A 141,819-nucleotide genomic window follows, 5' to 3' on the forward strand; every position below is an offset into this window, starting at 1 on the left:
TGTGCTCCCTGGTCTGAAGTAGTCTTGGCACGGGGTGAGTTTTGGCAGGGACCAGGAAGAAAGAGGCTAAACGGTTCATTGTGGAATCTCCCTGGGAATCTGGGGACCCAGGAGGGGCTGAGGAGTTGGTCCAGACCCTGCCGTTACCCAGGTAGATCCATCCCTTCAGGAGTTTCTCTCGGGAGGTCTGTGATGAAGGCTCTGCTCCTCTGCCCCTGTTCACAGAAATATTTTCAGGCATGATGAAATGGATTTAACAGCAAACATTTGCTGTAAATGCCTCACAGCCTCATCACTAGGTGTTCACTTTGGTGAAAGAATGTCCGGTTACACTGTTAGACCCTGAATTAACACTGGCCTGTGTTAAAGATCTTGCCTTTGGTTTGTAGGACACACGATTGGGTGGATTGGTGGAGCTCCCTTAGCCTCAGGTCATTGTCTGGCATGGAGGTAATGAGAGATTTACTCAGAGCCTGTGGGAAAATCAAGGAAAATACCAAAGCCAATGGAATGTTGAATAATTTTCTGAAACTCACGACTGTTATTGGTGAAGTGGGAACTGTTATTGTATTGATCCAGAAACGGAGGCTCAGAGAGATGAAGTGATTGATGTCTCCAAGGTAACACAGCTGGCAAGTGTCGGGTTTCAAGAGTTTGGATGCAGACCACGGGAGACTGACAAAAGAACTGGGGACTTTTAGTCGCTTTAACCAGGATATGAAGCCCTCAGCATGGGCCAGGCAGTTAGCAGGACCAGGGAGGCGCAGGTACTGCTGTTGTTACCGTTATTGATACTGTTATTACCATTATGTACTCATTTCTGTGATGTCCCAGAGCCCTGTCTGCATTTCACAGCCCGCACATCACTCCCATTGTCTTGTGTGACTTTCCAGTGGTCTCACATAGGAGACTTCTCTTACGGGCTTCATGACACACTACTGTATTATGTCCTAAACATGGTTCACCTCCCCTTCAGCCCAGCCGAGATCTTGCCCTCAGGAGATGCCCCATAATTAGGGTCGTGAGCTCTCTGCATCTTTACCAGCCTTGTAGAAATGAGCTCTGCTACCTCTGCTTGACAGGTGTCTGTGACCTTCGATGACGTGGCTGTGACCTTCACCCAGGAGGAGTGGGGGCATCTGGAGCCGGCCCAGAGGACCCTGTACCAGGAGGTGATGCTGGAGACGTGCAGGCTCCTGGTGTCTCTGGGTAAGGCCTCTCACTCAGCCATGCAGGGCGCCTGCCGCTTCCCTGCAGGCATACTCTAGCTCCATGCCGAGCTGATCCAGACGCCTGCCCGCCCTACAGCGTCACTCATGTTTGAGAGTCATATCTTCCTGCCTGCTATCTCAGTGCCACCTTGGGCAAGAAAGACCCCTTTGGCTCTTAGAAAGTGGTGGAAGGAAATGAATGTTCAGCAGAACCCAAAGGCAGCATTTCCAGTCGGGCCACATGGGACTGAAATTGGAGAACCAGGATTCCACCCTGGCTTCTGGGTCTCCCGGCCTGGCTGCTTTCTCTGGCTTTGCTCACGTCTCTGTTTTTCAGAATGGTTTTTGGACCCCAGCAAGTTTGACAGGAGTGACCACCCCAATCCCTGCTCTCCAGGGCTCCCAGATGCCTTGTTTCTACCGCTTTGTGTGTTTATATTGTTGCTCTTTCTCTGCCGCGGGGCTCTGGGTGGGGGTGGGGGTGTCCATGAGGCGGAAGTGACCACCTGAGCCTCTCAGCCCAGGGCCCAGCACAGACCGGCCTCTGTCTGAGGTTCCTGTTTCACGTTCGAGAGAGGGAGCGGACCGAATGAGACCGGTTCCCAAGCGTCCCCTACAGCCGGGTGCACAGGATGTGGGTGACAGGCTGTTCTCCAGGAAGAGGGTGCGCAGCTGGGGCCCCAGGAGGCCTTTGCCTTCAGTGCCAGCAGGTCCTGTCTGACCGCAGGGTCTCGGTCAGGGGGCTTCTCTGTCCTCCTGCGCATTCACGGGTGTCTCATGTGCACCCAGTCTCAGCCGGGATCGTCTGCTGGTCCAAGAAGGAGAAGCTGGGAGAGGAGTGCCTCTCGGCATATGGCGATTTTGTGCCCAGGAGATACCGGGCAGCGTCTGCAGCCGCATCTGCCCGTCACCTGTGGGGGTGGGTGGTCCCAGGGTCTGATGATGAGTCTAGAGATGCCCCTCAGCACCAGAGGGTGGACACAGCCCCGCTCAGCCGAGGATGACCCAGTCCACACGGGCCGGAGAGCCACGGTGGAGAAACAGCGGCTCGGGGATGGCCCCGTCAGGCCGCTCAGTTTGAGGGAAGGGAGGGCTGTAAAGCCAGGGCTTCGGTGAGACAGGCGTGTTCTTGGAGACCTGGGATTGTGTTCTGCGTCAGTGAGAGGAGGTTGAACCAAATCAGGAAAAGCTTGACATATTTAGATATTTTATAACAAAATGAAACAAAAATGTCCACCAGGGACCCCGGATCCCTCCACCCGGCTCCCCAGGCTCTCCCCGCGCGCGCGGCTCCGGGCCCACTGGCGTCTTGCTGTTTCCGCACACACTTGACATGTTTGCCTCAGGCCTCTGAGCTGCTGTTCTGCTTTCCTGGTGGCTGTTCTTGGGCATTTCGGCTTTTCTTTTGGCCCTCTTCTCCGCACCTTCCTGGTGGAAAGCTGAAGTGCGTAGTGGGGAGGCACCTTTGGGAAGCGGGTGCCACTCTCTCCAGAGATTTAGAAGGTTAATTATAGGAAACAAGTGCCTCGTGAGGGAAGCCATAGTCTCCATTCGTTTTTAAAATGTCACAGATAGTAGCATCCTCTACCAGGTCTTCCTTTGGCAGGTTGAGGAGTATACCAGGATCGTAGACAGGAGCTCAGGAACATGATTGTGTATGATAGAATCCCTAGTAGAAAGCCAAAAGCTTCCAGATCTGATTTCTGTCCTGGGAGAGGCAGTTCATAGGTATCCACTAGAGTGAGAGTTTTAGTGTTTCGTTGATGGGCCGTGGGTATGCACTCCACTTGATGACGACCTCGGTGTTTGCTTGCTTGTTTGAAACAGTGGCTTACTAGGAGGGTTCAGGTCTCTGAGTTATAAACCACTGAAAGTACCCAGACCAGTATCAGAACAGCAGTTCTCAGAGTGGCACAGGGCTCTTATTCAAGGTTTGGTTTGTTTTGTCTTGGAGTTCAGGCCAGATGGATCCCATATCAGGTGAGCAGCTGCCCGGGCCCTGAGGCGGTCCCTGGTTAGAGTGTCCCCGGAGCGTGTGCTCCCTCAGCCTCACCTCCGGCCTCGTGGGATGATGGCAAGCTCCGTGCATAACCACAGGGAGGACGGTGTGAGTGGCCTCCTGTAGAACCAGTCTTGGTGTGCAGAGAAGGGAGCCTCATTCCCCTTCAGTGTAGCAAAGGGCACTGGGACGTTCTTGAAGTTGGTGTGTGATGTAAGTAGGCCAGGGAACCTTGAATTAAGGCTGTGGGGTGAGATAGAGGTTTATTTGGGGATTTATTTGTCAGACTAGCATTTGAAAAGGAGTTGTTGAAGGAAATTATTGTTCTCTAGTTAAACCAGCTATTTGAGGCCGTGATGCTCAATTGAATGCCTCTCTGCAGAGCCCAGCATTGTGTAGTTTGTGAAGTGAAATGTGTATCTTGGTCACTGTCAGTAAGGTCTGTCGCTCCAGAGGGACTTAGGAGCGTCCTTGCAAGGCTTGGTGGTCACCTTTATAAATGTAGGGACGTGTGACTTTGACTTATTTTTGTGATACCTGTGAGACAAGAGGTTCTTTACCCTGAAGGAGGCAGTTTTGAAGTGATGGCCCAACAGTTGATAATGCAGCTGAGGCCGCTGGCTGATCAGGGCCTCTGGTACTGAGATGAGTCCCTGAGTAGGCCACACAGTGTTTCTTAGGTCCCATTTTTCACTGGGACGTTTCTAGCTACAGGGTAGAAAGCAGCAGCATTCTACTGAGCTACACCGTGTGTGAGGGACAGCAGACTGGGGGACTCCCCCAGCGGTTCACTCACTCAGTCCCAAGGAGCTCCCTGGGTAGCCGAGGCCCATCGGGAGGGCTGACCCCTCCAGCGCCACGGCATCTGGCAAGGCGCTGAGGACGGGAGAAGCCACCGCTGCCTCCGAGGAGAATGTGTCGGAAGGCCTAGGGCCCGTGCCACCCTGTCCTGAGCCCTCGGACAGTCCTGGCTGTGCTGAGCTTGGGCTGTGCTGTTCTCATGACCCAGAACGTGAAGGGCAGCTGGGTGTGGAGGTCAGAGGTCCAGGTCTGAGAGAGCCTTTGTTGTCAGGAGAGTCTTGTGTGTGGCTCGTGGTGGTCTGGACAGCATGTCGCAGCAGGCTGAGGGCATAGTCTGGGCATCTCATGGCCCCGTCTGTGGTTCAGAAACTCCAGGAGGTGTGCGAAGAGGTCGTCAGAGCCCTTTAGTGAAGGAGTCTCTGAGGGCGCTAGTGGGACTGCCTTTCCAGCAGTATTGTGAGCAGGTTTTAAGAGCCTTTGTTGGAGGGAGGCCCGTTTAAGGTGGGCTGATTATTAAGAATCAGCATCAGGGAGATGAAGTAAAAGGCCACCAAAGCCATACTAAATGGGAGTGTCGTCTAAAACTCATCCCAGAGGCTTAACTGATGCTGGGCCTACTGTCTGTCCTGTGTCAGATAGCACCTCCTTAGAGGGCTGTGGTCGATGTAACGTCGCCTGCGCTCCTGCAGAGAACGGGTGCCACTGGGGTCTCAGCTACCGAGGGTGTGGGTGTTGGCAGCCTGGGAGAGGAGTTCTGTTTCCCTTCAGAGTGAAGGCAGACCAAAGCTGTGAGGCTGTCAAAACAGACACCAAACAGAGCACCTTAGCCTAGTCTGTCAGGGCAAGCAATTTCTGGCTTTTAATAATGCTGGGTTTGGGGTGTGTGGGTCTTGTTTGTCAGCTCAGTGGTTAAACAGCTTTCTTTTCACAGTTTCTGGAGGCTGGATGGCCCAGTTCAGTTCCTGATAAGGGTCTCTTGCTGACCACCTGCTTGGGAGTCCTTACCTGACCTTTGCTCTGGCTCGGAGGGACTTCCTCTTCCTCTTCAAAGGGTACCAGGCCTACCAGATCAGGGCCCTACCCCATGACCTCGTTTCTCCTTCATTGCCTCGTTAAAGGCCCTAAGTCCAAATCGGACCACACTGGGGCCTGGGGGTAACACGTTCAGCTTAGGGGAACACAGTTCAGTCCATGACAGGAGCCGTAAAGCTGGGTGGAACCACAGAATGAAGGTGCAGTAACTCACAGTGAGGGCCTGGGTCTTTTCAGGTTTAAGAACAGGCACCGTGGGGCTGTCAGACGGGGCGGCAGTGGGGATCATCACCCCTGATGAAATAGGTCTCACATATAAGGCTTGCTCCCTGAAATTTCCTATTCAGCTTACATTGGGCTGGATCAAGTCAATTAATTTAGAAGTGCCGGAAGTTCATTTTAATTATGTATTATGTCAGAGCATCAATGCCCAGTGTGGGGTACTTTTAGAACAGTGGAGACTTGGCCTATAGGAAGTTCAGGCAAAGCTGTAGAGTTGAAGTGAGACATGCCTGGTTTTCCTCTTGAGTTACTTTTTAAGATGGCAGAGTACAGTGTTTCAGTTTAGGGGTATTCCCAGGTATAGCTATGATTTGAGCCACAGTATTAAGTTCATGAGGTTTTGTCTGTTGGTGCAGTTTAACAAATTCTGAAGATAATTCAAAAACTTGTGTTGTAGGATCAGACAAACCAGTTTGTGCCTTGTTATGTTTCAGTAATATAAACTTTTAAAATACGTTCAGTTATGTTATTCATATATAATGTGTAAGTTTTAGTAAAAAAATTTTGGATTTCCAGTTGGATCCAACTATTAACTGTGCTCTAATTTACTTATGTATTGTATATTATTTCGGTAAATGTTTTACTCTCTCTTTGTTATCTAGGGCTTTTGGTTTGGTTTTTGTTGTTACTATGTTTGAATCGGTACCAGTCCAGAACCAGTATTGTGTTTGCTAGACCTGGCATTTGCTTGGTATATAAGGTTTAAAGTGTGTGCCATCACTCCCTCCCTTTTTCCCTTTTGGGCTTTTATTCTTTTAAAGCCCTGGTTTTTAGTTTTTGTCTATCTCCTGTCGGGGAGGGGCCTGGGCCTCTAAGCTCAGCCTCTCCCTGGCATGGCATAATAATTAGTCCCTTCCTCTTCCTCTCCACTCCTCTTACCCTCCAAGGTCTTCCTTTTTTTCTCCATGTCCAGGGTGTCCTGTCCCCAGACCTGAGCTGATCTACCAGCTGGAGCATGGGCAGGAGCTATGGACGGTGAAGAGAGACCTCTCCCGAAGCACCTGTCCAGGTAGGAGCCAAGCTGTGGGCAGAGACCCTGCCGGAAGCCGCTGGCCCTGGTTCCCTGGGAGGCGTCTTGTTGGGGCCTCTAGTGGTCTGGAAGCCACGGAGCCCTTTGACCCCAGGTCCCTCTGTCCTCGCCGAGGACAATGGTGTACAAGCTCAGATGTGTCCTGGGCTTCAGGCCTGGGTGCCGACCACCAGCTGGGTGGTCCCAGTGGAATTTGGGATCTCCTTGTGTCTGCACGTAAGTTCGGCTGAGTTACAGCCTGGCTGCTGTGTCAGAGGGATCCGGCATCTCGGTGCTCAAGCACGTGGAGGCGCTGTTTCTGACTCACACCTGGTCCCTGTGGGTCACGGGGAGCCCTGCGGGTCACGGGGAGCTCTGTGGGTCACGGGGAGCCCTGTGGGTCACGGGGAGCCCTGCGGGTCACGGGGAGCCCTGCGGGTCACGGGGAGCCCTGCGGATTACGGGGAGCTCTGCAGCACATGGGGAGCTCTGCAGCACACGGCCGCTTGGGGCCCTGGGCTCGTTCTGTCGTCAGTATGGGACTTCAGGTTGTCCTGACCCCCTGCAGCCAGCAGAGAAGTGGGGGAATGACGCTGCTCTGACTCCCATAAACACCAGCCCTCTGATGGCTCCACCGGAAGGCACCGGGCTCTTGGCCACACTGGGGGGGTGGGCAGGGAGCTGTGACTGAGCCCTCTGTCCCAGGCGAGGAGCAGGAGGTTGGTGAGCAGGGTCTGCTCCTGAAAGTGCCAGTCGCGATAGTCGCTCTGTCCTGGGGTTGCTGGGGGTGTGCAGTTTTAGAACATAAAAGTGACTCCCGACAGTGACTGCCTCCCCAGTGCAGGTGTCTCGGCGCATGACCCTGGGGTGTCAGCAAGTCTCCACAGTAAACTCCTGCTTGGTCCTCAGCCCTTCTGCACTCAGGTTCCCAGGCTGTAGTTTTCCTTTCACCTGGCGGAAGAGATCTTGGCACACTTCGTGGCCAGTTCTTGAACCAGAGTCTAGGTTACACCTTTTAGGGAAAGTATTTCTTATTTACTGCTTGTTTAGTAACCTTAAAAGTGAAAGTGAAGTCGCTCGGTCGTGTCCGACTCTTGGCGACCCCATGGACTGTAGCCCGCCAGGCTCCTCTGTCCATGGGATTTTCCAGGCAAGAATACTGGAGTGGGTGGCCATTTCCTTCTCCAGGGGATCTTCCTGACCCAGGGATCGAACCCAGGTCTCCCGCATTGCAGGCAGATGCTTTACCTTCTGAGCCACCAGGGAAGCCCCTTAGTAACTTTATCCTTTGTCTACTCAACATAAAAATGTGCCCACGTTTCTTCCACTTGAAGCAAGTAAAAAAAAAAATATTCTCTGTTTCATATTCATCCACTCTGTAGGGCATTTCATTGTTTACATTTCGTCACTCACAGACAGTGCTACCAAGAACATTTGTATGTATTGGCCATCTTGCACACGATTAGGCCTGTCTTTTGTTATTTCTAGGAGTAAAATTGTTGGCTTGTAGCCTGTGCAAACTTTCAAGTTTAGGTGACAATTGCAGTGGTTTTCTAAAAGAGATCTGCCTATCCAGAATTCTCTAGATTCCACTGACTATGTCCTATTCTGTCCTTCATGCTCTCAGGCACATTTATTTTTGCTTAATTGACAAAATTGTGTCTTAGGTGAGCTTGCCTTGCATTTCCTTAATTGTTCACAAGCTTTAGCTTCTTATCATGTAATTATCAGCCCATTTGTACAGTTGTCCTCTTCATCTGCAGGTTCTGACTGGATTCATCAAGCATGGATTGAAGAGACTGGGGGAAAAGAATAATCCCAGAAAGCTCGAAAAAGCAAAACTTAAGTTTGCCTTGTGCTGGCAATTATTTACATAGCATTTACATTGTATTAGATATTACAAGCACTCTAGAGACGATTTAAAGTACACAGGAGGCTGTGTGTAGGTTATGTGCAAAAACTGCCATTTTAAGTAAAGGACTTGAGCATCTTTGGATTTGGGTGTTGAGCAGGAGTGTCTGATACCAGTTATTCCCCTGTGGATACTGACGAACAACTGTATTTTCTTCTTTGAAATGTCAGTTCATCGAAAATGCCAAGTGTTAACTTTGTTTGACTTTCGTTTTTAGGGATTTTTGTATGTTACTGATACTTTTATCAGTTACAGGTGCTGCTCCATCCCTAATATCAAAAAGATGTTCTCATTATAAGATGTTCTAAGCTTGGCACCTGACATTAACTCTTTCTGGTGTGAGGTAGAATTTGAGGACAGTGTGAGACAGGAATACAGTGTTCTCATTCCCAGTGTCCCCCATTTTTCTAGCTCCATTCACTTGATACTTTTTCCTTTTACTGTGAACTGCTCTCCCTTCTCTGCCACTCCCCAGAGCTCCATGTGTGTGTCCTGGGCTCTGTTCTTTTCCCATTGCCTGTTTGTCTTCTCTCTGTACCAGGACCACAGTGTCTTAAAGTCTCGAATCCTGTTACCTGCTAAGGTATCTCTCGTTTTCTTAATTCTCGTTATTCTTGCATCGTTGATTTTTCATGCAAATCCCATGGTAAAACTACTGAGTTCCACCATAACCCAATTGGTATTTTCTTGGAAATTTTATTGAATATACAAATTAATTGGGATAGAATTGTCAGCTCATATGATTCATTTTTTTTCAGTTTTGTTGAGAAACAATTGATATACATCACTGTATAAGTTTTAAGGCACAGAGCATGCTGGTTTGATTTACATATATTATGAAGTGATTACCAGCTGGTTAAGCTAACATCCGTCTTCTTGTATCAGATCAGTTCAGTCGCTCAGTCAAGTCCGACTTTGCAGTCTCGTGGACTGCAGCACACCAGGCCTCCCTGTCCAGCACCAACTCCCAGAGTTTGCTCAGACATGTCCATCAAGTCGGTGATGCCATCCAACCATCTCATCCTCTGTTGTCCCCTTCTCCTCCTGCCTTCAATCTTTCCCAACATCAGGGTCTTTTCCAGTGAGTCAGTTCTTAATAAGCTGTCTAGGTTGGTCATAGCTTTTCTTCCAAGGAACAAGCATCTTTTAATTGCATGGCTGCACTCACCATCTGCAGTGATTTTGGAACCCAAGAAAATAAAGTCTGTCACTGTTTCCATTATTTCCCCATCTATCTGCTATGCAGTGATGGGACCCGATAACGTGATCTTTGTTTTTTGAATGTTGAGTTTTATGTCAGCTTTTTCAGTCTGTTCTTTGTCTTTCATCAAAAAACTCTTCAGTTCCTGTTTGCTTTCTGCCATAAGGGTGGTGTCATTGCATATCTGAGATTATTAATATCTCTCTCAGCAATCTTGATTCCAGCTTGTACTTCATCCAGCCCGGCATTTCGCATGATGTACTCTGAATATAAGTTTAATTTAATCACGGTGACAATACATTAAAAAATAAAGAAGAAAAGATAAAAGGGAAAAAAATGTTCTCCGTGTGATGAAAACTCTTAACAATACTCTCTTAATGGTGCTTCTTTATATCATACAGCAGTGTCAACTATAGTCGTTGAGTTGTACATGACATCCCTCGGTTACTTAATCTTAAAAGTGGAAGTCTGCACCTTTTGGCTGTCTCTCCCCTACATTAAATTCGTCTTCGGTTTAGCTCCTCTTTAATGTCTTCAAGTAAAGTTGTGACATTTTGTTCATCTAGATCATGTGTATTTTGCTAGTCTTTTCACCAAACTGTTCAGACATAACAGACCCAGTGTGTCTCTTCATCCTGCTTACCATCCTGCCTTATGAGCTATGTCCTGGGAGTTTTCACAGTAACCCAAGTCAGCTCCCCTGGACTCTCGTCAGCACCATCCGCGTGACCTGTGGGGCTTTTGTACGTTGTCTCCTGAGGCTGTAGCATCCTTCCCACTGTCTCTCTGTGGCAATGCCTGTTGTACCTGGAGTTGGTGCAGGACTCCTGTGGTGTACAACTCCCCTGGCCTCTTCCTTCACACAGTTAGCCAAACCCCAGATTAGGAACATAGAACTCCAGGGCCGCCGTGTCTGCCTTGGTCTTCTAAACCAACTGGAAGTCAAGAGACTTCCCAGTCCACCCTCAGGTTCATTGATTTGCTAGACTCAGAGAAACTCCCCTTGAACCTGTTATGCTCACAGAGTATGTTTGGTACAGGATACAGCTCAGAAGAAGGGCCAGAGGTATTCCAATCACGAAGCTTCCGTGTCTGCAGCGACTCTTTACCTCCAGGAATCAATGTTTGGCAGTATGTGCACGGAGTGTTGGCAACCCATGAACCTCACCAGAGCCCGGGTATGTAGATTTTGATTGACCTTCGTTACAGAAGCATGACTGACTGAGTTGTTGAACATATGACTCAGTGTCTAGCCTTCTTTCCCTCTCCAGAGCACCAGCGAATAACTCATGGTTCAAATCCCCAAGATGGTAATTGTAAGAAACGCCGCGGGAAGAAAGAACCACCCCTATGGACCGTTGATCAGGGCCTTTTATTGGGCGGTCGCTCTCGGGCAGAACTCCCGGGGGTGGGTGAGCAAGGAAGGGGGGGGGGGGGTCTGTCTGCCAGGACATGTCCCGACATGCCCGGGCATGCCCAGGCATGCCTCAACACGCCCGACCTTGCCCTGACCTTTCATCCCGGCCTTTTTGATATAGGACAAGGGGCGCCGATTCTCTCTGGCTACTTCCTGCTGAACGGGGGCGACGAGGGGTAGGGTATGGCCAGGATGACGGGGTGTCTGCCGTTAATCTTGCCACGGAGTGCTTGTTGGGAGCCCTTGGTACTGCTGTGACATCATCATCAGCTGGACCGTGTCGAGCTGTTGTTTGATGAAGGCCAAAAGCTTATTTAGGATACAGGGCCCGAAAGTCAGGAGCAGCAGGAGAATGATGATCGGTCCCATCAGGGAGGATAGCAAAGTTGTCAGCCAAGGGGAGCTCTGGAACCAGGACTCGAACCAGCCCTGCTGAGCCTCCCTCTCTCTCCTCCTGCGCTCTAATCCCTCTTACTTTAGCCATGGACTCTCGAACCACCCCAGTATGATCAGTGTCGAAACAGCATTCCTCTTTGAGGGATGCACAGAGGCCTCCCTGCTGCAAAAAGACCAGGTCTAGTCCTCTGCGGTTTTGTAATACCACTTCGGAAAGGGAAGTCAGGGACTTTTCTAGGGCCGTCATGGACTTCTATGCGGGCGATGTCTTCGTCAATTGCGGCCCTCAGGGTGATGAAGCCCTGATGTTGCGTGGTCAGGGAAGCAATGCCCATGCCCGTCCCAGCTGCTCCCAGGGTGAACAGCATTGCCAGAGTAATAGCTGTAATGGGCTCCCTCTTATGCCTAGGAGCTGGGGTGTTTCGGTCCCAAAAGTTGTAGAGGACCTCTTCTGGATGGTATGTAATCTTGGGCACTACCGCTACCATGACACAGAATTCCCTGCTCTGGTTGAAGACAGCCAAGTGGAGACAGGGCGTTAACCCAGTCTGTGAGCACACCCACCATCCCCCAGTGTCGGGTATGACGTAGGTCTTATTGGCGAAGTTGGTATCATCGCCAGTCTGGGCACACAAGGTTTGTTTATCCATAGGGACCGTGCCTAAGCAGGTCCCCGAACCCCATACTTCTTTCATGGTAAGGCCCACCTTGCGGTCTCCCCAAGGGCACTGTGGTGGGTTGGAGAGAATGGATAAGTTGTAGGTGGCATTTAAGCCCACGGCCTCGTAGTAAGGTGGATGTAGGGTGTAGCAAAGCCAGCAGGATTGGGTCGCGTTAGGATTGGAGTGGTTGAGGGCCTTGTAAGTTTCTTTGACCAAGGCCCACAGGGGTTCCTGGGTCTCTGGTGGGTCAGTCCGGGTCAGCTGAAGGGAGGGTGTAAGGGTAGGCGAGGTCACAACACTTGTGGCGTTTGTCCCCCGTGGTGAGGGGCGGGGAGGTGGGCCCGCCCCACCTGGTTGGGCCCCACAGCATGGGCCTGAACAGGTTCTATTGTCTGACTAACAACCGGAATTCCCCCTGGCTTTGCTTCGAACCACTCAGCGTAGAGTTGGAGGCCCCATGATAGCCCGGATACCCAAGACCTCTCCAGTTTAGCCGCTTTCTGGTCGAACATTACTTTCACCTGAGCAATTGGGCTCCAATGCTGCTTCCAATGCGGCCTGACATAACCTGCGAACAGATTTTGGTAATCTTGGTCCCAGGGCCCGCAATAGGGCTGGACAAACGAGAAATTGACTAGGTCCCGGTTCCCGACCTCCCATTTCCATCTCCCATCATTGGAGGTCACACAGCTCCAGGACCAACAGAAAGAATGTTGCAGCCCCCCACAAGTCTCCCAATTATGTGTCTTTAGGTGTCCAGGACATGCCCAGAATCCAAAGTTTCTGGTCTGGGCCGCTGTCCAAGTAGTCTGTATAAGGTCTTTGAGGTTGAAATACAGATCTGGCCACCACGTATTAGGGGGGTGAATTCCGGTGGTCAAATTGAGTACCTCGCGAGTCAGTCCGTTCCGGAGCGTCCAAATGATCTGAAAGGACTGGTGGGGGTTCTGGTTGGTGTGTCCCCCTTCCTGCAGGGCCCCCAGTATCCCCAGAGCAACCCAGAGCAGAGAGCCCCGCATTGTTCCGAAGTTGGGGTGAAAGGGGGTGTGGCGGATAACCAGTTTCGGGGGTCCAATAAGGATGGAGCCAGTAACTGGGTCAGGGCGTCCCAAGGGAATAGCACCCCAGGAGTCGAAAGCAGATGGCTAGGTATGTGAGGGCCAGGGACAGTCGATGAGTGGGGGACCAATTGCGGGGGGCCGCGGCCGCTAATCCAATGGCAAAAAGTATGGCCAGAGCTGCAATTGTCAGCAGCCACAGCGGGTGATGCCAGGCCAGCATCGGATCGATTTGGACGGTGGTCTCTCAGTCATTCAGGAATCGGCCACAGAGGGGTTCGGGTAATGGTCAGTTTGGTCGGCCCCGTGAGGGTGGAGTGGTAGGAGTAATCAGGAGGAGGGGTCGGGGCCGGGGCCACCCCTGTCTCTGGGAGACCTGGGGGAGCTCGTTTGAGTCGGGTCAGGTGGTACCAGGGCTCGTGTCTCAGGAGTTTGGCTGCTGCAGGAGTGGTGAGGATTACAGTATGGGGTCCCGTCCAGCGAGGCTGTAGTGGGCGGGGACTCAGGGTTTTTAGCAGTACCTGATCTCCTGGTGCTAGAGGCCGGGTGGGCCCCTCGTCGTCGGTCGGTTGTGGCAGGAACCGGTCTGCGTGTTCCCTCAGCAAGGATCGTAGGAGGGAGAAGAGGGGGAGGTACCCCGCAAGTGGGGGAGCCTCTCCCTCGGGGAGGTGAGTCAGGAGATAGGGCCTGCCGAAGAGCAGTTCAAAAGGGGTCAAACCTGTTTTGGAGTGTGGTGTGGTGCGAATGTGAGTGAGCGCCAGAGGAGGGAGGTCGACCCAAGACAGCCGCAGTTCTGAGGCAAGCTTGGTCAGATGCGTCTTGATGATGCCGTTCACCCGCTCTACCTTGCCTGACGATTGGGGCCGATAGGGGATGTGAAGATGCCAGCTGATACCTAGGGCCGCAGCTACCTGCTGAGAGATCTGCGAGATGAATGCAGGCCCATTGTCAGACTGGAGAGAGTTTGGCAACCCAAATCTGGGAATGAGATGGGCCGTCAGGACCTCCGCCACCGCCGCTGCCGTCTCCCGGGCGGTGGGGAAGGCCTCGACCCATCCTGAAAAGGTGTCCACCAGGACCAGCAGACAGCGGTAGGCTCGATGTCCGGGCATGTGGGTGAAGTCTATCTGCCAATCCTGCCCGGGCATATGTCCCCTCAACTGGTGAGTCCCCTGTGGGGGTCGGAGTCCTCCCTGAGGAGAGGTGGAGGCACATGTTAGGCAGGAGCGGTGGACGGCATATATGGTCTGTCTGAGATGTAAGGGAGAAAAGACAGGGCTGAGAAAGGAAAAGAGAGCTCTTGGTCCGATGTGGAGGGTATTGTGGATTTGAGATATTATGGCCTTAGCCTGGCGCTCAGGAAGCACCGGTTTGTTATGGAGTAATATCCATCCCGACGGGTGCCTCTGAGCCCCTTCTTGTGCCAGCAAGGCTCTGGCTTCCTTGCTTGAATAGTCTGGGTTGAGGGTGGATCTCAAAGTCAGCAGGGGCTCGGGGGCTTGTTGTAAGGTAATTTGTCGGGCCACTTGATCTGCCATATTGTTACCAGAGCGACAGTGTCATGGGTGTTCTGGTGTCCCTTGCAGTGTATGATAGCAACCTCTTTGGGCAGGGATAAGGCATCCAACAGTTGAGTAATGTGGGGGGCATTGCAAATGGGGGATCCTTTAGTGGTCAGGAAGCCCCGTTCTTTCCAGATTGCTGCGTGAGAATGGGCAATCAAGAAGGCATATTTGGAGTCTGTGTAAATGTTAGCCCTTTTTCCTTCTTTTAGGTGTAAGGCTCTAGTTAGGGTTGTTAGTTCACCCTTCTGAGAAGTTGTCCCGGGTGGCAAGGGCTGAGCCTCTAGGACTTCCCGGGTGGTTACCACAGCATAGGCCGCCCTTCGGTTTCCATTGGGGTCTCGTTTTGAGCTCCCATCGACGAACAAAGTTAGCTCTGGATTTGGTAGAGGTTTGGAGAACAGGTTGTGGGGTGGTTGCATAAGGGACTCAAGGACCTCCGAGCATGAGTGGGTTGGGGGCTCTGAGGAGAGAGGGAGTGAGGTAGCGAGGAAAGCAGGTTTAATTGTGGGGAGCGGCCCACGGAAACCTGAGGATTGTCCAGAAATATCAGGTGAAATTGTTGGAGCCTGGACTCGCTGAGTTCAGAAAGAAATCTAGAGGCTAAAAGGTCACCAAGACGGTGAGGTGAGAAGATGGTCAGGGGTTGGCCATGAATCAGCTTTTTTGCATCGGCGTACAACGTTGTCGCTGCCACTAGTGCCCGCAGGCAGGGGAACCATCCCCTGGCTGTGGGGTCAAGTTGTTTGGATATGTAAGCAATAGGCAGCAATTCGGGGCCAATTGGTTGCACCAAGGCTCCAAAGGCTATCCCTCCCTTTTCATCAGAGTATAGATGGTGCAGATAGTTGGGATTTGGGAGAAAGAGAGGGGGTGCAGCCAATAGGGTTGAGCGTAAAGCGTGGAAGGCCTGAGTCACTTCAGTGGGGGAAGACAGCGGCCCTGTGGGAGTCTCTTTAGTTGCCGAATATAGAGGTTTGGCCAGGGTAGCATAGTTTGGGACCCAGTGTCGGAAGAATCCCCTCAGTCCTAAGAAGGACAATATTTGGTCTCTGTCGGCCAGAGGGCAAATGGACCGGAGGAGGCTACACCGGTCTGCTGTCAGGGCTTTAGAGGTCGGAGTGATTTGGAGACCCAGATAGACGACAGAAGTCCGAGTCAGTTGGGCTTTGGATTGTGAGGCTCTGTAACCCTGGGAACCGAGGAAATTGAGGAGAGTTGTAGTATGTCGTCGGGAGGTCTCTTCTGAGGGGCTGCAGAGGAGCAAGTCGTCAACGTATTGGAGGAGGGTGCTAGGGCGAAGCGAGCACCTGGCCAGGTCCCGGGACAGAGCTTGCCCGAAGTAGTGGGGACTGTCTCTGAACCCCTGAGGAAGTACGGTCCATGTGAGTTGTGTGGTCAGCTGGGTGTCGGGGTCAGTCCAGGTGAAAGCAAAGAGGAATTGGCAGTCGGGGTGGAGTGGGATGGTAAAAAAGGCATCCTTGAGGTCAATAACGGTGAAATGAGAGGTCTGAGGAGGTATGGAAGAAAGGAGGGTGTAGGGGTTAGGGACAAGTGGATGGGCAGGGATCACCGCCGCGTTGATCAGGCGGAGATCCTGCACTAGCCGGTAGTCTCCTGAAGCCTTCCGAACAGGGAGGATGGGTGTGTTACAGGGGGAGGTCGTGGGGATCAGGAGACCCTGTCCCATGAGACGGTCGATGATGGGCTTTAGCCCCCTGAGGTTGCGGGTAGACAAAGGAAACTGGGACCGGGCTGGGAAACAGGTGGGGTCCCTTAGCCGGATGAGGACCGGAGGGTGGTGCCGAGCCACCACCGGGACTCGGGTGTCCCAGACCTCAGGATTAACAGAAGAGGTTGGAGGGTCAACAAGTAGCATTAAGAAGGCCCCTGACGTGGGAGCCGATCCTGGAGCTAGCTGAAGAGTAGCCTTCAGCTTAGCAAGTATATCTCTTCCCAAGAAAGGAGTAGGGCAGGAGGGGATGACCAGAAAGGAGTGGGTAAATAGACAGGAATCTAACTGACAGGATAGTGGTTGGGTTTGGAGCAGACACGAGGGTTGGCGGTCAGTGCCCATAACCGAAACTTGGGAAGGACGTAAAGTGCCTCTGAAAGAGGGAAGGACCGAATAGGTAGCCCCCGTATCAACCAGAAAATTGATGGACTTACCCGCTGCCTGGAGTGTTACCCTGGGCTCGGCTTGGGTTATTGGGGTCCCCGAGTCTGGGCAGCATCAGTCACCGTCGAAGCTCAGCAGCTCCAAAGCCGGAGGAGGGCAGGAGGTCTCCCTGGGGCGCTCTGGTCCCCGGCCCCTAGAGGTCGAGGCCCGAGAGGCCTGGGGACAGTCACTAGCCCAGTGTCCTCGTCGTCTGCACAACGGGCACGGCTTGGAAGGAGGCCGCGGATTGGGGCACATCTTGGCCCAGTGCTCTTCTTGGCCGCACTTGAAGCAGGCCCCCAGAGGGGGGTTTTGGGGCCCTGAGCCCGCCGCTGGCCGCAGGGCCGCTACCAAGGCCTGGGTTTGCTGGTTTAGGAGGCTGGCCTGGAATTCGGCCTTTTGCTTGAGCCTTGCCTTTCGGCTGGCCTCAGCAGTTTCCTCGTGGGCATTGTAGACCTTAAAAGCCATTTTTACCAGGTTTCAGATAGGGGTCTGAGGGCCGTCCTCAGCCTTGGCCAACTTTTTCCGGATATCAGGGGCAGACTGGGAGATAAAACGACTGGCCAAGGTGGCCGCCCCGATAGGGGACTCCGGGGACAGCCTGGTGTATTGGACGAGGGCCTTGGTCAGCCGATTAAGGAACATGGCTGGGTTTTCGTCGGGCCCCTGGATCACCTCATCCAGTTTGAGGAGGTTTACAACCTTATGAGAGGACGTTTCCATCCCATCGAGGATACACTCTATCATATAGCGTACTCGCAGCTGGCCGCCACCCCTCTCCTGGTAGTTCCAACCAGGGTCAGTGTCAGGAACTGCCTGAGCCCCGGGGGGGTGCTCGGGGGAGGGGTTGGCATAGTGCCGCTGGTCGGCCTGAGCCTTGGCTGCCGTCCAGATGGCCTGCCTCTCTTCGGGGGTGGTGGTAGACCCCAGGATGACATATATGTCCTGCCATGTCAAGGCGTAGGCACGGGTCAGACCAGTAAACTGCTTAATGTACTGAGTGGGGTTGGAGGAAAAGGAACCCAGTTTGGCCTCAATCTGTGCTAAGTCTTGGAGGGAGAAGGGGACATGGACTTGGGCTAGACCCTCAGCTCCGGCTACTTGTTGGAGAGGGAATAGCGGGGCTGGGGGAGGGGGAAGGGAGGCTCCCGGAGGGTTGCTGTGGGAGCGATTGTGGGAGCTAACCAGAGAAGGGGAGGGAGTGACGGGGGGAAGAGGAGGATACAAGATAGGGCTAAGGGCCGGAGGATCCGGGACTGGTGGTGGAGTCTCGGGGGCTGGAGCGGAGGTAGAAGGGACCGGAGTGGAGGGGTTGGCGGCTGTGGGAGAGGTATAGGGAGGAGGGGCCACCAAATCCTCCGGGGGAACAGAGAAAGCAGAGGACTCAGAGACGGGAGGAGCTGGTTTGGCCCAGGAGGGTGGAATAGGGGGAGCCAGGATAAGCAGGATTTGGCGGGGAGTGCACGTGGTGCACAGGGTAGGGCGAGAGCGCAACGCCCAAAAGGCCTGAACATAGGGGACCTCAGACCATTTTCCCGTTCTCCAGCAGTAGTTATCTAAATCACGGAGGACGTCAAAGTCAAATGTCCCTGTGGCTGGCCACTGTGAGCCATTATCTAGGGGATACTGAGGCCAGGCTTGTGAACACAGAAAAGTGAGCTGCTTGGAGCGGATATATCCCTTTAGTCTTAGGGTCCGCAGGTTAGCCAGCAGGCACTCTAAGGGGGTGGAGTATTGGGAATCGGGTTTGGAGGCCGTCAATCCCATGGCGACCACAGAGCGTGGAGGCAACCCTTGCTGCCCGAACATCTTCGGATGTGCCAAGGGAAGCCGGAGGTCTGTGCAGCCGTTCGGAACGTCTTCCTCCCGAACTGGGGACCGGGAAGGCCGAAGCCGGAGGTCTACACAGCCGTTTGGGACGTCTCCCTCCCGAGCTGGTGACCGGGGAAGGCCGAAGCCGGAGGTCTACGCAGCCGCTGGGGATGTCTCCCCCATGAGCTGGTGACTGGGAGGGTCCAGTAAGTGCGCACCCATTACTGGGCCCTAGGAGGTGGTCGCCAGGGAGGGCGGGCCCCAAAGCCGAAGGGACTTACCCCGTATCCTGCCGTCCGGGGGGTTGGTCAGCCGCCTGGGTCCGGGGCTACCGCGGCGGTGGAGCTCGAGGGGGCCTCAACAGTGAGTGCCAGAGGCCCTCACCTCGAGCCCCACGTTGGGCGCCAGATGTAAGAAACACCGCGGGAAGAAAGAACCACCCCTATGGACTGTTGATCAGGGCCTTTTATTGGGCGGTCGCTCTCGGGCAGAACTCCCGGGGGCGGGTGAGCAAGGAAGCAAGGGGGGTCTGCGAAGCAAAGGGAGTCTGCGAGGTATGATGGGTGTGGAAGGGTTTTATAGCCCGGGCCGGGCTCCCATATAAGGAAGACAATGTGGGCTCAGCGGTGATTGGTGTCCAAGGGCTCCATGTCGGCTCCTGATTGGACGGCTTGGTTGTTGGCCTGCCTCCCGGGCTTGTCTGCGGCTCTCTGCCGGGACATGTCCCGACATGCCCGGGCATGCCTCAACACGCCCGACCTTGCCCTGACCTTTCAGTAATTACATGTGTGGCCTTTCTGCTGTGGTCATTTAATATTATCTCTTTAGCATAATCTATCTAGGTTCCCATAATGAGCTATCTGTTGTCATAGAATATAAAGTATGTCCCTGACCAGGGATTTAACCGAGACCTGGCAGTGAATGCACCAAGTCCTAACCACTGGACCTCCAGGGAATTCCCCTTTTCCTAGTGTTCTCACAGCAATCGGGACGTCCTTGCTTACAGAAGCTGAAAGCACACAGAGGTGGTGTTGCTCTGTCCAGCCGTGCCTATAAAATTGTGGTGGTGTGTGCACCCCATATCCCTGATCTCCTCACCTGAACTCTCTCTGACAGAGTCAGCAGTCTAAGGACCAAGGAAGAAGGAAATTAACAATCCTGAGAGTCAATGGCAGCAAAGCATAAAGACCCAGAGGCACTCTTTCATCTTTATTTTTTTCTCACTGAAATGCTAATTTCATTTCTTCTGTGTTGGATTACTAACGGGCCCTGTTTATTGTATTTCTTTCAGTTGACAAAGGAAAACCCAAGACCACAGAACCTACCAGTTGTGAACCAACACTGTTTGAGGGAGCCTTTCTCCAGGAACTGACACAGAGAGGCCCAGGGGACTCCCAGTTGGGACAAACCAAGGATCGGGATGGGCCGCTGGAAATGCAGGAAGACCACTTTGTACCAGGGATCAACCCCCAGAGGGAGAAGCTTCATGAAAAAATAAGTCCTGAACATGGCAGCTTAAAGACAGCTGGTAGTGTGTGTTCAAGGGTCGAAGAGGAGCCAGTCCCTCTAGGGAGTGCTGTCCATGACCACGACTCCTGTAGATCAGGTAAATATCCCGTGATTCAGGAAGAGGAAAGTCTCTTCAAATGCAACGAGTGTGGGAAAGTTTTTAACAAGAAACACCTTCTTGCTGGACATGAAAAGATTCACTCTGGAGTGAAGCCCTATGAATGCACTGAGTGTGGGAAAACCTTCATTAAGAGCACACACCTTCTGCAGCACCACATGATCCACACTGGGGAGAGGCCCTACGAGTGCATGGAGTGCGGCAAGGCCTTCAACCGCAAGTCCTACCTGACACAGCACCAGCGGATCCACAGTGGGGAGAAGCCCTACAAGTGCAGTGAGTGTGGAAAGGCCTTCACCCACCGCTCCAATTTTGTCTTACATAAGAGGAGACACACTGGGGAAAAATCCTTTGTGTGCAAAGAATGTGGGCAGGTCTTCCGACACAGGCCCGGATTCCTTCGCCATCACATCATCCACAGTGGCGAGAATCCATATGAGTGCTTCGAGTGTGGCAAGGTCTTCAAGCACAAGTCCTACCTCATGTGGCACCAGCAGACCCACACTGGGGAGAAGCCCTACGAGTGCAGCGAATGTGGGAAAGCCTTCTGTGAGAGCGCAGCCCTCATTCACCACTACGTCATCCACACCGGGGAGAAGCCCTTCGAGTGCCTCGAGTGCGGGAAGGCCTTCAACCACAGGTCATACCTCAAGAGGCACCAGCGGATCCACACTGGGGAGAAGCCTTTTGTGTGCACCGAGTGTGGAAGGGCCTTCACCCACTGCTCTACTTTCATCTTGCATAAAAGGGCACACACTGGCGAGAAACCTTTTGAGTGCAAAGAATGTGGGAAAGCCTTTAGCACTAGGAAAGACCTCATTCGGCACTTCAGCATCCACACTGGAGAGAAGCCTTATGAGTGCACGGAATGTGGGAAGGCCTTCAACCGCAGGTCTGGCCTCACCAGACACCAGCGGATTCACAGTGGAGAGAAGCCCTATGAATGCATGGAGTGTGGGAAAACCTTCTGCTGGAGCACAAACCTCATTCGACACGCCATCATCCACACTGGAGAGAAGCCCTACAAGTGCAGTGAGTGTGGGAAGGCCTTCAGTCGCAGCTCCTCGCTCACTCAGCACCAGAGGGTTCATACTGGGAGGAACTCTGTCAGTGTGACAAATGTGGGAAGACCCTTCACAAGTGGGCAAACCTCTGTCACCCTCCGAGAACTCCTACTGGGGAAAGACTTTCTGAATGTAAACCCAGAGGAAAATCTTTTGCAAGAGAAAGTATCTACTGTGACATCTGATCGTACATACCAAAGAGAAACCCCTCAAGTATCTTCGCTTTGAGAAAACCTGTCAGATCATCCATAGTTGTGTCAAGATCTGTTTTAGAAATTGACCCAGCGTGGAGCCTTTTTCTGCATCTGAGAATTCATTCTTAAGGGAGAGACCAGTGTTTACTGTGCACTAAGGAAAACTTTAGCTGTGTTTTTCTCCTTGGTTTACACTGTAGTGTTATCTCAGGAATTTTTATAAAAAGAAGATGGAAACTTAGATAAGCAGATGAAATACAAACACAGTTCCTTTGAGACTTCTCTGCAAGCTTATGGCACTTTGTCATGGGTTCCTTAGTTTACTTGGGGTGAGTGGAATGTTATTTCACTGGCAGAGGGCCTTGACCCTTCGTGGGTCTTGTATATACATTCATTGTTATCCAGTGTCGGGAGAGTTAAGACAGTTGAGGGCAGGTATTTAAGTAGATAAAAATACACACATGATATATGGGCACATTTTATTGCACCAGTCAAGACCTTCAGGCTTTAGTTTTTTTTTAAAAACCAAACTGTTCCTTTGGTGGTTTTAAACACCAAACATCCAGACCTTTTTATTGATTCAGTCTGTTTACTTAATTTTAGCTCTACCATAAATCTTAAAATTGGATGAATGAATCGTCTCTTATTATTTAAATTGATTTAGCTTTCCTAGTTCCTTGGACTTCCCATGTAAATCTTAGCATGCAAAAAAATATTGCTTCAGCATTTATAGAGATTGATTCAAACCTATAGAGCAGTTTGTTCAGAAGTGACACTATGAACATAGTACATGATATGACACATCATTAGCGTTCTTGGTATTTCATTACCATTTTGTAATTTTCAATAATGTGGAGTTGCTCAGGCATGTCCGACTCTGCAACCCTGCAGACTGTAGCCCACCAAGCTCCTCTGTCCATGGGGTTCTCCAGGCAAGAGTACTGGAGTGGGTTGCCATTTCCTTCTCCAGGGGATCTTCCCAACCCAGGGATCGAACCCGGGTCTCCCGCATTATAGACAGATGCTTTACCATCTGAGCCACCAGGGAGGTCCTGCTGCTGCTGCTGAGTGGCTTCAGTCATGTCCGACTCTGTGCGACCCCAGAGACGGCAGCCCACCAGGCTCCCCGGTCCCTGGGATTCTCCAGGCAAGAACACTGGAGTGGGTTGCCATTTCCTTCTCCAGTGCATGAAAGGGAAAAGAGAAGGGGAAGTCGCTCAGTTGTGTCCAACTCTTTGCGACCCCATGGACTGCAGCCCACCAGGCTCCTCCACCCATGGGATTTCCCAGGCAAGAGTACTGGAGTGGGGTGCCATGAAGGGAAGTCCTAATTTTCAATAATACAGGCCCTATAAACTCTTAAAAGTGATTTATAAATGCATTGGTGTTTTTTTTTTTTTTTGGCCTTGTGTCTTGTAGGATATTAGTTCCCCAACCAGGGATCAAATCCAGGCCAGCTCAGAGTCCTAACCACTGGGGTGGTGGACTGCCAGGGAATTCTCTGGTGATACTGATTTTTAAACTTCATTTCCTTTAGTAGTATATAGAAAGATCATTGTTCTGGGGGTGGTATTTTGGTATCTTGTAGCCTTGGCTGAACTCACTTATTTCTAGTCGTTTCTTTAGATAGAATCCTTGGTATTTTGTGCATAGAAATGTCAGCTGCAAATACTTTTTTTTCTTCCTATCTGTATTCTTTGCATCTCCTTTTCTTAATGCACTTGCTAGGACTTCCAGTATGATGTTGAGTAGGAGTAGTAAGAGAGGACATCCTTGATTGGTTTCTGATATTAGGGGGAAAACATTCAGTTCTCTCATCAAGTACAGTGTTACAAGTTTTTTTTTTTTTTTTCATAGACTTTTCCTGTCAAGTCTGGAAAGTTTCCCTCAGTTCATAATTTGGTGAGATTTTTGTTATGCTTGAGTGTTGGGTTTTGTTGGATGCTTTTCCTCTTATCAGTTGATGTGATCGTCTGATTTTTCTTTGACACCTGATCGATATGATGTATTACGTTGAGTTGTGCATATTGAACCAGCCTTGCATCTTTGGAGTAAACCCCACTTGGTCATGGAGCATACATTTTAGAATATAAAAGCACTCAGTCTGATTGTATTTTTTGAGGAAGTTTTCCTCTAATCTCTTGATTGATGGTGCATGGTTGCCATACTTTGTTTTTAGCTACTATCATTGTCTGATTTTGGTGTCAAGGTGATAGTGGCCTCTCAAGTTCTGTTCTTTAGGAAGACAGTGTGTAATTGTTTTTAATTGTTGTTTTAATATTTTATAATAGTCCAGTGAACCATATGGGCCTGGAGATTTTCTGAATACTAGTTGATAAATATGGAACTATTCATAGTGTCTTCATATTGGATAAATTGGATAGCTGGTCCTCTTCAAAGAAATGTTTCATTTCATCTCAATTTTAGACTTGTTGGAAGTATTCCCCCCCCCTTTTTTTTTAACAGCAGCAAGGTATGTACTTATATTCCATTTTATTCCTGATTTTGCAGATACTCATCTCCTGTTAATCGTCAGTCGTCTTAGACATTTACCAATCTTACTGATCATTTGAAGAACCAGCACTTAATTTTTTTTTTTCTGTTCCTCCCTGTTTTTGCCTCCACTGATTTCCGTCCCAGTCTTTATGATAGCCTATCTTGTGCTTTGCTCTGGTTGTATTTTGCACGTTTTCATTTTTGAGGGATGCTGAGATTATTGATCTGACACTTTTTGTTTTCTTATGAAGCATTAAGTATTATAAAGTTCTACCACAGCACTGTTCAAGTTTTATCCCACAAGTTTTTATTACAGTTTATTCAGTTCTGAATACCCCTTGATTCCTTTAGAGACTTCTGTCACCTGTGGATTATTTAGAAGTTTTTTTTATTTCATTTTCTACTGTTTGAACCATTTTCTGGTATAATTTTGTTGTTGATTTCTTGTTTGTTTCACTTTTGGTTTAAATTTGTTGAAGTTTGTTTATTGCCCTTGGGGGTGGTATATTTTGTTGAAGGTAAGACTTCTTGAAAAGAATGTGTGTTCTGCCGTCATTGGGTGGAGTTTGTAAATGTCTGCACAGCTTTCTTTGTTGGGGGTGTTTTTCAGATTCTCTGTCTCCTTGCTGACTTGCTGTGTAGTATTTCTTGTCAGTTGCAGAGGGGAGTGAGAATCTTGAAGTATAATTAAGAGACTGTAGTGTATGCAGCTTGTATTTTTTAATTTCTTGTAACAGCAATAGTTGGGGTCATACTTTTTCAATCCATCTTGTCACTTTTAATCCATAAATTCAGATCATCTAAATTTAAAATAGTTGATGATACCTTAGCGCTTAAGTGTCCCATTTTAATTGTTTGTTGTTGTATTCCGTTTTCCAGTTCTTGTTATTTAGCTTCCTGTCCTTCCTGTGGGTTACTTTAATGTTTTTTAGAATTCTACTTGATATATCTGTAATGCTTTTGAGTATATATTTTAATTTTTTTTAATTATATGTAGTGTATTACATATACATAACTTAATCACAGACTGTTACCAGTATTTCAGCACTTTGACATAGAGAAACCCTGATTTCATTAGGGCTCTTTTACATTCCTTGTTCTTAATATAGTTGTTCGACATAGTTTCTCATTGTATACTGAGCACCATGTTGGATATTGTAATTTTTGCCTCAACTGTCTTAAGTTTTTTTTTTTTTTTTTTAAAAAAAAAAACAAAGTTCCTGAGAAGTGAAGTCTGTGTATCTCTGGTTTTGAAAGGTTGTTGCTGAATGAAAAGATGCTGGGATTCTTGGCCTCCGGAGGAGTGGAATTCAATCTGGGGCCAGAGACGAGGCTTGATCGCTCAGAGCTTTTGTGTAATAAAGTTTTATTAAAGCATAAAGGAGATAGAGAAAGCTTCGGACATAGGCATCAGAAGGGGGCAGAATGAGTGCCCCCCTGCCAGTCTTCAGCTGGATGTTATATAGTCACCAGCAGTCTGTTCATGAAAGAAAGGAATGCCTTAAAACTCAGGATGGCACCAGGCCCCCCACCCATAGGATGCGTTTGGGGATAATCTTGGCACCAGATGATTCATCCCGGGCCATAAATGATTGACTTGAATCTTGTAGAAGGGCAGATCACCATACAAATAGTTCCGTTTACATAGGTTAGGGGAACGATATCTGAGTATAACATAATGGTTTGTCAAGTAGGTTCTGAGCCATTAGGTGGAACCGACTTGAAGACAGAGTTTGGGGTAAATGCATAGTACATTAATGTAGCTTAAGACAAACATTTCCATAGGAAAAATGCATTGGTTAACTCAAGGTTTGGGAATAGTTAACTTCAGGTGAAACCAGGTGTCGTCATGGCAACACAGTATTTTAAGAGAAACCTTTTAAATTTGTATAGAGAAGGGGAAAAATACCGCTAGTTGTTTCCTCTCGCTGCTTAAGAGAGAAAAATGTCTGACATTTGCAGCCTATTTTCTCTGTTTGGAGACCCCTGGCCTTCCTGCCTGTTACCCTCTCAGTTTTACATTTCATTGTTCTTTCTCCATTCTTGAAGTCCCAAGTCTTCTATTAACATTTCCCGTCTGTTTGGCAAGTTGCCTATATCTGTTCTTTCTAAAGTATGTCTGCTGTTAATGAATGTTTTTTTCTTCTTCATTTATGTCTTTACCCCTTCATTCTTGAAAGATATTTTCATGGGACATACGATGTGCGATCCACAGTTCTTTTAGGACAAAAGAAAACATATCTGTTTTTCCACGTTCCATCTTCTGTGCACCATGGTTTCATATGAGAACTGCCTCTCACCCGTTACTTCTCTCTCTGTAAAGCATCCTTTCTGTCACATGCTTTCTAAGTGGTTTTCATTGTGGTCAGAAGTTGATGATGTATCCTGGCATAGAACTTTTAGGGTCTCTCCTGTTTGGTGTTTGTTCAGCTTTTTGAATCATGTGGTGTATGCCCTTGCCAAATTTGGACATTTTAAATTATTATTTAAATCTTTTTTCAACCTCACATTTTTTCTTCTCTTAAGGAGTCCAGTAACATGAGTGATAATTCTCAGGTTTTGTACCATAGGACCCTCAGTTCCCATCTTTTTGTTTTCCCCAGTTTGTATCTGTTGCTCATATTGATTAATTTCGATTGATTGTTCTTTGAGCTCACTGATGCCGTTCTCTCATATAATCTACTATTGAGCTCACCCAGTGAGTTTTCATATTTTTTTTTAAATTTTTCAGTTGTTTGATTTCCATTGGGTTATTTTATATGTCTTCTATATTTTTGCCTAGTTTATAATGCCAAAGAAGGACTCTGAGAAAACAGGCAAAACTGTAGTCCAAAGTCATGATTCTCTGGTGTTTTTATCTTTGTATTGGGATAGAAATCCTAAATTAACTAGAGGAATGAAAGGCCTTACATCCACAGGTATCTCTGAGAACAGATTTTACAACTAAGGGTGACCTCCAGGTTGTTCGGAGTTGTGTTCTCCAGGGGAGGCGTGTGTGTAGAATTTCCTGGTTCTCTAAGGTTGTTACAGCCGCAGAGGAGGAGGGTCGCTCCCGCTTTGGGATCCCTCCTCCGCCTCGTGACTGAGCGTGTCCCCACCTCCACCCCCAGCCTGCTCAGGGTCTCTGTCTGTGTGCTGCACCTCCTTCTGGACCTCGTGGTCTCTAACTTCTCCCTCTTAACGCCCTTCTGGCCTCATAATCAGTACAGTGGGCACCGTATAGGATGTGTCATTTTTGCCTCAGCTGTCGAATGTGCTCAGTCTCTAGCCTCACCCCGGGCGCTTTCTGCCCCACGTGCCCATTGAGCGTGCCCTCCTTTCTCTCTCAGACGCCCAGTGGAGCCACTCTGCCCGCTGCCTGCCCACCTCCCTGTGGTGTGCTCCAGTGACAGCTGAAGAGTGGCCCCCGCCACGGCCACCTGGCTTGCGCAGGCCCCACGAAGCTCCCATGTGCACCCCTCTGTGCCCGCCTCAGTATTGCACCCTCGTGCTGCCCACCCCTCTTTCTCGAGTCCTTGGCTGGCTTCTGAGCATTTCTGCTCTTTTCCTTAATAGGGTCTGTGTTTTCCATCTATTAAATAGTTCCACTTCCCAGGACCCACGTGTGGCCTTTGTTTTCTCACTTGTGATGTGTACCATGAGTGAGTGAATTCCCTCTCAAGGCATTTTATCCACAGTGGTCTACAGAGTTCCCCCGGTCTGTCTCCAGGTTGAATGTTTCTCACCGGCCATCCTTCCACACCCACTGTGTATATATACTGTGTGCCTCTGTCATGTGACCATGGCCTGGAGATAAACCTATCATGAGAACAGCAGGCAAACATTGTTTTATACGTATGAGCTCTTAACCTTTGCAGTGACTGTATGGTGGATAGTGTCCCCATTTTACAGATAGGAAAGTAAAGGCATAGACAAGTTGAGGAATTTGTCCAGGGTTTCATCATTAGAAAGTGTAGGCACTGGGATTGGAGTTAGCTGCCTGCAGAATCCATGCCCTTGACACTTAACCTGTGTCACCTTTCATAGGTTGGGTGAGTGCACCACTGCGGAGCAGACCAAACCTTGGTCATTTGCAAATTACTTTTCTCACTTGACATTGATGCTGACCATCCCTCTAGGGTGAGTGAGATACACCGAACTCCCTCTAATGGCTGCATAACGTGTTTTAACTGCAGAAGATACAGTTGATTTGCGGTGGCAGGAAGATCGTAAAGGGCTGAGGTTTTCAGCGCCCATATTCCCTGTGAATCCCACTGCCATCTGCCTTGTTGCCCAGGCCAGACGGACACCTTGCAGCCATTCCTTCATCCCACATCTAACCACTGTCCCGTTCTGTTTTTTTCCCCCTAGTAGACACCCAATAGATGTGTGTTTTAGTGAATGGCTATACACGGCAGGGAATGTTTATCATAATGCTTGGCTTCCTCACAGTGTTTACACAAAGCTGTGTGTATAGTTGCCACCATATAGAACATATGTTCACCTTGAAGAAAAGCTCCAGAAGCTTTTATGGCCAGATGGAAGTCAGGATGAATGATTGTATCGTGTGATCAAGACCACACTTGGTTGAGCGATTTGCTAGGAAGACTCACAGAACTCACGTTTTGTTAACACTCAACAGCTATGCTTATTCCACCAAAACGATGAAAGCAAACTCAGGCAAGAGGAAATGCACAGGGACCAGGGGCAATCTGCAGTTGTCCTGGCTCGGGGGAGTCACATGAGGTGTGCTCAATTTTAAGCTTTTTCAAGGAGGGACAGCCGTCGGGTGAAATGTCACATGAGGAAGCTAGCTCGAGACTCGGTTTCCTTGAGACTTAACCAATATACCAAAGTCTAGACCTCCAGAAGGACAGCAGATCTTCGGCATAAACCACACCGGTACACAGAAAGCTTGAGCACACAGCCACCCATTTGTGGGAAATCCTCCAAAATCTAAGGTCTCAAACCACAGCCCAGGGTAAACCTGCTAGCTCAAGAGAATAGCGGTCTTGGGCCTGCTCTGTTAGGTCGTCATAGCACCTTACATGGAACTAAGATGCTGATTAATAAATTCAGACTTCTGTAATGTTAAGCACAGTTCCCTAAAAGTCATAATTTTGAAGCAAAGTCATTATAACCAAAAAAATTTTTTAAGATATCACTAAGCCAAAGTAGAACTTAACAAACTAGCCAGATTTAATTTAGTGATGACAACATACAGAGGAAGTCTGGTGACAAGGACCTTGGCTCTTTCTGATAACTGATACACGTGTGTAATGTGTATACACCACTTGAGGCCATATATATCTACATAGATGTGTAGACACCCAGTACATGTGTATCTTTATAGGTGAATGGCTTCAAGTGGTCTGATGAGCAATATACCAGCTGTTTCCCTTTATAAAGATGTAAATGCCAGATCAGGGCTGTGTTTCTGAGGCACAGGAGTCAGCAGTTGCTCATCTCTCTTCCTGCTGTTGATACTCTGCCTCTGTCTTCAGCAAAGAGAAATAAGGAATGTTTGCGTCATCCCGTGCACCTCATTTGAAACTGGACTACCTTGTGTCAGGCTGGGTCACCTTCACCATCTGGGGGTTTCACCTGGAACGAGGAGGGGCAGGTGGTTCCTGCAGGGACGGCTTCGCTAAAGAGGTGCTGGAGACCGGCAGGAACCTGGTCTCCGGAGGCATCTCCGCTCCCCGGGCGCTCGGGCTCTGACCCGCAGACCGCCTTTCCCTCTCAGTCCTGGGATGCCCGGCAGTCTCTGGGATGTTCGGTGATGTCATGCTTGAAGTTTGAGGGCTGAAGACTTGTCATCTCTGCTCACGGGTGTGTTACGGAAGTAGAGTATAAACAGGCAACCTAGCGGGCCTCCCTCAGAGCTGTGTCAGGGCCCCAGGCCCTCCCGTCATACTTCTGACCTCTGACTTACCTGCTGGGAGACTTTAAAACCTTTCTGGCACTCTCCTCCCCCCTTATTTTGGATACTTAACGTTGAAGCATGTGTTTTAATTCTGAAGTTCTAAGATTTGGGACTCCGCTGATCCTGTGGAGACTGCTCCTAGAGCTAGCTTATCTCTCCGGATAATTTTCCCTGTGGCCTGTGCCCTCCATAGACAAACCAGCCCTTCCAGAGCCAGAGCCCTCAACGACTGCCTTTATCATGTTCCCATGCTTCAAGACCCTTCCCCAGATAACCAGGCAGTTGAGGGCAGCCCTTGCCCCTTGAGCTGTGCTGGCATGAACCAAACTAGCAAATCCTGAACCTTTGGCTTGCCTGCGTCACCAGGCCCATGCCTCGCAGTGAAGATCACTTTATCTGCAGTCTCTCCACCCTCCCCTCCACCTCTTTGCCTCTGACTGTCCTCGGGGGTTGCCCTACGTGGCCCCGTGGAGCACAGCAGGCCCTTGTCTTAACTGGAGTCATAAGTAACTCTTCAAAGGCTAATCCTTTAAAGGGTAGCAAATCCTACCCTTTAAAACAATGCCCAAAAGTGTTCATGAGATGATAAATACTAAGAATTTAGTGGCAGATCAGCCACTTCGAGAAATGAGGGTGCCAGTGCACCCAGCCACATGCGATCTTTGAGTTGGACAGGTGTGGAGAGCCACAGATGAGAGCGCCAACCAGGGGCTGTCCAGGTGAGCAAGTAGAAAGCAGGTATCCAGGGGGCCAAGATGTTGCTTAGTGAGATCACACTCAATCTCCCCTGGCGTTTGTATTTTAGGAAGATGGTTTCAGATGCCCGCACAGCCCAACACATCAGACGATGACAAAGCGCGACTAACCGGGGGCCACAAACTCCTTAATGACAGCTTAGAGAGTCTCCGTGTATACTGCTCCCAAGTTTCTGGGATGGGAAGGAAGAAGCGCCTCTCGGGTGCCGAGTGCCAGGTCCTGCTACGTCATTTGTTCTCTCGGCCATCTCCCAGCTGACGGGCACCGTCATCCCTCTCCTCCCTCCTCCCGCACGGCCTCTGTAGGTCCGTCAGCAGCAGCTCTCACTATTGCTTGTTGCAGCGTCATCTCGTGTGCTTGCTGTCAGGCTAAGTCACACACGTTTGAAGTGCCTTGCTTGCACCTAGGCAGTCACCACCGTTTTCCCCGCCGCCGAGTGTGCCCGTTTGTGTCGCCTGTGACCTCACCTGCCTAAAGCCTGTTTTCCATCTGCTCTGTCCCTCACCCTTTCTGACTGGTCCTCATCCACTGCCCTGAGCGTCCGGCGCCACCGTCTTCGCCACGTCTCACTTATTCACCTCTTTATTCCTCCCTCTTCCTTCGAGGAGTGCCCCTGGGATGCTCTTCGTTTCCTTGTGATAATTGCACTTCTCCGTTGCCTCATCCTGTCTTTTTCCTCCATTTCCCAAACCTCCCTGCCTTGTGAACCTCCTTCCTAGAGTCCTGCCGTCTTCATCACCCTGGCCAAGATCACGAGTGACTCCCGTGTTTATATAACATAAGCCCTGGTCTTGAGACTGAAAATCATCTCACTGGCCATTCTTGAAAGACACTCTCTTTTTTCAGCCCCTTATCCTCACCCTCCCGGCTTTCTCCCTCCTTTCTGTTTTCCTTCCTTGCTGACTCATCCACGTCTAGCCACCCGTGCAGTTTCGAGATTCCTAAACACTTTTCACAGTCCCTTTTCTTTCTCTGTGGTCTCTCCCTAGGCTTCATCCGCATCCTTCATCCGGCTTCACTCATCTTCATTGTCGTCATTTAGTGACTCAGTCATGTCCAAGTCATAGTGACCCCGTGGGCTGCAGCACGCCAGGCCTCCCTTTCCTTCACCGTCCCCCAGGAACATGCTCAAACTCACGCCCATTGAGGCCATCCGACCATCTCACCCTCTGTCGTCCCCTTCTCCCACCTGCAGGCTTTCCCAGCATCAGGGTCTTTCCTAATGTGTCAGCTCTTTGCATCAGGTGGCCAAAGTATTAGAGCTTCAGCTTCATCGTCAGTCCTTCCAGTGAGTATTCAGAGTTGATTTCCTTCAGGATAGACTGGTTTGATCTTGCAGTCCAAGGGACTCTCAAGAGTTTTCTAACACCAAAGTTTGAAAGCATCAATTCTTTGGCACTCAGCCTTCTTTATGGTCCAACACACACATCCATACATGACTACTGGAAAAAACAGTTTTGATTATACAGACCTTTGTTACTTTGAACAAATTGGAATTTATTTTCCCCGTCCTGACTTGGGGCTCTAGACCTGAATTCCTGATCACTGTCCCCACTGGAATGTTTCGAAGATGGCAGTGCCCACCTGACTCTTCAGAGCCCGAACACGGCTCCCACTTCTCCCTGACGCTGACCCACTCTTAGCTTTGCTTCTGCGCTGCATGGCGCTGTTTGGTGACCGAGGATGGAAACCCCTGGCTCAGCCTTGTACCCTCTGTTTCCTTACGCTCCACATGCCAAGTTGCCAGTCTCACCTCTTAAATGCCTCTCGGGTTTGTCTTCTGTCATCCACCACTTCTTTCTAGACCATAGCACGTTATCTGTCACTTCGGCTTCCGCTCAGTAACTAGGTCTTTTTTCACCTGTGTTTCCGCTCCAGTCCATTCTCCACACTGAAGCTAGAGGTGCAGCGCAGATTAGACTGCCACCTGCCCGACACGCATGCCCTTCAGTCGTTTCATGACTCGCCTTACGGAGCCCATCCATGGGGCCCTACCTGGTGTGGGACACGTCTAATTGGCGGCCTTTGCTCTTGCGCGATCCCACTGCTCTGCTCTTGACTTGTGTTTCCTTTTGTGTCCCCACCCGTTGCTAGGCTCTTCCCTACACTTTGGCTGGAGAATGAACGCTTACCCTTCACAGTTCAGTTCAGTTCAGTTCAGTCGCTCAGTCGTGTCCGACTCCTTGCGACCCCATGAATCGCAGCACGCCAGGCCTCCCTGTCCATCACCATCTCCCGGAGTTCACTCAGACTCAGGTCCATCGAGTCGGTGATGCCATCCAGCCATCTCATCCTCTGTCGTCCCCTTCTCCTCCTGCCCCCAATCCCTCCCAGCATCAGACTCTTTTCCAATGAGTCAGCTCTTCGCATGAGGTGGCCAAAGTACTGGAGCTTCAGCTTTAGCATCATTGCTTCCCAAGAACACCCAGGACTGATCTCCTTTAGAATGGACTGGTTGGATCTCCTTGCAGTCCAAGGGACTCTCAAGAGTCTTCTCCAACACCACAGTTCAAAAACATCCATTTTTAAGCATTCAGCTTTCTTCACAGTCCAACTCTCACATCCATACATGACCACTGCAAAATCACATCTTACAACAAATGGCACTTCCCTAGGGAAGCCTTTAGTGGTATTCCCATCTAGCTCGGTACTTTCCTTTTTCAAGGAGACTTTCATGTCTGCCCAAGACCACCTTCAGGCTTGGTGTCACCATAGAAAGACAGAGACCGCGATCCGTAAAGGGAAGAGGCAGCTAGAATAAAATGCAAGAGGAACCGAGCACCTCGCCCAGGTGACTCCCCCTGTGCAAATCCGCAGAGCTGTGTGACAGCGTGTTCATCAACACTAACAAGGGAAGGTCGCCCCAGCTTCCCTGCCCACAGATGCCTTTATCGAGGCAGCGACCACGGGGACACAGGGTCTGCAGAAGGCAAAACGTAGTGTAGTCGCAGGCAGACAAAACCCACCCTTCACCGTGAGTCACACTGTTAGCATAAACTTTCTGGTCTTAATGATACAGTGGGGCCCACAGACATAAGCAGAGAAACCACTCTTACCAGGCAAGACCGTCTAAGGATGCAGAGGGAAAGGGCAAGTCTTTTTTCTTTTTCTGCCACGCCACATGGGATATTGGTTCCCTGACCAGGGATGGAACCCAGACCCCAACTGTGAAAGCACCGAGTCCATGAAAGCACTGGTCTGTGAAAGCACTGGTCCAGTAATGACCTCACTGGGCCGCCAGGGAGTTCCCCCACAGGTACATTTTAGAACATGTTCAGGAGCATACGAGAACCTCCCTACAATGGCTGACAAGGTTCTGTACAGTTTGCCTCTGTTTTCTCTCCAAGTTTATCTCGCACCATTCTAATCCCTGCAAATTATGGCTAAGCCACACTAGCCTTGCTTTTACTCAAACACCCCAATACCCTCCCAACCCAGGAATGTCTTTCTCAAAGAGCCAGGGGTCCATTTCTATGAAATGAAGTCATCAAAGGAGATAGCATCTTTCTGTCCCAGTGGCTCAGCTGGTAAACAATCTGCCTGCAGTGCAGAAGACCTGGGTTCAATCCCTGGGTCAGGAAGATCCCCTGGAGAAGGGAATGACAACTCACTCCAGTATTCTTGCTTAGAGGGTTCCATGGACAGAGGAGCCTGGCAGGCTAAGATCCATGGGGGTCGCAAAGAGTCAAACACGACTGAGCGACTGTCACTCACGCATCCCAGTTTCTTGTCGGGCAGGGGTGAGGGCAGGAGCCCAAATTGCTCCAAGTAGCAAAACTACCTCCCATCATATGAGAAGTTAGTTTTCCCCTATAGAAAGCCAGTGTAACAGCAAGTAATTACCTCCATCACTGGGTTAGTGTAGCATGAACTATGTAGCAAATGGTGCTGTCCTTACTTTATAGGACTAATTGTTTATTTGAAAACGTAGGTAATGGTTTGTGTCTGTTTGGCTATATGAAGGGGTGAGTGTTCTTTGAAGTCTCTTAACAACCATCCGCATCAGATTCTGGTCTAATACTTATACAACTTTAAACTTTTATTTCTTTACTGTCTTTGCAGTGAGACTTTTCTGAATGGGGAGGAGGCTTTTTCTTTTTAAATTGTAGTTCTCCAACAATTTACCCTTTTTTCCTATCTTAAAGAGTTCAGTTGCAATTGTTTTGAAATTTCTGTATATGTCAAACAAATATGTGGGCTGATTTTACTAGTTGAGACCCAAAGTGGAAACCGATGACTGAGTCCAACAAATAGAGTTGACCCTTGAACAATAGGGGTTTGAACTGCATAGGTCCACTTATATGCAGATTTCTCTTCCAATATACTATAGTACTATACCATCCAGGGTTGGTAGAGTCCCTCCCTAGATGCAGAAGCAAGGATACAGAGGAATGGCAAATGCTGATAAGATAGGCTGGAACCCTCGCTGCAGGACTTTCAGCTGGACAAACATCTCCTCCAGCAACAAAATACAAAGAAACTGTAAGGGACTAAAAATACCTGCTTGCATGTGCAGATTAAGAGCAATAAGATACAAAAAGAGCAAAAACTCAACTGCCGTTTCTGATGAGCTGGGAGCAAAAGGACCGTGACGGGAGCAAAAACAGGGTGCTGGCATGCTCCGTGCACACAGCGCCAGCCGGGGCGGGGGGCAGGCAACCTAAGCCACGTCTCCATCCCCACCCCGGGCCACCCCGGGGCCCACCCCTACCCTCACCTGGTTTAAGAGACCAACTCGGCCCCTGCCCTCCAGGGAGCGAGTCAGGGAACCTGTTACTTGTTTTCTCCCTCCTGCAGCAGGAATCTTGCCTATGAAGTCTTGCCTGAATTTCTCCTCAAGCCTCTTTGTTATCGCCAAGGTTATGACTTTGTCTACACACCAATGCCAAATGAAAAATACAGAGACAGAGTTTAGAGGATATAGAAGGATGGTTTTAATTCTCTGCCCGGTGAGGGGAGAATACAGCAGGCTAGCACCTCAAGAGCTCTTTCAGGCCCGTCCAAGTTTCTTCTCTAGACTATTCACTATTCCCTTTATTTTTCTGTTCTTAGAGGAGGAAGAACTTCATTTCTATTTTTTCTATAACACTCATCCATTTCTATTGATTAAGGCGTCCGAGAACCCTGGTGGTAAGACCAGGGGCTAACACTGCATGCTGCATGAATAGTCCCCAACGAGGGATCGATCCTGTACCCCCTGCAGTGGAAGCACGGAGTCTTAACCACGGGACCTTCGAGGAAGTCCAACGTGTGGATTTTTGACAGTGCTGAATGTCGGCCCCACCCCAGCCCTCATTTAAGGATCAGCTGTACTGTAGTGAGTAGATGAGAGGGGAGCAGTGTGTGCAGCTATGGGTCCCTGCCCCATGCCAATGGCCTGGGCAGTCCTGGCTGGGGGGGGGCCGGTGTGTTGAGAGAGGGCACACAAGCCATATGACATCTGGAGACAGAAGCAGATGTCAGGGAGCTCCACCGTGGTGACCCTCATGCATGTGAGTGGTTGAGGAGGAACCTGCGGAATGGCCTGAACAGGACAGGACCCTCAAGCTGGGGCAGCTTGAGTGGCACTTGGTCCCGGTGTGTGCCAACAGCATAACATGTCCCTGTTGCCGAGTCTAAGCTCACTCTGCTCACCGCACAACAGGCCGATAAAGTCAAAGACAGGTATTGAGGCAAGGAATACGACGTTATTTAGAAAGCCGGCTGACAGAGAGCATGGCAGACTAATGTCTCAAAATAATCATCTTATCTTGGTCTGGATGCCAGGTTCTTCTCTAAAACAGAGAGGGAGAGGATGTGAGGAAGTAAAGTAAAACGGCCTTTTATCTTGCAAAACAATACTGGATGTGTTCATTTCTTCTTTCAGTTCAGTTCAGTTCAGTCGCTCAGTCGTGTCCGACTCTTTGCGACCCCAAGAATCGCAGCACGCCAGGCCTCCCTGTCCATCACCAACTCCCGCAGTTCACTCAGACTCACGTCCGTCGAGTCAGTGATGCCATCCAGCCATCTCATCCTCGGTCGTCCCCTTCTCCTCCTGCCCCCAATCCCTCCCAGCATCAGAGTCTTTTCCATTGAGTCAACTCTTTGCATGAGTGGCCAAAGTACTGGAGCTTCAGCTTTAGCATCATTCCTTCCAAAGAAATCCCAGGGCTGATCTCCTTCAGAATGGACTGGTTGGATCTCCTTGCAGTCCAAGGGACTCTCAACAGCCTTCTCCAACACCACAGTTCAAAAGCGTCAATTCTTTGGTGCTCAGCTTTCTTCACATTCCAACTCTCACATCCATGCATGACCACAGGAAAAACCATAGCCTTGACTAGACGGATCTTTGTTGGCAAAGTAATGTGTCTACTTTTCAATATGCTATCTAGGTTGCTCATAACTTTTCTTCCAAGGAGTAAGCGTCTTTTATTTCTTTAGTGCAACCATTCACAGGTGGGCTGGGTCAGACTGTCTCTCTGTTAGCTGAATAAAGGTACTTTAGTTTAACAGACAGGCTGAGGGGAGGGTTCCCCGAGGCAGGCTATTATGTATGATTATACTAACAAAAGCAAACACGCCAAAACAACTAAAAGCAAAGGTTAAAGTCAAAGAAACAGATCCAACAGGAGCCCAAGCTGGCTCTTCTGTGCAACCCCCTGGCAGCTTCCTGCAGCAGTCACACCGGCCATTTGGCTCCCCAGGTGGCACTAGTGGTAAGGAACCAGGCTGCCATTGCAGGAGACGTCAGAGATGCAGGTCTGGTCCCTGAGTCGGGACGATCCCCTGGAGAAGGGAACGGTTACTCACTCCAGCATTCTTGCCTGGAGAATCCTGTGGACAGAGGAGCCTGGCGGGCTACAGTCCATGGGGTGGCGAAGAGTTGAATGAAGAATCTAAGCTACTCCATTTTGTAAGGTTCCGGAAAAGAGCCTTTGGAAATCCCCTGACCCCACCCCACCACCTGCGAGCCAATCAGAACCCTTGGCCAGCCCAGGAAATTCAAGTCAAGCCTGGGAAAGCAGAACCAATCAGAACTCAGCACCTAACCCTTCACCAGAAGGTGACCAATCAGACCCGGAGACTCCCGTTTTTTGAATTTTTCGCGCGATAATACCGTATATAAGCAGTGTAACCCAGAGCTCAGGGCTCCTCCCTATAGCTGCTGCGTCGGTATCGGTGGGAGCCCCAGCTTGAGCTTGGTAATAAAAACTCCCTTGCTTTTGCATCGGTATCAGCTCCCTGGTGGTCACTGGGAGATTTCATGACTTGGGCATAACATTTGGGGGCTCGTCCGGGATCTCCCACCCGCTCCACGGGAAGACCAATCCGGAGAGTCATCTGCAGCCGGTAAGCTTTTTTCTGTCTTTTCACTCCTGGTAGGGCTTGGTATCTGAGACTGGTATATGACTCAGGCGGACGCGCCGGAGAGTCACCGGTGGGGGTCGCTGGGAGACGTCCCCGACCCCAGCAGGGGGGACGGAGTGCCCCTGTTCTCTGTAGACGATAGCGGGTCGCTTCTGCTGAATGGCCGGAGGCCGTTGTCGTTCGGTTTTACCTCCGGACTCCCGGAGGTGTATTTCTCCTGTCTCTCTGTCTGTTTGTGTGGCTGTTTGTATTGTCTGTGTTAATTTACCAACATCTGACTGATCCAGGGACGTTGGGGCAACGCCATTCTAGCCCCACACCTCTATCCTTGGTAACTGATAATTTTAAGGAGGTCAAGATGCGCGCTCATGACCTCAGTGTAGAAATTAAAAGAAATAAATTAATCACTTTTTGCAGCACAGAATGGCTGACCTTCCGTGTAGGCTGGCCCTCAGAAGGCACCTCTGACTTGGGAACTGTACACCGAGTCCGAGATATCACCTTCTGACCGCGGATCGGACGCCCCGACCAAGTTCCCTTTGTCAGCACATGTGTCTCCTCGGACAATTCATTTCCGAGTGTTAGACAAGAGCCCAGTTTCGGGCCCTGGAAGGGGTCCCTCTTCCTGAAACAAATGGTGACTCTGGTGGGACTCTTCTTCGCCGAGACTGACATCCTGATCACTCAGGGGCCAGCTTGCTTGCCAATGGACCAGACCCAGTGGCCGCAACTGGGACCCTTTCGTCCTTGGTCTCCTCCTGACGCGGACAACTGGCCAGAGTGCCCCAACCGGTAAGGAACAAGAGACTTTATTCACCTCCCCCTCTCTCATTCCTCTCCTTAACCCTTCCTATCCTTCCCCATTTTTCTAGTCTCCCAGTCCTGGACGCAGGAATCTGGTCGAAGGGCCCTCAGCCTGAGCTGAGGATTGGAGACTGATCACCTCCCTTTGGCAGAGAACTCGAATTCTGGTTCTGATTTCTGGTAGGGCCGAGTTCCAGTCCTCCCTTCTCTGGAGGCCCAGGGAAAAGCCCCGTAACGCCTGGGTATCTGTAGGTGGCAGGAAACGTCTGTAAGGCCACCCCTCTTGCCCCTGCCTCCTGCCTCCTCTCCCTTCTTTTTCAGCCTGGCTTCCTTTCCTTCCTTGAAATCTTTGATGTTAGTACTTGGATCTGAAGTTCTGTGTCTCTATAGGAGGTTTTCTGAGAGACTGTATTTTTGTATTTAATGGCTTCTCTGGTGGAGCCGAGGTTAAAGCATCTGCCTGCAATATGGGACACCTGGGTTCGATCCCTGGGTCGAGAAGATCCCTTGGAAAAGGAAATTTTGCTTTGTCTGGCAACCATGTGGTTTAGACCTGCCACCATTTTGTTAAAACTTGATTTTCTTTCCCTGTGCCTTGAGACCAGGGCTCTCAGGAACACTTATCTAGACCATCTCTAACTCCTGACACTGAGGAAAAACCAAAAAAGACTTGAAGCTAGATCTTACACTGTGTCTGTCTAAATATGTCTTGGTAATATTTTTGTATATGATCTCTGTTTATTTGGCTTAAAAAAAGGTAAGCGCTTACAAATCAAGTAATTCTAAATTAAACAATAAATTCCAGATTTATGTGAACTGGGAAATATTCAGTGTTAAATACCTGATATTAATGTTTGTTTGTTGACCTATTTAATATAGACATGTCTTAGAGTACTTAACGTTAAGTAAAATATTTTCATTGTACCTAGGTTTAATATGAGTTAAATATTATATCTGTTACAAGTTTGTCAACAAGAAAATTACCTCAAGTAAAAAAAACTTCTAAAAAATGTAAATGAGATACGAGCTTTTATATAAACTCTATTAAGAATAATTATTCTTTAAAAATATCCGTCTAAAATAGTCTCTCCAGATTGGTGTAACTTAAAATCTGACCAAATGTTCTAAACCCTTTTAATTGATCTCTTTGATAAAACTTCCTAAATAGAACTCTTTTGAAGTTCTTTTGATCTCTAGCTAACTTTGGGATGTTTCAGAGGGCCCCTGGAACATCTCAAAGAGAGATATTAAACTGTGCTTATTTGGTTGGTTAAATTACATGGAAAAGATTATCAGATGAGTAATAAATCCACTCAGGTTATAATGTATGGTAAAATTACTAATACAGATATCCTAAAAATTATATGGAGTTTTTAACATTCTGATATGTCCTGGTATTTTAATGGAAAACCTGATGACTTCACAAAAGTTAGCGAAAGGACTGAATGAACCAGTGAATATGTTTATAACTTTTATGGTTTCTATCTGAAAAATTATGGGGTTGAATCTTACATTTTCAGGGAGTAGGGGAAATCTTCCTCTCAAACTAATTATGACAACACTTTGGTAAAATTAAACATTATAAACAAAACAATTATATTTTCTATCTGACTCCTCCAAAAATTGGAAGTTCTTAGGTTTCCAGTAAGTTTATCAAATGAGTTAGGAAGGTTATCTCATGGATACAAAAATCTCAAGAAATTTTTGAGACCTTAAAAAGGGAAGAATTCACCTAGATTTGTTGGCAAAATCTGTGATAAGCCTTTGGTGTGAGTTTCCCAGCCCTGTTTTATTTTAAAATTTCAGTCTGAGACTCTATAAGTGTTTCAGCAAAATAAAAAGCCTATGATCAATTATGGTTATAAAACTCATCAGACCAAAATCAGTGAGAACAGACCTATTTTGCAAACAAACTAGCCTTAATTTGGTTATATTTAATAAAAATAAGGGTAACTTTAAGGAGAAAAAGATATTTCAAAACGTTAAATACCAGTTTGTTAATGGAGGTCTGCATGTAGTAAGACTCATCTCTTAGATAGTTCTTGCTGTTATGTGATGTTAATGTAAAATTTAATTGAATTCTTGAAGAACACCCTAAGTTTGTTTCTGAAGCTTATCTCAGTAATCTATCTTTGGATGAAGATCAGATGCCTCATGACCTGCAACCAGGACTGGAAAAAGACATAATTTAAGGGACTGTCTCCAACATGGATGGAAGGACTTTTTTATCAGGAGAAACTACACTACACCAGGATGAGAAGACGACGACATCAGAGGGAGACAGCTTCCCCGAGATGCGGGACCTGACTCGTATGATCATTTATGTTTTCTTGACTTCTTAGACCTTTGCATATAAGTCAAATGCTTTTCTATCATAGGCCTGGTCCTATGCTAGTTTTAAAAATCAATCCAATTGTTGGGTTTGTGGCCAATAACCTGTGTCTAGTTCTTGGTTACCTTGGTAAATTTCTCTATTACCGGACTCTAACTGGTTGGCCCTGAGAAAAGTTACTTAAAAAATTAAATCATACTAAAGATAATCAGTCTAGTGACACTAGAAAGCTGGGCTGTGTTCCTTATAGATGGTGCCTATATATAATTTCCCTGGAAGATAGAGATTCTACAAGGCAGACTAAGTCAGTGACCTGAAGATATACTGGGCTACATCTAATGGAAGTCCTTAACATAAGTCTTACTTGTGGCTTTACTAATACTGCTGGCTATGTTATTTGTATTTCACCTGTTTTACAAAATTGCTGTTTCTTACACTGTATGTGTGGGAGGCCTCTAATAGAATAATATATAGTCCCATATGAGATCGATGATGGTAACAGTGTAACTCTAGATATGGCAAGAAGCAACAAGAGGGAATATTTTCCTGGACCAAAAAGCTAGTAAGACAGGTGATCCAGAGAATTTTAGATACTGTTTTATGGCCTAGTCCATAGTGGCCTGTTTACCTGAGAATGGACACTCTCAGCACCCTGGGATAAAATGGTCATGAAGTGCCCCCCTCATAATCATGGTCAAGTTTATGAGCAAAAAGGGGCTCTGCCAACTGAAGACTGACCCTCGCCATCTGCATCTACAAACATTAAATCATGGCCGCTGCAACTGCTGACTTTCAAAGCCCCTGAAAGGAGTTCAGGGTGAAAATCAGGAATGAGGCACTCTGTGCTCTGGGAAAAACTGGCAGAACAGGCCTTCAGATAGTTAGATCTTTTCAGGAGAAGATTTTATGAGTCCCAATTCTTGCATCTTCTCATACCTAGAGAAACACTGACATCATTAACGGTGAAATCTGCTTTGGCTATTAAGGAAAAGTTTACAATTAAAAGTCAAAATAGAGTAGCTATGGTTCAGATATCCTGGGAAATAACTAGGTGATGCTATGGGTGTACTTTCAGATTAGACCTTGTATTGCTAAACACTTGAGTTTTCTGAGTCGTGTCAGGCTTGGATGCCACCATTTTCAAAACAATGTCTGCTGGAAGCTAGTAACCTTACTTTTTATAAAACTAGGCAACTGGCTACATGGCTACAAGTCTCCCTGAAGTGCCAGGTCCAGACTGGGTTTCAGACCTATTCTTCTAAAAAGAAATGAGATTAAGATTTTAATCATACAAGACTCAGATCTAAAACTTGGAACTCAGAAATACTTCCAATTCAGTGTCTATACTCCAAGCTGGGGCAGTAATACGCCCCATTTTGACAGGAAGTTATCACAGTCATCGTTGCCTAGTTCCCTAAAATTAAAACTGAGCGGGACTCTGTGGAGCTCTGGAGTGCAGATCTGTTCTGTGTTCTCCATTTCTTATCTGTAGGATATAGACTTTGTTCAGCCTCCTTTCCTTGGCCTTTCCTGAATTCCAAAGCATGGATTCAAACAATTGCTAATCAGGGAAGGGAGGGGATACAAAAACAGAAACAATCAAAGGTTGGTACAGCCTCCAGACAGAGTCCTGGTTCCTACTCAAAGAAATATGCATAACAATGTCTTTGAGCCCCCACCCAGGTGGAAGATGGTAACTTCAGACTGAACACAAGATTCCTGGAGCACAGCTCTGTTGCCTCACCACCAGCCAATCAGAAGGGGTCACAAACCCTACAACCCTCACCCCAAATGTTGCCTTCTGTTTCCAGAGACCAGAGATGACCATCCTGTCAGGTCTCCTGTTTGGCCCTTGTCTATTTCATCTCGGAGAGGGGCCAACTAAATTGCTGTTACTACAAGGGTAGAAGCTGGTTTCAGATGTGGAAAACCCCAACTTAGATCAGGTAGAGAGAGACTTCTGCTCTATTAGGCAGGCCTACGCCCATGCACAGCAGGAAGAAGTTAGAGAAGAAAGAGACCTCCGCCCCAATTCCCAAGAAGTATCTTGAGTATGAAGTCTCTCAGAGGGCCTATGTGCTGTGTTAGGGGAAGAACGTTGTTTTTCTGTGAATCACTCAGGGGTAGTCAAGGAGTCCCTGGCCAAGATAAGAAAAGGGCTGAGTCAGAGAAAAAGAAAGAGAAAAATACCTCAAACCTGGTTTGAATCCTGGTTCAATTCACCCCCTGGTTCACAACTCTCATATCCTCCTTGGTGGGGCCCCTGATTATCTTGTTACTGCTACTCACCCTCAGGCCATGCTTACTAAAGTAACTAGTGGCCTTCATTAAAAACTGCATCAACACGGTGTAGCTCATGGTACTCAGACCCCAATATGCGGCCCTGCCAATGGTCCCCTTAGTGGGAGCCAATATAGAGCTGACCCCAGACCCATGATTGGGTCTGTCCTGGATCCTAGAGAAGGGGGGAATGAAGAATCTAAGCTACTCCATTTTGTAAGTTTCCGGGAAAAGAGCCTTTGGAAATCTGACCTCACCCCACCACCTGCGAACCAATCAGAACCCTTGGCCAGCCCGGGGAAATTCGAGTCAAGCCTGGGAAAGCAGAACCAATCAGAACTCAGCACCTAACCCTTCACCAGAAGGTGACCAATCAGACCCGGAGACTCCCGTTTTTTGAATTTTTCGCACGATAATACCGTATATAAGCAATGTAACCCAGAGCTCAGGGCTCCTCCCTATAGCTGCTGCGTCGGTATCGGTGGGAGCCCCAGCTTGAGCTTGGTAATAAAAACTCCCTTGCTTTTGCATCGGATATTGGCTCCCTGGTGGTCATTGGGAGATTTCACCACTTGGGTATAACATTGAACATGACTGAAAGGACTTAGCACACATACCTCCTTATGTCACTGACTCTTAACTCACTCAGTCAGAGATTTATATACATGTTCACTCATTCAGATAGTATACAGTCCATGGAGTTCTCCAGGCCAGAATACTGGAGTGGGTAGTCTTTCCCTTCTCCGGGGGATCTTCCTGACCCAGGGATCGAACCCAGGTCTCCCACATTGCAGGCGGATTCTTTACCAGCTGAGCCACAAGGGAAGCCAAAATCAGATACTATGCATTCCATGGAATATTCTTAGGTTCTTAAAGAGATGGGAATACCAGACCACTTGACCTGCCTCCTGAGAAATCCATATGCAGGTCAGGAAGTAACAGTTAGAACCGGACAAGGAACAGTGGACTGATTCCAAATTGGGGAAGGAGTCTGTCAAGGCTCTAAGTACATCATGCAAAATGCCAGGCTGGATGAAGCACAAGCTGGAATCAAGATTGCCAGGAGAAATATCAATAACCTCAGATACACAGATGACACCACTCTTATGGCAGAAAACAAAGAAGAACTAAAGAGCCTCTTGATGAAAGTGAAAGAGGAGAGTGAAAAAGTTGGCTTAAAACTCACATTCATAAAGCTAAGATCATGGCATTTGGTCCCATCACTTCATGGCTAATAGATGGGGAAACAAAGGAAACAGTGAGAGACTTTATTTTTTTGGACTTCAAAACCACTGCAGATAGTGGCTGCAGCCAAAAAAAATAAAAATAAAAAAAACAACCTACAAAGAAATATCTCGTAGGAATAGGATGAAAAAACCCTGCACAAAATATTAGCAAAACAAATTAAGTACCATATCAAAAGGATCATATACCATGACCAAATGCAGTTTACTCCTGTAATGGAAGGACAACAGAATGAAAGATAAAAGCCCACATGATCATCTCAATTGATGTCATAAAAGCCTTTGACAGAATTCATGATTTTAAAAAAAAATCCACAAACTAGGAGTAGAAAGAAAGTACCTGAACATATGACAGACTTTATTTTCTTGAGCTCCAAAATCACTGCAGAGGGTGAGAGCAGCCATGAAATTAAAAGACACTTATTCCTTGGAAGAAAAGCTATGAGCAACCTAGACGGCATATAAAAAAGCAGAGACATTACTTTGCCAGCAAAGGTCTGTCTAGTCTAAGCTAAGCTATGGTTTTTCCATAATCATATATGGATGTGAGAGTTGGACTATAAAGAAAGCTGAGCGCCGAAGAATTGATGCCTTTGAACTGTGGTGTTGGAGAAGACTCTTGAGAGTCCCTTGGACTTCAAGGAGATCCAGCCAGTCAATCCTAAAGGAAATCAATCCTTAATATTCATTGGAAGGACTGATGCTGAAGCTGAAGCTCCAATACCTAGGCCACCGGATGAGAAGAACTGACTCATTTGAAAAGACCCTGATGCTGGGAAAGATTGAAGGCGGAGGAGAAAGGGACGGCAGAGGATGAGATGCTTGGATGGCATCACTGACTCAATGGACGTGAGTCTGAGTGAACTCCGGGAGTTGGTGATGGACAGGGAGGCTTGGCGTGCTGCGAGTCATGGGGTCGCAAAGAGTCGGACACGACTGAGCGACTGAACTGAACTGAACTGAACAGCACAGACTCTGCACACCACTCCCCGCTTGATGCCTTTCCCTCCACTTGTGTCTTTCTGGGGCGTTTCCCGCTTTCTTGGCTCCATGCCCGGCCCTCTCATTGGCCCAGTGCCCTAAGTCCCGCCCCCAATCGCCGGATGGGAAGCTCTCATTCTTGCCTCTTCCATTGAGCATGCTTCCTAATCGTCAGAAAATTTAACCAATGGGAGCCAACCAGGAACTACCTGCTCGGCCAATGGGGCCAGCGCACTTAGTATAAAGAGCCTAGCCTTCGTACACAGGAAGTCGCCCCGGTTCAGTCCCTGAGAGGCTGTCCCGAGAGTAGGTTGTCGCGCAGCTGATTCCCCGAGTCTGTGAGGGAGCAAGTGGCGACTACAGGAGCCTCAACCTGAATGTTACCTCCTGCCTGGACACCCAGCTCCGCAGGGCGTCCTCCTCCGCACCGTCTCTGGTCATGAGCCATCGAGGAACTGCGAGGAAGGCGGGCGGGATGCAGCCCGCAGGTGGAAGGGTAGAGGGTGTTTAGAAGACAGGCCTGGGGTCGGCTTTTGGGGGTGAGGGGGTGCACAGAACAAAGGATGGACATCTCTTTTCTTTTTTCAGTAGCTGCAGCAGGTCAATCGTTGCCCGGAGCCCCAGCCGCGTGAGCGCCTTTGCTTTTTATCAGGAAGAGGAAGGGAAGTGGGACCGAGGGTTGAAGAGCTAGCCGCACGTGTGAAGTGTTGCCTTAGGGGACCGACAGTTACGGACCCAACACCCTGGCTGAACCCTTAAGAAGGAAAAGGGGCCCGGGGAGGGAAACCGTGAAAGCAGAAGGCGAGCACGAGGGACCCCTGACTCTCCACCCACCTCCGAAACGGAGGCGCTCTGCTTTCTTTCCTGTCAAGGCGGCGTTTCACAATCGATGATTTTGAAATCGGGCGTCCTCTCGGCAAGGGAAAATTCGGGAATGTGTACCTGGCTCGCCTGAAGAAAAACCATTTCATCGTGGCCCTGAAAGTCCTGTTCAAGTCCCAGATAGAGAAGGAAGGCCTGGAACACCAGCTGCGCAGGGAAGTTGAAATCCAGGCCCATCTCCAGTAAGGAGAGTCTTACGAGTTTCCTGCGCCGGTTTTTTTTTTTTTTCTCTTTCTAGTTTTCCTGTTCCGTCTCTGACATCTGAACTCAGCGTTTCCCCCAGTACTACTTCCAAATAAGCCCTTTGCTTTCAACTTAAAGTTTTTTCCCCCTCTGCAGTTCATTCCAGTTATACCATGTAAAGCTCCCTGCATCAGACACTCGAATTCTGACACCCGCTTCGTTTTCCGCTCACAAATTTACAGACGGAGCAGTTCCTATACTGGTCCCAGCACAGTTTGCCCCTCTGTGTGACCACTTATAATAGCATCATGAGTTGGGCCTCGGGGAGTTGTGTTTTGTTTTTTTAGGGAGCAGTCTTGACACACACTCCTTCTGTCCTCCAGACACCCCAATATCCTGCGCCTGTACAACTACTTCCATGATGCGCGCCGGGTGTACCTGATTTTAGAATATGCCCCAAAGGGCGAGCTCTACAAGGCGCTGCAAAGGAGTCACACGTTTGACGAACAGCGTACAGCCACGGTGAGGCAGGAGGGCTCAGGTTCACGAGTTTACTATGGGCTGGTGTGGGGGTCATTGCTTGAGGCTTTCATGAGTGTCCACGTGGCTTTCTTCGTTTCATTCTATAAATTATATATAGTGACTCTTTATATATATAGTGACACAATTATATACAGTGACTTACATCCTACAACTTCATATTTGGATATCCTAATGCTCAGTCGTGTCCAATTCTTTGCGACCCCATGGACTGTAGCCCCCACCAGACTCCTCTGTCCAAGAATACTGGAGTGAGTTGCCATTTCCTCCTCCAGGTGGATGCCCTAATAATTACCCCCCAGAATATTAATAAGTACTGTGTATAAGTTTGGATTCTTTGGTTGTGAGCAACAGAATCTAACTGCACTACCTTATGGAAAGAAACATGAAATGCTCTGAGGGAGTTCACAGAACAAATGAGTGGAACTGACCTAGAGATAGGAAGCAAGAAATTTTGGGAGGGCTCCAGATGGGTAATCAAGCATCAGTCATCATCGTCTTGTGGCTGGCTTCATTTCCAGACTGCTTTTTCATTTGTCACACAGATAATAGAGGAGTTGGCAGACGCTCTGATCTACTGCCATGAAAAGAAGGTGATTCACAGGGACATTAAGCCAGAGAACCTGCTGCTGGGGCTCATGGGTGAAGTGAAGATCGCAGACTTCGGCTGGTCTGTGCACACCCCCTCTCTGAGGTAGGTCCGGTGGGTGCCAGTTAAGATGGTCTAGTTTAAGTCATCTCACATGTAAGACTCAGACACAAACTGAGTTTGTATTTAAATACTGCCTTTTGAAATGCATATTCTAATATATATTTGTTGACTAAAGAATGGGGTTCCACTATACCTTTTGTTTTAAATCCTCTTAACAGATAAGTTTATTAATAAATTTCCATGTAAATAAGTCAAGAACTATTGTGCCCTAATTCCACAAATTTTACTCTATCAACAAAGCATAATTACACATGTATATAGGGCTTCACAGGTGGCGCTAGCAGTAAAGAACCTGCCTACCCATGCAAGACATGTGGGTTTCATCCCTGGGTCGTGAAGATCCTTTGGAGGAGGGCATGGCGACCCACTCCAGTATTCTTGCCTGGAGAATCCCATGGACAGAGGAGCCTGTCAGGCTACAGTCCATGGAGCTGCAAAGAGCTAGAAGTGACTGAAGTGACTTAACATACACACACATGCACATAAATACATGTATACATATGGTTGAGTCCCTTCGATGTTCACCTGAAACTACCACAACATTGTTAACCAGCTATATGAGTGAAAGTCACTCAGCCGTGTCTGACTCTTTGCAACCCCGTGGACTGTAGCCCGCCAAGCTCCTTTGTCCATGGAATTCTTCAGGCAAGAATACTGAAGTGAAGGTTGATATTTCCTTTTCCAGAGGATCTTCCTGACCCAGGAAGTGAAGCCAGGTCTCCTGCATTGCAGGCAGATTCTTTAATCAGCTATACCCCAGTTCAAAATAAAAAGTTTAAAATTTGAAAAAAAAAAAGAAAAAAAAGCATAACTAATTTACTTGGTCTCTCTTGTTGCACCATCAGTTTGTTCCAAATCTTCCTTGTGAAAACTTCCTGGATCATGAGCTAAATATAAATAATTACAGAAAGAATCTCAGAATATGGAATAGATGGGTCCCAGTACTTGTGTTCTCCAAACCTTGATGCATGTTAAAACTTGGTGTTTCCTGATTTCTGTGCTTGGGAGGGGACTGCCTGGGCCTGGAAGCTGGGCACGGACAGCTTCTCTTGTACTTAGTGCCCCTTTCTCTGCAACCCTCTAGGAGAAGGACCACGTGTGGGACGCTGGACTACTTGCCCCCAGAAATGATCGAGGGGAGAACATACGATGAGAAGGTGGATCTATGGTGCATTGGGGTGCTCTGCTACGAGTTGCTGGTAGGAAATCCACCCTTTGAGAGTGCCTCCACTAGTGAGACCTACAGACGCATCCTCAAGGTGGGATGGCCACACTCTGGGCATTCATGCGGGAGCTGGCTGGTAGGGCGTGGGGAGGTGGGGAGGCCTGCGGAGCCTGGGGCACACACAGTGGTGGTCTACTAACATCTAGGACAGTGCCTTGAGTGGATCAAGGAAATTAACCACACTTCTCCTTCTCTGGCCTCATCAGGTAGATTTAAGGTTTCCTCCATCAATGTCTTCAGGGGCTCGGGACCTGATCTCCAAGCTTCTCAGATTCCAACCCTTGGAGAGGCTGCCCTTGGTCCGGGTCTTGGAGCACCCATGGATCCGGGCCCACTCTCAGAGGGTGCTGCCCCCATCTGTTCAGAGGGCTTTCTGAGCCCTGTCCAGCCCTATCCCTTTGGGATTGCTCATGGAACACCGTTGGCTCTGGTATCTCACTTGCCTTTTGTTTCTTCTCTTTTAAGATGCATCATTTTATTATCATACTTAATAAAAGTTGAATCATTTTGTACCAAGTCTCTTTTTAAAACATCCGTTTGGCTGCATCTGGTCTTAGTTGCACCAACTCCCGGAGTCCACCCAAACCCATGTCCATTATGTCAGTGATGCCATCCAACCATCTCCTCCTCTGTCATCCCCTTCTCCTCCTGCCCTTAATCTTTCCCAGCATCAGGGTCTTTTCAAATGAATCAGCTCTTCACATTAGGTGGCCAAAGTATTGGAGTTTCAGCTTCAGCATCAGTGCTTCCAATGAACACCCAGGGCTGATCTCCCTTAGGATGGACTGGTTGGGTCTCCTTGCCGTCCAAGGGTGCATTACCTACCCCCTATCTCAGGGGCCCCTAGGTTCACTTTACTCTTCCCAGGTTTTCAGGAGAATGTCCTTTGTAAAACAGGACTAATTAACCCAGTGATCACACATTCCACTCTCTTTATACTGACATCCAACATGCTGCCATCTCTAAGATAAAATGTGTTGCTGCACATCAATGCCACCCGATTCTCAAATGAATTCACTAGCATTTGTATGCTGTTGTCATATTCTGATTCCATTAGGAAAAACCAATCTCCAGACTCTTCTGAAATCTAACCTCTGCTTGCAGCAATTGCAGAAGTGCTCTTCCAGCCTCCCTGCCACGTCCTTCTGGTGGCAGCTCCTCCCTTCATCTACCAAAAACTGACTGTTGTTCAGTTGCTAAGTCATGTCTGACTCCTTGTGACTCCATGGACTGCAGCACACCCGGCCTCCCTGTCCTCCACCATCTCCCAGGGTTTGCTCAGATTCATGTCCATTGAGTCAGTGATGCTATCCAACCATCTCATCCTCTGTCACCCCCTTCTCCTCCTGTCCTCTCAATCTTTCCCAGCATTCAGGTCTTTTTCAGTGAGTTAGCGCTTCAGATCAGATGGCCAAAGTACTGGAGCTTCAGCATCAGTCCTTCTGATGAATATTTACAGTTGATTTTCTTTAAGATTGACAGGTTCGATCTTGCAGTCCAGGGGACTCTCAGGAGTCATCCTCAGCACCACAATTCGAAAGCAAGAGTAAATATCCAGACTACCTAGTGGGGAGCTCAAATATGTTCTTTGCTCACTGCAGGTGCTTTTTTCCCCCTAAATAATTGTTTATTTGGCTGTGGCAGGTCTTAGGGCACTCAGGATCTCTGATCTCCTTGGGGCATGCAACCTCTTAGTTACAGCTTGTGGGATCTAGTTCCCTGACCAGGGATGGAATCCCGGGTTCCCTCCATTGGGATCGCCAAGTCTAAGCTACTGGACCACCAGGGAAGTCCTCCACCCTCACAGGCATCTTTTTCACCTCTGTGTCTTCTGACTAAAAATCACTCCATGTAGAGTTTGCCCTGTTATTCCCACCACCATATTCAATATTCTTCTCAATATGACATGTCCAGCAGAGGCGGGACCACATCTCTGTAAGACTAGAACCACTAAGGAAATACAAACTATTCAGCCACTCCTCTCTTGGATGAACAGTCCCATCATTGCAGATTTATCATTTAAATGCTCCAAGGGAATTCCTTAGCGGTCCAGTAGTTAGGACTCTGAACACTTTGCCCAGCCAAAAAAAGAAAAAAGAAAAAAATGCTTCAATACGTTGATTCATGGTTTTTCACCTGCACCGTTAGTGCTCCCTCGCTACCCCCGAGCTGTGCGCGCTGTGAAGCGGGTCTGATTCGGGGCTTCGGATCTCCTAAATATTTTACATCGAGGTAGGGTGGCTCTTTTTGCCTTTACATACTGTTCATGGGGTTCGCCGATTCGATGGACATAAGTTTGAGCAAGCTCTGGGAGTTGGTGATGGACAGGGAAGCCTGGCACGCTGCAGTCCGTGGGATCGCAAAGAGTGGAACACTGGGAGCAGCTCTGGAACACGCTCCACTGCCTATTGTCTGCACAGAAAAAACCACATTACCCAGAAAGTGCTACACGGCGCGACTGCAGCAGGCGCTGGGCCAATGACGGCCCAGGGAGGGGACATTTCCTGAGGAGAGGTGGGACTTCCGGCCCCACCGGTGGCGGACGTCATTTGCGTGCGACGGCTCGGTCCACGCCAGCTGTCGGGAGGGGTTAAACTATTCTGTGGCCTCTTCCAGTGCCGTCTTCGCAAATGAGCAGAAAGGTGGCTTGGGTTCCCTTGCGCGCGTTCGAGCTGGCTGTGAGCCTCCGCGTGATCGGCCACCTCACCCAGAGCAAGGAACGAGCGGCGGTCGGCTGAACCCGCGGGACTCGCCTCTGTCGCCGCCTCTCCGGGTCCCGCGATCTCCTCAGGGGCCCATGATGGCGGCGGCGTGGATGGACCCGGCGCGGGTGAGTGGACGGTGTTTCTGGCGTTGCTGATTCGGAGAGAGCTCCTGAGCTGGGTGGAATTCAGGAGAGGCATTGAGTTTCTCTGCAGCTGTGTTTGTGTGAGACCAGTGGAGCTGGCTCGTCACTCACTTTATCTCTAGTCCTAGAACGCGCAAGCCTGAATATACAAATGGGAAACAGATGGCGTATAAAATTGAAGCTTTGGCAAATAACCTGCCTAGGAACCCAGCCCGTCATCTACAGTCAATAACCCGGGAGTCCTGCCCGGTCTAAGTCAGACTTGCCTGAAGTCAAATTCCTATCTCTAGAGAGAGCTTCCAGGAGGAGAAGCAGTGAGAATTGTATCCCCGGCCGCAAATGGCCAGGACTTGATTAATAATTAACCCTTTCCCTAATTCTTTTCCCCACTTCTAACTTAGACCAACCAGAGAAAGCCCATCCATAGGTGCACGCTTAAACAGTCATGGAGGGTGCTGTTGGATTATATGCCAGAGAGTTTCGAGTTATTTTTTTATTTAGGTACACCAGCATGTGGGATCACAGTTCCCTAGCCAGGGATGGAACTTGCATTGGGAGCACTGAGTCTTAGCCACTGGACCACCAGGGAAGTCCCCTGTCCCCTTCCTTAGAGAGTTTTAATTAATTAAACATATCATCTGATAGTCATTGTTGAGGCCCTGGTTAATTTTGTTTCTCTTTACCTACCTGCCCCAAATGTCCCTAGTGATAACAGTTTATCTAACACCAGAAATGAGTAATATTGCAGGATTCCTCTGTATGAACAGTTTATTAGGAATTTCCACATCTTTAATTGAAGTATTAACTCAAGAAAACTAATGGGATTCCCTGGTGGTCCAGGGGTTAGGACTCTGCGCTCTCATTGCCAAGGGCCTGGGTTTGATCCCTGGTTGGGGAGCTAGGGTCCCACAAGCTGAGCAGTGCGGCAAACAAAACACGACACTTGATACACAAAGATGTGAGCACTGAATGTGTAAGGTGAAAAAACCGTGAGCCAATGTCTTGGAGCATTTAAATGGTGGGTCTGCAGTAGTAGGGCTCTTCATCTGAGAGTGGGGTGGCTGAATTGTTTATGTTTCCTTAGTGGTTCTGATCATACAGGGATGTGGTCCTGCATCTGCTGCCCGTTTCAGGGGAAGGTACAGAATGTGTCCAGTATATGGTGGTGGGAGTAAGATTAACAAGGCAGACTCTGTGGAGTGTTTTTAGTTAGGAGTCACTGGTGGAAATGATGACTTGAGAGCTAGGGGCTTAGTTGCTTTTTTTTTTTTTAATGTTTGTTTGTTTGGCTATGCAGGTTCTTAGCTGCGGCACGTGAACTCTTAGTTGTGGCATGTGGGGTCTAGTTCCTTGACCAGGGGTTGATCCTGGGACCTGTGCACTGGGAGTGTGGAGTATTAGCCACTGGACAGCTAGGGAAGTCCTTTTAGTTGCTTTTAGACATGACATAACGCTCTCAGCATGGGGCAGGCAACTAGCAGGACCAGTGAAGCTCAGGTTGTTGTTGTTCAGTTGCTCAGCCCTGTCTCACACTTCGTGACCCCATGGGACTGTAGCCTGCCGGGCTCCTCTGTCCATGGGATTTCCCACCAAAGATACTGGAGTGGGTTGCCTTTTCTTTCTCCAGGGATCTTCCTGACCCAGGGATTGAACCCGAGTCTCCTGTATTGGCAGGTGGGCTCTTTAACACTGAGCCACCTGGGTAGCCCCTACTGCTGTTCTTAACATTATTTGTATTATTATTATCACTATATACGCATTCCTCTGACATTGTAGCATCCTTTCTGTCTGCATCTCTCAGTCCTAGTGTTGTTTTCATTGACTTTTGTCATTTTCCAAGGGCTCCTGCCTAGGAGGCTTCTCTTTTACACTGTGATCATACTTTTCTTTATTGTGCTTTGTAGATTCTGTGGTTTTTTGTTTGTTTTTATTGCAGATTGAAGGTTTGTGGCAACCTTGCATCCAGCAAGTTTTTCATCATTTGCTTTCCTGGTGTCTTTGTGTCACATTTTGCTAGTTCTTAGAGTAGTTGAGATGTTCCACCCGCAACAAGGTTACAGCTCAAGATGATGGTTAGCCTTTTTTAGCAATAAAGTACTTTTTAATTTAGGTATCCAAAGTATTGTCTTAGACATAGTGCTATTGCACCCTTAGTAGACCGCAGTCCGGTGTAAGCATTGGAAAACTTTTATTTATTTTTGGCTGCACTGGGTCTTTGTTGCTGTACAGGCTTTCTCTCGTTGCAGCGAGCAGGGTGGCTACTCTTTGTTGTTGTGCGTGGACTTACTGTGATGGCTTCTCTTGTTGTGGAGCAGGGCCTCTAGGGCTCACGGGCTTCCGTAGTTGTGGCACACGGGTCTACTTGCCCCAAAGCATGCGACATCTTCGTGGACCAGGGATTAAACCCGTGTCCCCTGCATTGGTAGGTGGATTCTTAAGCACTGGACACCAGGGAAGTCCTAAACGTAACTTTTATTTGCAGTGGGAGGCCAAAAACATCATGTGACTTGATTTTTTGGAGTGCTGGGGAACCACACTCCCAGTATCTCTGAAGTAGGGCTGTATTGTGTTATGTCCACAGCATTGTCCACCTCCCCTCCAGCCTAGTGCAGAGGAGGTGCCCGGTGATGAGGGTCTCGACCTTGCTGCTCCTTTACCAGCGATGCAGAGACAAGCTCTGATCCCACCCAGTCGTCCCAAAGCTGATGCTAGTATCTGTATTTGACATTCCAGCTGTCTGTGACCTTCGATGACGTGGCTGTGACCTTCACCCAGGAGGAGTGGGGGCATCTGGAGCCGGCCCAGAGGACCCTGTACCGGGAGGTGATGCTGGAGAACCGCGGCCTCCTGGTGTCTCTGGGTAAGGCCCCTGCTCTGCTGTGCGGGCCCTGGCCACCTCCTTCATCCCAGACCCTGGCTCCATCTTGACTTGTCAGGAAGGACTCAGGAATGCCCCCTCCCTCCTGCTTCCTCACAGCTTCACTCATGTTTGAGATTCACCTCCTCTTGCCTCCTGTCTCTGTGTCTCTCTTTGAATAAAGTTCCCCTTTGGCTCTTAGAAAGTGGTGGAAGGAAATGAATGTTCAGCAGAACCCAAAGGCAGCATTTCCAGTCGGGCCACATGGGACTGAAATTGGAGAACCAGGATTCCACCCTGGCTTCTGGGTCTCCCGGCCTGGCTGCTTTCTCTGGCTTTGCTCACGTCTCTGTTTTTCAGAATGGTTTTTGGACCCCAGCAAGTTTGACAGGAGTGACCACCCCAATCCCTGCTCTCCAGGGCTCCCAGATGCCTTGTTTCTACCGCTTTGTATGTTTATATTGTTGCTCTTTCTCTGCCGCGGGGCTCTGGGTGGGGGTGGGGGTGTCCATGAGGCGGAAGTGACCACCTGAGCCTCTCAGCCCAGGGCCCAGCACAGACCGGCCACATTCCAGAGAGGGAGCGGACCGAATGAGACTGGTTCCGAAGCGTCCCCTACAGCCGGGTGCACAGGATGTGGGTGACAGGCTGTTCTCCAGGAAGAGGGTGCGCAGCCGGGGCCCCAGGAGGCCTTTGCCTTCAGTGCCAGCAGATCCTGTCTGACCGCAGGGTCTCGGTCAGGGGGCTTCTCTGTCCTCCTGCGCATTCACGGGTGTCTCATGTGCACCCAGTCTCGGCCGGGATCGTCTGCTGGTCCGAGAAGGAGAAGCTGGGAGAGGAACGTGTCTCGGCATGTGGCAGTTTTGTGCCCAGGAGACATCGGGCAGCGTCTGCAGCCGCATCTGCCCGTCACCTGTGGGGGTGGGTGGTCCTGGGGTCTGATGATGAGTCCAGAGATGCCCCTCAGCACCAGGGGGTGGACATGACAGCCCCGCTCAGCTGAGGATGACCTAGTCCTCACGGGCCGGAGAGCCACGGTGGAGAAACAGCAGCTCGGGGACGGCCCCGTCAGGCCGCTCAGTTTGAGGGAAGGGAGGGCTGTAAAGCCAGGGCTTCGGTGAGACAGGCCGGTTCTTGGAGACCTGGGATTGTGTTCTGCGTCAGTGAGAGGAGGTTGAACCAAATCAGGAAAAGCTTGACATATTTAGATATTTTATAACAAAATGAAACAAAAATGTCCACCATGGACCCCGGATCCCTCCACCCGGCTCCCCAGGCTCTCCCCGTGCGCGCGGCTCCGGGCCCACTGGCGTCTTGCTGTTTCCGCACACACTTGACATGTTTGCCTCAGGCCTCTGAGCTGCTGTTCTGCTTTCCTGGTGGGTGCTCTTGGGCATTTCGGCTTCTCACGTGGCCATCTCCTCTCTGCACATGGCCACCTTGCTTCCTCACCAACTGTTTCCTGACTGTAAACTCTCCTAGCAGCCCCTCCCCATCACTCTAGCTCTCCCCGCCACCTGATTTATATCCTCTAAGCCAGCAGTTCTCCTTCCCCAGGGGCACTTGGCCCCGTCTGGAGACATAGGTTGTCACCACTGGGATGGAGTTGCTACAGGCACCTACTGAGTGAAGACCCGGAGCGCCTCCACACATCCTTACACTATGCAGAGGAGACACATTCTCTCCCCTTCTCAGCAAAGAACTTTCTGGATCTGAATGTCTGTTGTCCAGAGGCTGAGAAGCCCCGTTTCTGAAGGCTCATGGACATTTCATCAGGGGCACTGGGAACGGCCCTGAGGAAGGCCTTTGTTTATTCTTTTTCCTGCCTCCTGATTTTTTAGGGAAAATCTGGTTCAGTACTTAACTCTTCTTCCCCCCAACTGTTGCTAATTTCCCCTCTTCAACAGGGGGGGCATCCCTGAGCAGCGGTGCAAGCTTGCTGGCCCTTAACCCTCACTGTTGGGTCCCTTGGCTGCATTTTCAGGTTGAATTATCATCAACTTGTCAGCCTCTGGGTTTCTGTATCCCATTCACCAGAGCTGTACAGGAATCCCTTTTTGAAGGGATATGAGAAACAGAAAAAGTGCGTCACTTGTAGCACCGGAGTTACTGTGAATACTAGTCAGAGCTCACCCTGGCCGCTGACTGACCGCACAGCAGGCCTATTCCGGGCACTGTTCTGCTCCTCCCGTGTGACCCTCGGGCTTGCCTGGCCCTCAGCAGAGTCGGGAATTTGGCTTCGGTGGTGAGCCTCGTACAGTGGAACCTTAACAGTAAGGAACATATACCTTCACTTTATGAAGCTGTCCTCTGTGGGGTTCCTTTGATGTAAAAATCCTTTTTTTAGTGAAATATTGATGGCAGTAGATGTGACCATGTCACTGTGCAGGAGTCTCAGTTTTATTATTTTCTCACAGTTCATGAAATGCTGAAGTCTCTTGAGTCTGCCCCTCTCCTGCCCTGCTCCCAGTGGTTGCACTTCGGTGCTCACATCCCTCCCTCACAGCTGCCCCACACTTGGTCTCAGAATGCTGGCCCCACTCAGGGGTGTCTGCTGTTTCCTCCTCAGTGTGGTGTTGGGGAGACCAGGGTCAGAGCCAGACTCTGGTGCTCAGTCCCCGCTTTGCACCTTAAAAACTGTGTGGTCCTGGGCAATTACAGAACCCGTCTGGGCCTCGGGGCTCTCCGTGGTAAACTGGAGTAAGGTGGAGTTTAATTCCCAGGTCTGCAACAGGGGTAAGTGGGTCGCTTTCTGGAAAGGGTCAGAGCAGTGCCTTGAGTGAGCAGGTTCGTGCAGGGTAGCATCGCGGACCTCACCACCACCGCTCCTGTCGCTACTCATCAGGACTGTCATCGTCTCAGGCCTGGACTCGGCACCTTCGGGAGCAGGCTTGTGTAGCTTTGTGGTGGAACAGCACGCAGAGCCGAGGTGGTTAGGCCTGGGCTCTGTGTCGGCCCAGCTGTTCACCAGTTGTGGGCTCTTGGGCAGATCACATTATCTGCCTGATTGTTGCTTTCTGTATGATTTTTATCTATAAAATGGTGCTACTCACAGACTCAGAAAGCAAACTTATGGTTACGAAAGAGGAAAGCAGGTGTGGTGAGGGATAAATTAAGAGTTTAGGATCAACAGATACACACCTCTGTATATAATAATAGATAAACAAGGTTCTAATATAGCATAGGGAACTATATTTAATATCTTATAATAACTTATGATGGAAAAGAATCTGAAAAGCAATGTGGGTATTTGTGTATGTGAATCACTTTTCTTGTATAGCTGAAACAAACATGACATTGTAAATGAACTTTAATTTTTAAAAAAATAGTGGTTCAGTGATTAAGTCTCTGCCCTCCCAATTCAAAGGGTGATGGTTTGATCGCTAGTCAGTGAACCAGGGTCGTACATGGCTAAGAAAAGAAAAAGTGCTGATCATAATGTGTACTTGCTGAGAATGCTGTGAGGAAACCCTAGGATAAACTCATCTGTGGTCTGTAGGAAGAATGATACAAAACTTTGCTTGTGTTCTAAAAACAGAACTTATCAATGGAGACACGTAACCTTGTTTTGAACGAAAAGAGTCAATATTTTAAATATGTCAGTTGTTTGAATGACATCATAAATCTACTTCAAATTTGAAGTAATGTAGTGCATTTAAGTTGCTTGAACACAGTCCTTTGACTATGATTGTTAACTGTACATTAGCTTTTGATTTAGTATCAGGAATAAAAGCTCCCTGGCAGTGTGGCATGTCTTTGGTTTTTGGGTCGCAGTTCCACATTTTGTGTGCCTGGGAGCAGCTTCATTCTGAGGTCCACATCCTGAAGTCTCACACGAGACTGAGAGGTTTTCCCAGTTTTCACAGAAGCCTGTGTCTTCCTTTTTTCTCCATGCCCAGGGTGTCCTGTCCCCAGACCTGAGCTGATCTACCAGCTGGAGCACGGGCAGGAGCTGTGGACGGTGAAGAGAGACCTCTCCCGAAGCACCTGTCCAGGTAGGAGCCAAGCTGTGGGCAGAGACCCTGCCGGAAGCCGCTGGCCCTGGTTCCCTGGGAGGCGTCTTGTTGGGGCCTCTAGTGGTCTGGAAGCCATGGAGCCCTTTGACCCCAGGTCCCTCTGTCCTCGCCGAGGACAGCGGTGTACAAGCTCAGATGTGTCCTGGGCTTCAGGCCTGGGTGCCGACCACCAGCTGGGTGGTCCCAGTGGAATTCGGGATCTCCTTGTGTCTGCACGTAAGTTCGGCTGAGTTACAGCCTGGCTGCTGTGTCAGAGGGATGCGGCATCTCGGTGCTCAAGCACGTGGAGGCGCTGTTTCTGACTCACGCCCGGTCCCTGTGGGTCACGGGGAGCTCTGTGGGTCATGGGGAGCTCTGTGGGTCATGGGGAGCCCTGAGCATCATGGGGAGCCCTGCGGGTCACGGGGAGCCCTGCGGATTACGGGGAGCTCTGCAGCACATGGGGAGCTCTGCAGCACACGGCCGCTTGGGGCCCTGGGCTCGTTCTGTCGTCAGTATGGGACTTCAGGTTGTCCTGATCCCCTGCAGCCAGCAGAGAAGTGGGGGAATGACGCTGCTCTGACTCCCATAAACACCAGCCCTCTGATGGCTCCACCGGAAGGCACCGGGCTCTTGGCCACACTGGCGGGGTTGGGCAGGGAGCTGTGACTGAGCCCTCTGTCCCAGGAGAGGAGCAGGAGGTTGGTGAGGGGGGTCTGCTCCTGAAGGCGCCAGTCGCGATAGTCGCTCTGTCCTGGGGTTGCTGGGGGTTGCAGTTTTAGAACATAAAAGTGACTCCCGACAGTGACTGCCTCCCCAGTGCAGGTGTCTCGTGGGAACTGAGCTGCTGGTACCGCCACGTCTCGTTAGTCATGATGAGCAGTGTGGCTCACGTCTTCCCCTCCCAGCGCCTCTCCAGCCCTCCTCTGCTTCCCCTTTCCCGAACTATGGTTTCAGACACTTAGGAGCCCTCCCTTGTCCCCTGTCACCCATCCCCTCCTGTTGGGCAAAGCCTCCCAGTGACGTTTGTCCTGTGTGCCCACGTCTGGGCTGCTGAGGGCACTGGCGCTGTCGTGTGTGGTGCTGGGGCTGCTGCAGAAGCGTGCTCTTTCCACTCCTAGTCACTCGGTGGCCCCGCTGGCCTGTGAGCGTCTGTGTGTGGCCTTCGGCGGCCCCTCCGAGGGGCCTCCCAGCCTCTGCCCCCTGCTCTCCACACACCTCCACCTGAGGATCTCAGGGGCCGCCAATGAGCACGCCTGGCAGAGAACCCATCCCGGTGCTCACTCCTCCCCTCCCACGCTCGAGCACATGGTCCTGCCGTCCGCGCAGGTTGGAGACTGGATGCCTCCCCAGACCCTCGCCCCCACCTCCAGCAGCCCTGCATCCGGCCGTCCCGACAGTGACTGCCTCCCCAGTGCAGGTGTCTCGGCGCATGACCCTGGGGTGTCAGCAAGTCTCCACAGTAAACTCCTGCTTGGTCCTCAGCCCTTCTGCACTCAGGTTCCCAGGCTGTAGTTTTCCTTTCACCTGGCGGAAGAGATCTTGGCACACTTCGTGGCCAGTTCTTGAACCAGAGTCTAGGTTACACCTTTTAGGGAAAGTATTTCTTATTTACTGCTTGTTTAGTAACTTTAAAAGTGAAAGTGAAGTTGCTCAGTCGTGTCCGACTCTTGGAGACCCCATGGACTGTAGCCCGCCAGGCTCCTCTGTCCATGGGATTTTGCAGGCAAGAATACTGGAGTGGGTGGCCATTTCCTTCTCCAGGGGATCTTCCTGACCCAGGGATCGAACCCAGGTCTCCCGCCATTGCAGGCAGATGCTTTACCTTCTGAGTCACCAGGGAAGCCCCTTAGTAACTTTATCCTTTGTCTACTCAACATAAAAATGTGCCCACGTTTCTTCCACTTGAAGCAAGTAAAAAAAAAAATATTCCTGTTTCATATTCATCCACTCTCTAGGGCATTTCATTGTTTACATTTCGTCACTCACAGACAGTGCTACCAAGAACATTCGTATGTATTGGCCATCTTGCACACGATTAGGCCTGTCTTTTGTTATTTCTAGGGGTAAAATTGGTGGCTTGTAGCCTGTGCAAACTTTCAAGTTTAGGTGACAATTGCAGTGGTTTTCTAAAAGAGATCTGCCTATCCAGAATTCTCTAGATTCCACTGACTATGTCCTATTCTGTCCTTCATGGTCTCAGGCACATTTATTTTTGCTTAACAAACTGACAAAATTGTCTTAGGTGAGCTTGCCTTGTATTTCCTTAATTGTTCACAAGCTTTAGCTTCTCATCATATAATTATCGGCCCATTTGTACAGTTGTCCTCCTCATCTGCAGGTTCTGGATTCATCAAGCATGGATTGAAGAGACTGGGGGAAAAGAATAATCCCAGAAAGCTCGAAAAAGCAAAACTTAAGTTTGCCTTGTGCTGGCAATTATTTACATAGCATTTACATTGCATTAGATATTACAAGCACTCTAGAGACGATTTAAAGTACTCAGGAGGATGTGTGTAGGTTATGTGCAAAAACTGCCATTTTAAGTAAAGGACTTGAGCATCTTTGGATTTGGGTGTTGAGCAGGAGTGTCTGATACCAGTTATTCCCCTGTGGATACTGACGAACAACTGTGTTTTCTTCTTTGAAATGTCAGTTCATCGAAAATGCCAGGTGTTCTGTTAACTTTGTTTGACTTTTGTTTTTAGGGATTTTTGTACGTTACTGATACTTTTATCAGTTACAGGTGCTGCTCCATCCCTAATATCAAAAAGATGTTCTCATTATAAGACGTTCTAAGCTTGGCACCTGACATTTAACTCTTTCTGGTGTGAGGTAGAATTTGAGGACAGTGTGAGACAGGAATCCGGTATTCTGCTTCCCAGCGTGTCCCGCATTTTTCTAGCTCCATTTACTGTGTATTCTTTGCTTTCACTGTGAGCTACTCCCTTCTCTGCCATTCCCTAGAGCTCCATGTGTGTGCGTTTCCTGGACTCTCTGTTATTTTTCCATTGCCTGTTTGTCTTTAGTTTTGGTTTAGTTTGTCTTTCTTTTCCTGCTGAAGTTGTTAAGTTAGGCTGTTGACTTGAGATCTTTTTTCTTTTTCACTGAAAGTGTTTATAGCTACATATCTCCCTCTTAACTGCACTCACTGCATCCTGTAAGTTTTGGTATTCTGTTTTCATTAGAAATAAATCATACTTTGTTTGATATCTTTTTAAATCTATTGAGATTTAATTTGTGATTTAACCTGTGGTCTGTTTTGGAAAATGTTCCATGTATACTTGGGAAGAATGTGTATGCTATTGTTGTTGTGTAGAATGTTCTGTACGTATCTGTTAGATACGGTTGGTTTATGTTAAGTCTTCTGTTTCTCTACTTATCCTTGGTCTGGTTGTGTTCTCCATTATTCAGAATGGGATATTGAAGTCTCCATGTTTATTTGTAGTGTTGTCTTTTCTCTCGTCCATTCTTTCATTCTTTGGTTCATGTATTTTGATCTTCTTTCATTATATAGTTGTTTACAATTATATTTTCTTGCTGTATTATAGCTTTCACTTATATCTTTCATTGTTGCTTGTAATCTTTTTTGATTCAAAGGCTGTTTTGTCTGATTTTAATGTAGACAGTTTTGTCTGCTCTCTTTTTGTTAGTATTTGTACAGAGTCTTCTTCCACCTTTTGACTTTCAGTCTGTTTGTGTCTTTGTATCTGAAGTGAGTCTCTAGTGGAAAGCATATAGTTGGATCATGTGTTCTCAATTCTGCTAATCTCTGTCTTAATTGAAGAGTTTAGCCATTTACATTTAAAGTGATTGTTGATACGGAGAGACTTCTGTCATTTTGATATTTGATTTCTATGTGTATTCTCATTCTTGCTTTATAGTCTGGTTGACATTTTGTAGTGAAACATTTAAATTCATTTTTCATTTCCTTCTGCATACGTTCTCTAGGTATTTATGGCTATCATGGGATTATATTTGATGTCTGTATTAAACTTTTAACATTAATATGATTTTATACCAGCCTCACTTCAGCAACAACAGAAATCCTTTACAGCTCTGCCATTGCCCCTTTCAAGTGTTTGTGTCACAAAATTACATCTTTATGTGTTGTACGTCTAGAAACTTAAAACTGCTAATTCTTTTAAATGTGTTGGTGTCTTAAATTTCTAGGAAGCTACACATGGACTTAGAAACTAAAGTTATAATAATACTAGCCTTTAGGTTAATACTTTTAAAAAACAATCTTCTAAATCATGTAAATACACAATGTAGAGCTATAAAATAATTCTTTTATAACTGCCCATGTATTTACTATTATAAAGCTCTTTATTTCTTCATATGGTTTTGAATTACTGGCTAGTGTTCTTACATTTCACCCTGGAAGTCCTCCTGAAGATATTTTTTACAGAGCAGACCCCGTGGTAACAAACCCCTCCAACTTTTGTATATTGAGACATCTTAATTTCTTCCTTGCTCTTTCGAAGGACAGTTTTGCCGGATACAGGATTCTTACTTGACACTTTTTGTTTGTTTTACACTTGAATATATTGAACCACTGCTTTGTGGCCTCCCAAGTTTCTGATGAGAAATCTGATAATCTTATTGAGAATCACTTGTATATAGCAGGTTGCTTCGTACTTGCTATACTTTTTCTTTGGCTTACAAAAGTTTGTTTACAGTTTCCTCAGTGTGTGTCTCAGTTTATTTTTCTTGGAATTCATTGAACTTCTTGGATGTTTCATCCATTTTGGAACGTCTTCAGCTCTGCAGATACTCTCTTTGATCCTTTATCTCTTGTCTTTCTGGGAATGTCTCAGTGAGTATGTTGGTTCATTAAGTGTATCACAGGTGCCTTAGGCTCTACTCAGTATTGTTCAATCTTTTCTTTTTGTCTGTTTGTTAGACTCAATATTTAACATTATTCTATCTTCAACTTGGCAGATTATTTCTTTTTTCTATATAAATTTTCATTTGAATCATTCCAGTGAGTTTTTCACTTTAGTTAATGAAGTTTTTGCTCCTGAGTTTCCTTCTTATTTCTTTCGCTCTCTTCTTTTTCTGACTGCACTTTGTGGCTTGTGAGATCTTAATTCCCTGACCAGGGATTGAACCTGGGTCCCTGGCAGTGAGAGCCTGGAGTATTAACTACTGAACCTGTGGGAATTCCCTCTTTTTCATTTCTTTTTAGGTTTTCTTTCTTTGTATTGATAGTTCCATTTTGTTTTTACCTAGTTTTCTTGACTTTCTCTGTATCTTTCTTTCATTCCTTGAGCTTTTATAAGATAGTTGTTGCAAAGCCTTTGTCCAATAAGTTTTCAGTAGATTTTTTTTTTTTTAACAGATTTTGGAGGGCTTCTAAACATTAGCTACCATCATCAGACTCATTAGCCTCTTGGCATTGATGTATGGCAATATATGCATGGAGTATTGCCAACATAAGAATTCCACTGACTCTCATTACATAAACACAACTGATTAAGTCAGTGCCTGTGTGACTCAGTGCCTTGCCTTCCCTTTGTCTGTTTCCTAGTTGTTATCTTATGGCTCAAACCTTAGCCTTCTGATCATATAGTTGGTCTTTCAGGTTTTGAACTGAGTCATCTCTTCAGCATAAACTGTCTGGACCCACATGCATTATTTATTTGCATAACTATCCAGTCTGGAATTGACTGTGTCTTTTTCCAGCACCCCATCCCCTCACACAGCCACTCCTCTGGGCCCCTCTTTCAAGGTTTTAACAGTCCAAGATCAGGAGAGAAATAAATTGTTATCCTGGGATTCAGAGGTAGGGAAACATGGCAGACACAGAGGCACTGTTTTCATCTTCAGTTTTTACACTGAAATATTGATCTTCCATGCTGGCATCATTAACAGGTCTTTCTGTATGTTGAATTTCTTTCAGGTGACAAAGGAAAACCCAAGACCAGAGAATCTACCACTTCTGAGCCATCTCTGTTTGAGGGAGCCTCAGTCCAAGAACAGCTAACACAAAGAGTTTCAGAGGACTCCCAGTTGGGCCAAATCAATGATCAAGAAGAGCCATTGGAAAGGCATGAAGGATGCTTGAGACCAGAGATAGAACCCCAGAACGGGAAGCTCCCTGGGAATCCAAGCTGTGTACATGGCAGCTTAGGGACAGCTGGTGGTGTGTGTTCAAGGATCGTAGAGGAGCCAGTCCCTCCAGGGGGTGCTGTCCTTGACCGTGACTCCTGTGAATCAGTTAAAGATCCCCTGATTCAGGAAGAGGAAAGTCTCTTCAAATGCAATGAGTGTGGGAAAGTTTTTAATAAGAAACGCCTCCTTGCTCGACATGAGAGGATTCATTCTGGAGTGAAGCCCTATGAATGCACTGAGTGTGGGAAAACCTTTAGTAAGAGCACTTATCTCCTTCAACACCACATGGTCCACACCGGAGAGAAGCCCTATAAGTGCATGGAGTGTGGCAAGGCCTTCAACCGCAAGTCGCACCTGACACAACACCAGCGGATTCACAGTGGGGAGAAGCCCTACAAGTGCAGTGAGTGTGGAAAGGCCTTCACCCACCGCTCCACTTTTGTTTTGCATAACAGGAGCCACACTGGAGAAAAACCGTTTGTGTGCAAAGAATGTGGAAAAGCCTTCCGAGATAGGCCGGGTTTCATTCGACATTACATCATCCACAGTGGCGAGAATCCATATGAGTGCTTCGAGTGTGGCAAGGTCTTCAAACACAGGTCATACCTCATGTGGCACCAGCAGACCCACACTGGGGAGAAGCCCTACGAGTGCAGCGAATGTGGGAAAGCCTTCTGTGAGAGCGCAGCCCTCATTCACCACTACGTCATCCACACCGGGGAGAAGCCCTTCGAGTGCCTCGAGTGCGGGAAGGCCTTCAACCACAGGTCATACCTCAAGAGGCACCAGCGGATCCACACTGGGGAGAAGCCCTATGTGTGCACCGAGTGTGGAAAGGCCTTCACCCACTGTTCCACTTTTATCTTACATAAAAGAGCCCACACTGGCGAGAAACCTTTTGAGTGCAAAGAATGTAGGAAAGCCTTTAGCAATCGGGCAGACCTCATTCGGCACTTCAGCATCCACACTGGAGAGAAGCCTTATGAGTGCACAGAATGTGGGAAGGCCTTCAACCGCAGGTCTGGCCTCACCAGACACCAGCGGATTCACAGTGGAGAGAAGCCCTATGAATGCATGGAGTGTGGGAAAACCTTCTGCTGGAGCACAAACCTCATTCGACACTCCATCATCCACACTGGAGAGAAGCCCTATGAGTGCAGTGAGTGTGGAAAGGCCTTCAGTCGCAGCTCGTCCCTTACTCAGCACCAGAGGGTTCATACTGGGAGAGACCCTGTCAGTGTGACAGAAGTGGGAAGACCCTTTACAAGTGGGCAAACCTCAGTCAACCTTCAAGAACTCCTATTGGGGAAAGACTTTTTGAATGTAACCACTGAGGAAAATCTTTTGCCAGAAGAAACATCTTACTCAGAATCTGATCATTCATACCAAAGAGAAATGCCACAGTTTTCTTCCCTGTGAGAAAAACTATTGCAGGATATTAATTATCGTCTAAAGACTCATATTGGAAATTGACCCAACCTAGAGCCTTATGCTGCACGTGAGAATTCATCAAGGAGAGAGACCCAGTGGTTATGCACTTCCATCTTCTTAGTTTACATTTCACTATTATCTCAGGAATTTTTTTTCAAAAAGAAGGGAGAGACTTAGAAAATGAACTGCAAAAAGGTTTCTTTCAGACTTCCTTGCCAAACTGGCGCTTTGTCATAGATTTCTTAGTTAACTGGTAGGAAGAGGGTTTTGTTTCCATGGTAAAGAACCTATACTATGTGTCTTGTATATACATTCGTTGCTATCCAGTGTAAGGTGAGTTAGACAGGTCTGGAACCTTTCATCGAACATCTTTGTTCTAAAACACTGTCTCTATTCTTAAGGAGCTTAAATTTTGATTTGAGCCACTAAATACTTTTATATTTAAGGAGCTAAGAATTCACATATGAATGGGCATGTTGTTTTGCACCGTTTAAGACTAGGCTTTTATTTTTTAAAGACAAACCTTTTTTATATGGTTTTAAAGAGCTAATACGCAGACTTTTTCTTGGTCCTGTACTAATCCTGGTTTACTGATTGTTCTAGTTATATGGTAAGTCTTTTAATTGGGTAAAGTGATTCCTCTTTACCCAGTTCAGTCTTCTTATTTAAAACTTCAGTCTTCTTATTTAAAACTGATTTAGCATTCTTATTATTTTGAATTTCCATATAAAGTTTTATGTGTTTACTAGAAAAATTGAATTTTAAAAGAAATGGAGTTAAATTGGCAGAATAATATGTTTAGAGTTAGCATGTTTGCTGTCTTGAGTCTTCCAGTTTATGAATGTATTATGTCTGTATATTTATTTGCTATCTCTTGATTTATTTCATTATTGTTTAATAAGTCTCAATAATAGGTCCTATACAGTTTTTATAAGATTTATATATAGATGTGGGGTTTTTGTTTGGTTATTTTTAGTAATTATAGATTGCATTGATTTAAAAATTTTCAACTTCCATATAGTCTTTAGTATATATATATTTTTCATATCCTACAATCTTGCTATTTCTTTTGATAGAATGCTTGGGATTTTCTACATAGAAATATCCTCTGCAAGTAGAGAAGTTTTACTTATTTCTTCTCATCTGTATACCTGTCATTTCCTTTTCTTATCTCGTTGGACTAGCTAGGACTTCCAATATGATTTTGAATACTGGTAGTGAGAAAACATGTCCTTGGCTGGTTCCTGATATTAGGGGGAAAACATTCAGATTTTCATCATAAACTATGGTGTTAGTTGTAAGGTTTTCTTCATAGAGCTTTCTTTATCAAGCTTAGAAAGTTTCCCATATTCCTAATTGGCTGAGAATTTTTGTTGCTATGAATGAGTATTGAATTTGTCAAATGGTTTTCTTTTAATCAACTGATAGAATCTTGGTGTTTTTTTCCTCTGTAGCCTGTTGTTATATATTACGTTTATTTGAGTTTTGAATGTTGAGCCAGGCTTGTATCCTTGGAATAAGCCCTACTTGGTCATGGAGTACAGTTAATTTCATATATGTTACTGTATTTAATATGCTGGTATTTTGTTGAGGAAGTTTTCCTTTCATTTTATGAGTGACAGTGGTACGTATTAAGTAGTTTTATTTATTTCTTTTTTTTTTTTCTTTCTTTTTCCATTGTCATTGTCTGAGTTTGGTGTCTAGGTGATTCTGGCCTCTTAACATATGTTAAAAGGTGTTCTATTATTCAGAAGACAGTGTATAGTATAGAATTGGTTTGGTGTGTTCTTTTAATGATTGGTAGTATTCTCCAGTGAACCATTTAGTCTTGAAGAGTTTCCTTTTGAATGCTTCTTAATTACTTATTTATTTTATTTAATATGTATGGAACTATTCAGTTTCTATTTCATATTGGATACGTTTTTATAGTTTATCTTTTTCTAGAAATTGTCCCATTTCATCTAAATGTTCTTTTGTTCAAAGTGTTCCTTTATTATCATTCTGATGGCAGCAGAATCTGTATTTATAACCCATATTTTATTCCTGATGTTGGAAATGTGTTCTCTTTTATCTTTGTCTTCTCAGACATTTATCAATTTTTAAAATCATTTACCAAAAAACAGCACTTTATATCATGTTTTCCTCTGTCTTTTCCTGATTTCACCGATTTTTTTTCCCTGATCCTTATTACATCATTTCTTCTATTTGCTTTGGTACTATTTCCCTCTGCAGTTTCTTGAGGTGGGTGCTTATTGATTGAGGTTTTTTGTTTTTTTTTTTTTCACTTTATTAATATAAGCATTAAATTCTATAAATTTCCCTCAGTACTGTTGTAGTTTATTATGTTCTAATTACATTTCATCCAGGTCTAAATATTTCTTTATTCAGGACTGTCTGTGTAACCCATCGATTATTTAGAAGTATGTCGTTAAATTTTGCAGTGTTTGGAGTATTTTGTGCTTTCTTCTTGTTTTTGATTTCATTTGTTTTATATTTGATTTGACTATTTAAATTTGTTGTGGTTTGTTTTATGATCCAAGATATAGTCTATCTTGAATGTTCAATAAGGCTGCTGGGAAAGAATGTGTATCCTACTGTCATTGAGTGGAGTTTGTACATGTGTGTTCCTGATCCTGTTCATTGATGATGTTTTTCCGATTTTGTCTGCTGATTTCCTGCCTCGAATTTCTATCAGTAGCTGAAAAGGGGGGTGTTGTCCTGCAGTTTAATTCTAGAACTGTCTCTTCCTCCTTGAAGTTCTATCAGTTTTCACTTCTTGCATTTCAAAGCTCTGTTACTTGGTACAGATGCATTTAGGATTGCTATGTTATCCTGCTGTATTGACCCTTTTATCATTATTCTTTGTTTTCTTTATGCTCCTGTGAAATTTTTTTGCTTTGAAGTATACTTTATCTGATATTAATATAGTCACTTGAGATTTTTGGTTAATGTTTGCATGGTTTATATTTTTCCATAATAATTATATTTTCAACCTTATCTATATTGTTACATTGCAAGTAATGTAATATGTGAAGAGCATATACTTGCCTCATTTTTTAATGTCCATTTTACTGATTTCTTTTTAAAAATTGGTATGTTAGGGTCATTTAAGTTTAAAATAATTATTGATACTTTCAGGGCTTACACTTACATTTTATGATGTTTTTGTTACCTGGTTTTTGTTGCCCTGTTGTTTGGTTTTGGGAGGTACTTTTGTTTGTTTTGCCTTCTTTTGAGTTACTTTAATGTTAGGAATTCCACTTGATATATCTGTGATGTTTTTGAGACTATGTCTTGTTTTTTAGTGGTTACTTTAGGTATTATATTATACATACATATCGGAGTGTACAGTATCAACACTGTAGCACTCTGACATACAGAGACTTACTTCCGTTGGGTGCGTCATTCCTCATTCTTTAACTGTCTATAAAGTATTGCCTTTTTGTATGCTGAGCACCATATTGGATTTTTTTTTCTTTTTTGCTTCAGCTGTCAAACCACTTTTGCAAAACTCATAAGAAGCACAGTCTGTTTACTTTTACTCATTACATTGTTCTTTTCTTTCTTCTTAAAATCCCAGATTTCTTCCATGAACAGTTTTCTTTTTAAATTTTTTACCCCAGGAACACCTGTAGCCTGTCTTTTGTGGTAGGTTTTCTGGTAACAGATGTTTTTGTTTTCCTTCTTCTGAGAATGTCTGTTTCTCCTTCATTCCCAAAGGATGGTTTTGTGGGCTATAGGATTCAGGGTCAACAGTGCTTTTCTTTTAGTGCTTGAAAGGCAAGTCATCTCCTTTGTCTTCCATGGTTTCAGATGAGAAATCTGCTGCCATTTGACTCATTATTTCTGTATCTGTACTGTATCCATTTTGTCAAGTACTTTGAGTATTTTTTCTTTGTATGTAGAGTTCAGAAGCTTGATCATGATGCAACCTGCCATAACATTTGGGGGGCTTATCCTGCCTGGTGTTTGCTTAACTTTTAAAATTTTGTAGTATATGCCATTTTGAAAAATTGGGAAATTTTTAGTTGTGCTTCAAAGAGTTTTTTCAGCCCTTCTCTTTCAGGGGCTCCAGTAACATGAATGGTGTGCTCTTGTTCTTGTTCCATAGGACCCTCAGATTTGTACCTTTTGTTTCCCCAGGGTATTTTTCTCTGTTGCTTATATTAATTAATTTCCATTGAGCTCTCTCTGAGCTCACTGATTCCTTCTCTCTCATGTATAATCTACTATTGAGCCCACCCAGTGAATTTTCATTTTGGTTTTTCAATTTTTCAGTTGTTTGATTTTCTGTTTTGTTCTTTTATACATCTTCTATTTCTTTGCCTAGTTTATGATGCCAAAGAAGGACTCAGAACACAGCAAAACATGTAGTCCAAAGTCATTGGTCTCTGGTAGTTTATCTTAATTATTAGAAATCCTAAATTACCTGGAGGAATGGAAGACCTGCAGTCTTCTTTGTTGTTATCCATAAATAGTTCTCAAGAAAATAAAACTGGGCGACCTTCAGCTTGTTCAGAGTTCTGTTCCCCAGAGATTTGTGTGTGAGATTTCATTGCTCAGTAAGACTTGTCACAACCTGAAGAGTAGGGGCTACTCCTCTTGCGCAGTCACTATTCCTCTTTGTGGTTGAACACATTCCCCCAGTTTGCCAACGTGTGTAGGACCTCTGTCTGTCTTTCATGCCTCTGTTTTTGGTCTTTAACTTCTCCCTCTTAATTCCCTTATGTGTCCATAATCTGTACCTGTGTTCCTCACCCCTAGGCACTTCATGGAGAAGGCAATGGCGCCCCACTCCAGTGCTCTCGCCTGGAAAATCCTATGGATGGAGGAGCCTGGTAGGTTGCGGTCCATGGGGTCGCTAAGAGTCCGACACAACTGAGCGACCTCACTTTCACGCATTAGAGAAGCAAATGGCAACCCACTCCAGTGTTCTTGCTTGGAGAATCCCAGGGACGGGGGAGCCTGGTGGGCTGCCATCTATGGGGTCGCACAGAGTTGGACACGACTGAAACCACTTAGCAGCAGCAGCAGCAGGCACTTTATGCCTCGCTTGTTCATTGAACTGTGCCCTTGTATTTTCTCTCACAGATACACGCTGTGTGACCGTTCAGTCCACTACCTGTCCTCACCCCCTCCTGTCCCTCTCACACCAGTGACAACTAAAGGGGGATTTCTGTCACGGCCTCCTGGCTTAAGCAGGTCTTAGAGTTCCCTTCTGTCCTCTTCCCCCTACCTCCCAGCCCCCTTTGAACTGCTCCCCACCTCTCTGACTTCAATGTCCTTCCCTGGTTTCTCAGTTCTTGCCCTTCTTCAGAGAATCTGTCTTCAGCCCCTGTTTAGTATTAAACAGTGTGCTTCCCGGGTTCCATCCAAGGCCACTGTTTTCTCACTTGCGATGTGTTCCATGAGTGAGTTAATTCCCATTGAAGGTATTTTACACTCAGTCAGCTACAGAGTTCCCCCAAATCTGTGTCTCCAGCGTGACTGTGTCTCATGTCTGTTGTCCATTGTTCGTAATTCCACGCCTTCTGTGTGTCCATACACACTGAATCTATGCACGTGTCGCTTGGCCAGAATCCGCGCCATGAGGGTGCACCCACAGAAGCTGTAAGAGCAGGCCGGCACGTGGTGTTGCTGTACATCCGCCACTGGCGTGAGTGTTTAAACACGTCGACTCTTAACCTTCCTAGCAAGTTGATGTGGTAGGTAGTATTACCCTCATGTTACAGTGAAAACCGAGGAATAGAAAGGAATTTGCCCAAAGTTGTACTGTTGTTACGAAGTATGAGGTTAGGGATTGGAGGCCATTTAGGCTGGCTACAGAGTCCATGCCCATATCCCTTCCCCAGATTGCTTCATATAGTGTGAACCCTTGTTTTCCTTGTCACTACTCATTTTTACTAAAATGGATCAAGTAATATGTGTTGATCTCTGACCCCCGTTTCTCATTCTGCAGTATGTCTTGGCCACCCTTTCAGTTTGAGTGGGAAACCATATCCAGTCATCAGTGCTTACATCATCTCATAACTTTGTCAAAGATATAGATAATCTCTTGAGTCTGAAGTAGCAGAGAGATCGAAGAAGGCTAAGGTTGATTTGATTTTTGGACACTGTGTTTGAGGTGCCTGAGAAACATCTAAGTGAATCCCGCTGTCTTGTGTCTGGTTGAGCAAGCCACCTTACAGCCATTTCTCTTTCATCATCCTCACCTCCAGCCACTGTCCCATTCTGTTCCTTTAACCTTTTCGTTTCCCTCATCAGACACATTAACATTTCTGTTTCCTTCAGTATATGTGTGTGTTAGTGAATGGCCACACACAGCAGTGTATTTTTACATTGATTGCCTCTCTCCCTCACAGAGTGTTCACACAAAGCTGTGTATATAATGGGTACCGTGTATGACATACTGTTGCCCACAGAGAGAAACCACATGCGCTTATATGCACAGAATGGTCAGACTTAAGAGTCATGATGAGTGACTGTTGAAAGTCCTCAGGATTATCCAGGTCACGATTACTAGGAAAACATCGCAGAACTCAGCGTATTTTCATGCTCAACATCGATGTTTTACAGCAGCAAAAGATGACAGAGCGATCTCAGACAAGCGGAAAGGCACGAGGGCTGCAGTCCAGAGGAAGCCAGGAACGAGCTTTAGGAGTTCTAGTGAAGTTGCTGTCGTGTCCGACTCTGTGGTCCCATTGACTGCAGCCTACCAGGCTCCTCCATCCATGCAATTTTCCAGGCAAGAGTACTGGAGTGGGTGGCCATTCCCTCCTCCAGGGGATCTTCTGAGCCAGGGATCAAACCCAGGTCTCCCTCGTTGCAGGCAGATGCTTTACCGTCTGAGCCACCAGGGAAGCCTTGGAGTTCTGAGCACTTAGTTTAAGTTGTGTCAGTGAATTTCAAGAGCATGTGTGAAATGGCTCCTAGGGGAGCTCATTACAACCTCAGAGCCCAGTATTTTTACTGGGCACTCTGCTTGGAACGTAACATTTTTGACCTTCAGAAGCATAGCAGGTCAGCAGCAAAATACAGAGACAGCACCTATACTGAGCCATTCATCCTTCCTGGGCATGATAGCAAACATCCCAAAGTCTAAGTCCCTAAACTTTAGCCAAGGGCAAACTGTGAAGTTCGAAGGATAGCACCGCATGTTAACTCATTTTCACAGTGACTTAAATGATACCAAAATAGGGAAGAAGTTCAAATTTCTTTAACAAATACTAAGCAAATACAGTTGGCAATGACAAAAATAAGTCATAGCTTTGAGGCGAAGGTTTAAATATATATAAATCATTGTAACAATAGTTATATCACAGCAGAAATTCTACACGTGTTCAGGATTTAATGATGACAAAATATACAGACTATCTGGTGAGAAAGAATCATGCCTCAATAAATCTTTTATCTGTTTAGACACATTGCCAAGTGATTTGACTTGCAAATATTCCCTGTATTGGCCTCTCTTTCTACAGAGATGTTAACAACCAAGTTAATGCCATGTATTTCCATTGCACATATGTCAACAGTTTCTCCTTTATTCTTTCTTCCTACTGTTGAAACTTGTAGCCTTTGACTTCAAGAAAGAGAAGATTAACGAATATGGGGTCATAATTCCTGCGTTGTTAAATGTGCATCACTAGAGATTAAAGACTGTGTTGTTGCAGGCTTAGTCAAGTTGATGGACCTGTCTGAGTTTTACTGAGATGGTCATGGGAGTGTTCTTTTCAGCTGGGAGGGCCCTCTCCAGAGACGCGATATTGGAGACCTATACGAATCTGGTCTCTGTTTGTACATGCCGCTCCCCTTTGTACTCAGGGTCTGACCCATAGGCCACCTTTCCTGTCTCAGTTGTGGGATGCCCCACGGCCTCTGGGGTCAGTGACATCATCCTTGAAATTTGATGGTTAAAGATTTGTAATCTGTTCACAGGTATGTTACATACCTGACAGTTGAATAGTCTAAGCTAAATTATAAATGGGTAACTTACTTTGCCTTCCTTGAAGCAGTGTCAAGAGCATAGGCCTCTAATCAGATCACCTCATTATGCTTCTGTCCTTGTTCTAACCAGATGGATGGCTTGAAGGAAATTTCTTGTCTACTGTGATTTTTTAATTTGGAGATCCATGTTTTAAGCATATACTTGTTGGTTTTGTTTCCCCTCTGCCTATTTTTTGGTCTCCATGTCTCTCTTGATTGTTTGATTGACTGCTGGGCCCCAGCAGCTTCCTGGATGTTAGTTCCCAGACCAGGGATCAAACCTGGACCCTCTGCACTGAGAGCACAGAGCCCTAACCATTAAACCACCGGAGGATTCCAAGACTGCCCCTCTCAGGGCTAGCCAGTTCTTAGAGGTAACAGACTACTCTTAGGGGCTATTCCTTTCATCTGTAAATCAAACAACCCCAAACCCCTAATAGAAACCCCTTCTCTTTCTGACTCTTACACTTCAATAGACTATACTTCTCATCCCCTAATGGCCTGTGCCAGGCAAATAAGGACGGCCTCCATGCTCCAAGGCCTGACAGTATTCAGACTAGCCAATACCAAGCCGTTCATCCTGCCTTGCCTCGCCTTTCCTGTCGAAAACAAGCTCTGGATCGCCCTTTGTTTGCTTCTGTCCCCTGAGCCGTCCCAATCTTCCCCCTTGGGCCCTTTGCGATGTTCCCCGTCTCAAGTTTTTAGCGATGTGTGGAGCATAAATTTGCCCCCTTGTGTCAGTTATTACCATTTCTGTGTATCTTACTGTGGTAGATTAAACAGTTCCTGGGTATATTTCTAGAACACGCACGAAACATATTACAACTTCCTCGTAAGGGCCTACAAGGCTCTACACAGGGAGCCTGAAAGTGATACTGGGGATGAACAGAAAGCAGCAGATGACAGAACTCCAGGGTCAGGACCCCAGTGTGACATTCCTTTGTGGTTTGCACGGAAGAAAACTACGTTACGCAGAAGTGTGAGCGCCGGCACTGGGCCAATGACGGCTGAGGGAGGGGGCGGGAGTTCCGGGCCTTTAACGCCTGTGCGTCATCAGTCGGGGCCCAGCGCGTGCCTGGGGCTGCAAGGACCGAGAAGCCGGCGCGGCCGCGCTTCCCCGGCAGGCGCTGGGGAGGCCGGCGAGGAAGCTGCATCTCAGCTCCGCGTCGGTCAGTGCACGAGCCTGACACGCGCCCCGGGTCCTCCGTCCCGGGGGGGACTCCTGAGCGCTCGCCGGGGTCCCGATCCGTCCCCGCAGCTCTGACGCGATAGCCTGGGCCTCTGCGCCTGGGCTACTGAGGCTCGGAGAGCGACGGTCCGCCTCGGCTGGCCCGCCCTAGGCAGGATTCGGGCGGCGGGCGGCGAATCCTGGAGCCGCCTCTTGGCCCCACGCTCTCCACACGGCCCCGCGATGGCGGCGGCGTGGATGGAGCCGACGCGGGTGAGTGGACAGCGTTTTTAGCACTGCTGGTTCGGAGAGGACTCCTGGGCAAAGAGGAGGCTACGTAGCCATCGGGTTGCTCATTGTGCTTGTTGTTGATTTGCAACAACCGGCTTGTCATTTATCCTCAGTCTTAGCACCTTGCCGGGTCTCGGTCAGGTGTGTCATCATTGCGTGAAGGATAAATGAGGCTTTTGAGGTAGAAATTGCTAGGCAGTCAGTGTAGAACTCTGGGACCTGGGTCTTGTTTTCAATAAACATCTCGCAACCCACTCCAGTACTCTTGCCTAGGAAATCACATGGACGGAGGAGCGTTGTCCATGGGGTCGCAAAGAGTCGAACATGACTGAGTGACTTCACTTTCACTTTCCGTTAGCGTAAAGCTTAAACCCTTTGTCCGGAATTCCTGGAATATGTCCTTAGTTTGATAAATTATCAGCACTCAGATCCAGGGAAGTAATTAACTTCTGTTCCATATGCCTGAGAGCAAAACAACTGGTGATCATTAATCTTAAACCCATACATCTGATCCATTGTAAAATGGCCAGGACGCATGAAAAAGGGTGGCGACTTAATCCGAGGAGCAAGAGAAGCCATAAAGATGTTAAACATTTTGACCTTTAAACTGAGTGGTCACAAAAAACGTATTTTAAGGACAGGAGCTAACCAAAAATGTACAGATAAAGCACTCAGTTCAGTTCAGTCGTTCAGTTGTGTCTGACTCTTTGCAACCCGGTGAACTGCAGTACACCAGGCTTCCCTGTCCATCACCAGCTCCCGGGGCTTGCTCAAACTCATGTTATGGTAATGCCATCCAAACATCTCATACTCTGTTGTCCCCTTCTCCTCCTGCCCTCAGTCTTCCCCAGCATCAGGGTCTTTTCCAATGAGTCAGTTCTTGGCATCAGTTGGCCAAAGTATTGGAGTTTCAGCTTCAGCATCAGTCCTTCCAATGAACACCCAGGACTGATCTCCTTTAGGATGGACTGGTTGGATCTCCTTGCAGTCCAAGGGACTCTCAAGAGTCTTCTCCAACACCACAGTTCAAAAGCATCAATTCTTCAGCGCTCAGCTTTCTTCACAGTCCAACTCTCACATCTCACATCATACATGACCACTGGAAAAACCATAGCCTTGAATAGATGGACCTTTGTTGGCAAAGTAATGTCTCTGCTTTTCAATATGCTATCTAGGTTGGTCATAACTTTTCTTCCAAGGCGTAAGCGTCTTTTAATTTCATGGCTGCAGTCACCATCTGCAGTGATTTTGGAGCCCCCCAAAAATAAAGTCTGACACCGTTTCCACTGTTACCCTATCTATTTCCCATGAAGTGATGGGACCGGATGCCATGATCTTTGTTTTCTGAATGTTGAGCTTTAAGCCAACTCTCCTCTTTCACTTTCATCAAGAGGCTTTTTAGCTCCTCTTCACTTTTTGCCATAAGGGTGATGTCATCTGCATATCTGAGGTTATTGATATTTCTCCCAGCAGTCTTGATTCCAGCTTGTGCTTCTTCCAGCCCAGCATTTCTCATGATGTACTCTGCATATAAGTTAAATTAGCACGGTGACAATATATAGCCTTGACGTGCTCCTTTTCCTATTTGGATCCAGTCTGTTGTTCCATGTCCAGTTCTAACTGTTGTTTCCTGACCTGCATACAGGTTTCTCAAGAGGTAAGTCTCTGGTATGGGACCACCTCAGATTCAAAATTAAATTTGTTTTAATTTTAGGTACTTTACTAAATGTTGAGGTACTTTAAAGTTCAAAGAATGTGTATCTTATATGTGGCTGACCATCATCAGTTCAGTTCAGTTGCTCAGTTGTGTCCAACTTTTTGCGACTCCATGAACCGCAGCACGCCAGGCCTCCCTGTCCATCACCAACTCCCGGAGTTTACCCGAACTCATGTCCATTGAGCTGGTGATGCCATCTAACCATCTCAACCTCTGTTGTCCCATTCTCCTCCTGCCTTCAATCTTTCCCAGCATCAGGGTCTTTTCAAATGAGTCAGCTCTTAGTATCAGGTGGCCAGAATACTAGAGTTTCAGCTTCAGCATCAGTCCTTCCAATGAACACCCAGGACTGATCTCCTTTAGGATGGACTGGTTAGATGTCCTTGCAGTCCAAGGGACTCTCAAGAGTCTTCTCCAACACCACAGTTCAAAAACGTCAATTCTTTTTCACTCAGCTTTCTTTATAGTCCGACTCTCACATCTGTACACAAATACTGGAAAAACCATAGCTCTGGTTAGGCAGACCTTTGTCGGCAAAGTAATGTCTCTGTTTTTTAATATGCTATCTAGATTGGTCATAGCTTTTCTTCCAAGGAGCAAGCATCTGTTAATTTCATGGCTGCAGTCACCATCTGCAGTTATTTTGGAGCCCCCCGAAATAAAGTCTGTCACAGTTTCCCCATCTATTTGCCATGCATTATTGGGACCGGGTGCCATCCGTGATCTTAGTTTTTTGCCAGCTTTTTAGTCTCCTCTCTCACTTTCGTCAAGAGGCTCTTTAGTTCCTCTTCGTTTCTGCCATTAGAGTGATGTCTTCTGTGTATCTGAGGTTATTGGTATTTCTCCCAGCAATCTTGACCTAGGTTGTGCTTCACCTAGCCCGGCATTTCACATGATGTACTCTGCATAAAAGTATTTAACTGCATTTTTAAGTATTTAACTATATAATTAACAATACACAGCCTTGACATACTCCTTTCCCAATTCGGAACCAGTCTGTTGTTCCATGTCCAGTTCAAACTGTTGCTTCTTGACCTACATACAGATTTATCGGGAGCCAATAAGTTGGTCTGGTAGTCTCTTCTTTTTAATAATTTTCCACAGTTTATTGTGATCCACACAGTCAAAGGCTTTGGCATAGTCAATAAAGCAGAAGTAGATGTTTTTATAGAACTCTTTTGCTTTTTCTGTGATCCAGTGGCTGTTGACAGTGTGATCTCTGGTTCCTCTGCGTTTTCTAAATTCAGTTTGAACATCTGAAATTTCTCGGTTCATGTACTGTTGAAGCCTGGGTTGGAGAACTTGGAGCATTACTTTGCTAACGTGTGAGATGAGTGCAATTGTGCAGTAGTTTGAACATTCTTTGGCATTGCCATTCTTTAGGTTTGGAATGAAAACTGACCTTTTCCAGTCCTGTGGCCACTGCTGAGTTTTCCAAATTTGCTGACATACTGAGTGCAGCACTTTCACAGCATTGAAGCATGAATGGCACATCATTCTATCACCTCCAGTAGCTTTGTTTGTAGTGATGCTTCCTAAGGCGCGCTTGACTTCACTCTCCAGGATGTCTGGCTCTAGGTGAGTGATCACACCATCGTGGTTATCTGGGTCATTAAGTTTTTTTTTTGTATAGTTCGTCTGTATTCTCGCTACCTCTTCTTAATATCCTCTGCTTCTATTAGGTCCATACTGTTTATGTCCTTTATTGTGCCCATCTTTGCATTAAATGTCCCCTTGGTATTTCTGATTTTCTTGAAGAGATCTCTAGTGTTTCCCATTCTGTTGGTTTCCTCTATTTCTTTGCATTGATCACTGAGGAAAGCTTTCTTCTCTCTCCTTGCTATTCTTTGAAACTCTGTATTTAGATGGATATATCTTTCCTTTTCTCCTTTGCCTTTCATTTCTCTTCTTTTCTCAGCTATTTGTAAGGCCTCCTCAGACAACCATTTTGCCTTTTTGCATTTTTGTCTTTCTTGGGGATGGTCTTGATCACTGCTCCCTGTACAGTGTCACAAACTTCCATCCATAGTTCTTCAGACACTCTGTCTATGAGATCTAATTTTTTGGATCTGTTTGTCACTTCCACTGTAAAATCGTAAGGGATTTGATTTAGGTCATACCTGAATGGTCTAGTGGTTTTCCCTACTTCCTTCAATTTAAGTCTGAATTTGGCAATAAGGAGTTATGATCTGAGCCACAGTCAGCTCCAGGTCTTGTTTTTGCTGACTGAATAGAGCTTCTCCATCTTTGGCTGCAAAGAATGTAGTCAAAGTGATTTCAATATTGACCATCTGGTGATGTCCATGTGTAGAGTCTTCTCTTGTGTTGTTGGAAAAGGGTGTTTACCATGAGCAGTGCGTTCTCTTGGCAAAACTCTGTTAGCCTTTGCCCTGCTTCATTCTGTACTCCAAGGCCAAACTTGCCTGTTACTCCAGGTATCTCTTAACTTCCTACTTTTGCATTCCAGTCCCCTGTGATGAAAAGGACATCTTTTTTGGTGTTCGTTCTAGAAGGTCTTGTAGGTCTTCATAGAACCATTCAACTTCAGCTTCTTCGGCATTAGTGGTTGGGGTATAGACTTGCATTACTGTGATATTGAATGGTTTGCCTTGGAAACAGATCATTCTGTCGTTTTTGAGATTGCACCCATGTGCTGAATTTCGGACTCTTGTTGACTATGAGGACTACTCCATTTCTTCTAAAGGGATTCTTTTCCCAGAGTAGTAGATATAATAGTCATCTGAATTAAATTCACCCAAATCAGTCCATTTCAGTTCACTGATTCCTAAAATGTCGATGTTCATTCTTGCTGTCTCTTTGACCACTTGCAATTTGCCTTGATTCATGGACCTAACATTCCAGGTTCCTATGCAATATTGTTCTTTATAGCCTTGGACTTTACTTCTATCACCACTCATCCACAGCTGGTCCTTGTTTTTGCTTTCACTCAGCCTCTTCATTCTTTCTGGAGTTTTTTTCTCCACTCTTCTCCAGTAGCATATTGGGCACCTACCACCTTGGGGGCTTCACCTTTCAGTGTCATATCTTTTTGTGTTTTCATACTGTTCATGGGGTTCTCAAGGCAAGAATACTGAAGTGGTTTGCCATTCCCTTCTCCAGTGGGCCACGTTTTGTCAGAACTCTCCACCATGACCCATCCATCTTGGGTGGCCCTACCCGGCATGGCTCATAGTTTCAATGAGTTAAACACGGCTGTGATCCATGTGATCAGTTTGATTCGTTTTCTGTGATTCAGTGTGGTAGCTTTTCTCGTTTTGGAGCACAGGCTCAGTGGTTGTGGTGCATGGGCTTAGTGGCTCCAAGGCACGAAGGGATCTTCCGAGGCCAGGGATTAAACCCATGTCCCTTGCATTGCAAGGTGGATTCTTAACCACTGGACCCTCAGGGAGGCCCTATTGCAGCTCTTAAGTAGTAGAAACTAACATACGTTAGGTCCCACCACAGCCTGCACGTTCACTCTCTCCTCTGTGAACTGTTCGTGGGGTGCCTGGAGATGATACCCATAAAGGAAACCTTGCAAGCCAGGCAGGCTTCTTTCTGGTAGACAGTTTTGGCATGAGCCAGGAACATAGCATCTCAGGGGGTGAAAGTGTTTGGACCAAAGGCATATTGTTTGTTCTGGAAGCCCCCAGAGGGCCTATACAGTTGCCAGAATCCCTCCCACTCCCCCATCTGCTGAGACATGTGAGAAAGATATGATCTTTTCTATCAAAGGAGAAGTTATAAGAAATAGAAAGTGGTTCATTCTTAGGATACTTCAACAGAAAGGTAGAAAGTGAAGTCGCTCAGTCGTGTCCGACTCTTTGCGACCCCATGGACACCAGGCTCCTCTGTCCATGGGATTTTCTAGGCAAGAGTACTGGAGTGGGTTGCCATTTCCTTCTCCAGGGAACTTCCTGACCCAGGGATCGAACCCAGGTCTCCCACATTGTAGACAGATGCTTTACCGTCTGAGCCACCAGGGAAATAAGATTCCTAAAATGGCAGCTAGTTGCCAATCCTTTGTTCTTTTCACTTCCTGATTCTCCTTCCTCACAGGACATTTTGGCGGGCTGATTTCACGGGCTTTATCCTGGACATGAGAAAATAACTAAAAGGGTGGGGAAAATAGTTACTAGAAATCATCCAATCAAAAACTTAGATGGCCTCCAGGAAGACTGTAACTGTGTCACTCTCAGCCTGTGAGCAGCTGGAGGAGGGGACCTGCATTTTAGGAATAAAACCAGCGGCTTTCCCACTCCGTGCGCTTGCTCCCAGACCTTTGCAGAAGTAAAGACCGCCTCATGGAGCCATCTTCGGTTGTCTGTCTTACTCCCGCAATACTGTTTGAGAGCATTTCCAGCAGGAGTGTCCTGGGAGGGCCAGACAGTGCACTCATTTGCTGGAGGCTCCATCCTGCTCAGCCAGGACAGACAGCCCATCTGAGGCCTGACTAGAGCCTGCACGGTCCTCAGCAGCTCCTGGTCCCTGGTCCCGAGGCATTTCCTCCAGGACACGTGCGGTCAGGTCTCAGGTAGAGATGAACAGGGATGGCTCCTGTGAATTCGCCCTGGGAGTCTCCAGGATTCAGACAGCAACGGGAGCCCATCCAGGCCCGTCCACTTTCGTGCAGGTATCACCGCCTCGGGTGACGCTCCCGTGAGGTGGGCGATGATGAGTCTGCTCTTCTGCCCACATCTGCAGAACTACTTTCAATGGTGGCTGAAGTGAATATAACTTTGAAGTTTATTTAAAACATCTCACGTCTTCGTGAACTGGGGTTTTACTTTTCCAGTGGGTCAAGGGAACCTGGGTATAAATCCCGCCTCTGATCTCAGCTCACGTAAATTCTGGGTGAGCTCATTGAGCTCCCTGGGCCTCAGATCACATTACTAACATGAATTTGATGGCAGCACCGACCCCATGGGCTCTGGCCAGTCACCCAGTTTTTCTGCCATAAATATTTTTTCTTTTGTTCTCATAAATATTATCATTCAATGAGAGTCTTTGTATTGACTCAGAAATTATTCAAGGTTCAGAGAAAGTAAGCGAGGCCCCCAAGTTCATTCCACAGGCAAGTGTTGATTTAGGACTTTGAATTCAGACCTCAGAAATGGGGCTTCAGAGCTGGGGACTTTCAGGCACTTTAACAAAACATGCAAAGCGCTCCCCATGAGGAGGCACGCAGTGGGGGCCGTTGGGTCCGGCGTGCTGTCTCTGTGACTATCATTGGGATGTCATGTACATCTTCACCCTTTTCCTTTCTCACGTTTCTGACATCGTCACGCCCTTACCCTCTGTGCCCCACAGCCCCTGCAGATGGTGCCGACCTCGTGTCATTCTCTGTTGGCTCCCACACGGGAGGCTTCCGTCTCCTCGTGGCTGTGGTCACCCCTGGGTGGTGGCCGCCTCCTTGCGTCCCGCACCGAGCTCAGCCCGCAGGAGGTGTCCGGTCTCTGCGTCTTCGCCATGGAGAGGAATGGGCTCTGATCCCACCGAGAGCCCGAAGACCAACCCCGCTGCCTCTGTTGACTTTCCAGGTGCCTGTTACTTATGAGGACGTGGCTGTGACCTTCACCCAGGAGGAGTGGGGGCATCTGGGCCCCGTCCAGAGGATGCTGTACTGGGAGGTGATGCTGGAGACCTGCAGGCTCCTGGTGTCTCTGGGTAAGGCCCCCACTCTGCTTCTCTTCTCCCTCTGGCTCCAGGTCCAGCGGGCTGAGAAGGCCTCTGCGGCCCAGCCAGCCTCCTCCCCCAGAGCCGCAGCTGCTTTCTGTTCTCACCACTTCCTGCCTGGCCCTGTAGGCCTCCCTGAGGCAGGGTTGGACCAGAAGCCTAGTTTGCCTTTGGTCTCAGCCAAAGGAGAAGGGTGTGTCGGGGCGGCATGGGGGCATCTCACAGAACCCGGAGGTCGGAATCCCGCTGGGCTCCCTGAGGGGCTGGCGCTCTGCCCCGGCTTCGGGCCCGCCCCGCCTCTCTGTGGGTCTGCCGCGTCGCTTCCTTTTGCAGCGCTTCCTTTTCCTTTTCCTGCTGCAGCTACTTTGCAGAAGGAGGTGAGTCCCCAAGCGCTTGCTGTCTGACGCCCGCACCGCCCTCCCCTCTCTTTCCTGCTGGGTGTCTGTCTTGTGCCTCTGTCCGTGCTCTCCTCATGTCATCGTCCCACACACTATCCTCAGAGGGAAAGGGAAGGAGGGTTGTTGGCATGAGTCCCTCAGAAAGCTTGACCCACTCAAAAGGCACATCTTGATCGTGAAAAGCTCTCCTTTGCGGTTTTTGGTGGCACGAGTCCTTTCTTTTGTGAAATCTTGACAAGAGTGATACTTGATGTTTGTACAGATGTCTCTATTTGATCCAATCATGGGGTGGGATTCCCACCCCAAGTTTTATTTTTAGTAGTTTGTGAAAGACTGAATTCAGGTGTCCCCAGGTCTGCCCCTCCCTCCGGCCCCATTTCCTGAGCTCTGACTCGCCTGCTCGTGTCGCCCTCTCCCCACCACAGCCGCTTGTCTGAGGCTGCTGGCCTCACACCCACTGTTTCCCGTTCCCCTCTTACTGGAGCTCTTGGGAGACTAGGTCTGGTGCTGGGCCCCTGGCAGCTAATCCCTGCTCTGCTGCCCTGTCCATGAGCGGTGTGTCCCTGGGCAGGTGACTGGACCCCGCTGTGGGCCCATTATCGCATAGGCTGTGTCTCCTGAAGTCATCCAGCGTCTTCCTCACGTGGCCGGCGGTCCGGAGGGTGAGTGCGCGCGGGGTCAGCCGTTGCGGACCCTGCTGCTGCCACTGCCGTTAGTGACGTCGTCACCCTCCTTGTCATGGCCACACACTCGCCTCAGCGTTTTCTGAAACAGTGTGGGGTGGCTTTGTACGTAAGTAGGCCGGGTGCCAGGGCTGAGTAGACCTTGGTCTTCACCTTGGCTCAGCCACTCATTGTGTCACAGCTGCAGCGGGTCATGACATTTCATCTGCCTGAGCCCCCGTTTCTCTACCTGTAAAGTGGTGCTTATCGCAGTATGTACTTCACGTGGGTGCCGCAAGGAAACCCTGCGATAGGATTTTTCATGCAGAGTCTACAAGGACGGTCAAAATAGTACTTTGCTTAGGACCTTTTTAGGACACATCCATGCAGACATTTACCTTGTTCTTGAATGAACAGACTCAATATTTTAGGTGTGTATGTCGTTTCTTGTCTAAATTAGTTCTTAAACTTGATTCATTTTTTTTTAATGCATTTAAGTTAAATTGCTTGGCATAGTCCCTGGAATATGGTTATACCTGTAAATAATGTTTTTTTAAGACTTTTTAAAGTTCAGTTTTAGGTTCACAAAATTGAGAGGGAGTACAGAGACTTCCCACAGTCTGCTCCCTGCACAGGTGCATTGGTGGTGGTTTAGACCCTCAGCCGTGTCCGACTCTCTGTGACCCCATGGACTGTAGCCCGCCAGGCTCCTCTGTCCATGGGATCCTCCAGGCAAGAACACTGGAGTGGGTTGCCATTTCCTCCTCCAAGGGATCATTGCCCCCTTCATTATCTGTGTTCTCCCTACATGGTACATTCGTTACAGCTGATGTATCTGCATTAACACATAATGACATAAAGTCCATAGTGTGCATTAGGGTTTGCTCTTGGTAGTCAATGAGTTTGGACGGATGACATGTATCCATCATAGTATCGTACAGATTATTTCTGTGGCCCTAAAAGTCCTCTCTGTTCACCCCCAACCCTCACCAGCCACTGATCTTTTTTGACTGTCTTCATTTGCATTTTCCAGAATGTCATATAGCAGTAATCTTATAGTACTTAGGCTTTTCAGGTTGGCCTCTTTCACTCAGTAATGGGCATCTGTTTCTTCAGGTCCTTTCATGGCTTTTTGATGCTGAATAATATTGTCTGGACGTGCCATAGTTCATCCACCTACCCACTGGAGAAATCTGAAGTGAAAGTGAAAGTCGCTCAGTCATGTCCAACTCTTTGCGACCCCATGGACTGTCCACGGAACTCTCCAGGCCAGAATACTGGAGTGGGAGCCTTTCCCTTCTCCAGGGGATCTTCCCAACCCAGGGATCGAACCCAGGTCTCCCGCACTGCAGGCGGATTCTTTACCAGCTGAGCCACAGGGAAGCACATCTAAGTTGCTTCCAGATTTTGGCGGTTATGAGAACAGCTGCTGTAAATGTCCGTGTGCAGGCGTGAGGTTTGTAGGCGGACGTACGTTTTCAGGACCTTTGGGTAAAGAGTGAGGACTGTGACTCATGGGTCCTGTGGTGAAGGTATGCTTACTTTTTTGAGAGCCCACCAGACTTCAGAATGGTGGCACCGTTTACATCCCCACCAGCATGGAGTGAGGGCTCCTGGCGCTCAGCGTCCTCCGCAGCGTTTGGTGCTGTCAGCGCTCCTGTTTTATCCCTGCCCATAGGTGTGCACTGGTGTCCAGTTTCAATTTGCATTTCCCTGGTAACAGTCTAAAGGTGATCAGTCCTGAATATTCATTGGAAGGACTGATGCTGAAGCTGAAGCGCCAATACTTTGGCCACCTGATGTGAAGAAGCAACTCATTGGAAAAGACCCTGATGCTGGGAAAGATTGAAGGCAGGAGGAGAAGGGGATGACAGAGGATGAGATGGTTGGGTGGCATCACCAAGTCGATGGACAAGAGTTTGAGCAAGCTCTGGGAGTTGGTGATGGACAGGGAGGCTTGGTGTGCTGCCGTCCATGGGGTCACAAAGAGTCGGACACAACTCAGTGACTTAACTGATGACAGTCTGTGGAGCGTCTTTTCATGTGCTTATTTGCCACCTGTATATTGTCTTTGGTGAGATGTCTTTTAAGGTCTTTGCTCTTGCCTTTGGGGAGGTGTCTGATAAGGTATTTGGCTCATTTTAAAATGGGGTTTTCTTACTGTCTAATTTTAAGAAATATTTGTATTTTTGGACAACCGTCCTTTATCAGGTATGTCTTTGGCAAATATTTTCTGCTATCTGTGTGTGGCTTGTCCTCTCATATCTTTTGGCAGAGCAGAAGTTTATAATTTTTATGAAGTGCAGCTTATCAATCATTTCCTTCATGGGTTATGCCTTTGGTATTACATCTAGGAAGGTATCACGTACCTGTAGTCGCCTAGGTTTTCTCCTGTAATATCTTACAGGAGTTTTACGGGTTTGTGTTACATTTAGACCTGTGATCCACTTTGAGATAATTTTTGTGAAGGGGATAAGGTCTCTGTTGAAATACTACTTTTCCACATGTGGATGTTCTGTTGTTCCGCCGTTTGTGGAAGAGACTAGCTTTGCTCTGTCGTGTTGCTTTTGCACCTTTGTCAGCAATCAGTTGAGTGTATCATGCGAGTCCATTTCTGAGCTTTCAGTGCTATCCCATTTATCTTTCACCAGTTTCACACTGTCTGCATTACTGTAGTTTTATTGTAAGTCTTGAGGCTGGATAGCATCCGTTCTCACGTCCAGTCTGCTAATGAGTTCATCAAAGGCATTCATCAGTGGTGTTTGATCTGTAGCATTTCTTTTCGCTTCTTAACTAGGATTTCCTTCTGTCTGCTTACATTGCCCATCTGTTTCTGGATGCTGTCTGCTTTGTTCATTAAAGCCCTTGGCGTATTAATCATTGCCATTTAAAATCCCTGATCTGGTAATTGCAGTATCCCTGGCCTGTCAGGTTCCGGTGCTTGCGCTGCCTCTTCAGATCATGTCCTTTGACTTTTAGCACGGCTCATAAGTTCTTTCTGACAGCTGCACGTGACGTGGAGATGACTCTCGGGCCTGCCTGTTACTGAGTCCCACTTGCCTTCTTTTGCTCTCAGAGCGGTCTGCTCTGAACCTGCAGCAGCCCTTCAGTTATAATTCAGGTTTCCTCACGTGGCGCTGCTCCCCGTAGCAGCTGCTGCTCACTGTTCTCTGCTCACGTGACTCACTGTATTCCCTCTTTCTCTAGTCTTGGGGACAGAAGTCTACGCTGTTCCCTCACTTCTGTTATTGACCCAGGATGAGTCAATTTTTCTGTCTGTTCAGCTTTCCACTTGTTGTTAAGATGGATTGCAGACTTGGAAGCTCCTTACAGGCATGACTGGAAATAGGAAGTCCACTAAACATGACTTTTGACTTACCTTTAGGGTTAAAGAAATGCCATGGCGACATGGCAGATGAAGCTCCTAGATTCAGAAGCCTCAGTGCAGTGAAATCTTCTCAGGAAGTGACATTTGAGCTGAGACTCAAAGAATGAATAGCAAGCTAGCTGGAGCAAACTGGGAAAAAACAGCCTTCCAGCTGGCAGGGCAGCACATGCAAAGGCCCTGAGGTCATAGGGGGCGTGGCTCCTAACAGCCAAACGCAGGCTCCTTAACTTGCATTGCCCTGTCCCTGAGCATATAAGCAGATGGGACGAGCATCTGCTGAGTCCTGGCTCTGCTTTAGGGTCTGCAGCTGCACTTTCTATGTGGGTCCCGGTACCTCTGCCAGCGACTTATCTGCGTCCCTGACCCCTCATTTGTTGATGTGTGTTTGGCTGCACATGGCAGACCAGCTTCAAGCAGTCTGTGCCCCAAAGGAAATGTATCATGTTGTCCAAGAAGCTCAGAGGTGATGCTGGCTCCCAGGCGGGGGGTGCCAATTCAGGTGTCTGTTTCTCCAATCCTTGGTCAGGCCAGTCTCCTCACAGACATCGCAAGATGCTTCCCGAGGGCAGGAGCAGCTGACGTGGGTCACCTGTGGGCCTTAGCTGCTGTCTGTGGGGTGATGGAGACCAGGCTCCATAGCCTGCCAGGTTAGCTGCCAGCACCCGGGGAGCGTTTAAGTCCACTGGTGCTTGGACCTTTCCCCACAGACTTTGTCTGACCTGTTCTGTGCTGGTAACAGGACACCCTGAGTGTTCTGGTGTTCAGGGAGGTAGCGGAGGACCCTGACTCCACTGAATTAGGTAAAGCTTCAGGAAATAGTCTGAGCGGTGTGGGGTTCTGGGGATGGAGATCAGGGAGGGGTCCTGTCCGTGCAGCTGGCAGTCACATCTGCCGTCTTTGGGGAGTGAAGGTGGTGTTCTCACATGTTTCCCAGGCGCAGGGTTCTGTTTGCCTGGAGGGGAGCAGCCACATGTTGGGGTCTCTTCCAAACCCTGCAGTCCTGCCCTCGATTGAGAGGCTTCTTTCTTCCTCCCACATATTCCCCACATTCTCTTTTTTTCTCTGTGAACAGGATGTCCTTTGCCTGAGCCAGAGCTGATCTCCCCAGCGGAGCCCGGCCCTGAGTCACAGACATCGAGGAGAGGGCCCACCCCCGGTTCCTGCTCGGGTGAGTACCCACAGCTGGCCAGGGGGGTCACAGCAACATGCACGCCTCTCGGGGGCTGTGGCCCGTCTGCTATGTGAGAATGTTCCTGCTGTGGCTGCTCTGGGCGTGGGGGTCCCTGCAGCCTTTGAACCCATGCTTGCCCTACCCTGTGACGCTGCTGGGAGGCGTGGGGTTTGTCAGGTAAGTTCAGGCTCTCGGCTCCATGAGCTTGGGCTTAAAGACTAGGTGTAACACAGCACACAGCCTTGTGGTCCAAGGATGTTCCGTGGTCTTTGTATGTGAGTTTGGCCAAGGTAAACCTAGCTGCTCAAACAGGCATATTCCCGAATCTCCATGGCACAATGTATGGAAAAGTGTTCTTCTTGAGCCAAGGACCATGTGGGTCTGTGGGGATGTGTGAGCAGGCAGCTTTCCAGGGACCTGGCTGCCGCCTCTCGTTCGTGTGGGCCCGCCAGGGTTCCTGGCGTCCTCCAGCTGGCGGAGGGGAGACAGAAGAAGAGACAGTGTCACAGCTGCTCCCAACACGGTGTTTTCCCTCACATTCCACTGACTCAAGACTTGGCCTTGTCATCTGGTACCCGGGGTTGGGAAGAGAGGCTCAGTGTGTCCATGGAGAGGAAAGACGTGGTTTGGTGAGCGTGGTTGGTTACACTGTCTGGTACTGGAAAATTGCAGTCGTCCTGGTTTCTGCCTCATTGGGTGGTTAGAGAATGTAATAGATTGTGTGTGAACGTGCTCCTCACTGGGCCTGACCGTAGAGTGGCTCAGCAGACGTGAGCTGTTGGTGTCATGGGACTAGTGCTTGCGCATCAGGGTAGTGTCTCACGGTTCCTCCTGGGCAGCGGGAGCTGTTCTCACCTTCACCACCGTCACTCCCCGCACCGAGTGGACAGATGCACCCCCTTGCTCTCTTTCTGTCCTCTTTGCCTAAACCTCAAGGCCCCTCACACTCAACACGCCCGAGAGAGAGCTCGGACCTTGCCCATTCCTCCTGCCTCGCGTGCAGGTCAGGAGGCGGGCGCACCTCAGACGGCTCCTCGGCACCCCCGGTTCCACCAGCGCCTCCATCCAGGAGGCACCAAACCCTGCCCGTTCCGCACGCACGTCTCTAGTGCGTCACCTCCACCAGCTGTACGAGACCCGCGCCCACACTCTCAGCGCAGGCTTTCAGCTTCTGCCTCGGTGGTGCCCGCGCGCTCCTGGCTGGTCTCCCTGTCTCTGCTCTGTGCCCCTTTGTCTGTCTGTCCTGTCTCGCACACTGACCCCCACAGCCTCTCCCCAGCCCCCGAGGTCTCAGCCCGTCTTCATGTCACAAGCAGAGTCTGGCCCTTGCGCTGCTTCATCCTCGCCCCTCCCCTGTCACTGAGTGTCCTGTGTGTGGCTTCCACGCTTACCGCCCACTGGCCGCTCTTTTCTACACGGCGATGTCTGTGTTCCAGTACTGCTCTCGCCCTCTCCCTCCCCGTTTCCACACGTCTGTTCTCTGCGTGAGTCTCCATTGCTGCCCTGCATGCAGGCTCATCTTTTTGTTCTTAAATAACTCTCCAAGGTTAACCCACACATTCGTGGTTTCACACCTTCAACTTTTTTCTGAATGTTGACCTTTAAGCCAACTTTTTCACTCTCCACTTTCACTTTCATCGAGAGGCTTTTTAGCTCCTCTTCACTTTCTGGCATAAGGGTGGTGTCATCTGCATAACTGAGGTTATTGATATTTCTCCCAGCAATCTTGATTCCAGCTTGTGTTTCTTCCAGTCCAGCGTTTCTCATGATGTACTCTGCATATAAGTTAAATAAGCAGGGTGACAATATACAGCCTTGATGTACTCCTTTTTCTATCTGGAACCAGTCTGTTGTTCCATGTCCAGTTCTAACTGTTGCTTCCTGACCTGCGTACAGACTTCTCAAGAGACAGGTCAGGTGCTCTGGTATTCCCATCTCATAATTTTCCACAGTTTATTGTGATCCACACAGTCAAAGGCTTTGACATAGTCAATAAAGCAGAAATAGATGTTTTTCTGGAACTCTCTTGCTTTTTCCATGATCCAGCAGATGTTGGCAATTTGATCTCTGGTTCCTCTGCCTTTTCTAAAACCAGCTTGAACATCAGGAAGTTCACGGTTCATGTATTGCTGAAGCCTGGCTTGGAGAATTTTGAGCATTACTTTACTAGCGTGTGAGATGAGTGCAATTTTGAGGTAGTTTGAGCATTCTTTGGCATTGCCTTTCTTTGGGATTGGAATGACAACTGACCTTTTCCAGTCCTGTGGCCACTGCTGAGTTTTCCAAATTTGCTGGCATATTGAGTGCAGCACTTTGACAACATCATCTTTCAGGATTTGAAACAGCTCCACTGGAATTCCATCACCTCTACTAGCTTTGTTTGTAGTGATGCTTTCTAAGGCCCACTTGACTTCACATTCCAGGATGTCTGGCTGTAGGTGAGTGATCACACCATCATGATTATCCGGGTCGTGAAGATCTTTTTTGTACAGTTCTTCCGTGTATTCTTGCCACCTCTTCTTAATATCTTCTGCTTCTGTTGGGTCCATACCATTTCTGTCCTTTATCGAGCCCATCTTTGCATGAAATGTTCCCTTGGTATCTCTAATTTTCTTGAAGAGATCTCTAGTCTTTCCCAATCTGTTGTTTTCCTCTATTGCTTTGCATTGATCGCTGAAGAAGGCTTTCTTATCTCTTCTTGCTATTCTTTGGAATTCTGCATTCAGATGCTTATATCTTTCCTTTTCTCCTTTGCTTTTCGCCTCTTTTCTTTTCACAGCTATTTGTAAGGCCTCCGCAGACAGCCATTTTGCTTTTTTGCATTTCTTTTCCGTGGGGATGGTCTTGATCCCTGTCTCCTGTACAATGTCACGAACCTCATTCCATAGTTCATCAGGCACTCTATCTATCAGATCTAGGCCCTTCAATCTATTTCTCACTTCCACTGTATAATCATAAGGGATTTGATTTAGGTCATACCTGAATGGTCTAGCGGTTTTCCCTACTTTCTTCAATTTGAGTCTGAATTTGGTAATAAGGAGTTCATGATCTGAGCCACAGTCAGCTCCCGGTCTTGTTTCTGCTGACTGTATAGAGCTTCTCCATCTTTGGCTACATAGAATATAATCAGTCTGATTTCGGTGTTGACCATCTGGTGATATCAATGTGTAGAGTCTTCTCTTGTGTTGTTGGAAGAGGGTGTTTGCTATGACCAGTGCATTTTCTTGGCAAAACTCTATTAGTCTTTGCCCTGCCTCATTCCGCATTCCTAGGCCACATTTGCCTGTTACTGCAGGTGTTTCTTGACTTCCTACTTTTGCATTCCAGACCCCTATAATGAAAAGGACATCTGTTTTGCGTGTTAGTTCTAAAAGGTCTTGTAGGTCTTCATAGAACCGTTCAACTTCAGCTTCTTCAGTGTTACTGGTTGTGGCATAGACTTGGATAACTGTGATATTGAATGGTTTGCCTTGGAGACGAACAGAGATCATTCTGTCATTTTTGAGATTGCATCCAAGTACTGCATTTTGGACTCTTGTTGACCATGATGGCTACTCCATTTCTTCTGAGGGATTCCTGCCCGCAGTAGTAGATATGATGGTCATCTGAGTTAAATTCACCCATTCCAGTCCATTTCAATTTGCATGCTTCCTGGTTAGGTCCCGGTGCACATATTGGACTAATCCATAATGAAAAGTTAAATCTGATTGATTGACGTTTTTGCCCGGTGTCTGGCCCTCTACTGGGCACAGCATAGGCAGTGTGTCATTTCATCTTCACAGCAGTCCTGCAAGACAAATTCTCACTTTAGCTTTAATTTTCAAAAGAGAAAAGCGAAGGCCTGTGATATTTGAGTACCTTGCCAGATGCCGTAAAGCTAACATTGAGTTCTTTTGGAATTCAGGCCTAGGTGTTTGTGGTCAGAGACCATGATACTCACATGACCTCTAGCTTCTGTTCGGTGGAGCCCAGGTACAGGTTTCACTTCCTCGTTCTATGGGCTCGTTGTCATCACTGATTCGTGAATGACCTTGACTGATGTAGGAATGAAATTATTTCTCTGCTCATTCGTTTCTTTTTGAACATAATGCACTGAACATCCCTAGACTCCAGTATGAGAACCTTGCTCATGCCCTCCTGTCTCAGCGTGGGCTGCTGTAACAAGAAAGCCACAGCCCAGGCAGCTCAAGCAGCAGGCTTTTGTGTCTGTCAGTTCAGGAGTCTGGGAAGACCTGGATCAAGGTACTGGCAGATCCCGGCTGAGGAGGGCCCACTCCTCTGTGTGCAGATGGCAGCTTTCTCGTTCTGTCCTCATGTGGCAGAGAAAAGGAGCAAGCTGTCTCGTCTCTCTTCTCGTAAGGACGCTGATCCCATCTCAGGAACCCTCCTCTCTCCAACCTCATGTTCTTATGCAGGGCAGCTCCCTGGTTCTGGAAGACTCTATGCGTTTGTTCGTTCTCTTTCCTAAGGCTGAAAGAACCTCCTAATTTTCTCTGTACTGCAGCTTCTACCACATCCATAGTTCTGCCCTTACCAGGAAGCCTCCGCAGCCCATTCCTGTCTCCCATCTGGGCAGCACTAGGTACCCCTTCGCTGGCTCCCCTGCGCATAGCACCATGAGGTGTTGTGGTTTGGAGCAGACTCACCACACGCAGTGTCAGCATCCCTCTGTCTGCCCCCCTTGTCTCCAGACATTCTGTCCCCTGTCCATACTCTCCCCCTGAGGACATACCCTCCCTTTAAAATTTTCAAGAATTCAAACAGTAGAAAGAAAGAAATTGCAAACCTGAGTTTCAGAGACCTGAAAAGACAGCAGGCTGGAAAGACGGCCACTGTCTTCATCTTATCCTCGCTGACATGGTGATTTAGTTTCTTCTACGCTGCCATCACTTACGAGCCTTTTTGTGTATCATCTTCCCTCCAGGTGACAACACAGAACCTGAGGCCCCACAGCCTGCCCCTCCCCCCCCAGCCTCATCTGAGGAAGTCTCGGCCCAGAAACGACCGACTCAGCGGGCCTCAGGGCACTCCCAGCTGGGGCAAACCAAGGATGGGGATGGGCCATTGGAGATGCAGGAAGGTCCCGTGAGACCAGGGACAGGCCCCCAGGGGAAGGAACTCCCTGGGAAAGTGAACCCTGATCATCATGGTTTAGGGCCAGATGACTGTCTGCCCTCGAGGACTGCACAGCAGCGAGTCCCTCCAGGAGACTTTCTCTATGAACCGAAGTCACGTCGGCGGGTGCAAGGACCCCTGACTCATGAAGGGAATTTTCCCTGTAAGTGTGGGGAATGTGGGAAAGCTTTCAACACACATGGCTTCCTTGTTCGAGACGAGCAGCTTCACTCTGGAGTGAAGCCCTGTGGATGCACAGAGTATGGGAGAGCCTTCAGCAAGAGCGCACACCCCCTCCAGCACCACCTGATCCTCACCAGGGAGAGGCCCTACGAGTGCAGCGAGTGTGGGAAGGCCTTCCACCGCAGGTCACAGCTCACAGCACACCAGTGGATCCACACCGGGGAGAAGCCCTATGAGTGCAGCGAGTGTGGGAAAGCCTTCCACCGCAGGTCACAGCTCACGACGCACCAGCTGATCCACACCAGGGAGAAGCCCTATGAGTGCAGTGAATGTGGGATGGGCTTCTGTGACAGCACTAGGCTCATGAAGCACTCTGTCATCCACACCGGGGAGAAGCCATACAAGTGCCTCGAGTGCGGGAAGGCCTTCTACCGCAAGTCGTACCTCAAGGAGCACCAGCGGGTCCACACCGGGGAGAAGCCCTATGTGTGCACCGAGTGTGGAAGGGCCTTCATCTACTGCTCCACTTTCATCTTGCATAAAAGGGCCCACACTGGCGAGAAACCCTATGAGTGCAAAGAATGTGGGAAGGCCTTTAGCAGTAGGTCAAGCCTTAACCGACACTTCACCATCCACAGTGAAGAGAAGCCGTACAAGTGCACGGACTGTGGGAAAGCCTTCAACCGCAGATCGTACCTCAGCAGCCACCAGCGGATTCATGGCGGAGAGAAGCCCTACAAGTGCGTGGAGTGTGGGAAGGCCTTCTGGTGGAGCTCAAGCCTCGTCCGACACGCCATCATCCACACTGGAGAGAAGCCGTGTGAGTGCAGTGAGTGTGGAAAGGCCTTCAGTCGCAGCTCCTCCCTCACTCAGCATCAAAGGGTTCATACTGAGGGAAGGCCTGTCTCTGTGACAGATGGGGGGGCGACTCTGCACACTTATGTCGTTCCGCGTTTAGAGTTGAACCTCTAAGAACTCTTTCTGGGGAAAGACTTCTGCACGTAACCCCTGCTGCTAATGCTAAGTCGCTTCAGTCGTGTCCGACTCTGTGCGACCCCATAGACAGCAGCCCATTAGGCTCTTCTGTCCCTGGGATTCTCCAGGCAAGAAAGCTGGAGTGGGTTGCCATTTCCTTCTCCAGTGCATAAAAGTGAAAAGTGAAAGTGAAGTGGCTAAGTCGGGCCCGACTCTTAGCGACCCCATGGACTGCAGCCTACCAGGCTCCTCCATCCTTGGGATTTTCCAGGCAAGAGTACTGGAGTGAGGTGCCATTGCCTTCTCCTGTAACCCCTGAGGGAAATCTTTTGCCAAGGAAATACGTTACTCAGAATCTGATTATTCATACCAAAGAGAAATCCCCTCATTTTTCTTCCCTGTGAGAAGACCTGTTTGCAGGATATCAGTTGTCATCTAAAGAATCATGTTAGAAATGGAGTCAGCCTAGAAACTTAATTCTATATCTGAAAATTCACGTGGGAGAGTGAGCCAATCTTTACTGTGCACTGAGCAAAGCCTTCAGGCACGCCTTCCTCCTCAGTTTACGCTGCAAAATTATCTCAGGGATATTTAAACAAAAGAGGAAGAGACATGGAAGAGAAGAAGAAATGCAGACACAGCTTTCAGATTTCCATGACGAGCCTGTGGCAGTTTGTCATCCCTTAGTTTAGCTGAGGTAAGGGGAGTGTTGTTGCAGAGATCAGAGGACCTCGTTCCTTTTATCTCATATACACGTGCGCTGCTGTCCACTGTCAGGAGAGTTAAACAGTTGAGGGTGCATCTGAACAGCTTTACTGAAAGTCACCTTTGCTTCCCTAGTAGCTCAGACAGTAAAGCATCCACCTACAATGCAGGAGACCCAGGTTCGATCCCTGAGTCGGGAAGATCCTCTGCAGCAGAAACTGGCAACCCACTGCAGTATTCTTGCCCAGAGAATTTCATGGACAGAGAGGCCTAGCGGGCTACAGTCCATGGCGTTGCAAAGAGTCGGACATGACTGAGCAGCTGACACACACACCTTTGTTCTACAGCATTGTCCCTACCCTTGAGTAGCCTGTGTCTTCATGAGAAATATGAAGCCTTGACTTAACAATGCACTTTCATATTTAAGGGGATAAAAATGTATGTATGAATGAACCCATTTTACTGAAATGATTGATACTTTTGAAACATAATGTGTCATGTGTCTTTAACCAGCTGACACTCATACTTAATCTGTTTCTCTTTCTATTTGTCTGTCGGGTGAGGAGGACAGTATAACTGTGCAACCTTCCCGGATGGATCCCACTTCTTCCCTCTGATTCTTCCTTAGAGAGGCTTCACTAACATGTCAGTGGTTTTCTAGAGGTTGAATTGCAGCCGCAACAGAACAAAACACACAGCTAAATTAAGCTAAATGATAGCAATACTTTCAGAGAAGGAATCTCATTTTTAATCTTACAAAAGATTGTGTGAAGATTCACTGTCAAGTAAAGTGACTAGAATTTTACCGATTGAAATGAGTTTGTGTCAGTACAGGTACAGGTGAGTTCCAGTGTCGCCACTGGCTTAGTCCCAATGGACTAATGACTAAGGACTAATGACTAATATCATTTGTCAGGGTATTTTGAGATTCCTTCCTTTTATTTTTTTAAGCAACATGTGATAGTATTAACATCTCACGTTAAGAAATATACTGTACAGAAAGACATAAAAATAATCATGTATTCACTCTGAACCCTTCTCAGGGCTTTTCAAATGACTACACATCTAGTTTCGTATGGTCATTGTAGGCCATGTCATTTCTGTTGTGTTACTGCTAAGTCGCTTCAGTCGTGTCCGACTCTGTGCAACCCCATAGACGGCAGCCCACGACGCTCCACCGTCCCTGGGATTCTCCAGGCAAGAACACTGGAGTGGGTTGCCATTTCCTTCTCCAATGCATGAAAGTGAAAGTGAAGTCGCTCAGTCACGTCTGACTCTTAGGGACCCCATGGACTGCGGCCCACCAGGCTCCTCCATCCATGGGATTTTCCAGGCACACTCTATGGCATTATTGTGAAGGCCACTCTTTATCCTTTTCATGTCTTGTCTAAGAAGTCTTCAGCAAGCTCTAAGTTCTTACATCTCTGATACATATTGAGTTACTTTTTGTATTAACCGTGTGCAGTTTAGGTTGTGTTTTTGTTGCCTAAGGATGTTCAGTTGTTCTGGCACTGTTTGAATAGTTGAAAAGACTATCCTGCCTCTATTGAACTGAACTTAGTGGAAAAAAATCTATTGGGCATACTAATTTTTGGACTGAGTTCTTTATGTTATCCTACTGATCTGTGTATTTAAACCTCTGCCAATACATTATGTTGAATACTGTAGCTATCATTAAACCTTAAAACTGGATAAAGTACTTCCATCTTCTTTATAGTTTTTTTTTTCTTTATAGTTTTAAAAATTGATTTAGTTTCCCATGTCAATTTTTCCTTTGGTTTTCTGTGTAAGTTTTAACATGTGCTGGTCTATATATTAAAAACATCTTGTGGGATTTTTATAGAAATTCCATTAATCTATGGATCATTTTTGGTGAGATTTGGCATCTTTATTATGTTGAGTCTTCCACTCCATGAACATGGTATGTCTCTTCATTTATTTGGATCTCTGATTTATTTTATAAGTGTTTTATAATTTTCAGCTTACAGATCCTGAGCATGTTTGTTAGGTTTTTATTGCGTTTTTAACTTCAGTTTTATCATTGTCATTACTGTTATTGAGAAATATAATTAATGTTTATATGTTGACTTTGTATCCTGTGCCCTTGCTGGACTCATTTATTAGTTCTAGCAAGTTTGTTTGTTGGCAGATTGCTCAGGATTTTCTTCATAAGCAATAAGTTACCTATCTGCAGCTCAGCTCAGATGGTAAAGAACTTGCCTGCAATGCAGGGGGCCCAGGTTCAATAACTGGGTTGGGAAGATCCCTGGAGCAGGAAAGTGGCAACCCACTCCAGTGTTCTTGCCTGGGAAATCCATGGAGAGAGGAACTTGGTGGGCTACAATCCCTCAGGTCACAAAGAGTTGGACACAACTGAGTGAATAACACTTACCTGTGACTATTGAACATCTTATTTCTTCTTCCTTAGGTATATCCCTTTTATTTCCTTTTTCTTTCTTTCTTCTGCTAGCTAGAATTTCCAGTACAATGTTGAATAGAAATGATGAAAGAGGACACCCATGTCTTATTCTTAATGTTAAGGGGAAAGCATTCAGTTGCTTGACCATTAAATAAGATGACAGTATGGGTTTTTATACAGATGTTTTAAAACCAAGTTTGGTAGGTTTCCCTCCTAATTTGCAAAGAGCTTTCATTATGAATTGGTGTTGAATTTTGTCAAATACCTTTTCTCTTTCAGCTGATGTGATCATACGACCTTTCTTCTGTAGCCTGTTTATATGATGGATTGTCTGACTGGATTTGAATGTTGACCCAGCCTTGCATTTCTGCAGTAAACCCTGTAGTTTATGGAACACACACACACACACACACACACACACACACACACACTCCTTTTGCCAGTATTTTGTCGAGAAATTTTATGCATAAAATCGAGCATATTGGCCTTTTTTTTTTTTTTTGGCACTGCTGTCTGAAAAAATGAACTTTGAGTGTTTCTTCCTTTTTCCCTCCCAGCCTGGTTGAGATTTTGAGAGTTGGTTGTTTTTCTTCTCTAAATATTTGGTAGAATTCTCTGGTGAAACCATTTTGGCCTGGAGATTCCATTTAATGGAATTCATTAACTTCACTTCATGAGAATATGTAGGGATGTCATTAGCTTTGATACATTGTAAGGCAAAGTTTCAAGTTGAATATCTTACAATGATTTAAAACCAGCAAAATTATGCTTTGAATAATAGGACTTGAACACTTTAAAGGACCATAGAGACCCTCTCCAATTTAATGATTAGAAAACTCAGGTGCAGAGAAGGCAGGTGACTAGTGCAAGCCCATATTCTCAAGATAAGGCCAGATGGTGTCCATTTCTCCTAGCCTGTTGGAATTCTGCCCTTTATACTGCTTATAAAAGCCCTATCCAGTTGGCATTGAGGATGTGATTATTTTCAAAAAGCACATTTTGATGATCTTTGCTTCCTTCAGGCATAGGTTATTCTGTAACAATTTTAAGCACATCTTTAGATGTTTTCATTCAGATCTTCTGTTACTAATCTGTGTCCTGTTTTATTTCATTCTCTGTTTTATTTCATCCTATGCAAATTAGATTTATCTTTTTACGGTCCTGTGTATTGTCAGTTTTATATATATTTATTTTGTGCTAACTAATATATTTTCCAAATTTTTATTTGCTTTATCTCTGTAACATATCTTCAAAACTGTGACTTATAAACTGAATACTGCTGGATAGTTTTCAGCCTACTAAAAACTACTGACAACCAATTCAAACATTTATTACATATCCATTTCATGTGATAGCTGGCATATTTGATTTAAAATGCATCTTCCTATTGTGCTTTTCAGGTCTGTGTCTTAGACATTCTTTTAAAAATTTCTGTAGATTATTTACATTCTTCACTTTTAGTTGGTAATGTATATACTTCTGTTTTATTAGTGTTTAAGTTTAAAAATTATATTCATGTCTTTAACACAACAAAGTATAAGTTAATATCTTAATCTTTTGCACGATGTAGTGGATATTATTGAGGATCACATGGTAATTCCATTGTTCTCCTCAACAAGATATTGGTCATGTTTTACAGAGATAATTAATTAACTGCATTTATTCACAGGTGCCCTTTCCTTGGATCTTCGGTCCTCTGTCACTGCAGACCTTTCACCTGGGATCATTTTCCTCTGGCCTTAAATGTAGTTCATTGGAATATAGTTGCTTTACAGTGTTGTGTTATGTGTGGGTTAGTTATCTACTATTTCATTCTCTTTTTGAGAAACATTTTCAGTATATCCTTCCACTATGTCCTGGACCCACTATGTTGTATGTGACTGGAGGTGATTTATTTTGTGTTAATAGTTTCCTGGTATTAAGGAACAGTGTTTGAACATGGTACAAGAACAACACATCCTAGAAATTCTACCAGGCTCAGTAATTAGATAGAGTTTTGAGTTGTTGGAATAATAAAAGGATGACTGTGTGGAATGCATAGGAGAAATAATATGTCTGGTAACCAAACTGATGGATTGCGACATAAACTGACTAGATGACTAACAAACCCCATTGTCTCTTTTTGGCTGCCTGGGCGGTCAGCATGTCCCAGCTTTCCTTAACAGTTAACCCTGGGACCATGTGAATGGGTTGTGGCCTGATGAATACATGCGGAAGTGGTTGTGGATGCTTGTCTTAATTGTTCTTGCATTTGTGCCCCGTTCTGGGAATCTCCTCAGTGGTTCTCAGTCTCAAACCTCCCCAGGACTTAGTGCTCCCTCGGGTGCTGTAGGTTCAGAAGGTGGGTTGATGGCAATGATGTCTTGATGAGGTCAGGTCCTCATGACCTGAAAAGCCTCTGAGCTTCCAGCTGGGCCATCTCATCATCACATATTTGTACCCAAGCCTGCCAGAAGAAGAGGACAGGAGGGCAAGAAGGAGGCCCAAGTTACTGGGAACTTGATGACATGTCATCATGTCATAGACGTGAAACCATCAACTCCACTCCACTTGGACCTGAGGGCACTTAGTCCTGATGTTCCCAAGATCAGACTCTTACTTGTAATAATGCAACTCTGGGCATCGTGATGCCTACCTGTAGTTTAAGAAGTCTATCTGCTCTTTAAGAGATAACTAAATATGGATAGAGAAAAAGGACTATGCAAAATAGTACATACAAAGGTATGCTTTTTATGTAAAGCATTTAATCAGTACCTGAGAGTTTGAAAAGTTTGAAAGTCTAGTCGCTCTTTGTGACCGCATGGATTGTAGACTACCAGGCTCCTCCGTCCATGGGATTTTCCAGGCAAGAGTACTGGGGTGGGTTGCCATTTCCTTCTCTAGAGGATCTTCCCAACCAAGGGATCGAACCCAGGTCTCCCACATTGTAGGCAGACACTTTACCATCTGAGCCACCAGGGAAGTCCTGAGAGGCTGCTTGCCAAGTCAAGGAATCATGTTTTCATAAATAATGCCAACATTCTTGCAAAGAGGTATCCATGGCTTAGCCTTTCACAGCCTTGTATGTGAAAGCGTTGTGTCTGCAATCCCACGGACTGCAGCCGGCCAGGCGCCTCTCTTCATGGAACTCTCCAGGCAAGTATCTGGGGTGGGTTGCCATTCCCTTCTCCAGGGGATCTTTCTGACTCAAGGATCGAACCTGTGTCTCAGACCCGCATTGCAGGCAGATTCATTACCATCTGAGCTAACAGGGAAGCGCCCTTCTCCAGGAGATCTTCCCAATCCAGGGAATGAACCTGGGTCTTCTGCACAGCAAGTAGATTCTGTACTGTCCTATCCACCAGGGAAGCCCCATGTTAATACTAATGACAGTAGTACTGTTCAGTCAGTCGTGTCCAACTCTTTGGGACCCCATGGACTGCAGCACCCCAGGCTTCCCTGTCATTCACCATCTCCCGGAGCTTACTCAAACCTGTCCATCAAGTCGGTGATGCCACCCAACCGTCTCATCCTCTGTCATGCCCTTCTGCCTTCAATCTTTCACAGCATCAGGGTCTTTTCTAATGAGACGGCTCTTTGCTTCAGATGGCCAGGGTATTGGAGCTTCAGCCTCAGCATCAGTCCGTCCAGTGAATATTCAGGATTGATTTGCTTTAGGATTCACTGGTTTGATCCACTTGCAGTCCAAGGGACTCTCAAGAGTCCTCCAACACCACAGCTCAAAAGCATCAGTTGTTCAGCGCTCAGCCCTTTTTACGGTCCAACTCTTAAACCCATACGTGACTGCTGGAAACGATTTTGAACCAGTCTGTTGGTCCATGTCCATTGTTGCTTCTTGACCTGCATACAGATTTTGCAGGAGGCAGGTAAGCTGGTCTGGCATTCGCATCTCTTTAAGAATTATCCACAGCTTGTGAACTCAGCACCAGTCCGAGCTCCTCATGCCCTGCGTCTGGATGGAGCCCTAAGTCCTGCAGTGATCAGAGAAGGCGGGGCACTGCCCCCAGGCCTATGGCAATTTGGGCACTCTCCTTTAAGAGGGAGCCGCGCCCTGTATTAGGAAAAGTGACGCTAAGTTATCTTCTAGTCTCTCCGCCTGGTGCCGAGGGGCCATCGCCAACGAGAAGAGAAAAGGCGCACGCGCGTGGGCACAGGCTGGGAGTTGAGTATGTTGCACAGAAGCGGATGCCACCGGCACTTCCGCCTTCACCCCTGGGCCAATCACAATCCGGGAAGGGACGTTTCCGGCGGCTTCGGGGCGGGAGTTCCGGTCTCGTTGCGGTAGAGCCTCCTTCCGGGAGCGGTTGATGGTTGAGAGGCGGCCACGTGGACCGGAGCACAGCTCCGGGACCGTGTCTCTAGGCGAGCGAGACAGCGGGCCTGTCTCCGCACCTCATCGGAGCCGTGACGCCCCAGCTCCGGCTCCTTCGCCGTGACACTGTGTCCCCGTCTATGGGGCAGGAGACTTCGCGCCTGGCGTTTGCCAGGCTCCGCCAAGACTGCACGTTTCTGCAGGCCTCCACCCGCGCTCCGTCGCCAAGGGCCCCGAGGACGGCGGCCTGGGCCTTTCGGGCATATGACGTCATTTTTTGGGTTGTTGTTTGACTTCATTTTATAGCGAGGTTCGGAGTTTGAGGCGCGGCCCGAGGTGACCCTGCCCTGGTCTCCCGCCTCTCGGGGCCCCTTTCCGCCCACTGTGTCCCGTGGCAGTGGCAGGTGCGGCAGCACTGATGAATCCGGGGCAGGTGAGTGGAGGGTCACCCAGAGCCACGCCCCTGGCGGTAGCTGCTGGTGTTTTTCCTGGGACTCGGCCTTCCCTTCTCCCTGTTCTTGGTCGCGGGTCTCTGGAGGCAGTTACTTCTGGGGTAGGCTACCGAATTCAGGTGTATGAATAGATTCCTAAAATGACAACTACGGGGGTAAATTTCGGCACCATGTGCCGACTCTCAGGGGTGAGCCAGAGTTGGGAGTGACCAAGGTCTACATTGTGCCTTAGGGGAACAGAGAGCACCCGGGCTGAGGTCAGGCCTGACAGCCAGAGGAGCTAGACCTCCCCTCTGAAAGTTTTGAGAGAAGGTGGAGGTGATTTAACACGTTTCCTTACGTAGGTTTCCTCTGGCTGCACAGAGGAGGCTGTGGAAGTGAGGGAAGAGGCAGGGAGCCCTGGGAGGATTGTGAGCCGATAGCTCCAAGATCCAAGTCCAGGGGACTGCTGGGAGAAGGTGAGCCCGAGCTCACCTGGGAGATCCAGCTTGAATGACACCAGGACAACAGGCTGGCAGGAGAGAGTTTGAGGTCGGTCATACTGGACTTAGCTTCGGAAGTATTTTTTCCTGCCCGCCTGCCTGGTTTCGCTCTGGGCTGCACACGTAATCAGAGGGAAAAGAGGAGAGAGCAGCTACCAGTGTGGTGCGCAGTCGGGCGTCTCCTCTGAGCTGGAGACTGCGGAAGAGAGGGACGTGGGGTGCTCTGGGGAGAGATGCTGCCTGCCAGCTGATCTGTCCCCGTCGTGGCAGGGCAGTGTGACCTTCGAGGATGTGTTCGTGTACTTCTCCCGGGAGGAGTGGGAGCTGCTAGAGGAAGCTCAGAGACTCCTGTACCGCGATGTGATGCTGGAGAACTTTGCGCTGGTGTCATCGCTGGGTAAGCCCCTCTTTTAGTTAGCTGTTGCTACCTGGTAAATTACCCCAAAGCTTAGTGCACTGAATAGACAAACATTTATCTTACAGTTGCTTTGGGTAAAGAATCAGGCATATTCTACTTGGGTACCCCTAGCTTAGGGTCTTTCATGACCTTGCTGGCAAGCTGCCCAGGGTTTCCATCTGATCTGAAAGCTCAACTGGTGGTGAATCTCCCTTCAGGGTCATGCACGTGACCAGGAGGCTGTTGGACGAAGCCCTCCCTCAGTTGCTCGCCATGTCGTGTTCTCCTTAGGCTGGTCACAACAAGGCAGCTGATTTCTGAGATGACGGGCAAGAGACAGCATCCAGGAGAGAAACTGATATTCTTACAACCTGCCCTCAGAAGTGCCATCCCACAGTGTTTAATTATTTTCTAATGAACAAAATTATTTTCTGTTCATTATAAAATAGTGTTTAAACCCAGCCAGCACTCAGCTGGAAGGCATTAAAAGGGACGTGATTCCCAGTTTCCTGAGCTGAGTGTTGTTTTTTCTTATGGGCAGTTCTTGGTGTCTCACACTTCTGTCACGGCTCAGCTTCTTTCCTTGTTCCCTGGAGTAAGAGTGTGAGTCCCAGGGTGAGGGGCACCTCCCTCCTCTCCCAGAGCCGCCCCAACCTCTGCTGCCGGGAGCTTTGAGATGAAGGATTTGGGGGTGAGAAGTCTTGCAGTCTGCCCCCGACACTCCAGATCTCTGGTCTCCTGTGCCCCGGGTTCTGCCCCATTCCGCCATCTTCTCTGTGAAGGGGGTCTCGCAGGGTCACTACTGACCCCTCATCAGCTGTTCTTTCCCATTAGGACTTGCAGTTTCCAGGTCTCATGGGGCTACCCAGCTGGAGCCGGAGGGGAGCCTGGGGTGCCTGAGGAGGTAGACACTGCTCCGGTCAGAGCAGAGAAGACCTGGAGGAGGCCCAGGCCCGGTGAGCAGAGAGCGCGGGCAGCAGGGCTGGCTTTGCTTTATAACAGCAGTTTGCGCTGCGCCTGTGGTGTCTCCTCCCCCGTCTTTGATGCTTCGCTCGTTTGTCGCTGCTGCTCTGCCCTTAGGCGCCTGCCTGTTCCACCCCCCTTTCTGGTCGCACGTCTTACCTGACCTCTTGCTCCTCCACGCAGCGCTCCACAGCATTGGGTTTCTTTTAACATGTCATGAGATGTGCACATATCTTTCCATTTCCCTTAAACACTGTCAGGCCAGATATTCAGTTCTGGGCCAGGTTTTTCTGGCCCTGGCTAGACCCTTTCTCACAGCACTCACCTGGCACAAGGAACCAAGAGCCTTGCTTCAGACCATCTGCATGGTGCGGTTCAGAGTGCCCTTGGCCACACTGCCCCATCCTGGTATCCCCTCCTCTGAGGTTCCCTTCCTCTGTAACAGTCAGAGGCCCCTCCTCCTCCTGATCCTGGGCCCCATGTGAGGCCTGCAGTCCCACAGACCCATTGCCAGTTGTATAGACGCACATTTGTTACTGGAGGCCACCAGCTGAACGTGCGCTTCAGCCACATCTGTCTTCCTTCAGGTTGTTGGCACGGAGTGGCGGGTGTGGCTGCACCTTCTGAGCAGGGGGTTCCTGTGAGCCAGCCGCAGATGAGAACTACCCAGGCTGAGCCCTCTACCCACACGGCTCACCCCTGCAACATGCATGGCCCAGTCTTGAAAGACAGTTTGGCCCCTGGCTGAGCCACAGGGAACTCCCAGCAGGTGAATCATGGGGAGAGATTTTGGGTGTAGTGTAAACCTTGACCAGATGCAGAAGTGGTGGAATGGAATCTTCAGAAGAGAAAACCCAGGCTTCATTTGTAAAGCACTACGGATCCTGTACATCAGAGACAGCCTTCACTTGCAGAGAGGGTGGCGAGAACTTCCCAGCCAGCACCTGGCCCCTCGCCATGGGGAGAAGCCAGGTGGGCATGTTGGGAGCTTATTCTCTGCTGTCATCACCACGGGGTCCTTTTGGGCATTGGATTCCTGTTGGGCCGGAAAGCACAACTGAGGCCATAAAGCCTTCTGCCTCTCAGTGGCCCTTGGAGGGAATGTTGCTCCAGGGTCAGTTGATTCTGGGACTCTGGGTTGGAGCAAACTAGAAATCAGAAATGCGAAGGGCCCTGGAGCCCAGGAACAGTTTCCCACAAGGAGAGTCTTCAGGAGGATGAGCTGTGAACACCGTGGTGTGAGAACAGGTGACACTCTGCACTCCAGCAGTCATTGGAGCAATCCTCCAGTAGATGCTTTTCATAAACAGATCTCACGTGCACCAGGGAAGGCTTCCGTGATCTCCACAGGCAAGTCTCTGCAAGTGGAAGAAAATGTGGGACGGTTTAACAAATGTTGATGTGCCTTTCTCCTGAGGGTGGGCCCAAGTCAGCACATGAGGATTTATGCTCAGCAGAACCACAGGAGTGGTCAGGCTCATGCAGCAATAGCGCATTCACGCTGAGAAGCCTTATAAATGCAAAGAATGTGGGAAAGTATCTTGTGTCTGCTCTGCTTTTGTTCCAGGTAACATGTCGCACTCCAAAAACAGTCATACTTTGAGTGCAAAGTATGTGGGTATACCTGCTGTGACAACTGTTTTTCCGCTCATTATGTGAGAGTTCTCACGAGAGAGGACCCCAGAGTACAGTGAGTGTGGAAAGGCCTTCATTCACCCTTATTTGTCTGGCCTAATAGGATCCATGCTGGAGAAAGAGAGCCTTTAGTTATAGTTCCTCCCTGATTCCATACGGGAAGGCTCACACGAGGGAGAAACGTGAATCTAGCGGATGTGGACAGTACCTCTTCATTCGTTCATTCCTTACCAAGCCTCAGAGTGTTCATGCTGGGGAGAAACCCTGTGAGCGTGAGAAATGGACCAAAGCCTTTTGCATGTGAACTTGTCTCAGGCACTGTCAGAGAACTCATACTGGGAGAAGACCTTTTGAATGTAACTCCTGGGGAAAATCTCCTGAACAGAGGAAGCTTTGTACCTGAGGAATTATACCAAAGAGAAACAAGTGTTCGTATGCTGTGAGAAAATCTTCTGAGATCAGTTATCACTTATTGTCATTTGAAGAGTCATACAGGAAATTGGTCCATCCTAGGAGATTGCATCTGAGGATGTATAAAGGAGAGAGAACCAGTGGCTACTGTGCAGTTTCAAAAATCTTCAACCATAGCTCTACCATTACAATGCACTGAAAAATATAACAGGCAAATAAATGTATTTATGACTTTTTTTCTGATTTTCCTGAGAAACCAATGACAGTTTATTCAGTTCAGTTCAGTCGCGCAGTCGTGTCCAACTCCTTGCGACCCCATGAATCGCAGCACCCCAGGCCTCCTTGTCCATCACCATCTCCCGGAGTTCACTCAGACTCACGTCCATAGAGTCCGTGATGCCATCCAGCCATCTCATCCTCGGTCGTCCCCTTCTCCTCCTGCCCCCAGTCCCTCCCAGCATCAGAGTCTTTTCCAGTGAGTCAACTCTTCGCATGAGGTGGCCAAAGGACTGGAGCTTCAGCTTCAGCATCATTCCTTCCAAAGAAATCCCAGGGTTGATCTCCTTGCAGTCCAAGGGACTCTCAAGAGTCTTCTCCAACACCACAGTTCAAATGCATCAATTCTTTGGCGCTCAGCCTTCTTCACAGTCTAACTCTCACATCCATACATGACCACAGGAAAAACCACAGCCTTGACTAGACGGACCTTAGTCGGCAAAGTAATGTCTCTGCTTTTGAATATACTATCTAGGTTGGTCATAACTTTTCTTCCAAGGAGTAAGCGTCTTAATTTCATGGCTGCAATCACCATCTGCAGTGATTTTTGAGCCCCCAAAAATAAAGTCTGACACTGTTTCCACTGTTTCCCTGTCTATTTCCCATGAAGTGATGGGACCAGATGCCATGATCTTCGTTTTCTGAATGTTGAGCTTTAAGCCAACTTTTTCACTCTCCTCTTGGCTGGCATTTTTTGTTGTTGTTTTTGGGTGGCAGGGGAGGTGTTTGAGAGATTAAACACCTGAATTAATACGCACTGTGTGCCACGCCACACCAGGAAAGCTGGGAGCTTGAGAACATCTCTGCAAATGTTACTTGTTACAAAACATCATCTTAGGTGACACCTTGATTTATGAGGCCTTTAAAACTTAAGATACAAAAATGTTGTCTAAAATTATAATCTAAAGACATAAGGACACACTTATGAATGGGTACATGTTACTTTACTACTTGAAACAGTTTAAGTCTTCATTTTTATTTATCCGTTAATTATCGAGATATAATTGACATATAACTGTACGTTTAAGATGGACATCATATTTATCTGATACATTTACACTGTAGTATGAGTGCCATCGTAGCATCAGTTAGCCTCTGTTATGCCACAGAATTATCATCTCTTCTAGTGGTGGGAACAAATAAGATACCATCTCTTGGCAAGTTTAATGTTTATAATATAGTTTTATTGTCTGTAATCCCTGTACTGTATGTTAGATCTCTCGGAATTATTTGCCTATGAGGTGTAAGCGTATGCCCGTGAACATCATCTCTCCCACCCCCTGACCCCACCCCCGGCCTTTGGTAACCATCACTGTAATGTTTTCCAGCTCAGTTTTTGGTTTTGTTTTGCTTTTTCCACATATAAGGGATATTATACAATATTTGATGTATATCACTTGGCATGATATCCTCAAGGTCCATCTGTATTGTTGAAAATGGCAGGATTTCCTTTTTCCTCAAGGCTGAGTAGTAGTCCATTGTTGATGTATATATGTTTTTATTCCTTTATCCGTTGATGGATGTTTTGGTTGTTTCCACATCTTCTCTATTGTGAACTATAATAAACATGGAAGTGCTCCTATCTCTTTGATAACCTGTTTTTATTTCCTCTGGAGCTTGAGGATGACATTGATTGGGATTGCAACTTGTCTGCACCATGCCCATCCCCAGCCACATGGCCTTGGTCATGTCACTTAGGCTTGGGCTTGAGTATTTGTGTGTGTAAAATAGAAACCTTGGTTACATAGAGTCAGGAGACCAGCAGGAGGGAGCTCTCACGCCCTGCCGCGGACAGCAGTGCCCAACAGGAAGGAGAAAGGTTCCTCTTCTTCCAGGAAAAGACGCAGTCAAGGAAAAGCCCTGGACTCTTTCTCCTGACTCACGTTTCCCCTCTGTGAAAGTGTCCTCTTGCTGTGCAGGTCCTTGTTGGGTGGCGCGCCATTATTGCAGGCTCCAAATCACAGTTCTCAGCTGATCCTGTGTAAGCCCCTCTTTGCTGGAGAAATAGCTGGCAGTCTTCATTTTAGGGGAACAGTTTTCAACAGGAAAAACCCAGAGTTCAGAGGTATCAGACTGGCTGCCTGATCCCTAGGGCCCCCTGAACTCTGCTGTTCCCCTTCCAATCACAGCCCTTCCATGGCATGTAATTTGAATCTGAGATACAGATAGAAATCAGCCCACACGTCGAATTCTACACAGAGGGAACCTCCTGTGCAGTGATGGGGAGTGGGGCACACGATGATCCTGAGGCACGTGAGAAATGGAAAGTTCAGTATAGGGAGTTCTGAGGGTAGGGTCTGGGCGCGGAGGTGGCTCACCTGAGGGGCTTGTCAGTGGAGTCTCCCAGAGAAGGTGAATTCTGCGTTGGGACAAGCCAAGGGCACATATATTCTGCAGGGATGCTGTTCAGGAGCGCCCAGCTGTTCATGAAGCCCTTGCGGCAAGACTCCCTCAGGGTGACGAGGCCAGTGCAGAGCAGGAGACGTGGGTCCAGCGTGGGCGCCTTGTCACGTGCACCAGCGGCAGGCACATGCAGGGCACACTCAGAGAGGCCATGGGGCTCACAGAGACTAGCAGGAGACTGCAGCGCCATCACACACACGGTTCCACAGAGATGAGTCGGCAACTTGGACACATGTGGGACACAAAATGCTATGCAGATGGACACACAGATAGCCACCAGGACACAGAAGAGAGAGGATTTGTTTATATTGACCAAAGACACACACACTCATGAAAACAGACACAGGACGCCCAGATACGTGCGCTCACAAGTCCCATACATACCATGAACAGTGCTCACGGGGATGTGCATGTACAACACAGATGCATCCACTGGCGCAAAGATACGTACATGCAGACGTGGGGCACTGGTGTGCGGAGATGGGGACACCCGGAGAGAAACTCCTGAACACACACACGCTACACAGGACACAAGCAGCAACGGGTACACAGAGGGGCACGGGGAGAGAGGCAAAGGTAGACACCTTTGTACAGCCACGTTGGCAGATGCACAAATGGTTGTACGTGAATAGGGGGAACCATCCAGAGACACAACAGCTCACCTGCTCACATGCACACACATTTACATGGGCATTCCCAAGTGCAGATAACCAGATGTATACACAGAGAATGTGATGATAAACGTTTAACTCTGCTCTTAAGAAAACCGTGGATCTAATGAGGTGGATGAAACGAGCTGATTATACAGAGTGAAGTAAGCCAGAAAGAAAAACACCAATACAGTATACTAACGCATATATATGGAATTTAGAAAGATGGTAACGATAACCCTGTATGTGAGACAGCGAAAGAGACACAGATGCATAGAACAGTCTTTTGGACTCTGTGGGAGAGGGAGAGGGTGGGATGATTTGGGAGAATGGCATTGAAACGTATAATATATATGAAACGAATCGCCAGTCCAGGTTCGATGCATGATACAGGATGCTCGAGGCTGCTACACTGGGACGACCCAGAGGGATGGTATGGGGAGGGAAGTGGGAGGGGGGTTCAGGATGGGGAACACGTGTACAACCTGTGGTGGATTCATGTTGATGTATGGCAAAACCAATACAATGTTGTAAAGTAATTAGCCTCCAATGAAAATAAATTTATATTTTTAAAAAGTACATATAGATTATGTAAGTTGATTACAATTTTTATTGATACAAAGGGTGTGACATGCTTCCCAGGTGCTGCACTGGTAAAAATCCTCCTGCCAGGGCAGGAAATACAAGAGATGTGGATTTGATCTCTGGGTTGGGAAGATTACCCAGAGCAGGAAATGGCACCCCACTCCAGTATTCTTGCCTAGAGAATTCCTTGGACAGGGGAGCCTGGAGGGCTACAGTCTGTAGGGTCAGAAAGAGTCTCAGCATGTCCCAGTCATGCTCAGACATGACTGAGCAGTTGCTCACAACGCAGTTTACAAATGGTAATGGTACACCCAATGGTTTCTGTTGCAAATTCCACAAGCCAATTAATTAATTCTTACACAGTGCTTTCATTAATTTCAATTTTAACTCTTTATGTGTCAAGATTAAATTTCAACATATGTATATATGTATATATTAGAAATAAGCAAATCCAATTCTAAGCATATAACCCATTTAAAATGAGGACTTTTTTTTCTCCCGATATATATACATGAAAGTTTACAACAAATTTATTGATAACAGCCAAGAGGTTGAAACAATCAACCCAACCATCAGTAGGAACATGCCTAAATAAATTATGATCTGGTCACATGAATGAAGATGTAAGAGTGTAGAATGCAGAAGATGAATAATAAAAATGGGCATCTGGTGATCTAATCAATATTTTGTGCTAGAAAACTGGCTACTTGTTCCCCAATACTCTTTTCTCCTGGACACCCAGGAGGATAGGCATGTCCCACCACCCTCCCTAACTTAACTTGGAAGCATGCAAATAAATTTTAGCCAATGGAAATGGGCTGGAGTGATTGTGAAAAATGTTTCTTCAATTTATCTTCTCATTTATACTCCTTCCTGGGGTACCTCTGTGGACCTCAATAGTTCCAGTTGTCACACCTCCCCAGGAATGATTACTTCTGTGGGAGCTGTAGCTCCAGGTGATGGAAAGATGATATCTTGAAGAGGACCATGACCTGAGCCACTAGATATCAGGCTGGGCCACCTGATGATCATCCACTGGTACCAGGTCTGCCTGTTGAGGGTTATGGTGGAAGGCAGGAGGAGCCTGAGTTTGTTCTTCTGAATTAGGCATGAATGATTCTTTTGTCATCCCACACAGTGAACCATGATATGAAACTATGTTAACTCCACTGCCCATTTAGGTCTAATAGAAATTACTCTTGATACTTCAACGTTTTGAATCATATGGTCTGTAGAAATGCATCTGTTTGACAATAGACCCAGTAGTTTATGACAATTGCCTGCATTTATTGTTTTAAAAAAATAGAATGAACTTACAGGTATACAGCTGTGATCTATGCAAAATGTTTGCCATTACCTATAATGCTACTTGGTGAGTTAAGACTGATTGTATTTATATTTTGAAAAATATGATCAGTGATTCTGCAAAGAGCCTCCGACATCCTCCTCTAGCTGTATGTGTAAGAAGTTGTGGTCCTGATGAATAGTAACAGTCAGCTTGTCTGTGTTCAGCACCAGGTCTTGTGCTAAGCACTTTTCATCTCACTTCCCATTTGGAAGGTATGTTCTCATTTTAATTGCTGTAGTTGGGGTAAGGAGGTGGTCATGACTTTCAATTCCCACTCCCAGGGTTTTTGTGTCAGAAAGTGTAGGTTGGATCCCAGAATGTGCTTTTTGAGCAAGCTCAGAAGGGATGCTGAGCCCATTTTGGATATCAACGAATAGCAGGCACATTTCATGTTACTACAGGAAGACTGCACAAGAGAGGGGTATCGATCTCATATATATATATATTATATATATATATATATATATATATATATATATATATATATTTTTTTTTTTTTTTCCTTTTGGCCGCGAGAGTAGCTTGGGGTTCGTAATTCCCGACTAGGGATCAAACCTGGGCCCCCTGTTGTGGAAGGGCAGATTCCTAACCCACTGGGCCACCAGAGAATTCCCTTCCATCCATTCAATTTAAATCTCAGTCTCCAAAACTCCCAAGAGGTGAAGCAGCTCTCCTAGGATGAAAGAATGCTCCACCTGCTGGAGACGTCGGAGGACGCCGCTTTCCTACATATCAAAGAAATGTGGGCGCGTCGCCTTTATGGGGAGGTCGGGCACTTCCCGGATGGCTCAGATGGCTATGCAGGAGACTCGGGTTCAATCCCTGGGTCAGGAAGTTTCCCTAGAGGAGGGAATGGCAACCCACTCCAGTATTCTTGCCTGGAGAACTCCATGGACAGAGGAGCCTGGGGGGCTACAGGCCATGGGTCACAAAGAGTCGGATCAGACTGAGGAACTACCACCTTCTAGAACTTAAGGACCTTTCTCTCTCCACCTGCCTCCGCGCAGCTGTCGGGGACAACCAGAAATCGGCCTTCTCCCCGGTTGGATGTGGGCCACAGACTCCTTCATCCAGAAGTCTGTTTCGCGGCGCATCCGCTCTGCGCCAATGGCAGCCCAGAAGATGCGCGTTTCCGTCGGCCCTTTCAGACCGAGGCGGGACTTCCGGCGTCACGGTGGTGACGTACTTTGCTGGTGCCGGGAATGTCTAGAGTGGCTGCGGGATCTGCGAGTCGGCCTGGGCGCCGCTTCCCGTGCGACTCTTGGGAAGCGACTAGGAACGGACGGTAATAAGGCTGGGGCCTCCGTCCGCGCCCTTATGACGATCCATGGTCGCCGCCGTGGGACGGGCCGCCTAGCGCGGAGCAGTGGGCTGGGGCTGTACTCCTTCCCAGGCCTTCGCGCTCGCTCTCCGTCCTCGTTCGCTTCCGGAGGCGGCACCCGGAGCCTGTGCGCCGTTTTGGACCACGAGGAAGCCAAGGCTCCGAGCTCGACCATCGTCCAGGGCCCACCGTCCCCGAGGGGGTGTGCGGGTCCCGCTGCTCCCACTGCAGTCGCGTTTCTCGACCTGGTTCTTCTCACAGGACCCCATGGCGGCTGCGGCGCTAACGAACTGGGCTCAGGTGAGTGGAGGGTCCCTCAAGCCCTCGCCGACTCAGGGGAGGGGGACGTTGTGTTCTCAGGCTTTCCGAACTTGGTCTTCGTCGCTCCCTTTTCTTGAGTAAGAAGGCGGTGAAGGGCGGTCATTGACGGTGAATACGTGGGGAGGATCCCGTTCCCAGTGTTGACGGGATGAGGTGCGAAATGGTTTCCAGGGCTTAGGAGCCCCCAGGTACCAACACTTGGAGGTGAGGTTGGATTAGGTATGTTCTGGAAACGGCAGGTCGCTGAGGTTATGTGTGCTCAGAACAGAGAGCAGGCAGTCAGGAGTCGGACTGGAATGGCAGGCTGGGAAGCTGGACCTCTGTTCTGACGGTGATGGGAACCGCGGAAGGTTTATAACAGAGAAGGGAGGTGATCTGACGTTGGGTGTTACAGGTCCCTCTGGTAGCACAGTGGAAAGACTGGGGAAGCCTGAGGGTGGGACGTGAGACCAGGAGGGTGTCGACTGCAATAGTCCAAATGTGTTGATTGTGGGTGACTAGCGTGGTGGCTGTGGACGTTAGAGAAGTGTGTGAATTTTGTATGTTTTTAAAGTAGGGCCGATGGAGGTTTTCTGATGAGACGTATTGATGTTCTGGGACTCTTCACCTGTCCTTCCCTCTGCGCTTGAGTCTGGGGACCTTAAAGGAGGAGTCCTTTCTAGCCCAGCACCCGGAATCTAAGCCAGGAGTTATATGAAGAGGCTCCTGCTTTGGGCAGCCAGTAGGAGGAAGACTGGACTGGTGCATTAGACTCAGGAACATCTTATGCAAATGCTTAGAGGTAAGATTGAGTTGGGAGTCCTTAAGGAGCCGCGGGTCTTAGCCCCGTCTGTTGAGAAAAGGGTCAGGAGTCGGGCAAGAATGGCAGGCTGAGGAACTGGGCTTCTTGTTTTGAAGGTGATGAAAGACATGGGCTTCCCAGATGCCTCAGTGATAAAGAGTCTGCCTGCAGCGTAGAAGACGCAGGAGATGCGGGTTTAATCCCTGAGTCAGGAAGATCCCCAGGAGGAGGGAATGGCAACCCATTCCCAGTAGTCCTGCCTGGGAAATCCCCTAGACAGAGGAATCAGGCAGGCTGCAGTCTTTAGGGTCCCAAAGAGGCAGACTCAACTAAGTGACTGAACCTGTGGCATGCACAAAAGACGTGGAAGATTTGGAGCAGAGGAGAGGTGCCCTGAATCAGATCTTAACAGGCTCCCTCTGGCGGCTGTCTGGTTGAGAATGGAATGTGAGCATTAGGGAGGAGGCTACTGCAGTGGTCCACAGAAGTGTTGATAGTTGCAAAGAAAGTCCCAGCTGGGCGCTGAGGACTGGGTGTCTTGCTCAGGCACTGGGGTGGCAGTGGTGCCTGTCAAACAAAAAGGACTTCTTCCTGGATGCTGTGCAGAGTGGCTTCAGGGGTGGGGCGTGCCTTGGAAGTGTGGACTGGAAGGTATTCAGTCTTAATGGAGGGGGACCCCAGATATGAGGAAGGTGTGGTTCAGAGTGATGTACATGGTGGGAGGAGCCTGGACTGATGGCCTTAAAGCTGTTTCTGGGAGGCATGGTCAGGAGGATGCCAGCAGGAGAGTGTTTGGTGCCCTTCCTGCTGGACCCATGGCTTACATAGTCTCTGTCTGCCCACCTTCCTGATTTTGCTTTGGGCTGCACACGGTGATCAGAGGGACAGGAGAGGGCAGCCAGGAGCGGTGTCACGGCCGAGTATCACCTCCGAGTTGGGAGGCTGGGGAGCAGAGGAGACGGGGTGGGAGGTGAGTGGGGGGCCTGGGGAGTCCTGTTGGGTATGGGCTCAGCTGTCCCCTTCATGGCAGGGTGGTGTGACCTTCGAGGATGTGTTCGTGTACTTCTCCCGGGAGGAGTGGGAGCTGCTGGAGGAAGCTCAGAAACTCCTGTACCGCGATGTGATGCTGGAGAACTTTGCACACGTGGCCGCCTTGGGTGAGTCCCTGTTTCAGTTACCTATTGGTACATGTCAAACTACTCCAAAAGTGAGTGACGTAAAACAATAAAAAGGCCTTATGTAAGTTTCAGAGTGTCAGGAACTCAGCACACCTCACCTGGTGCTTTTGGCTCAGGGTCTGTCATGAGGCTTCAGTCAAGCTCCCAGCCAAACTATTCTCATCTGAAGGCCATTCTTGGGAGGATCTCACTCACAAACTCGTGTTTTGTGTTTCCAAGAGGTCATTTCTCGTGGCTTGTTGGACTGTAAGCATTAGTTCCTCGCTGGCTGTTGGTCAGAGACCCCCTGGCTTCCTTGTCACCGTAGCCTTTCTGTAGCGCATCTCACAGCAGGGAAGGAACCTTCTCTCTGAGCAGAGAGAATGTCCAGGACGGTAGCTGGTCTTTTTCTAACCCAACCTGGAAACAATGATCTGATCATTTTTTCCTGTTCCGTTCTTAGAAATGGGTCAGTGTAGCCTCTGGTCAAGGGAAGTGGCTCGTGCAAGGGCAAGAACACCAGGTGACAGGTCTTCCTGGGCCATTGGAGAGGCTGCCTGCCACAGGCCCACACGCCTGCTGCAGTGTCCTTGGGTTTGGTTTTTCCCTGGTGCCCTGGGGGCAGCTCTTCCTGTCCTGCCAAATCAGGGGCTCTTCCCCCTCCCATCTTGGTTCCCAGGGTAGGGGCTGTGGATGCTCAGGCAGAGTCGTGGTGGTGTCCCTTCCCTGAGCAGTCTGACGCCTGCTGCACAAAGCCATTCTCGATCAGGTTAGGAGTTCAGGGCTCTGGCTGACAGTCTTGGGGACGGACTGTGCCAGGAGATATAGGTGCTGACATCGTCACTGCTTGTGGAGGACTTAGGGGTGTTCTGGCGAGTCCTCCTTCGGGTCTTTGTTTTTTAACATTTTCTCTTCTCTGTGGAATGGGTCTATCTGGCCTTTCATTTGCCCTGCCCCTTTTTTTTTTTTTAAACTGGAGTAGGGCTGGTCCAGAATGTTGTTATTCCCTCCCCCCCCTTTTTTTCCCACAACTTCCGCCTTCCAGATCCCATGTAGTTGCCCAGTGGCAGATAGGCAGAAAGCGCCGGGTGCTTGTGGGTGGACCTGACTCCAGCCACACTGCACGGCCAGAGAGAGCCTCCACTGCCACATAGGAACCGAGGGAACCATCTGGGGGCAGGGCTCGCGTTGTGCCGTCAGCCTGCTCACCAGTGTTTTCTTGCCGAGGCTTGGCAGTACCTCACTTCTCCCTCTCCTCTCCATGCGTTGCGCTTGGTGTTTCTCCTGTCTTCCTTCCCTTGGCTGTTTTCCCCTCTCTGGCCTCTGTCACTCACTCTCCTCAGCTTACTCCGAAATGCTCCATGACATTGGCTGCTTTAACGTGCTACAAGTCGTGCGCATATCTGTAAGCAGTCCAGAGGAGCCACCTGCTTACTTGCAGTTAGATTTTCCTGGGCCTGGACACAGCCTTCTGCACCAGGCCCACCTGACAGCAGAAGCCAAGGCCCTGCCGGAACCCTTTGTAGAGGAGTGAGTTGGAGACCTCGCCTCTGCTTCCAGTACTGTCCGCTCTCATTATGTCTTTACCCATCATTGGAAGTCCTCCATACCTTCCAAGGCCCAGGAGTGACAGTGGGCCCTTTCTCACTGATCCTGGCCCCCTCATCCTGCCAAAGCCCAAGGACTCACCCACTGGTGTGTCACACACTCAGAGGTGATGGACTTGCTGCTTCCCGCCAAAGTCAGCATGTCCTTCACTAGCCTCTCTTTGCTTTTAGGTTGTTGGTGTGAAGCAGACAATGAGGAGGCCCCTTCCGAGCAGAGTGTTTGTGTAGAAGGAGTGTCAGAGGTCAGGACTCCTGGGTCCTGTCCACTTATCCAGAAAGTCCATCCATGTGAGAGAAGTGACCCGCTCTTAAAAGACATTTTCCACCTGGCTGAACACCAGGGTTCCTGCCCTGCACAGAACCTGGACACACGTGACCCCTGTGGGCAAGGATTCCTGCTGAGTGGAAACTTTAATCTGCACCAGAAACCACATAGTGGGAATGATCCCGTCCAGGGGGATGGTGATGAGGCCTCATGTGTGAAGAGCTGTGCTGTCTCCGAGTTAGGAAGACCTTTTATTTGCAGGGGGAAAGGGATGGACGTGCTGGATAGCTCTAGCCTTTTCCAGCACCAGAGCACTCACAGTGGACTGAGTCCACACAGAATAGCTGAGTTTGTGGAATCATTTGCACACAAGTCCAGTCTCAGTTGTCACCAGGGAGACAGTGATGAATTGATGTTTCTCAATTGCACTGATGATGAGAAAGCCTTCATGAACGCCTTCACTCTCCTCGACAACCAGATAACTCAGGCGGTTGAAGTGCGATCCCTTAGGTGCCTGCCTTGTGGAGATCTGTCCAAGGAGAAATCCGCTCTTATTCGTCACAGAAAACTTAGTGGTGGGGAAACATCACATGTGTGTAAGGAGTGTGGAGAGGCCTTCATTCACTCGTCTCACCTAAAAAGTCACCAGAAATTTCACACTGGCAAAAGACAGTATACGTGCAGTGAATGTGGCAAGGCCTTCAGCCGCAAAGACACACTTGTGCAGCACCAGAGAGTTCACACTGGAGAAAGGGCTTATGACTGCACTGAATGTGGAAAAGCCTACAGCAGAAGCTCCCACCTCGTGCAGCACCAGAGGATTCACACCGGAGAAAGGCCTTACAAGTGCAGTGAATGTGGGAAGGCCTTCAGTCGTAAAGACACACTTGTGCAGCACCAGAGATTTCACACAGGGGAAAGGCCTTATGAGTGCAGTGAGTGTGGAAAATTCTTTAGCCAAAGCTCTCACCTTATTGAGCATTGGAGAATTCACACCGGGGCGAGGCCTTATGAGTGCATTGAATGTGGAAAATTCTTTAGCCATAACTCCAGCCTCATTAAACATAGGAGAGTCCACACAGGAGCAAAGTCTTATGTGTGCGGCAAATGTGGGAAGGCTTTTGGCTGCAAGGACACACTTGTTCAGCACCAGATAATTCACACTGGCGCACGGCCTTATGAGTGCAGTGAGTGTGGAAAGGCCTTTAGCCGTAAAGATACACTTGTGCAGCACCGGAAAATCCACACTGGAGAAAGGCCTTATGAGTGCAATGACTGTGGAAAATTCTTTAGCCATAGCTCCAACCTCATTGTGCACCAGAGAATTCATACTGGAGCAAAGCCTTATGAATGCAGTGAATGTGGGAAATGCTTTAGCCACAATTCTAGCCTCATTCTACACCAGAGAGTTCACAGTGGAGCAAGGCCCTATGTGTGTAGTGAATGTGGAAAAGCTTACATTAGTAGCTCCCACCTTGTTCAACACAAGAAAGTTCACACTGGAGCAAGACCTTATAAATGCAGTGAATGTGGGAAATTCTTTAGCCGCAACTCTAGCCTCATTCTACACCAGAGAGTTCACACTGGTGAAAAGCCATATGTGTGCAATGAATGTGGGAAGGCCTATAGCAGAAGCTCCCATCTTGTTCGGCACCAGAAAGCTCACCCTGGAGAAGGACCTCATGAATGCAACAGTTTTGGTGACCCTTTAGCTGCGTCTCTTAAACTTGTTTAATGCCCAGAAACTTCACACGGGAGAAAGGCCTTATGAATGGAGTCAATGTGCTGTGTCCCCGTTCAAGATTATAGGAGTCACACCAGCAAAGGTGGGGATCGTCGTTGGTACAGAGGCACTGAGCTAGTGGAGTGGGGATGACTGAGGCTCAGGAGAGGATGGGTGTCTGTTCTTAAGGTGGCGTCTCTATATGTCTGCGATTTTGGCTCTGTGGCATGAAATTATAGAGAAATTCTCAGGGCCTTCACATCTCCGAGTCTCCTGTGGCCACCACACTGTCTCAGTAAATAAAGGTCTGTGGATTCCTGTACCTCCCTGGGCTGCTGGTGTTCTGGCCATCACTGCACAGGCAGGAGCCCCAGCAGTGACAGCAGAGCGATCAGGGCTCGGGCTTCTCTGACCAGCCAGCGTTCCTCGTGACTGAGGTGGGCGTGAACTTTGTTGCTCTGCAGTTTTTGCTGATCCTGAGGCAGGGCTTATGCTCCTAAATTGTGTAGAGAGGGATAGAGTAGAGCCAGAACAGTTGGCAGATGGGACTTTCCAAGAAGAATGGTAAATATGGATATTTATGGGGAATATTTAGTTCTTAACATCTTTGTTGAGGTATGATGACATGAAATAAATGGCATGTATGTAAAGTGTAAAACGTTTTATGTTTCAGCATGTGTATGTACTGACGAGACCACACATCAAGATAATGGAGATATCCAGCACAGCCAAGAGATTCCTTGGGTCCCTTTATAATCCTTTCCTCCTTGTCCTTTCTAACCCCCCCTTTCCCACAATTCACATTTAGTAGCAAGCATATTCTAGAATTTCATATAAACAGAATTATATACTTTGTGGAGAGTGGGGACTCTGGCACTTTTCACCAACCATAACTTTTTTGACATAAGCCATATTATTGCATGTATCAGTTATTCATTTGTATTGTTGAGTACTATTCCATTGCATGGCTATACCACAATTGTTCTTTTATCCATTCACCTGTTGTTGGATGTTTGGGTTGTTTCTGGTTTGGCTGTTACAAATAAAGCAGCTGTGAAGATTTGTGTATTAGTTATCATTGAATTATATTGCATTGTATGGCTGGACCACAGTTTGCTTGTCCATTCGCTGACTGGAGAACAGCTTGATTGCTTCCAAGCTTCGGCGTTTATGGAGAAACCTGCACCATGCAGTGTGTGTGACTGCACGTAAGTATTCAGTCCATTTGTGTTCAAGCCAAGGCGTGTGATTTGCTGGGTCACAGTAAGAATACGTTTTCTTTCTTTAGAACTTTTCCATTGTTCGGCTGTGCTGCGTCTTCACTGCCGTGCGCAGGCTTTCTCTGCCGTGGCAAGTCGCAGCTGCCCTTTGCTGTGCTGTGCGGCTTCACGCTTTGGTGGCCTCTCCTGTTGCAGAGCGTGGGCTCTAGGCTTGTGGGCTTCAGCAGGTGCAGCACATGGTCTCAGTGCCTGTGTTGTGCAGGCTCAGGAGTTGTGGTGCACTGGCTGAGGTGTTCAGTGGCATGTGGGATTCTTCCCAGACCAAGTATTGAACCCATGTCCCCCACATTGGCATGCAAATTCTGAACCACTAGACCACCAGGGAAGTCCAGTAAGAGCATGACACTGTCCTCCAGAATGGCTGCAGAACATCATTCTGCATTCCCAGGAGCAATAGAGAAGAACTCTGTTACTCCGTGTCTTTGTCAGCATTTGGTGTCATCAGTGTTTTAGATTTTTGCCAAATAGGTGTGTAGTAATATCACGTTCTTGTTGCTCTAACTGCAATTCTGTAATGACATGACAAATATTTTTTCATATTCTTTGAACAGTGTCTTTTGCTTTCAGAGCAGAAATTTTAAATTTTAGTGAATTCCAAGATGCTCAGTTTTCCTTTAATGGATTGTTTTTGGTGGTGTAGCTAAAAACTCCTTGCCATACCTGAGCTCTTCATTATCTCCTGTGTTGTCTTCTAGATGTCCTGTAGTTTTGTATTTAGGTTTATTATCCATTTTCCAAAAATATTTGTGTAAAGTGGAAGATTTGTGTCTGGATCATTGTTTTTTAAACCCCGTTTGTTGAAAAGACGATCCTTTCTCCATTCCTTAGCCTTTGCTCACTTTTTAAAGATCACTTGACTATATTAGTGTGAATGTATTTCTAGACTCACTGTTCCAGTTCTTGCCATTTATTGTGATAATCATCATATGGCTGTGGGGGCTTTTTTCTTGTGTGTTATTTATATGGTATATTTCGTTAATTGATATTCAAATGTTAAACCAACCTTGTATCCCATGATCCCACTGGATCATGTTGTATATCAGCAAAAACAGTATAGTTCTATATAAATTCTTTGTGTCAGAATTGATAATTAGTATCTTTCTAGGAATTTGTCCATTTTAACTAAATTGTCTCATTTGAGAGGGTTAGGATTGTTTATAATATTCCCTTATGAGGTTTAATTTCTGTAGGGTCAAGTGTCTTCACTCCTGATTTTGTTAATTTGGTATCTTCTTTTTTTGTCAGCCAACCTAGAGTTTTGTCAGTTTTGATCTTTAGAAAGAGAATTTTTCTTTAATTGATTTCTAGAAGAAATTTTCCTGTGTTCTGTTTCAGTGTGTTGTTCTGATCTCTTTTTTTTCCTTTTTTAATACTTGCCTTGTGACTAGTTTTGTCTTATTTTCCAAGCTTCTTAACATGGAAGTTTAGGTTATTGACATCATTCTTCTTTTGTAATAAACTGTAAAGCTTTATGTTTCCCTCTAATCATTTAATTTGGTTATATCACATCAATTTTTATATGTAGCATTTTAATTTTTATCTAGTTAAAAATATTTTTGTTTTTAAAATTTCCCCTGTAATTTGGATATTGAGGAGTATATATCATTTAACAAGTCTCTTCCTATTAAATTTGCAGGAGTAGTCAGAGAAAGGCACATAATTTTTCAGTCAGTGACCCAGGTGTTACTCTTGAAATGGGGCAAATCCGTGGGTTATTTGAAATATCTTCCACTCTTAGGAAGACATTGAGCTAAGGTGTTGGTGTTTAATGTAGAAAAAGTAGTCCCATATCTACCAGGAACTGATGAGGATGACCAAATACAGTTAACTCATGTTTAGTGCTAAAGAATATGTCATGTTGTTGGGTCCTGTTCCTTCCTCAGAGCAACGTGACTGTCCTGATATGAGGGATTTTCTTTGTATTAGTTTTTCTTCATGAAATGGGACAACCTTTTAAGTTCTGTTTTTGTATTAGGTCTCCATCCTGAAGCTTAACATCATTGTAAAATGACATGAAACAGATGCTCTTACATCAGCACCTCTGTGACTCCCAACTGTGGAAATTAGGAATTTTTCCTAGTCTGTTGTGACAGTCTCCTATGGGTTAAGATTAAGTTATTATACAATCCACTTTTGCTGTGACTACTTCAGCTATGGCTTTTAGGAGACTTGAACCTACTCTCCTGACCTTTCTATGACCCTCAGGTTTATTGTGGAAACAGAACTCCTGTTGGTCCCTTCCTGATCAGTCCAGTTAGTTCTTGCCACCTTTTATTTACTACCTTAGCTTCTAACCAGGTTGCATAAGTTTGGTGACTTTGGTTAGATGTACCATAAAGAATTATTTAAAACTTTTTTAAAGGATTCTAAAAAATTTTAATAATTGCTGATTTTCCTTGGGTTGAAGAGAGTCTTTACTTATATCTCTTAATTCAGCTTACATCCAAGGTTTAAAATCTACAATTTCTTGCATTGCTGACTCGTGGCTGGCATTGATCTTTAGAGGTAACTGGCATTTGGGGTTTTAAGGGAGCTGTTAGGAAGCGGTGGTGAAACTGAGTCCCACTCACCCGAGTTCCCGTGCTGAGTTTTGATTAACTTCTCTATCCAAAACTGTTCCCTTTCTTTTCCGCTCTTAACTAAATCTTATGCTAACTGAATACTAACCAGCCAGTCAGACTAGTGGGAGGGGAGAGGGCCGGATGTAGGGGGAGAGCCCGGGATGTGGGAAGAGAGAGAACCGGATGTAGGGGGCGGGCCCCGGATGTGGGAGGAGAGCCGGATGTAGGGGGCGGGCCCCGGATGTGGGAGGAGAGAGAGTCCGATGTAGGGGGCGAGCCCCGGATTTGGGAGTTGAGAGAGAGCCGGATGTAGGGCCCCAGATGTGGAAGGAGAGAGAGCCGGATGTAGGGGGCGGGCCCCGGATGTGGGAGGAGAGAGAGTCCGATGTAGGGGGCGAGCCCCGGATGTGGGAGTGGAGAGAGAGCCGGATGTAGGGCCCCAGATGTGGAAGGAGAGAGAGCCGGATGTAGGGGGCGGGCCCCGGATGTGGGAGGAGAGAGCCGGATGTAGGGGGCGAGCCCCGGATGTGGGAGGAGAGAGAGCCGGATGTAGGGGGCGGGCCCCGGATGTGGGAGGAGAGAGAGCCGGATGTAGGGGGCGGGCCCCGGATGTGGGAGGAGAGAGCCGGATGTAGGGGGCGGGCCCCGGATGTGGGAGTGGAGAGAGCTGAGTGTGGGAGGCAGCTGGAGGTCATGGAGATGGCGGGTTTACAGGGCATTGAGTCTCCCTGTTCCTGCTGAAGCTTGTCTGCTTGCTCAGTAGGTTTAGCCAAGGAATCTTTAGCGATGTGACTTTTATTTCAGAATTGAATTTGGAGGCCTCTGCGTACTAATAAAAAAGGCTATCCATTGGGCCTGAGAATTCTAATTATTTAAAGGATTCCTTCATTTTCAAAGGTGTCTCTCAAATGAACCTTTTTATTCAAATCAGGTGTTCCCCTGAGTGGTCATTGAGGGCTTAAGTCATCCCTGGTACAGTTATCCTATTCAGCACGACAGGCACAGAATTAGGATTGTAACAGGGATAGGAAATACAGGGGTTTTTCAGGGGAGAGAAGATTCAGACTTAGACAACCCTGAGGCCAGGCAGTGGTCACTAGGAATGTAATTTTTGTGGACCTTAGTTTCCTAACGTGATGGTTGGCCTCCTCACCCCACAGACCCACAGTGATTCCCCTGGCATGTGGATACTGGAGAGAATGTTCTCTCTATAATAGTGCCCAGCTCACACTACTGTACAACAATTTCGAGATGGAAGGAGACCTGGTTTGGTTTATTGGTGACCCACAGGACAGTTTGTCATGTAGCCTCCAGTACTATGAGAACTGCAAACCCATTGGTCTGTGAAGCTGGTCTGAACAGGTTTACAGGGCAGGACTTCTGTTCCCGCCATGATTCAACTCACAGCAAAACTACAGTTTTTGACAGCACAGAAAACAACAACCAGTATCTCAAGGGACAACACAAAAGGCTTGAAAAGAAATGGCCTGATCCTCCAAGTATCTCAAACAACTAGGAACTAACAACAAATTCCAGGTGTCAGACTGAGAACGAAAAGCCAAGAAACAACACAAAGCGGTTTAGATACACTGCTGATCTGCCGTGTCTTCAAGGACTCAAGTTGTCCTTGGGAAGCGAGGCACAGGGGACGGCTGCGGTGCCCCACCTGGGCCAGGCTGGGGTCTGCAGTGACAGGCGCTGCAGACCAGATCTTGGTGGGACTTCCGCAGTAAACATAAAAGCTGTTACGCAGCTTCTGCAGTGGATGCATCCAGTTTATCTTGTTCCCTTCCCCACTGAGTGTTGATTAAGGAGATACAGGCTCAACAGTAGTGCGAGCTGGAGGACTGATGATGATAATCAGTGTGGAAGCTCCTTACAACTTCTATTTCTTTTTTAACCTTGTGAATCTGAATTTTTCTTCAGTTCAGTTCAGCCGCTCAGTCGTGTCCGACTCTTTGCGACCCCATGAATCGCAGCATACCAGGCCTCCTTGTCCATCACCAACTCCCAGAGTTCACTCAGACTCATGTCCATCGAGTCTGTGATGCCATCCAGCCATCTCATCCTCTGTCGTCCCCTTCTCCTCCTGCCCCCAATCCCTCCCAGCATCAGAGTCTTTTCCAATGACTCTGGAAGAGTCACCAATGACACCTTCGCATGAGGTGGCCAAAGTACTGGAGTTTCAGCTTTACCATCAGTCCCTCCAAAGAAATCCCAGGGCTGATCTCCTTCAGAATGGACTGGTTGGAGACTCTCAAGTCTTCTCCAACACCACAGTTCAAAAGCATCAATTCTTCGGCGCTCAGCTTACTTCACAGTCCAACTCTCACATCCATACATGACCACTGGGAAAACCATAGCCTTGACTAGACGGACGTTTGTTGGCAAAGTAATGTCTCTGCTTTTGAATATGCTATCTAGGTTGGTCATAACTTTTCTTCCAAGGAGTAAATCTTTTAATTTCATGGCTGCAGTCACCATCTGCAGTGATTTTGGAGCCCCCCAAAATAAAGTCTGCCACTGTTTCCACTGTTACCTCATCTATTTCCCATGAAGTGATGGGACCGGATGCCATGATCTTCGTTTTCTGAATGTTGAGCTTTAAGCCAACTTTTTCCCCTCTCCACTTTCACTTTCATCAAGAGGCTTTTTAGTTCCTCTTCACTTTTTGCCATAAGGGTGGTGTCATCTGCATATCTAAGGTTATTGATATTTCTCCCGGCAATCTTGATTCCAGCTTGTGCTTCTTCCAGCCCAGCGTTTCTCATGATGTACTCTGCATATAAGTTGAATAAGCAGGGTGACACTATACAGCCTTGACGTGCTCCTTTTCCTATTTGGATCCAGTCTGTTGTTCCATGTCTGTCTGTCTGTTTCATGTCTGTTCCATAACTTGCTTCCTAACCTGCATATAGGTTTCTCAAGAGGCAGGTCAGGTGGTCTGGTATTCCCATCTCTTTCAGAATGTTCCACAGTTTCTTGTGATCCACACAGTCAAAGGCTTTGGCATAGTCAATAAAGCAGAAATAGATGTTTTTCTGGAACTCTCTTGCTTTTTTGATGATCCAGCGGATGTTGGCAATTTGATCTCTGGTTCCTCTGCCTAAAACCAGCTTGAACATCTGGAAGTTCATGGTTCACATATTGCTGAAGCCTGGCTTGGAGAATTTTTAGTGTGTAATTTCTTACCAATTACTTTTTCACTTGCTTTAATAGTAGTTGAAGAAATCATACAGCTCTAATATTTCACTATAATGTTGTCCATCATTTTCAGTATTGGATGAATAGTCGCATATCATTCAAAGACCTTGAAGAGGACTTTTACCACATTTAAGAAATAGCCACTCTTCATGAAATCTATTACAAAAAATGTATACTTGCATTTTTATATTCCGTTTATACAAAAAATAGATACTAGCAAGGTGAACAAGAATAGAAAACATTGCTTTTTTCAATTTCCCATGTGCATCAGTTTGTCACAAGTCCAAACTCATAACTGAGAGTTGAAAGGTTGAGCCTTTGAAATTTTTGCAAAGTTGTGAAATAACAGTGACTTGAACTTGGTATCTAGTACAAAGAAAGAAGGGGAGAACTACCTGTTTTCCTGCCTGCAAGAAAGAGCTCTAGTTGTCAGGCAGTCACCTCAAAATGGGATTGAGGAGTTGGCACTTTCAAAAATTGGCATGTTTAAGGACCGATGAATTTCCAGGAGTATTACTGGGCTCTAAGTGGGGTTGCTATAGTGAAGCATTTGCTGATTGGTTGTTACCTTTTAAGCTACTTTGGGGCCTGAACACTGTTGGCTGAATTCTAGAAGGTTCGCACTGTCAATTATTTGCCAATTTCTGGAAGCTTGAGTTTACTGGCGTGAGGCTGTTGCTGACTGGTTTTCACAGATTCTCTGAAGTTATCTCTAATAAGTTGTGTTTTCTTGTTCGAGATTTTGGAATTTGGCTAAAGGAAGTCTTTGCCTTCCACTTATGAGACATTAATTCTCAGTCCCCTCTTTTGTTCTTCCTTAGCCAGATGCTCAGAAGAGACCATAAGGCATTGTTGAGAAGGTTGTTTATGGGGATATGTTTATGAGCTAATGTTGCCCCTAAATTATTTAATTGGCAATTACAGTGAGAGAAAAATAGCTCTAACTGCTAACTTTTTGTAATGTTAAAAAACAAAAAAGGTGAAATCAGAATATTTAGGGTGTACTGACAGTATCAATACAGGACACAGAACATGTGCTCTTTACACAGAACAGCTGGAAGTCTTATTTCCAATGTATGTCATACAGCTACTCTTGTACCCAAATCCTTTTTAGTGCTAACTGGACATTTATAGGTTAGTAAGTACACAACAGCACAATTTCTTTATTCATTTTTACCTATCTGACAACTCTTTTAAAATATTGTCTTTATCCTTCCTTCCAAACTATTAATGCATCATGTTTTCAAATATGAAAATAATCACATTTTAAAACCAAACTCTGAGTGTGTCTAAGGTTTCAGCAAGCCTTGAGGTTTTGGCTTCATTTTATGACTTCTCAGACTCAGTGACTCTTACTCACACTTGATCTTAGCCAAAAGGCCGAGAAGCAATCAGTGACTCTTACTCAAACTTCATTGATTTCCTGTCACCCACTATCACAAATAAATTTCTCTAGAACCATTTCTGCCACTTCCCTTGAAAAACTATAAAATTATTATTAATAACATTTAATAACTTCCATTTAACAAGTATTTTTCCAAAGACAAATCTCAACTGCCTGTGTATATACTGTTGCAATAATTCACAGGTGAAATGATAAACCATTTCCCAGCAAAGAGATGAGATCATGGAATCACAAACCTTTACATCAGGGATAAGCTGGCCCCTTTGTGCACATGGTCAGATTCTGAGGGGCATACACTGTCCTGGCAGAAGATGGCATGGACTAAGTTCTGCTTCTGTTAGAGAGGTTTCACATTCTTAATTACTGACTATTCAGGCAGGAAAGACGTTTTCTGTGGGAACCAGGGGCACCTCATATCCCTTTTAAGCTACTTTGGTGACTGCAAACATCCCTTTTCCATGTTTCCCATCCTAAGCCCCGTCTGGGGGCTTTTCATATTGTGTTTGAGTGAACCTACTGAAACATGGAAAGCAGAGTGTTCATGTTTTTGACAAGCAACAAGATAGCTGACAACTATGAGATGATGCTGAGTAACGTTACAGTATGGTGGACCCCTTTCTATGTGCAGTCATTGGAAATTTGCTACGATTCATGCAGTCTGAAATACTAGGTCTCTAAACATTTCTGTGACATGCCCTAGATTACATTCCAAGGAACTCTGCGTATAAGCCCTTTGAGAGGCAGCAAAACCCCGCTGGGTTTACAGCTTCAGAACCTCATTTCCCAGAGCTCTTCCCATCCTCCCTTAGCCTTTAGCCACAATCTGGAACTACCAGCTTTGAGAAAGCACAGGTAACTAAGGTAGTGGAAACTACTCTACCCACAAGGCTGTGCAGCTATGACCATGCACCAGAGAGACTTCTGGGTAATGTAGCTTCCTCTGCCAACACTACCTACCAACTCTTGGAGACTAAGTCACTTCCTACCGGACCTGTAAAAGCCAAGAGGCACCCTCAGGGACACCAGGAAAAGTATTCCCTGCTCCAGCCATGGGAGGGCCTTCGGTTACTCTTAAGTGGGATGCTCCTAAATTTGTAGAGGAGACTTGGAAAAGCCCACAAAGCTTAGGGACCTGTAATTTGAGATAGCAGTATATTTGTAATAGTGGTAAAGAACCCACCAGTCAATGCAGGAGACGTAAGTGAAGCAGGTTCGATCCTTGGGTCAGGAAGGTCCCCTGGAGGAGGGCACAGCAACCCACTCCAATATTCTTGCCTGGAGAATCCCATGGACAGAAGAGTCAGGCAGGCTACAGTCCATAGGGTCGCCAGGAGTCGGACACGACTGAAGTGACTTGGCATGCACACACGAACCACGTCTAGTTCTAATCTACACACCGGATGGACACATCGTATGGCACTCGATGTCCACTCACAGCTGTCACCTATCTTGTTGCCTGTAAAATACATGCAGGCTAAATTTTTAGAGACTGTTTCATGCCCTTCAACATGCAAAAGACCCCAGACATGGCATGAGGGAGAGTTGGAAAAGGGGTATCTTTCCTGCCTTGATAATGAGTGACTGTGGTCCAACCTGGCAAACAACTCTTTTATTGAAATGTTTATTATTCTGAGTTTCTTTCAACAGCTGAAGCCCAGCCCTAAAGGAGAGCAAATTATTGTACACCATTTCCTGGCAGGATACATCACTAAACACTGAAAGATGATAGATGACAAATTTTATGTATATGTTACCACCCCAAAATGATTAATGATAAAAAAATGGATAACTTTTATGACACAAACACATAGCTGAAAGACACTACAAGAAAAAAGCCAAATAAGAAAAATATAGAAAGATATGCCAATGGAAGCTTGGCTTAAAATTTTTTAAGATATTAATCTCCTGTGAAACAATTTAAATTTCCTTAATTTAAACTTCACTTACCCACTTTAAACAACTTTTTCTCAGAGTGATTGTCATAAAATGCAGCTCTAGTATATAACAGGGCCTTGCTTATTCCTATATGATGCCATGCTTTTGCACACACAAAATAATATTAAATACATTTTAGATATCTACAAAAAATAGATGCATTTACTGAAAGCAGCCATCCATGAATAACAATAAAGTAATAGAAAATATAAACTGTACTGGGAATCCCCTGGCAGTCCAATGGTCAGGACTCTGCTGTTTGACTCCTGAGGTCCTGGGTTCAGTCCCTGGTGGGGAAATTAAGATCCTGCAAGCTGCATGGTTTGGTTCAAAAAACACCAAAAAGACAAAAAAACAACTTCACACTGTACTAGCTCTCTGGAGATGGCAGGTTGGCTAGGACTGAGAGAGAGAATACAAAGGAGTCAGTGGAAATTCTATAAATAATGGACATGTTCATTATTATGATGTTGGTGATGGTCCCCTTATGCACTCGTGTGAAAATACATTTAACACTTTCAAGAATGGTTTAATATGTGGCAGTACCTCAGTAAATATGTCAATAAAATTTGGATTTCTTCCTCTACAAATATCTGGCAAAGTATTAGTAGTATTGACTCCATCAGCACCCTTCCCTATGTCTTAGGTGGGTCAATTTTGATTCCTTCTCAAAACAGAAGGAAGTACTAACAAATGCTTCAACGTGGGGACGTTATGCTAAACTAAATAAGCCAGTTGCAAAGACATGAAAAATGTATTATTACACTTGTATAAAGTATCCAGAGTAATCAAATTGATAAGAGACAGGTCTGGTAGGGAGGGCATAGGAAGAGATCTTGTTTAATGGGTGTAGAGTTTTATTTTTGCCAGATGACAAGAATTCTGGAAATTAGTTGTGCAAAATGTGAATTTTTACACGTACTAAACTGTACAATTAAAAAGGTAGAGGGTTAATTTTGTTACATGTATTTACCACAGTCAAAATTGAGCAGATATTTTGCTGAAGTCTTTTGCCATTTGCAACAGTCTGCTGTGAAACTTTTTGGTGCTGAATGAGGTGGAAGTTTTGGCTGAATATAACTTAAATCACTGCCCAAATAAAGTCTTTCTCCATTGTGAAATCTCTGATGTGCAACAGGGCTAAGTTTCACCTAAAGACTTATCCACACTCATTGCTCTCATAAGGCCTTCCTTCGCTGTGAACTCTTGATGTCTGAGAGATGTACCAAAAAGTTTCCCATGTTTCCTGTACTCTTAAGGTCCACTCCAAATCAACTCATAGGGTACTTCTCCAATGTATGGAGTTTGGCGTTCTTGCATGCTAAGTTGCTTCAGTCGTGTCCAATTCTGTGCAGCCCTATGGACTGTAGCCTTCCAGGCTCTTTTGTCCATGGGATTCTCCAGGCAAGAATACTGGAGTGGGTTGCCATGCCCTCCTCCAGGGGATTTTCCACACCCAGGGGTCAAACCAGCATCTCTTGTGTCTCCTGCATTGGCAGGCAAGTTCATTACCACTAGGAGTTTGTAGTAGTACCTAAAGAATTTACCATATTCTTTGAATTCATTAGGTTTTCACCACTGTGAATTCTTGCTCAATGAGGTTGTTCAGTTCAGTTCAGTCCAGTCGTTCAGTCATGTCCGACACTGCAACTCTATGGACTGTAGCACACTAGGCCTCCCTGTCCATCACCAACTCCCTGAGTTTACTCAAACTGATGTCCATTGAGTTGTTGATGCCATCCAACCATCTCATCCTCTGTCATCCCCTTCTCCTGCCTTCAATCTTTCCCAGCATCAGGGTCTTTTCAAATGAGTTAGTTCTTCGCATCAGGTGGCCAAAATACTGGAGTTTCAGCTTCAACGTCAGTCCTTCCAGTGAATATTCAGGACTGATTTCCTTTAGGATGGACTGGTTGGATCTCCTTGCAGTCCAAAGGATTCTCAAGAGTCTTCTCCAACACTACAGTTCAAAAGCATCAATTCTTCAGTGCTCAGTTTTCTTTATAGTTCAACTCTGTTTATAGTCCAACATCCATACATGACTACTGGAAAAACCAAAGCTTTCACTAGACAGATCTTTTTTGGCAAAGTAATGTCTCTCTCTGGTTTTTAATATGCTGTCTAGGTTGGTCATAGCTTTTCTTCCAAGGAGCAAGCGTCTTTTAATTTCATGGCTGCAGTCACCATCTGCAGTGATTTTGGAGCCAAAAACAATAAAGTCTGTCACTGTTTCCACTGTTTCCCCATCTATTTGCCATGAAGTGATGGGACCAGATGCCATGATCTTAGTTTTCTGAATGTTGTGCTTTAAGCCAAATTTTCATTCTCCTCTTTCACTTTCATCAAGAGGCTCCTTAGTTCTTTTTCACTTTCTGCCATAAGGGTGGTGTCATCTGCATAACAGCAGATTCTCCTGGCAATCTTGATTCCAGCTTGTGCTTTATTCAGCCCAGCATTTCTCATGTACTCTGCTATTGTGGTCCTTTAATGGAACGGAACCTGGTGGTCTGGAGTCGATGATAAGAAAGTGAAAGATTGAAAGAAGCTAATATTCCCTGGTTTATGCAGAGAACCAATAAAACCCTAGTACAGGGCTGGCACCACTCACGAAGGCACAGGGCACCCTCTCAAGGAGGTCTTGAAAGCCTGGGCAGGAGAGTGAGCTTGGTGGGTTTCCACACTCCAGAGAATTAGCCAGAGGGAGGGAAAGAGAGAGAGAAAGAAAGACATGGGGACCCAAGCCTCTGGTGGAGCAAGGGTGCTTTAATGATCTTTCTGTGAGTATACATAGGCTGTTGTACAAGGAATTTCTTTCAACAATGATAAAGATCAGAAAACCAAACGTACAGCAACCGTTACCAAGGGAACAAGGGATTAACAATGGTCATAAGGTCAGGAGACAATCCATATCTCAAGAAAGAAGATCGAGACTAAGCAGTTTTGTCATAAGGAGAATATTACTGAAGGAGACTCATGCATGGTTTCATCCTATGACCTCAGTGCTGGCAGTGGCATGCTGTTCCACTCATTCCTGTTGCCATGAACTGATAAGGATCAGAGGGTTTATGAGAAACAGAACGCAGGAATCCTCCTGTTAAACGTTCCCTGACACTCTGCATATAAGTTAAATAAGCAGGGTGACAATATACAGCCTTGACGTACTCCTTTCCCAACTTGGAACCAGTCTGTTGTTCCATGTCCAGTTCTAACTGTTGCTTCCTGACCTGAATACAGATTTCTCAAGAGATACCAAGGGAATTAGAGACATTAATTAGAGATTAATATTAATTTAATTAAACTAGAGATACCAAGGGAACATTTCATGCAAACATGGGCACAATAAAGGACAGAAATGGTATGGACCTTACAGAAGGAGAAGATATTAAGAAGAGGTGGCAAGAATACACAGAAGAACTATACAAAAAAGATCTTCACAACCCAGATAATCATGATGGTATGATCACTCACCTAAAGCCAGACATCCTGGAATGCAAAGTCAAGTGGGCCTCAGGAAATGTCACTATGAACAAAGCTAGTGGAGGTGATGGAATTCCAGTTGAGCTATTTCAAATTCTAAAAGATGATACTGTGTAAGTGCTGTATTCAATTTGAGAGCAAATTTGAAAAACTCAGCAGTGGTCACAGGACTGGAAAAGGTCAGTTTTCATTCCAGTCCCAAAGAAAGGCAATGCCAAAGAATTCTCAAACTACCACACAATTGCACTCATCTCACTCTCTAGTAAAGTAATGCTCAAAATTCTCCAAGCCAGGCTTCAACAGTATGTGAACCGTGAAATTCCAGTGTTCAAGCTGGTTTTAAAAATGGCAGAGGAACCAGAGATCAAACTGCCAACATCCGCTGGATCACTGAAAAAGCAAGAGAGTTCCAGGAAAACATCTATTTCTGCTTTATTGACTATGCCAAAGCCTTTGACTCTGGGGATCACAATGAGGTTGGCGTTGTTCCTAAAGAGTTCTCCACGTTAAAGTCACTCATATTTTCCTCATTGTGGATTTTCTGGTGATGAGGGAGGTGAGGCTTCCTAATGAAGGCCTTTTGACGTTTTCTGTATGTATAAGGCCTTTCTCCAGTATGGGTTTTCTGATGCTGAAAAAGTACATTCTTGTGGCTAAACACTTTCCCACAGGTTTTCTGATGCTGAAAAAGTACATTCTTGTGGCTAAACACTTTCTCACACTCTTTACACTGATAAGGCCACTCTACCATGTGATTTCGCCAATGTTTAATGAAATTGGAGTGGTACTGAAAGAATTTACCACATTTGCTACATTCATAAGGTCTTTCTCCAATATGATTTTGCCAATGATTAATAACCTTGGACTTGTACTTAAAGGATTCCCCACATTCACAGACTGACTTATAAAGAACAGAACAGAAAAATCATAAGGCTTTTCTACAGTATGAGTTCTTTGATATCCAGTGAGTGTGGAGGTATACCAAAAGAATGTCCCACATTTCCTGCACTCATAAAGCCTTTCTGTGCCATGAATGCTGATGTTTAATGAGGAGGGATGCGTACCTAAATAATTTTCCACATTCACTGCACTTGGCCTTTCTCCAGTATGAATTCTCTCATGTTTAATGAGTGTTGACTTATGTCTGATGAATGTGGAGCTGTACATGAAAGTTTTCCCACATTTGCTGTACTCATAAGGCCTTTCTCCAGTGTGAAGTCTCTCATGTCTCACCAGTCTGTAGTTGTATCTAAAGCATTTCCCACATTATCTGCACTCATAAGGGCTTTCTCCCTTGTGAATTCTCTGATATTTTATAAAGTAGGCTTTGTACTTGAAGCATTTCCCGCATTTGCTATGCTCATAAGGCTGTATTCCAGTCTGGATTTTCTGGTGCTCACCAAGTATCTGTTTTCAGCTGAAGGCTTTCCCACACCGAATGCACCTGTAATCACTCTGTTCATGACGAAAGGCCTCCTGGCACTCAGTGTCCCCATGTGGCTGCCCCACACCACGAGGGGCCAGCTGCTGCAGAAGGCCTGTGCTGCCCAGGAAGGGCTTCCCATCTCCACTGCAGGTCCCATCTCTCCTGTGTGAACACTGCTGTTAGTCAGAAATGAAGGCTGCCCCTCAGCCCTTCTGCAAAGTTTGTCTCTAATCTCCTTCTGGTGCTGGGAAAGGTCTGGTCTGCAAATGTAGAGTCCTTCACCAGGGTACATTCCATCATGCTCAGGCAGAGGAAAAAAGTCTCTGGAGACTGGGCCACACATGTCACTGGGCTGGGCCTACCTGGAGGATGGATCTGGCTTTGCAGTCCTGACCTCTGACATGCCTATAGAAACACCTTGCTCAGAAGAGGCCTCCTCACCCTGGGCTCCATGCCAACAACCTGTAACCAGATAGATGCTGGTAAAGTGCATGTTGATTTTGATGGAAAGGACAGCCCCATCAGAAATAAGTGTGTCACACACACCCAAAACCAAAGCCAGAGAGAGGAAGGTCTGCTGTGCAGAGATGGATGTGGGAGCTTCCATGATGAGAGAGCCCTGACCACAGCCAAAGACTGAAGGAAGAGTTACTGTTTCCACTGATTTGAGATGCTAAGATAAAATACTACAGGCTGGCTGGCTTAAAAGGAAGAAAATTTATTTCTCACACTGTAGAAGATGGAATGTGATCAGTCTGCATTTTTCTAGGGTGCAGACTTCTCATTGTCCTCACATGGTGGGAGGAGCTTTTATGACAGCATGAATCTCATTCACAAGGGCTCTGCCTCCACGACCTGGTCACCCTAAAGTCCCTATCTCCCAATACTGTCACTTTGGGCACAAGGTTTTCAACATACGGATTTGGGGGCAAAACTAACATTCAGACCATAGCAGGGAGGAGAGGGAGGCCTCCAAGTAAACACAGGCATGGCTACTAGTGACAGTGAGCATTGTGGCAAAAGTTGTTTCCAGAGCTGTAAATACCTGACAACAAAAGTGACCTACATTCCAAGAACTATCTGGATATGTGCAGACCTCAAGACATCTCATGCATAGGTGAAATGTAGAGCACTACAAAGGGCCCAGTGAAATGGAACAATGTGACAAATGAAGGCCCCCCTTGGTGTGCTTAGAGTGTGGCAACACAAAGACAAATGCAGAAGAAAAGCAAGAAGCAAGGTGTGGCCAGTGGTCGTAGCATCAGTCAATGGTGAACACAGAACAGGTTCCCAGCTCTGACCTGACACCCTTTCCCAGGATGTTGCACCAAGCCCGGGTACTTTTAAGTGTCTCCTGCCATTGATGCAATAATGTCCACACTATCAGGTACCCATGGTTCTCTCTGCTGCTCCAGGTGAAAGACAGAAAAAGGAAGGGCCAGCACATGTCCAGAGAGATTCAACACAGGGCATCTGACGTGCTAAACCTGGAAAATCCTGCCAAAATAGGAAGAGTTTCGCTTATGAACCACCACCAACCTCAGGCTATCAGTCAAGGCCTGATACCTGTGCACCCCTGTCCCAGCACCCCATTCCCACCAGATATGACAAAACCAATAGTTCCTGCACATCCCACCTCAGTATCACCTGCAGCTGTCTGGACATTCTGCATCCTGTGGCCAGGACTCCCTGCCACACTTTCCCCCCTCAGTTGTCAGAAATGGAACCGTTCCATATAACCCAGGACTAAATATAGGGTTCTGGGCCTGGTGAGAGCACATGGTCTATATATACAAGACAGAAAAAAGGGGACAGAAGTCTTGGGACACTGCCATTTCCTGAGGGCGTATATATCAGGATGATAAAACCAGCAGGCGATAATTAGGACGGGTAAGAGGTGGGACCCCTCCACTCACCTCTATAGGGTCCATGAGCATCTGTGCTACTGCCATGGGGCCCTGGGGAGAGAAGGAAGCCATGAGAAGTGGACAACAGTGGTAGGATCCTACTGCAGAGCCGGACCTCCACCTCTGCCAAGCCCTGGTGTAGTGGGATCTCAGCCTGACAGTCTAAGCTCAGTTCAGTTCAGTTCAGTCACTCAGTCGTGTCCGACTCTTTGCGACCCCATGAATCGCAGCATGCCAGGCCTCCCTGTTCATCACCAACTCCCGGAGTTCACTCAGACTCACGTCCATCGAGTCCGTGATGCCATCCAGCCATCTCATCCTCGGTCGTCCCCTTCTCCTCCTGCCCCCAATCCCTCCCAGCATCAGAGTCTTTTCCAATGAGTCAACTCTTCGCATGAGGTGGCCAAAGTACTGGAGCTTCAGCTTTAGCATCATTCCTTCCAAAGAAATCCCAGGGTTGATCTCCTTCAGAATGGACTGGTTGGATCTCCTTGCAGTCCAAGGGACTCTCAAGAGTCTTCTCCAACACCACAGTTCAAAAGCATCAATTCTTCAGCACTCAGCCTTCTTCACAGTCCAACTCTCACATTCATACATGACAACTGGAAAAACCATAGCCTTGACTAGATGGACCTTAGTCGGCAAAATAATGTCTCTGCTTTTGAATATACTATCTAGGTTGGTCATAACTTTTCTTCCAAGGAGTAAGCGTCTTTTAATTTCCTGGCTGCAATCACCACCTGCAGTGATTTTGGAGCCCCCAAAAATAAAGTCTGACACTGTTTCCATCGTTTCCCCATCTACTTCCCATGACGTGATGGGACCGGATGCCATGATCTTCCTTTTCTGAATGTTGAGCTGTAAGCTAACTTTTTCGTTCTCCTCTTTCACTTTCATGAAGAGGCTTTTTAGCTCCTCTTCACTTTCTGCCATAAGGGTGGTGTCATCTGCATATCTGAGGTTATTGATATTTCTCCCAGCAGTCTTGATTCCAGCTTGTGTTTCTTCCAGCCCAGCGTTTTTCATGAGGTACTCTGCATATAAGTTAAATAAGCAGGGTGACAATATACAGCCTTGACGTCCTCCTTTTCCTATTTGGAACCAGTCTGTTGTTCCATGTCCAGTTCTAATTGTTGTTTCCTGACCTGCATACAGATTTCTCAAGAGGCAGGTTAGGTAGTCTGGTATTCCCATCTCTTTCAGAATTTTCCACAGTTTATTGTGAAAATCAGTTCCTCAGAAAACAGTACTGTCTTTTACCCGTGGGTGACCCAGGAGAAGGACTGAGCCTCAGGAAAAAGAAAATGCTACTTAAGATATGAATGCTTCCAACCTCACAGGGCTCATATTGGTATCTAACATAAGGAAGACACACCATGTATCAGCTATGACTGTCCATAGGAACAACAGTTTTTGTCTTTAGTACTTATTCATGGTCACATCAGGTCGTATTTGTGGCATGTGGAATCTTCTATTGGGGCGTTCAGACTTCTCCAATGGCATGCCAGCTCCAGAGCTCGCAGGCTTAGTAACTGCAGCCTCGGGCTTAGTTGCTCTGCCCCCTGCAGGACTTTAGTCCCTGACCCGGATCAAGCCTGGGTCACCTGCAGTGGAAGGCAGACTCCTGACGCCGGAGCAGCGGGGGAGGCCCCACGGCCAGCAGTTCTGTGCGTATTTCACTGCGAATTGCCGGGGTCCAGCCCCGGTGGATCCAGGGTGATTCAGAGGTGGGGGCGGAGTCGGCGTCCTTGGAAATAACTTATTTAACTACAGATAGAGAGGGATTAAAAATTACAGAGAAAAAGAGGCTGAATAAGTTGGTTTACATGGAATACCAATCACCACCTACGTAGGCCGCAGGCGTCTTCCGGTCCTCCTGAAGGAGAGGAGGCACTGAGGCTCCCCCGGTCCGATCTTAGAAGCCCAGGCAAAATTAGCAGGCTTTGTGGGTACCCATGCACCAGATGGGAATTTGGCCAGAAAATAGTAGGAGAGAAAAAGAGGCTGAATAACTTGGTTTATGTGGGATACCAATAAAATTCCAAGGCAAGGAATTTGGACCATCTACGTTGGGCCACCAGCGCCACGTGAATATCAGAAGGTGCCCCTCCTTGGGCTCCTTCTTGTGTGGGCTTGAAAGCCGGGGTAAGTAAGTAGACATGGTGAGCACCCATGCTCCAGATGGGAATTCAGCCAGAAAAATGGGGAGCAAGAAAGAACGACATGGGGGAATCAGTCTTTCTGGGAACTGATCCAATTTCTTTATTTTTGGGTTTGCTTATATACCTTTTGTTACACATAGGGATGAATATAGAGTCACGCGGGGGTCAGCAGTCCTGACCTTTATCAAAATCAGGTGCTTTACATAAAAAAAGATCTTAGGGGTTTTACATCATCTTCTGGCAATGAGGCCTGCTGAGATTTTATGACCCTTTCTTTCTGATAGCCAAAAAACTTATTTTTTCCAAGGGTGTTTTTTCTTAAACCAGGCACCACCCTCCAAATAAAGTTGCATTCCTATAGGGTGAGAGTGTAGTGAGTTACAATCAAGAAAGGAATTTATTTAACCCAAGGTTAACATGATTAATCTTAAAGGTTAATACTTATTTCTCCTATATGTTAGTTACATTCATTATCAGGGCAGGGGATATGGAGATTTAGCAGCAAACATCAGCCCAACAAATGAAAATCCTTTCACCAATGTTCCCCTTAAGATCTATTTAGTCTTAAGATAGTGATAAAGTTACATTTTTGCATAGCAAGGACACAGTGATTTATAACAAAGTACAATGATCTATTACAAAAGAGAAAATTCATTAACTCAAAAAGTCTAGCATTGCTAACATCAAAAACTACTATATTTCTTTTTCTATATTCCAAATACATTGATTAATATATCCCCAGGTGCCTAAGGATATGGAGGCCTGGCGGCAATCATTGACTCAACAATGAGAAAAGCCCTATGCTAATTAAGATTCTCAAAATACTCCAAACTCTCTGTGCTGTTTATGGTTGAGAGATAGTGAACAATCATGTGCGTAGTGGCAGGAGTATGGATAATCCTGTCACACAAGCTAGTTTGCCAGCAGAGAGGTTTGACCTGAGACACCCCACTCCAAAACTTTTGCCTGGAAAATCCCATGGATGGAGGAGCCTGGTGGGCTGAAGTCCATGGGGTCGCTAGAGTTGGGCACGACTGAGCAACTTCACTTTCACTTTCATGCATTGGAGAAGGAAATGGCAACCCACTCGTGTTCTTGCCTGGAGAATCCCAGGGACGGGGGAGCCTGGTGGACTGCCGTCTATGGGGTCGCACAGAGTTGGACACGACTGAAGTGACTTAGCAGCAACCCTTGTCACACCCAGGGCAGGGAATTAGCAGCAATTATTGGCACAACAAATGAAAAACCCTTCACCAATATAATTCCTAACCAACTCACTATACTAATAATTTCTAACTTCCCAAAAGACTTTGCCTTTAGTAAGTCTAAAACATCTCGTGCCTCTCAGGTTGGGAGGCTGTAAACAATCACATGTGGCCAGATGAACCTATACAGGTGGGCTAGATAACCTTCAGAGGAGTCCGTAAGTTGAAACACTCTTGTCACGCCCAGGAATTTTTATCGACTTGGAGCTGCACGTTTACTCCTTCTCCGAGAGAACCGGTGGGGAACAGCCCCCCATAAAGTCAGAGGTGTAGGCGAGAGCATGAAACAGTAAAGTAGATAGACTCTGGTTTGGGGGTAGATGCTCGGGAACAGGGGGTTTCCTGAGGCTTGATCACGCCTTTGCATATGCCAAGCCTCCTTCCTCATGACCTTTGCCATGGGCGGAGTTCCTCACACTGGCTCCTGGCAGCAAATGAAGTGGCAGTGTTGAAACTTGGCGGTCTTCACTTTTACTGCTTTCTAAGATCTCAGAGGATATCATACATGAAACTGCATTGTAAGCAAATAATACCTAGAGATAAATCAATAACAAGCCAATTATAAAGTGTCTGCATAAATTTAAGAGTGAATAGGCTCATTTCTAATTGCCTGTGTGTATTTAGAGAAATATTGATTAACTTGTTTAAATTAATTTTCAAACATTCTTAAGTTAAGGGGTCACGGGGAGGGGCTGGGCAGGCAGGTCAACTGTCAGTCTATTCAACAAGCAGACCCGTGAGCAGCTTCTTGGGAGCCCTTGACTGAAGCAGAGTCTCATCCCTCCTGCCCTGAGGCGTGAGGTGAGGCAGGTGCTCTCGTCCACGACCCACTGGCTGCAGCAGCCTGGCTGACCCTTCCCTCCTCCCACTGGGGGCGGCCCCGAGGGTCAGCAGAGCCAGCAAGCAGAGAATCCACTCCAGCACCCACAGCAGGCTCCACAGAAGGAAAGCTCTTACCTGCTGCAGGCTCCCATTCTACACAGGCCAGAATCCCTCCTCCGTCAGATCTACTCTTCTGAGAGGGAGCATCAGGGACGCCAGCACCCAGCCCTCACATCCTGCCCTCCCCACCCTTATCACAAGGCCAATCTCAGGCAAGCTCAAGACCTCCTCCACCTGATCCCTCCTGGCCCAGTCCACACCCTCCACTCCTTTGATATCTCCAGCCCCACCTCCTTCCTCGGCTTCCAGACATTATGTTCACCTCCACATATGCCAGCTCCATTTGGTGACATCTCCATCTTGACATGCGTCAGGATAAACACGTCCAAATACAACAATGCTCTCCCCGCTGGAACCTGCTCTCTGGCTGCTCATCTACATATTTTCAGGCAGAATAATCCTTGAGATGGCCCTTCACTCCCTGCTTCTGCTCACAGTCACACATGGCGTACAGAAAATCCTGTATGCTCTACAGACGAAACCTACCCAGAGTCTCACTCCATCTCCTGCTACCTCCCTGGTCCAGCCTCTCCCATAATTCTCCTGGGGTCTATCGCGGTGGCCTCCTTAGCAGTCTCCCTGCCTCCATCCGCATCCTTTTCTCCCGGTTTTTATCTTCTAACTCTGGACACGGGTCTCCAATCCCCGTTCCCTGCACAATCTTCCGTGGCTCCCACCTGCTCAGGCTGCCATTTCAGGTGAGATACCGCGTTCTCTTCTGTCCCAGAAAAAAAAAGTGACCCCCGGTTTCCCCAAGGCTGCCGACTCGGTAGCATCTGCACGCCGCGCACCATCGCCCCGAGGGAACTCTCTCCCTCACGCCGGCTCACTGGCTGAAAGGCGGCCGCTCGCAGGGCCGGCCTCAGTTCTGGATTCTCTGGCTGACCGGCAGGGGTCTGAGCGGGCGTTCCTCGGTCCGGATCTGGGACTCGGGCCAGGTGGGGGCCCGGGAGACGGAGAACCCACCTCAGCCGACCTCGCCC

At 47.3% G+C, this 141,819-nt stretch overlaps 5 protein-coding genes and 1 pseudogene across 9 annotated transcripts in view; 5 read left to right on the forward strand and 1 right to left on the reverse strand.

The window, feature by feature from the left end:
• Positions 1-21,673, forward strand: part of LOC108638122 (zinc finger protein 264-like) — a 22,684-nt gene extending 1,011 nt beyond the window's left edge. The window contains exons 2-6 of one of the 2 annotated variants that reach the window (XM_018063425.1): positions 580-767; positions 1,083-1,209; positions 6,239-6,334; positions 10,488-10,625; positions 19,804-21,673. In XM_018063425.1, the coding sequence (XP_017918914.1) occupies positions 732-767; positions 1,083-1,209; positions 6,239-6,334; positions 10,488-10,625; positions 19,804-21,431 (2,025 nt within the window). In that variant the 5' untranslated portion in view covers positions 580-731 and the 3' untranslated portion in view covers positions 21,432-21,673. The remainder of the gene's footprint in view (positions 1-579; positions 768-1,082; positions 1,210-6,238; positions 6,335-10,487; positions 10,626-19,803) is intronic. The other variant, XM_018063426.1, reaches the window with a different exon arrangement.
• On the forward strand, positions 45,776-49,596 carry AURKC (aurora kinase C). Of its 2 annotated transcripts, none has more exons than XM_005693002.3 (7): positions 45,776-46,030; positions 46,131-46,170; positions 46,415-46,606; positions 46,991-47,129; positions 47,693-47,841; positions 48,944-49,118; positions 49,291-49,596. In XM_005693002.3, the coding sequence occupies exons 1-7, from the start codon at positions 45,982-45,984 to the stop codon at positions 49,459-49,461; spliced, it is 915 nt and encodes a 304-aa protein (XP_005693059.1). In that variant the 5' UTR covers positions 45,776-45,981; the 3' UTR covers positions 49,462-49,596. The 2 variants fall into 2 exon arrangements, with proteins under 2 accessions (XP_005693059.1, XP_005693060.1); XM_005693003.3 differs by having other exon boundaries at positions 46,134-46,170.
• Positions 51,653-95,201, forward strand: LOC102172654 (zinc finger protein 805). Its single transcript, XM_018063504.1, has 5 exons — positions 51,653-51,914; positions 54,666-54,792; positions 58,689-58,784; positions 64,690-66,149; positions 94,226-95,201. The coding sequence occupies exons 1-5, from the start codon at positions 51,882-51,884 to the stop codon at positions 95,054-95,056; spliced, it is 2,547 nt and encodes an 848-aa protein (XP_017918993.1). The 5' UTR covers positions 51,653-51,881; the 3' UTR covers positions 95,057-95,201.
• LOC102173683 (zinc finger protein 671) lies at positions 102,362-107,132 on the forward strand. The gene is given in 5 exon segments (XM_018063501.1): positions 102,362-102,928; positions 103,700-103,826; positions 104,661-104,699; positions 104,702-104,782; positions 106,357-107,132. Coding segments are annotated over 5 exon segments (354 nt in total). The 5' UTR covers positions 102,362-102,913; the 3' UTR covers positions 106,449-107,132.
• On the forward strand, positions 113,280-120,334 carry ZNF304 (zinc finger protein 304). 3 transcript variants are annotated; one of them, XM_018063427.1, is made up of 4 exons: positions 113,280-113,718; positions 114,293-114,520; positions 115,551-115,677; positions 117,456-120,334. In XM_018063427.1, the coding sequence occupies exons 3-4, from the start codon at positions 115,644-115,646 to the stop codon at positions 119,282-119,284; spliced, it is 1,863 nt and encodes a 620-aa protein (XP_017918916.1). In that variant the 5' UTR covers positions 113,280-113,718; positions 114,293-114,520; positions 115,551-115,643; the 3' UTR covers positions 119,285-120,334. The 3 variants fall into 3 exon arrangements, with proteins under 3 accessions (XP_017918916.1, XP_017918917.1, XP_005693063.1); XM_018063428.1 differs by having other exon boundaries at positions 114,296-114,520; XM_005693006.2 differs by lacking the exon at positions 114,293-114,520.
• LOC106503171 lies at positions 133,498-136,680 on the reverse strand (annotated as a pseudogene).

This window comes from Capra hircus, chromosome 18 (assembly GCF_001704415.2).
Source record: "Capra hircus breed San Clemente chromosome 18, ASM170441v1, whole genome shotgun sequence".
NCBI classification, from domain to species: domain Eukaryota; kingdom Metazoa; phylum Chordata; class Mammalia; order Artiodactyla; family Bovidae; genus Capra; species Capra hircus.

Bases quoted from the DNA above. Each gene is read 5' to 3' on its own strand.
- AURKC (XM_005693002.3), top strand. From the start codon at position 45,982: ATGAGCCATCGAGGAACTGCGAGGAAGGCGGGCGGGATGCAGCCCGCA. The intron at 46,171-46,414 runs GTGAGCGCCTTT...TTTCCTGTCAAG, and splicing joins TTGCCCGGAGCCCCAGCCGC to GCGGCGTTTCACAATCGATG. The intron at 46,607-46,990 runs GTAAGGAGAGTC...TCTGTCCTCCAG, and splicing joins GAAATCCAGGCCCATCTCCA to ACACCCCAATATCCTGCGCC.
- LOC102172654 (XM_018063504.1), top strand. From the start codon at position 51,882: ATGATGGCGGCGGCGTGGATGGACCCGGCGCGG. The intron at 51,915-54,665 runs GTGAGTGGACGG...TTGACATTCCAG, and splicing joins CGTGGATGGACCCGGCGCGG to CTGTCTGTGACCTTCGATGA. The intron at 66,150-94,225 runs GTGGGAAGACCC...CTCACCAGGGAG, and splicing joins ACCCTGTCAGTGTGACAGAA to AGGCCCTACGAGTGCAGCGA.
- ZNF304 (XM_005693006.2), top strand. From the start codon at position 113,686: ATGGCGGCTGCGGCGCTAACGAACTGGGCTCAG. The intron at 113,719-115,550 runs GTGAGTGGAGGG...CCTTCATGGCAG, and splicing joins CGCTAACGAACTGGGCTCAG to GGTGGTGTGACCTTCGAGGA. The intron at 115,678-117,455 runs GTGAGTCCCTGT...CTTTGCTTTTAG, and splicing joins TGCACACGTGGCCGCCTTGG to GTTGTTGGTGTGAAGCAGAC.